A 113659-nucleotide genomic window follows, 5' to 3' on the forward strand; every position below is an offset into this window, starting at 1 on the left:
ATAAAAATAATTAATATATGAGACAATATAAATTAGGTCTTATATAAAAGAATAATTTTTTTTGGATTAATTTTATAAATTCTTATATTATAATATACAAAATAAAAAATAAGGGTCCTTTTCAGGAATATATTAAAAATATTATTTAAATTCAATATTTACTTTTATGAATAAAATAACATTTAATAAATTGACATTTTAATATTTAATTTTATAGAATTTTAATAAAATTATTAATTATTAATTAATTTTTTCCTTAAATATATACAGAAAAAATAATTATTCCTATAAATTAATGATATAAAAAATAAAAAATAAGATTTTTTTCATGAATGCATTAAAAATATTTCTAAATTCAATATTATACTTTTATAAATAAAATAAAATATATTAAATTGATATTTTAATATTAAATTTTATAAAATATTTAATACAATTATTAATTATTAGTTGATTTTTTCTTTAAAAATATATAGTAAAATAATTATTTCTATGAATTAATATTTTACAATATACCAAATAAAAAATAAGAGTCTTTTTCATGAATACATTAAAATATTATTTAAATTCAATATTTTACTTTTATAAATGAAATAAATATAATAAATTGAGATTTTAATATTTAATTTTATAAAATATTTAAGAAAACTATTAATTATTTCCCCTAAAAATATAGTAAAGATACTAGTTTCTATACATTAATATTTTATAATATTCAAAATAAAATATTAATAATTGTATTATTCATAATGGTCAGAAAAAAATAATATAATATGATATAAGAGTAGGATACAATAAAAGTAAAATATGATAATTGATAAGTGCAGGATAAAATTTTATCAAATCACACGTTTGGTGTACACTATGATAACAAACTAGATAATATTATTATGTTATATGTTTTGTATTTAATATTTATCAATAAGATATTGCATAGATTATATTCAAGTAAAAAGATTTTTGTTTTATTAAAATTACATGTAACTAAATATTAATTTAATTTTTAAATTAAAATATTATTTTAAATATATAATACAATTTTTTTGTTTATGTAATTATTTTTTAAAAAGTTATATAATATTTTAAATTATTATTTTAATATTTTTTTAAAAATATTTAAATAATAATTTTTTATTTTAATATTGTATTTTATAATATATTTTATATTTACATGTAAAAATATTATAATTATATACAAAATAATATGCTGAAGCTAAATGTATTTTATAATATATAATATACTATTATATTTATTATTATATGACATATTTATAAATTAATATTTTATATTATATGTTATATTTATTATATATTTATATATTTTAAATAATAATAATAATAATAATAATAATAATAATAATAATAATAATAATAATAATAATAATAATAATAATAGTAGTAGTAGTAGGTAGAAGTATAGGATATACTACTATAATACATGCCATAATGAATAAATAAAGGAAGAATGAGAGCTTATCCTATCCTAACATATATGCTGATTATCAAACATATCTAAAATATTGGTTAAACTCAACATTTTACTTTTATAAATTATTTAAAATAAAATTTAATAATTGAAATTTTATTGTTTAATTTTCTAAAATATTTAATAATTTCATTAATTATTATTTCATTGTTTTACTTATTAATTATTTTATAAATGAATATTTTATATAAAAAAAAAATAAGAGTCCTATTCATGAATACTTTAAAAAGTGTTAGTTTAATTGATCAACATTTTTATAATAAAAATAACCTTTAATCAAAATATTAAATACTCTTCTATTATTGTCTATAAAAATTATAAAAATTCATTATTGCTATAAATTAACATTTATAATGTAAAAAAAAAATTAAAGAGACATGTTCATGAATATCCTAAATATTCTATTTAAATTTAATATTTTTTATAAATAAGAATAATATTATTTTATAAAATATTTAAATTTATTTAATTATTTGTAGAAATTAACTATCATTTTTCTAACGAAGTTTTTTTGAGACAATAATAATAACAATAATAATCACACTTTTTCTTAGTGGTGCATCTCTTGATGATACAATATATTTTTAATTGAGAATCACGACAATATATATTCAAAGCTTTGAGTTATTTTTATTGATCTATTTTAATATTTATTATTCTTTAGTTATGTCACGAATTAATTATTGATCTAATTATCTATTAAGGGTTTCAACTTTCAAATTCCAAATACTTTACTAATTAAGCAAGTATTATTCATATGTTTGAACTAAAATTTGGAAATGTAATTATATTATATAAATAGGAAATTTTTCTTTTTTTTAGTGGACTAAATAATTACACTTTTATTTCTTATACAATATTAAATTCATAATTTTAGTTCTTCTAGAATATATTTTTTAACAGTTTTAAACTATCAGAAATTGTCATTACCTTTTTTCACTCAATACTAACGTCTAAATAAAGTCTATCAAAAATCATTTCAGCACATGTGAATGAGATGATTATTTTAAGTGTCAAAAATGACATTTTGTGACGATTTTTAATCGCAAAAAATTATAATATTAACTATCATAAATTACAATTATTTATTTTTGTAATGATTAAAGAAATGTAAGAGAAAAAAGAAAGAAGTGAAAAAAAAATGAAATTCATCATATCATATATGAAATAAAGTGAATAAACAACATTTTTGACAGTTTAATAATATGGAATGTGTCATTTAATTATAACCTACAAAACATTGTAATTGACATTAATGATTATTGAAAATAAACATGTAACACACATCGTAATTAAAAAATATTCAAATCAATAAGAAAAATTGTATAATGATATGTTATCCTACAAAAGAATGGGAAAGAAAATAAGGACACTATCTTAGATGTTTATCTATTAAGATAAAATATTGATATATAAGTTGATGCCATTAAATTTATTAAAGGTCAATAATTTTATTATATAAAGTAACCCATATTTGTGTGAGAAAGTGTGATAATTATTTTTTTAACAAAAATGTGAGGTAATTTTTTTAGCAAATTTTTTATTTCTTATTAATTATCGCCGGCGTAGAGATAAAAACAATCATTATTGTATATGCATTTAAGAAATTGATCATAATAAATTGTCTCATAATTCTAAATTGAATTTGAATGTACAATTATATTAAAAAAAAAACTATCATCTTAATATTATAAGCATTTAATATATTAATCACATTTCTTAGAATATTTCAAATTTTCTAATAAAGATTATTTCTGTGCTTAATTGATATAGTTTAATTTATTAATTACTAATAAATTTATTTTATAATTAATATGCTTGAATTTAGAAAACTGAAAGTTTTAGAAAAAAAGTGGGCTTAGACTATGTAATTTTTAGAAGAAAAAAAATTATTAAATGCTATATATTTAATAAATTTGTTTTATAATTATAGGAGTGTTTATGTATTCTAAAATGCATTAAAGTTTTTAAAAAAGATAAACCAAACTTTGTAGTTTTAAGCTGTAAAGATTTGGAGACTCTACCTTTAATAGTATATATAGATAAAGATATAGTATAAATATAGATTTTTTTTTTCTAACTACATCTCAACCCTTTAATTTAACATCTATAATGATATGATTATCCATATAAAAGAGTGGGAATTTTTTTGGGGGCTATGTTGGATTTAATAATATAAAGATTAAGATAAGATAAAATTAGGATTAAGAGACCATTATATTTCAGATAAATTTATTTTATAATTAACAAAAAAATGTTTGAATTCTAAAAGATATAAAAGTTTTTTTAAAATAAAATGTGCCCAAACTTTGTACTTTTGAATAGGAAAAATTTAGAAGAAATTATTCTACTTTTAATAAAATACAAACACATATTGATATAGTTATTGATTTATTATCTAACTACATGTTGACCCTTAAATTTAACATGATTATTCTTATAAAAGTAAGCTATCTTTTGGTGATCTTGGATTAATTGTTGGGAAACTCTGGGAACATAGGAATTTTTGTGAGTTTTTAGATATAGGTTGATTTTGAGAATTTCATGTTGAAGTTGGCATTTTGTTATTCATGAGGTGTGTTGAGGTGAATTTTGATGTTTTGATAAAATTGGTGGTTGCATGTGGATTATAATGTTGGAATTGAATTTGGAATGCCTATATATGTTATTACATGTTACATGCCTATATATGTTATATTTCACGTTGGATGCGCCTTTTTGTTAAGTGTGACTCAAATTAGGGGTTCTCTATTTTGATCACGTTGAACATAAGATTAGTGGTGTCATGGCATAAGGAGAGAGAAATATCTCTAACTTAGTCATACCAAACGTGGGTTAAATAGCATCGAATGTGATGAGAGAGAATCATTTATGACTTGGTGAAGTTAGGCCCTATTAGTTGAGAGGTGCTAGAAGTGACCAAGATAGAGGCTCTTTGTCTAGATAATGTCGGGTGCCAATTCAGTGACATCAAGCATGAGAGCAACAAAGGCTCTTTGTCTCATCCACATCAAGCATAGCTTGAATGACGTCAAGCATAGGCGAGCTCGAGAGCTTTCTACCTTAATGATGTCAGGTGCGGGCAGAATGATACTGAGTGTGGGTTGCCTTATGAAAATGTGTTGTTTTATTGATGAATTTGTGAACATGTGTAGGCTAGTTGAATCTGTTACATGTTGTTTGTTGATATATCTTATTCTTTATATTTAATAAGGTATAATGTATATTGATGATTAAATTGTTGATAGTTGAATCATGCTGGTTCTATATACATTTATCTGAGATAATGTGTATAGATGATTGGTTGTTGAACTATTGAGGCAATGGTGCTAAGAATGCTTGAGGCATTAAGGCATCAAGGTACATTGTGTTGATTGACTTAAGATTAAAGAAGAGGATATTTTTCTAAAGTTGGATATCCCATTGCGAGAATATTAGTGTGGTATTTTATGAGTCTAGTTGTTGAAAACCTTTTTTGAGTAGTTGATTATTGAAATGGATAGTTGAGTCTCCTCTATGACTTTTGTTGATACGTTATGTGAGAAAGGTTGAGACATATTAGTTATAAGTGACAACAGTATATGGGTTAGATCGAACTATAATGATTATAAGTGATCAATTTTGATCTGTATGTGGGAAAAGTTGAGGCATACGTGTATAAAGTGACCAATCGATAAAGTATAAGTTCATGGGTCAGAATTACTTACTAAGTACTAGAAGGGCATAATATTTGAAGGGTAGTCGACAGGCTGATTCCATATATGGCTTAGTTATGCAAGCTAATATTATGGTAGGGTCACACTCAACTTGTCCTACCCTAACAAAAATACTTAATTTCCTAATTTAAGCGAAATCTGAGAAACCATGCTATTATAGATTGGTATCAAAATTGGTTGTTGGTTTAATAGATGTAAAATGATCGTGTTAATTCGGTATAGTCAAATCACTTAAATCTTTCACCTTTGTTGTAAGAGATCTTCATTGACAAATGTGTTACAACGCATGTAGTTGAGGTGTTATGTATATAATGTGTTGATTGTGGTATAGTTCATATGGTATGTTGATTGTTGTTGAATGACATGGTTGTGGTGAAAGTTGTAATAAGTTGTAATGTGGTTAAGTTGTTTAACCTTTTTAAGTTGTATGAATGTCATGTTGAGGTGTTATAATATTATTGCTATGTTATTAAAGTTGTAAGTCATAGGGTGTTGTGCTGTATGGTTTACATGATGGTGTGGTAGTGTAGTTGTTTTTTCTTTTATACTTGATACATAATTATTCTTTTGAATACTAGCTTACCCTTACATATTTTCTTGTGGTTAGATTATAATAATCATATTTATATGAGAGTAAGACAGGAATAGGCCAAAGGTAGATATTTTTTTAGTGGCCATGTTGAAGGATGGCATGTTGCTATTATTATTAGGTTACTTTGATGTAACCAGTTGGCTTAGTTGTCGCTTGATCAACAACTTAGGGTTATTATTTCAGTACTAGATTATTTTACATATTTCATATACTTGTGCAGCTATACAAATTTATACTACCTATACCAATTGAGAAGGATCTGGCTAGAGAGAGATCAAGAGCAATGGTTATACTTTCAGCAGGCAATTTCAATAGTGGCTCTACAAAAACATGTCAAGGACAACTGGGTTTGGCCTATTAACAAGTCAGGATGCTTCTCAATCAACTATACCTATAAAGCCCTACATGACCTCAAGTACAACGGTCAGGTGGACGAGATATTAACACACATCTGGCAACTAAAAATCCCACCTAAAGTTATGGTCTTGCAATGGCATTTGTTGCATAATGCTCTTCCTTTAGTTGACAACCTTCTGAGGAGAGGCATTGACTTGCCTCCTCTGAACTCAATGTGTGTGATGTGTAATGAGCAGCCTGAGAATTTACTACATCTCTTTTTCTACTGCCCAATTGCTGACCAGTTATGGATGTATTATTTTTGTTGGGTTTCTATTAGCACAGTTCTACCTCAAATAGTGAGGCAACATTATTGTCGGTGCTTTGGTCGACATGCAACAAAGAGACGGGGGACATTGTTAGGAGTGTCGTTGTATGGTGTATTTGGAAAGGGCAGAATAACAAGATTTTCAGAAGAAGGGAAACTGCATTGGAGGAATTAAAAGCCAACTTACACCTTATTGTGTGGTTGTGGCTGAAACTTAATGACCTCATGGACTTTACCTATGATCAATGGCTAGTGTGCCCCGCCCAATGCATGCAAAATGGTTGGAGAAGTCAAGTTTGAGATAAGATGAGTGGCTAGGCGAATCTGCTAGGCTAAGCCTGTTCTCTATTAGGCTTAAGTATAGCCACAATATCCATTGACAGGGGCTGGATTAAATATGTAAACTTTTTTTTGGTTGTTGTCCTGTTTGACTTACACATTAATTATATCTTACTATGTCTCTTCTTGTAATTTTGGGTTTGTGGCACCTGTAATGCCACATATTCAATATATTCTTGGATGTTTAAAAAAAATCTATACTAATAAGATGTATTTACTTTTCAATAATTCATTACGACAAGAACTTCATAGCTAAACATGTTTGGCTTGGAGCACTTTAGGGATAGATGACCTTCTAGGAAGTTTTCTAGAAAGTGTGAGTGAGGACAAAACACAAAAATCTTGTGTTAATTTATGGAGTTAATCGTTGATCCTAGAGACGGACGAGCATCTCAAAAAGGGTTACACATAGAGGGTTATTATGCAATAAATGATGACTTAAAAAGGAATTAATTTTTATTACATATATCAACAAGATGCATCTATTTTTCAATAATTCGTCACAAAAGAACTGTTGAATTTAATAATATTAAGATTAAGATTATGATAAGATAAGATTAAAATTAGGATACAATTATATTTCAAATAATTAATAAAGATTATTTGTACGTTTAGTTGATATAATTAAATTTATTTTGTAACTAATAGAAAATATTTGAATTCTAAAAAATATATAAAAATATATAAAAAATAAAAAATAAAAAATAAAAAAAAGTGGACTCAAACTAGCTATGTAATTTTGGATGGAAAAAATTAAGAGAAAACTATTCTACCTTTAATAATATATATATATATATATATATATATATATATATATATATATATATATATATTATCTAACTACATGTCAATTCTTAAATTTAACATGTACAAAATATAATGACATGATTATTCCTATATAGATATAGATTTAATAATATTAAGATTAAGATAAGATAAAATAGTTATATTAAATGTTTTGTAAAATTAATAATTAATAATTATTTCAATATGTTATAAAAGTAATGATTAATAATTATATTAAATATTCTATAAAAGTATATTTAAAATTCTCAATAAAACATTTATTTCCTTAAATACATTTTTATTTTCTTAATTATATTTAATATTTTATAAAAAGAAATAATTAAGAATTATATTAAATATTTTATAAAAAGTAAATTTTCAATTTTCAATATTTATTTCCTAAAATACATTTTCATTTCTTAGTTAAATATAAATGCAATACACAACACCAAAAAAAAAAAATATAAATGCAATACGCGTCGGTTTATGTATAAATATGTGTGTAACCCCTATCTGCAAATTGAACAAGTACCCAAATTACTGCACTTTGGTTTGTGAACTATAAATCATTCCCAATGGAATCAAGCACTATCATCGCTCCATCAAAAGAAATTAATGCTTTTGACTTCCATTTGATGCATAAGGTGCCTGAACAATTTATGTGGTCATCTAAAGCCTTAGAGAAAGGCAGTTCAGAAAAGCTGAATACACCCCTCATAGACTTGAAGGCCATTAAGGGTGATGAGGTTGCTATGGCTAATGCTGCAAAGCTTGTGAGGGAGGCTTGCATGAAGCATGGCTTCTTTGAAGTCACCAACCATGGTGTAGACTATGATTTCATCATTTCTACTTATCGGCAATGCGACTCCATTTTCAAGCTTCCCTTAAGCAAGAAGCTTAGTGCTATGAAAGATAAGTGGGGTTACTCGGTTGCTCATGCAGAGAAATTTTCTACCAATTTGCCATGGAAAGAGATGTTTACTTACCGATACAATTACATCCCCGCATCTGAATCACATGTTGTTGACTACTTCAAGTCTATGTTAGGAGAAGAATTTGAACGTGTTGGGTAAGATCTATCAAAAATACAATGAATTTATGTCATCATTCCTTATCTCAAATGTTCATTTATTCATTGCCAATTAGCAGTAATAATTAATTGAGCCGAGTGAATTAACGTAATAATTAAAGCGTTTATACGTGTAGATAATTTTTTAACAAAGAATCTCATTTTAGATCTAAACTTTTTATAAAAACTTTTGGAGAGATAATTACAATATTACTAAACAATATTAGTCTCTGGCTCAATGGATTAGAGATACTTGTGGTAATAAAATAAAAAAAATTATTGAAATACAAATCAAGTTTTATATTACGAATTTATATAAATATATAAAAGTTTCTTTTAGTATAAGAGTATGAGACCTTTTAAAGAATGACAAAAAATAAATTTATAATAATTTAAATATGAAATAGACAATGTTATTCTAATGTGAAAATGTATATGAATTCATAAATGTCTAACAAAAATTAGTAGTAATAATCTACGTATTATACACGTTTATATATCAAAGGCATCTAAGTTCGATTTTGATGGATATAAAATTCTACATGCATGCAATATATAGTTTATTGATTTCCTTGATTAACATTTTTTTTGTCAAATTAAAAAAAATGAAATAGTTTGGCGAATCAGAAGTACTGTGAAGCTATGAAGGAGGTATCTGTGAGTATTCTAGAGTTATTAAGCATCAGTTTGGGTGTAGATCCTTTGTATTTACAAAAATATTTCGAAGATTGTGAAGCAATAATGAGGTGCAATCGTTACCCACGTTGCGAAAATCCTAGCATCACCCTTGGCGTTGGCCCTCATTGTGACCCAACTTCATTAACCATTCTTCATCAAGATCAAGTTTCAGGTCTTGAAGTTTATGTTGATGACAAATGGCTTCCTGTTCCTCCTCGACCTGAAACTCCCGATGCTTTAATCATAAACATAGGCGACACTTTGATGGTAATTATTACTCTGGTACAATGATACATATATAATAATTCATACAATAACTTGAAAAATATTAATTTGTTATATGTATTTTTTATCTTCATTAGGCGATGACGAATGGGGTATACAAAAGTTGCGTACACAGAGTTTTGGTTAACAATAGGGTGGATAGAAAGTCCCTTGTTTTCTTCTTAAACCCAAAAGGAGACAAAACACTGACACCACCAAAAGAGTTACTTGAGAATGGAGAGCAAAGGAATTATCCTGATTTCACTTGGGCACAATTCTATGAGTTTACGCAAGAGCATCATAGGACTGATGCGGATACTCTTCCAATGTTCGTGTCATGGCTTCAAAATCAAAAGGCACTACCATCCAACTCCAAACCCCTTTGGAAGTAATTGATTTGGATCCATCGATGCTAGCTTATGAATTGAAGATTGTATTCATCTTTGTTCAATTGCTGGCACCACCAGAAATCAGAATATATAGCCTGTGTTCTTCAATTCCTCATCAGCAAGATATAGTTAATTTTCTTAGTACACCTAGGTTTGGTCAAGTGGGTCGCATAAACTAAGTATATACATTGATGAAGGTCATGCTAGCTAGATCCTGTTTCTACCTGTTCTTATGGGTAACAAAGAAAATTGGATATTTCAGTAATTTCCTTTTATTGTTTCTATTAATAAAACCCACTGTACTCGAATAATATAAATAATGAATTCCGATTTCTGTTATATATGCATGTATTCATACATTTTTTATTATTGACCTCACCACTTATCACTTATTATATACATGTTAAATATAAATTGATTCATAAGATATACATATATGCAGGTAACGAAGATTATATGCAAGTGACAGAAAAAAAAAATGGTAGAAAAAATATTTAATTTTAAAAATAAAAACTCAAATTTATATTGTATAAATGGATAAGGGTGAAAGATAAGCTAAAAGAGTCCATTCATCCTTGAAAGCGAAAATTTTACTTTTGGTATAATTTAGTTCATGAATGTACAAGAAACTCATTTTTTCTACTGTGATTCCGTTAATGGCCGGAAAGACTTAAACAGTGAGGATGTATTAATTTGATAAAATGTTTACTTTTGATATATAAATACATAATCTTAACTATCTTTTTATAGTGTCAATTTTATGTAAAAGAATTATGGGGGTAGTGGGTGCTACTGGTGAGAGTCATTTTTAGTTTTTTTTTTTTTTTGTTTATTTTGATGATTGTTGGGCAAAATAAACATGATTTATTGATTTTCTTGCTTGTGTGTTATCAATGATCAAAGGGTATATGCTCTTTGCATTCAGTATTTTTTCTCCGTACTAGCATCCAAATTACCTTAAACTTGTAATAACACTTTTTTTCGTATACCATATATTATACACCTCTTTCTCATTCACTTTCTTCTTTGTAGTTTCTCATCTGCGCCTACCCCCTTTATCATTTTTTTTTCTCATTTATGGGTTCTTTCCAAAGTGTAAAGTCTTGATCTAGATTGAGTAATTGATCAGATGGTAACGTTAGGTCCGAAAAGAAATGTCACTGTTTGAATTGCCCAATCTAGATAATAATAGCACCGAGATTAGTCGGGATAATTATGTAAACAAACTATTATTATTATTAATATTAAGTAATAATACACATACATCAGTTATTTGTATAACAATATATTTTTATGTGTCTATTGTTGGAGATTCTACATTAAATATGACTAAAATATATTATATAAATAAAGAATAATTCCTATTTTATAAATCAATTTTGTAATTTAAATCTATTTTTCTTAAGATGGTATAAAAAAGTTTATTATAATATATTGTTGTTGTGCATATTATTTTTGCTTTTTATCACATCATCCATAGATATTTAGTTGTCAGTTTAAGGAGTCTCCTTGTTTTCTTTTTAAACCCAAAAGGAGACAAAACAGTAACACCACCAAAAGAGCTACTTAAGAAGGAAGGACAAGTTTAGCATGATTTACATTGTAACAGTTAGAAATGACAAATAAATAGATAATGTTTGAATTATTCTATAAAAAAATATTCGAGTTGATCTGATATAAATACAGATACAGATTATACCCAATTAATTTAATTAGATACAAAGATAAAGATAAATATATACTTATATGTCATTTACATATATATCCTCATCTCCATCTTTGTTTTAAATTTTTATAAACTTATTTTATTTTTTTATAAACATACTTGTAATTTTTATTTTATTTTAAAAAAATTATAAAAAATAATATTGAATTAATTTATGAGGAGATATAGATGAGTATAGATATACCCGATATTCGATAGAGATAAAAGATACGACACAAATCTTATATTCTTAAAATATAGAAACAGAGATAAATATAAAATAAAAGACAAGAACACATATTTTAAGAACTTCACCTCCATCTCCTTTTGTTGTCATCTTTAGTCACAGTTGTATATAATTTTACACAAAAGCAACATGGGGCTGATGCAGATACTCTTTCAATGTACTTCATGGCTTCAAAATAAGAAGCACCACCGTCCAACTTCAAACATCTTTGGAATTAATTGAATTGGATCCATCGATGCTAGCTTCTGAATAGAAGATTTTATTTATCTTTGTTCAATTGCTGGCACCACCATAAATCAGAATAGTTAAAAATAAATTTGTATTATAACAAATTATTTATCATAAAATTAAATATAATCTACCTGGCCAAATATATTTATATATATTACAATTTTAATAATAATATAATTTTTATATGCAAAAGGTATTTATTTATTATAACTTTTATTGTATAAAATAAAAGTTTATATTGTGTATTAGACAAATTAAAATATACTAATAATAAATATAAAATCTATGTGTAAATAAAATCATTATTAGTTTAATTGAAGATAAGCGTGTTTAGACAGACGTGGAAATCTTTATTACATACGTAAGTGCTCATGCGGAATGATTTTCTTACAATTTGATATGGAAAGGGTCATTTACTTTCCTATATATTAAAGTTGTTCAAGAATGAAGACTATGACAAGTTGTGTCTTAGGCATTGTCAAAAGGAGTTGTCTGCACTGGTTGTTGGTTAACACTTAACAGAGGTGGAGAGAAGTCTCTGACTTTCTTTTCGCGCAAACCCAAGACAATGGGAAACGAAACAGTGAAGCTACTGAACAAATAATAGAAAACAGTTTTTGACAATGACAATGAAGTCCAACTAGACTCGTCAAGTAGGATACTTTCTTCACTGATAATAAACTTGAAATTATTAATCCTAAACAACATCTCATATTACATCATGTTGGGGTTAGGTAATATTATATTAATGGCACAAAATTTTAATAACACAAGAGTTTAATTGCATACACTGTTAATATAAAATTTTAGTACGATCAACAATCAGAAAGCGTGTCTTTAAAGATATTACTTAAAGATCACGGCGTAGAAAAAAGCTTTAACTTTAAATTTTTAATGCATGTATTATTTATTCATAATGCAATTAAACTTTTGAGATAATTAATTTATAACATGGTATAAATTTTTATTTTTTTTAAATTATACTATACTCATTAGAAGTGAGACTCATAAATGTTTAAAGGAATTTGGATGTACTTCCAGAATTTACATCCAAACAAAAATTATATCAATTGATGACAAAATTACTATATTAATTAAACATTACTGTGTCACTTCTGTTACATGTGTAGAGAGTAATAATTTAGGTCTTGAATTTGATTTTAAACATACACTTAATGAACAAGCATAATTGCATATGTTTATTCTCGGAGTTTATTCTTCCCGGGTACATTTTCGTCACACTTGCACGTCTATCATAGAACATGCATATGTTTGGAGAATATTAACAAAAGTTATAGACACTCCTTAGATGTAGAACCCTTAATAAGAAGAGAGGAGAGATAAGTGATATATGATTGGTGACATAATTTGTCAAAAAGATAGATAGAGAGAAACCATGAATTTGGATCCCTTCGGCCTAGCAACTACTGGTTTACCACAAACCAGATATGTATAATTGTGTCAAAATGCTTTCACCAAGAAGAATCGCGAAAATTCTAAGCTCATTTTATTATAAAAAAAAAAAATGAATCTCTAAACGTTACATTATATTCATATACGCAGAATTATGTGTATAAAATTACAATTTATAAAAAAGATGAAACCAACCACAGAAAGCTTGGTCTTATTCGTACCAGTGGCCCACTGAATCAATCTGATCTTGCTGCCGTAGCTGACTCTGAATCGAGTTTGGAGAGAAGGGTAGTGATGAAAACTTCTGATCAGAGGCGACATAGGGAGGTTGAGAAATGAGATTTGTTGATGCATATGCACCATTGAATGTTTGATTATTTTCGTCTTGATTACTATTATGGGGGTGGTGTTGTAGCCTTTGTTCAGAACGTAGTTGCTTTGGAATATTAAGTTTTTCTCCTTCAATCTCTTTATATTTCTGAAGATAAGATTTTAAGGGTTCCACGTAATCCTCAAACCCTAAGGTAGTGATGGCCCATATGACATCTTCACCATTGATGGTTTTTCTCTTTTCTCTTTGGCATTTGTCGGAGGCTTCCCCGGTGACAAAGCTAATGAACTCGGACACACATTCTTGAACTGTTTCCTTTGCGTCCTTGGAGATTTTCCCGTTTGGGGGAATCACTTTTTTCATGATTCTTCCAACGTTGGCTATAGGGAGAAAACGGTCCATTTCTTTGTTGTTGTTGTTGTGTGTGGTGGGGGTGGTGTTGGTGCTTGTCTTTAAGCAAGGGCTTTCGGGGCTTCCTGTGTTGAATCCATTTGGCAAAGTGCCATGGCTCTCATCTGGATCCATGACTTAGATTTTTGGAGAGGGGAATGAATGAGCTTTTAGGATATTAATTATTTATTATATTGCATGTATAAACTGAAATAGAGGCATGAAAATAGGCATGTTAGAAGGGTTAGGACAAGAGAAAATCGAAAAACAAAAAAAAAGTGGGTTTCACCAATGAAATCCCCCAGACTCGCTCTAGACGTTAGATAACACTATTATTGACACTTCCGCATATATACACTTAATTAATTGTTTCAGGGCAATTAACAAATTAATTCTCTCATAATAGTTTTTTATTAATTCTCCAATTCAGTCGAAATGAATTGCAATTTCAATTACATATATAGGTACACATGTGAATTTAATAAGAATTTACACATATCCAATGATGTATGCGAAAAAATAACAGCGGGAGTGTAGTTCAACCTTTTAATGATACTTTTTTTATTAATGTTTTTTATCCATCATCTTGATACCACAATGTTTACACCTATTAATGAGCTATACTTCTTTAGTGTATTAATATTTTGTTTAAGTAAAGTATATATGGTAACAATCTCTACATCACATACTAATAAGGTATATAAAATAACAAAAATGAAAGTGTTTGAAAATAAATTTTACTGATTAAACAAAGGTTTGCAAATCTCCCTAGTTAAAGGTATCACATAGTAACACGTCATCAAAAAGAATTAGAATAAATGTTTAGTATAGTAATTATAAAATGAAATTTAACATGAAAAGCTTAAACATAAAGAAACCAACAAAAAGGAAATCTTAACTTAATTCTTATGTCACATTCTATCATAAAATAAATCTCAATGTACAAGATCTAGGTCTCGTCATGAGCATCATCAACATCAAGTTAAGTCTCGCCTATAGCAACATACATAGAAAAACAAACACAAGAAGGCAAAGAATGGGAAATATTTAACTCTAACTCACAGCATAGAACATAGTCGGATAGTTAAACACAAAATAAGATATAATAAAAATAATATATATTAATGACAAGATTGCATAGTAGATTTAGTTAAGGGTCACAATAAGGTTCATCACACAGTTAGACATCAACGTATATAATGCAATGGAAACAGACTTCAATGTACGCATGCATGTAACACTAGTAAAAATCATATTGTGGTACATTGTCATAAAGTACATATAGAGTAGCTTAAGAGATCATGTCAAATCACACTCTCATGCACTATACATTGAGGAGGAAATACATCAAGGCGCGTAGGGATAGTGGTATCGCACAAGATACACCCTATGCACACAACGAGCAAAACTAAGGCTTCCAAACCTGACTATCTGCAAGGTCATAGATCCCCAAGCTTAAGGTACCCATCCAAAAACAATTATGCATATGATGCATGTCACACAAGACTCGATGCATTATCATGTTATCACCACACACATTCACAATTGTGCACCCATTCATGTTTATCTCATATTCAAATTGCGACTAAGTATTGGCTTAGACTTTCCATCACATGACCCTCATAAAATCCATACACATAGAGATATACCATTGCTAGCACAACATCATTCAATCCATTCAAAACTCACAATCATATCAATAGCATACTCACACATCACAACCACTTACCAACATTAATTAGTACAAAAATTACACTTATTAAAGATACATCATAGCAAGAACAAAGTGATGGAATCATGCCTAGGAAGGCAAGAGGTGACATATTGAAGGAGCCAAGAGGAGTTGGCTAGACATGAAGGTTTGGGCCAGTCAAGGCCCAATGGGCCCGATGGGCTTGAAAGGCCCAAGTTGAGCTTCTCATAGGCCATACTTGGTTTTAGCTATTTTCTTATATCTTGTATATATCATGTTAGTATAGGTTTCCTATATTTTGGTCTTGTATTTTAGACCACATAGAGTAGCATTTTTGGGCCATAGGCCTATTGGGCCTAGTTTTGGGCTTCATGGGCCTTCGTGCTTTTAGTACCCAATATTGGGCTCATTTTGTTTCTTTTATTATTTCCTAATGTTTGTATTTCATTGACCATTGTATTTAGGTCATTAGATTAGGATTTAAGGAGGATTATTAGTTTAATTGAATTAGGCAAAACTAGGTTTAATTTAGCATGCATTTAAGTTGCATTTTGAGTCACATGGATGGTGCTACCTTGGCTGAACATGTGTGACTCAAATTCAACCCTAAATGCACACTAAATCAAACCTAAATACACCTAGCATCAATGTGAACCGGACTTGCACATGTGAGTTAAGTTTTGAATTCAAAATTCAAAACTAGGTTTAATTTAGCATGCATTTAAGTTGCATTTTGAGTCACATGGATGGTGCCACCTTGGCTGAACATGTGTGACTCAAATTCAACCCTAATGTGAGAATGGGGGTTTCTCCCCCGAAAATGGCTTCAAATACGAGCCAGGGAGATCAGATTAGGGTTTCGCGCCCGGCGTGTAAGTCTTCGCGCCCGGTACGTACTCTTCTGAGCACTTTCTACCTCAGTGTAAGCCCGGCGCAATTTCCTTTTACGCCCGGCGCGATGTCTTCCAGAGAGTTTCAAGCACTCTCTGTCTCGACCACGCCCGGCGCATGTATTCTCTCGCCCGGCGCCACGGCTTCCAGACTCTGTTCTTCTCAAGCTCGGCGCGAGTCATCTTGCGCCCGGCGCAATTTCTTCTCTGCTCCTTAGCCTCTTGGATTCCCAATCCTAGAATCTTCAATCCTCACTTCTCTAGCTCAATACCTGCACAAAAATGAGGTGTATTAAGGTATTGTTAGCTAAATTTGGGTTAGTTATATCTGCACACAAAATGAACCAAAAAGAGAACAATTATATTGCAATGGTTCAAAGGATGAGTGGAATTTGTTCAATAAGTCTCATCCAAAAAGAGGTAAAATTGAGACTTAACACTTGCACATGTGAGTTAAGTTTTGAATTCAAATTCAAAATTTGAATTCAAAACTTGGCGCCACATGTGAAGCCTCCACATTGGCGCCAGGTGTCCGTCCCTAATTCCAGATCCATTTAAGCTTCCTCCTTCACTCATTGTATTCACTTTTGATATATGAAATTTGAGAGCAAATATTCTGCCAAGTTTCTTCCAAAAGTCACCAAGAGAGAGCCATCACTTTTTAGGAACCCTAGCTAGGTTTCCTACCTTTTGAAGTGAGCTTTCCTTTGTTCCTTAAGCTTGGATGCTTCCATTCTAGGAACCCTAAGTCCGAAAATCTTCACTCCTTCAAGTGTCTTACATTCGGATTTCAAGCTCCATTGAAGAGGTCCAAGCATTGGTGAATCCGAGGAGAAGAACATCTTCCACTTCTCCTAGTTTTCTCCATCACAAAGGGTCTCAATATACAAGGTGATGCCTGGTGGCAGTCACGCCACACCCAATGCGAGGCATCCAAAGAGCACAAGTTGCTCTCAAGATGAATCATGCTTGACGTGACCAAACTCACACCCAATTGAAACACCAAAGGGAGCCCCTAAAGCTCTCATGCCCGACACGAATGACACAAAGAGCAAACTTTGCTCTTGGCCACAGAAACGCCTAATGACCCTAATTTGGCACCAAGCATCACATTAGAAACACAACATAGCAAAGGCATGAATCTCATACAAGTGTCACTCAAAAAATTTACAATTACAATTGGTAAAAGCATTCAAAAGGTCAAGTTGCACTTCTAAAAGCCACAACTTACATATAATCACATGTTCATATCAACTCTTCATACAAACACCAAAATGCATTCCTTTAAGGTTCCCATGAGAACCCATGAACAATCCAAGATTCACAAAATTAATTTAATACATGCAATTAAACATGCATAAATGTCAATAGCCTCAATTAAAGCATTGAATAATCATATGAATAACATAAACACAAGGCAAGTCATAATTTTGGGATTTCTCTCATATGACGCATATAATGGAGAAGATATTAGGTTCAAACTTACTATTCGACATAAACCAGACATCTAGAGCAAGATTACTCACTCTCCCTTACCTCGATGAACAGGGTGTGAATCTCTGAGATGATTTTCAACGATCTTTGATTCTCCTAGTTCTTCAAAATATAACGTCCTATCAAGTCATTACACTTAGTTGTCCAACTACTAACAGTGGAAAATATAATTATAACTACCTAATTAAGATTTGTATACAAACAGTTTAATCGATAGACATATGTAATATATGTATAAGAATGTAGAGAAACAAACTCATAAAATTTATGAATGTTTAGGAACTCCATCATATATTGTACACACACACACATATAGTGATCCAAAATAATCAACTGAAATGTATATAAGCATAGGTTGTCGATCAAGCAACATACTATATCAGCTACCTCAGAGTAGCTCAAAAGATCATTTGCATCATAGCTAACTTGGGCTCAAATGTACTCCTCCTCATGCTTATCCATGTTATGTTCTCATATTAAGTATGGTCATCATAGTTCCACCACATGAAAACATGCAAGGATAAACTAGTATTCAAAAGAATCAACATAATCAATATAGAAGTAGACACTACTATATATACTACTAACATAAACAACTTATAAACTTAACATATTATTAACCTACAACTTCTCAATGAAATACAACATGTTGCTTAACTAGATCAACACAACAACAATACTTCAAATTACAACACAATAATGCAACTCATCACATGCACAACTTATTATTCAACTTGAATAACCTACAAAATGGCATATACATCACACCATATAACAACTCAACTACATGTGTCGTCACATATTTCAACTAGGAGATTTTCTACAACATAGGTGAGTAGTCTAAGTGGCTTGACCTTACCGAACCAACAATGCGATCTTTTCAATACAATTAGATCAATAGTCAATTTAGATAATTATTCATAGCAACATGGTTTCTTAGCTTTCGTCATTAGTTTGGGTGTGAGTCTACCACGATGTTAGCTTGCATAACTAAGTCACTTATGAGATTAGCACGTCAACTACCCTCCAAATACTATGTCCTTCTAGTATTCAATTAGGGATTTAGCCTCCGACATTGTACCTTACTCTAATTTGGTCGCTTTATACATGAATGGCTCTATTTTGTCCATATACGGATCAATATAGGTCATTTTATAATAAGTATAGTTTGACATGTCCCCTATATTGTGGTTGCTTATAATTAGTATTCCTTGACCTTACCCATATATCGCATCTAACTAAGGTTTTAGAGAAGATTCAACTATTCACTTCAAGAGTCAATTATTCAAGAAGGGTTTTTAACCATTAGGCTCATAAAGCACTATAATAATATCATCACAATTGGATATCCAACTTTCAAAACAACATCTCCTTTAAAACCTAAGTCAATTAACTCAACACAACTTTATGTCTTAAGCATTCTCAACACGATATAACATACATCACATGCTAAATTCCAACAATTTAGTCAACTATATACATTGATGTATAAATAAATGATATCATACATTTAAGTTCTCCTACTACTCGTATAATGTTCAAAACTTAGCCAAACACCACATTTTAAATAGACAACTCACATTCGATGCCATATCCTTCTCACACTTGGTATCATTTAGGCAGAGAGCTCTCATACTTATCCATGCCAAGTGCTACTCAACCTATGCCCAACGTGGATGAGGCAAAAAGTCTTTATTGCTCCCATGTTTGGCAATGACTAAACTCCAAGTCAGCCTTAGTTTAGACAGAAAAGATTCTCCCTCCTCACGCTCACGCGGACATAACTTCATTAGCAATTAATGTCACTCACGTAGAGAGCTTTGTCTTTGTCACCTTGGGCTCCACAAAACATGGGTCCGACGTCATCAAGCCAGAGACAATATAAAAATGAGACCCACACATAAAAATCGCAAATTAGTAATTTTTAATTAACAACTTTAGAATATATAGATTACGCTATCAATAAAAAAAATAAAAAAAATTTCTAACATCTTTTACATTTAATCAAAGAGAATTTAGTTCAAATATAGAATATTTATATAAAAGAATTTGCAACTCAATCATATATGATGAAGTCATCAAAGATTTGACATTTTCGAATTTTACTAGTAACTTATGGTAGACTCAAAAAATAAAAAAGATTTGTACGAACGAAATATCCAACAAGAAAAAGAAAAATGATTGAATTGAAGAACTCCTGCATCTCTCATAAAGGAGTGTTAAGACATATTCTACTCAAACCAAAATATACTTGGTGCTAATTAGTTTCTTTCTTTATCATTCTGAAGTGCATAGTATGTCCTACTCATTACAACAAGATGGTAAAACAACATTCGAACAAAGCAAATTAGAATATTTTACTTCATAAATTTTCTTTTGTTCTTTAATACATCATATATACACAAACTTTATCTTTATAATTTTATATGACAACTCCCCCACCTTATTAAACCTGACTTCGATCTCCATACTCATACAAATAGAAACATTATAAAACCCAAAAACATTGGGCTTAAAGTTCAAAATGAATATTTTTCACAAAAAAAAAATACAAAATGAAACCATTAAAGACACAAATAATGCATTTAAGAATTCCTCACTACGGTGGCCTCCCTCAGTCTTTTATTCCCCCGCACGGCCGTTATTTGCCCCAGTGTTTGTGCACAGACATTATCTTGTATTGAAGTGCTCCTTTTTTATCTAAATGAAGTTTGCAAGACATAAGTACTAGTAAGCCTTCAACTTCCAGTATTTGATATTTGAACCAATAATATATTGCTCCTGTCCATATATTCAATATCATAACTACCACCAACTTTTGGCGATATCTTTTCCAGAACCTCAAATATTAATTACCAAAAGCCTCTACAGTTGAAAGAATATGATCAAATTTCCTTAACTATGTTGCATCAAAAGACACCAACCCATAAACAGAGGAGATCAAAATTAATTACCAAAGAAAAAGACGAACACAAACTGCCTAACTATAATGATACATAAATAATGGCGGCAGTACAGTTACAAAAGAATTTTGAGCAGCCAAAACCCAAAAATCACCCAACAATCTGGTTGGCATCTTAACCAATAGCATACTCGAGGGTCTCCAATTCTTTAGGCCGCCACATGGACTTCTGGACACATAAAATGCCCACCTTATCTTTAGAGTAAGTCATGCGGACCTCCCACTGCATGGACTTCACCATACTTTCAAGCTCGTTAATGATGTCAACAGTGTCTCGGACAATAAACTTTCCCTCAGGCCTAAGGATCCGATCAACCTCAGCCACAACAGCTTTTAAATTACACCTGCATGACGTTGAACATTAGCAAAATATTCAGATTATTTCTAATCTGATAATAAAGATTTTACTGTTGATGAATGAGGAATGAAATAGTTGTTAGCACCTGTTCTTAAGATTTGAAAACAGATGATCTGCATGAAGTAGATCATAGGACCTTGGATAGGTGCTAAATGATTCACACCAATCATGATACATACCAAAGAGACCTCGCTCATATATAATAGGAAGTGTGTCCGGGGAATTTACTGAAACCACATTCATGACCCAAATATTCAAATCCTTCAAGGCTGCGGCAAACCTGTAGCCCAAAAAAGATGTCACAGGCAATAATAGCAGTTTAATGTAATTCAGAGCAACATGGGAATCAACAAATTTCGCTCACCCTCCATAGACTGATCTCATATCCATGACATTCCGCACATTGGACCAATTAATCCCCATCCCATTAAGATAAGACTTGGATACTATACGTTTCCAGTGTTCATAGTCAGCATTAAAATCTTCAGGAGCAGGCTTTCCATAAACTCCAACTTGAGAGTTTGTCAACCAGTACGGTGTGTTGGTCAGTCTTGCTGGCCACTTCTCTGGCCATTGTGACCCACGTTCTGTTGAATTCACTGGCACTTTGTGCATGCAAGCTTGTAATGGAACGTTCCTATCACCAGAGAGATTAGACAGCAGAAACATATATTACATCTTTTTGGTTTGTATAATGTAAAGCAATCCAATTATTGCAGAGTTAGTTCAAGAAAAAGGTAGTTTGAGAATATCAATGTCCTATCCTATAGAATTAATACTGCAGGTTTATCCAAACTTTAGCAGATACGTTGGAAAGAAAACATTGTTCATTTATAGCAGAATCCGATTGTAATCAAAGGACATCACAAGTTTTGGTTTTATGTTTCATACATGCACCCAGAAGAAAAGTTGAATAAAAAAAACTGCAACGTTTATATTACAGTCAAAGATCATCAGTTAACGAAGAAATACCATGCTGCATTAGGATCATCAGAATCTGGACATATAGGAGGTTGATTCTTAGAACGTTTCTCATAACACTCATTAGAAGTTGGCTTCTTGTACACAGCTATACCAACTCCATTAAGTTTATCCTTGCTGATGGACACAACTTCCCAGCACAACGCTTTTGTTAGTGCCTTCATTTCTGCAAATTAATTCATAAAATGTCAGAATTAATGCAACAACACTAAACTGCTTAATAGAGGCGGAAAAGAATATTATTATCTACCATTCCATATTTCAACATCTTCAGGAAGCTTCTGATAAATAGGAGTAGCAGACCATACAAAGAAACCACCAGGTCGCAAAACTCTATTCAGCTCCAAAAGAAGTTTGCCACCTACACTTATATAAGCAGTAAGTCAAAATTAAAATCCAGTTGTATTTATATGAATTTACATCCAAGTACTCTATATATATAAGGAACTTGTTTTAAAATCCAAATACCCCAACAGCGAGATGTACTAAAATGCCACAAAAATTTCAAGAACAAGAATTAATCTAATCACAATAAAAATGGGGTCATTGAATACCTTCTATATGCCATGGAACTCTACAGCGGGCACAGTGGACTACATCGAATACTTTCCCAGGGTAGGGAAGCCTCTTTGTGCCCATGACAGCAGATATAGCAGGAATTCCTCTTTCAAGTGCAAATTGCACCTGAGCTTCATGTTCATCTTTTGGTGCCAATGACATTGTAAGTACATCTCTTTCAAAGAGAAAGCCACCAAAGCTAGCAACACCACATCCAACGTCTAAAATCACACGTGAGCGCTTGCCCCAAGCAATATCAGGTACAGACTGCAGCATCAAGGTTCCTTATATTAAGTAAAAATACTCAACAACAAGAAAACATATGACATCCATATAGAAATTTATTTGTATAAGTTCAAATAATGTTCATATCCCGATTTGTTAAATTTTGGTTGTCTCCTAGTGTAGCATACATTGATAGTCCACACCAACCTGATTTTTCCTATGATAGACATAAAAAATTTATTAAAAAAAAAAAATAGCCTTTCTCTATCTCAACTTTCATTTTCTATTTGTTATTCTACTCATCATCTTGTGTACAATTCCTAACTATTAAAAAAATTACAATCACTTATTTTATGTCATGATAGTATCAAAACTTTTTTTGCTCTGGATATCATATTATTAATGTAAAATGTTAGACAATTTAATCTCATACCAGTCACCTAAGAAATGCCAGTATTAGATCAACAAGATGCATGCCCACTACAAGAAGGAATTGCCATAAAAAAATGTTTTTTTGGGTGCTGCTAATGTGTGCCTTTAGGGCATATATTAAGAAATTAAAACATAAACTTTTAATTAAGAAGTGGAAACATTTAATATCTTGAAAATCTAATACTTTTTGTACCATAAGGTAATAATATAGCACATGTAATATAAATTCATGGAACATGCTGCAAAAGGTCATCCAGAGTTATATATAAAAACTCAACAATAAAAGCAACTAACAGTCAACCATGACAAGAGTAGAGTACACATTTTACCTTTTGTATGGTGTCAATGTAATGAAGTGCACCGTGTTTGAATTGGGTTCCACCACCTGGAAAAGTAAGGTACTCACCTGTAACTTTCACCCAATTCTGGTGCCCCTTATATTGAGCTAGCTTAGTATGTGGAACATTAGAATACCATATCTGCATGAAAACAGTTTATTATTTTATTTATGGAAGAATAAAATTCTAAACAAAGAATGATAATTGACAATCATTTGGGTTGATGTTTACCTTCTCTCTGCTTTTGGGCCATTCAATTGGGCGTTTGTATCCTTCAGGAAGAGGGACAAGGCAGGTAGGAGGTTCTTCAGGACATTGCCTTTCTCTGTGTTCATAGTGTTTGGTACTTGGAAGGTTCCTAACTGCTTTCAAGTTGTCGAGGCATGGGATGTAATCAGGGCCTGCAGTGACATTGCACAGTTTCCAATTGTAGCCAGTAGATTGCTTGGAGGATACTTGAGACTCCTTTTCATCCTTTGACACTGCAGCCTGAGTTGAAAAAGAACCATTTGACGTGGTACTTTCATTCAGAAGCTCTGACTGAGCCACAGAAGGGAACACCTCATTTGAAGCCTGGTTGTTGGCACTGTCATCTGTTTTCGTCTCCGTAGAATTTTCATCTGACTCCTTGTTACCACTTTGTTCCACCTTTTCGTCAATCTTATCTAGTGATCCACTTGAATCCTCAGATTTCTTCTCGCTTTCATCAGAATCAGATTTCTTCTCTGACTCTTCTGAATCCGATTTCTTCTCAGTCTCTTCTGAATCTGATTTCCTCTCAGTCTCTTCTGAATCCGATTTCTTCTCAGTCTCTTCTGAATCCAATTTCTTCTCAGCCTCTTCTGAATCAGATTTCTTTTCATTATCCTCAGATTCAGATTTCTTTTCATTATCCTCAGATTCAGATTTCTTCTCGTTCTCATCAGAATCGGATCTTTTCTCAGTCTCATCAGAATCAGATTTTTTCTCCTTCTCGTTAGAATCAGTCTTCTTCTCATTCTCATCATTATCAGATTTCTTCTCACTCACATTTGAATCGTTATTTTCTGTTTTTGTATCTTCAGAAGATTTCTCTGAAGGCTTTTCGTCCAATTTCTCTTCCTGTTTTTCTGGCACGTCTGAGTTTTTATCAGCAGTGACACTACCGTCCCCTTTGGTTGCATCCTCAGACAGATCACCCCGATTATCTTCGAACTGTGGAGAATTGTTATTAGAGGGGTCAGTTGCCTGTTCTTTCACCCCACTCTGTTCTCTCACATCATTCTTACTTTCCTCAGACACATCTACATTTTGTACAGGCACTACAGATGATGATGTCATCATCCAAATCCCAAACAAGCAAAGAGCTACAAACACGACAATTGTCACCGTCGAACAGTAACTCGACGATCGTTTATTATCTATTCTAGTATATTTCGCTTGAGCCATGTTGTCACAGGGTGTGGTTCACAGATAGTTTAAACCTGGAAACGAACCAAAAAACAATTAAACACCATCCCCCTTTTTGAACTTGGATCAGTACTAGCAACATTCAATTGTCAATATCAATAAAGTTAGATTGCAAAACACATGACATGAGCTAACAAGTCACTCAATTACAGAATACAGAATGCTCACAAATCTGGAATAATTTATAACAACAACGTCGAAACAGATAAAATTACGAGGATTAAGCAAAAACATATGGCGTTTGAATTACTAAATACATGACAATATGGCATTGCCATGTTATGACTAATGAGAGAGGTGAAAAAAATAATTCCGTGCTCGTCTTTCGAATGCTTCCACAATTCAAGCGGAAACACACGCGTATTGAAATGTATCTCTCTCTCTCTCTCTCAACGCGAGAACATCGTCTTACCAAAAACGACCAGATCTAACAAATTCAACAAATAAGAATGAGCTAGAAAATCAAAATAACCAGAAAAAACGGATCAGAAATTCAACAAGAGTGCAATTCAACAACGAAGACTCCCACGCATAGCATTGCCAAGAATTGCGGAACCGCGGAAAATTTTAAAGATTCAACGGATTGAAAACAGAAGAAAAGACGCGTTCAACGCGAAATCAACAACTCTAGCGCAGATCTACACTGCCAGAAACAAAAACCGCAGCAGTAGCATGAACGTTACGCAAACACAACCAAGTTGCATGCTAAGAGCAAAGAAAGCAAGAAAAAAAAAACGGTAAAACAAAAAAGTTCAATCCGCATAAGCAACAGCAAGAAATTAGAAGATTAAACGAAGAAAAGCGCGATTCCGGTGAGTATGTCGGTAGATCTGAAAAGCTTGAAAAAGAGAGAAAGAATGATTGGACGAACCTACGGCTGTTCGGAATGGAGCGAATCTGAGAAGGAAGGGGGAGAGGTTATCTGCGCATTGTGTTGCGCATGGCAAAGGTAGAAAGAGAGGTATGCGGAATGAAAACTCGGAAATGGAGTGCGATGGGGAAGTGCTAGAGGTGGATATAATAATACCAGAGGGTGGGGTACAGCAGCGTTTGTCGATTTGGGGGGAATGATTTTCATAAGTCCGAATGTTAGTTTTTTTATGATTTATACTAAAAATATTTATAAATTACTAAATTTTTATAAATGTTTTCTACTTTACATTCCTTTTATTGAGGACAGAAACTTGCATTCCTAAGTCCATCATAATGTGCTTAAAGAGTGAGAATCGAGTATTTTATGCAAAATCTTAAATTTTATCATTATTATTTTTATGTAAAAAAAAAAGTTTACATCATAAATAAATAAATAATTCATATTACAAACCACTATTTTGAGATAATTTCTATGCATAATATGTTTTTGATTAATTGACGTAATTAGTGATTTTTTAAAAGTACAAATTTAAAATTTAAAAGATATTTTATGATCCAAATCTTCGTGGATGTGATGTGAAAGGACACAATTAAATAGATAATTAGGAAAATAGTGGCTAAGGTCAAAGAATGGTAACGAAAAAAGTGAGACTAGGAGAAAAGTGACGAGCCCATGAAAGGCGTGAAACCGGTGGGGATCAGCGTCGTTGGGTTTGCTAAACAAGGACTCGTGCCGCAGTAATTTCGCGTGGCTATAGGTTAAATGTCCGTGAACAAAATTTAAAAAAGGGTCTTTCTTCCTTCCTATTCTTTTCTTATACAACGTTATCTCTTTTCCTTTTTCTTTACTATTACAAGGAGATAATGGTTGAATCAACCAAATTTACTGTAGAGCTTGCTTTGTTAATTAAAATAATAATAATAAATATCTAACATACTATGATGCGTCTAACTTTGTATTTAAAAATAAATAAATCATATTACTTAAAAATTTCTCTTTATCTAATTTTACATCTTTTTCGATATTAACAAATTTGAAAGGGAGAAGAGGATTTTTAAAAAAATAGTATAATATTTAAAATATCCTAATTTATGTTATTAAATTTAAAATTATAAAGATATAAAAGTAAATTAATTTAAAAATATATATCTTCTTTTGAATTCAACAAAAAAAAAAGTTACTTTTACTCTCTTATTTTCTTGTTAACTAAACAAAATTTTTAACTTTTATCTTGTTTTTCCTTTTCCTCTTATATCCTTCATTAAAATTTCTCCCCTCATTTGAATTTGAACCCGATGGACGCTTATATAATCAAATATATAAGGACTAGAGCAAATGCATGAAAAAAAAAAGTTATTGTTATTCAATCAAATGAATGGAGAAAAGATTTGTTGTTCTTTCTTTTAATTTTATTTTATTTTCATTTTTTAAACCAATCATGGATCTACTATTTTTATTTTATGTATTTTTTTATTATTTTTTTCATTCCAAAGTCCAAAGAAATGCTTAATGTTCAAGTTATGTTAGGTTTCCCATTAAGCATGAAAATTATATACTTCGATCACACTCAACATATGTAGCCTTCTTAATTTAGATATAAAAATTGAAACTCATTCATATGAATGTAATGGTACCAATGAGCAAAAGTTAGAATGCCACGAATTTTGTATTAACAGAGGTTTACAAGGACTACACCTTACAGGGAAATCACTTCTTTGAATTCAACATTTTTCATGTACAAGAAATGTCCCATATTAAGTAGCGAGTGTTGGTGAATACCCATTATTATTAATTATGAACATTCCTTGTGAGTTAATCATATGTTTCCCTTTCGAACCTCAACAAACAAATGTTGTCTCTGTTAATTAGAAACAAAGAAAATTGCATACTCAACGAGTCAACGTGTAGCCAATAAAGTTTTGATTTGAATGCACTAAAAATCTCAACTCTTCCGCAATATTATTGGAAAATAATTCTTTAAGTTCAAATCTTTTTATATTTACACATGAGTAAAAGGTAATTTGTATCATTCTTTCATATACGTTAACTAATGGCTATTGAAATATTCAAATAAAAAATATATTCTATCATATATTTATGATGAAGGCTAGGTGGAAATTAGGACAGTGCTCAAATCAAACTTTAGTGTCTTTTAAAATTGGGATTGATGAGTAAGTGTACCCTTCCAGATATTTATCTAGATATTTAGTCTAAGACAACGTAACATATAACATGATCTAACAGATTAGTTTGTAGGACTAGTTAGAATAAATTTGACATAAATATATTAGATAAAATCTTGTCTTTAATAATTATAATTACACATCAAAATACATGACCCAATAATAGATAAAGATCTTACAAAATTTCATAATTCTCAAAACTCATAAAGATACAATAATTAAGCATAAAATCCTCATTTTAAGATAAAAATAAATAAAATATATTTTTAAATATTCTATAACTTTAAGTAAGTGACTAAATTATTCTTAATATGCTTTTGAGATCGGACAAAAAATTATATATTAAAAGACTTTTTTGATCTTCATTAATTATTATTATATAACTTTTAAAAAGATTAAAAATGTTAAAAAATAATATATAAAAAAATAAATTTTATATATAGAGATTGATTAATCAAATTAATAATTTCAATTTTGATATATAAAAAAAGTCCTATTATTGCATAGGATTGATTCGTATAGAAATTTCAACTTAATTTTATATCGGAATGAATCTCATTCCTATGGATAAAAATATATGGAAATGAATCTTTTATTAATTATATATTTTTTTTTACATAAGGTAAAAAAATTATAATATTTATTAAAAAAATTATAATATTTATTAAAATAAATATTCCTCCTAAAGTGTTTGCAAATCTACCACACTAAGATCTGAAACGTGGCGCCCACCCCAGTTGGAATGAGAGATGTTTAAAGTCGGTGGGTTTTTTTTTTATAATTTGAATTATTAATTCATACAATAAAAAAAATGTATAGTAAATGTAAATGTGAAAGGGTTCATAACGTCGCATGTGATGGATGGATTAGGAAGAAGACTAAAAAGGACGCGGAAGGAAAGTGAAATGCAATGAATCACGATGGGTTGGACACAAACTGTCATAAATGCACAATATATATAATAATCTTTAATCTACAACAATAAAAAGGGTATCTTCCCTTAATGTCCACATTTAATTTGACATTTTCCTCCTCAGTTTTATTATTACAAATATATATTCCATTTCAACTAATAAAGGATAATATTGGAAAATTTTATTAAACACACGCAGGGAAATTAAACTGCTTACACAAAAGTAAATGTACACTTTTTTTTTAAGAAAAAAATTAAATTCCATCTTTTATCCGAAAAGGGGACAAAATAACATATACAGATCTTCATTTTATATTTCACTTCTCTCTCAATTTTTAACCACGTAAAGTCATAAACCGCCCACCCATTACTCTCTCTCTCTTTTTTTTTTTTTTCTTTCATTTTCTTTTTATAGTTTTCCTTATTTCTTTCAATTTCTCTGATTCTGGTTTTGATTTTAACCTAATTTGAGTTTCAAATTGTGAAAAAATTTCTGAAACAATTTGTTTGAATTGATTAAGTGATTACTATTATTTTATTTAATACGTCAGAAATGTTATTCGAAATTCACGTTTTCATCAAAAATATTTGATCATTAAAATTTTCACTCACTTTTTGTCTCCCCTCATTTAACTTTCTCAAGTTTTTCCACTAAAATGTAAAGGTATATTATTTGTATCCTATAATCTAAACTTTGAGTTATATTTGTTGGTATAGTCTCTTATATATTTGGTATTATAATCTTTTTTATATAATAAATATTCTTTGTTTCGAGTTACTTTTTCATAATTTAGAAAGTTCATTTTCAAGTCAAAAAGTCTTAAATAAAATTTATAATCAGATCTCGTTCTCATATGCAATCCTTCGTTTATGAGACGTTGATAAGTGAGATTTACGTTTTCTAGCCCAGACAATATGACTTAGTAGTAAAAATTAGTCGAATTAGTTTATGAAAATAGTTTTGTCTTCATTTCTTACATACATTTTTATTTTATTATATTCGAAATACACATCCAAAAAATTGAATAATTGGTGTCTAATCGTCCTATCAACAAGTTGATTAATGTTCGGGAGAGGATAAGCATCATCCGAACATGCTTTGCTTATATTCATGTAATTTTTGCACATTTTCCATTTTTTACTTGATTTTTTCACCATGACCACATTAGTCAGTCATGTCGTGTATGTTATTTCGCAAATAAAGCGACCGTTTAGTAGCTTACTAACCATTGTCTCAGCTGCTCTCTTTTTTTCTTCTACAATTTTTCTCTTATTTTGTGCTATCGATTATGCTTCTTGGCATGTTGCAAGCCGATGACAATGGGACCTAAGACCAATACTCAACATGTCACTCGTGGACCATGCAAACAAATCACAATTTTTTTTACAACATTCCTTACAAGAGTTCGTTTAGAAGGATCTAACTGAGATCCACAAAAGGTTACTTGTGATGCTACGTCTCCAAGCGTAAGACACAATATCTCCTCATTCGGCTCAATTTGTTCTTCTTCTCCCAACCTTAGGTATAAGTCAAGTAAATTAGTCAATAAATTCAAAAGGTCTACAACCATATTAACATCCCTAGGTGCTTCCTCTTCTTTAAGAGGTTTCAATTTCAAACTGGCCAAGTAACATTTCCTTGCTATTTTTTGGTCGGCATGGATTGTTATGATGTTTTGTCTTGATTATTTATTTTTTTTCTTTTATGGTTTTGGAGGAAGATAAGTAAATGATGTTATGTTTAATAAGGAGACTCTGATTTTTTTACTATCTTTGTTGGTGTTATATATGATTTATTATGTTTATTTAAAAAAAATAAGGGAAGAAAAAGTAAGGATGATTTGTTGGGGACAGGAACAATGGACACCCATTATTTAGATACATTTTGGCTCATAATAAGTTATAAGTTCAGTTCACGTTAATAGGTAATGTGTATAGACAACATGTTGCAAAGTTTTTTTATCACATCAATATTTTTTCATTTTTGACCAACACTTATAATACTTTAGTTAGCATTATACATACGAAATGTTGTTAAAAACAAATTTGATCCTTATTCAATCTTTTATCTTTCAATTTAGTTATTTTTAAACTATGATAAATAAATGTACATTGCATTAGTTTATACATTTTTTGTCCAACAAATCAATGTAATGTGAATTATGTAAATGTCACTAATGTTTGATAATTCATAAAAAAAAATGTGCAGGTTAGTGCCAAATGAAAATGACCTTAACATTACGTTTTGATCACAAGTTGTCTACATATCAATCATATTCAAATGTTTCTAATCATGCGATCAACTAACAAATTAATAAGGTGTCTTGTTAATCTTTTAATGTGCTAGCAGATGCATTACCATTTCAACATTTAATGCGAAATGTGAGATGCACTCTAGGCATATTAGGCGGGGCTAAATTCAACTTGTGATGGAAAATTGGTTAAATGCAATGTTAGAATACACAAATATAACCTTTTTTTGCTATCAACTTGGTACACTTGTATTAAAATTTTAATCTATTATAACAAAAACATGTTTAGTTGTATATATACCTTTAGTGTGTACACATCTATCATGAATAAAAAGACTATTTATAGTGTATATGTGCATTTTATGATGAACTATACCTAGATGATGCATTTCAAACAATCATTAGAAATGTAACTTTAATCTTAGATTTTTATATGCACATAACAAAAGTAGGGGTGGACAAAACGAACTGAACTGAACTGAATTTATAAAAACTATACTGAACTTAGTAGTTCATATGAACTGAACTAAACTAAATATTAGTTCAGACGAACTGAATTGAACTATTCTTTTGTGTCATTGAACTGAACTGAATTATACTATAAAAACTTGAACTGAACTCAATTTAAATTGCACTAAACTGTTATGATATTTTGAATTGAACAATTTTGACTCATTTATCTATCAAAGTAGGACACATTTGTCAACTTTACTTTATTTTCCATTTTATTTAAATTTTCCAAAGGAAAAAAATATAAAATTAAGTCAAACAAATTCAGTGAATTTTAAGCCTAAAAATAAGTAGTTCAACATAGCTCAATTGATCCGTTAAGTTCAACAAAATTGATACAATTTTTTTTCAAATCACTTTTTTTCTAAAATTTTGGTTATTAAACTATCGAGCTAATCTATTAAGACATAACATGTTAAACACATTTAATTTTTTTTTATTTATAAAAATAGTTCAATTTTTATAATTCAGTTCAGTTTTTATAGTTCAGTACAGTTCAACTTTACAATAGTTCAGTTCAGTTCAGTTTTTTTTAAACAGTTCAGTTCAGTTTTTTTTATAAACAGTTCAGTTTTTTATAGTACAGTTCACCACCAGTTCAGTTCAGTTTAGTTATTTTTGTCCACCTCTAAACAAAAGTAGTCTTAGTTGTTGATAGAGTAATGATTCTAATACATTTTCTTTAAAAAAAAATCGTTGTTTTAAATTTTGATTGATAAATAATGATTTTCAAGTTGTCATATTTCAAATACTTTACAATGTTATACTTAATTGAATAAATGATAAAAGACTAAATGAATTAGAATTAATGAAATTCATAACATCTAATTTAGCTTATTAAATTCATTATATTAAACATTAATCAAATGTAATATGTAATAAATTATGTAAACTATATATAACTTACGTTAATATTAATATTTTTTTAATATTTTTTATTGTATTAAGCATATTATTCAATTGGAATTCGTTTGATTTTTTTTACTTTCAAATATCTCATGTAGCTTTTTAATGTGCAGTTACATTGTCCCAATTTACATATCTTTTAGATATATTTTATTGCACTGTTGAAAAAACTTTATCTTTTAAACTCAAATTATCATGCCCCTCAAGTTACTGAAGTTATAAAAATACCATAACTTTGTTCCAAATCTCATTCTACAATTGATCTTCACTCTAACTATCATAAATGCATTTAAATGTACTACCAGTTTCAAATTTTCCTTTTATATAGTTTATGCATTTTGTAATCAATAGATTACTTATATAAATAACAATATTAATAATACAAATTATTTTAGTAAATTTAAGATATGTGTGCAAATATGCCCTTGTCATGACACACGTACCGTATTAATTTGCTGTTAAAAGATGTATGATTCACCAAACTTTATTATTATTTTTATCTGCATGTCTTAAAAAAGACCAAAAACTTAACATTTTATTTAGACCAAACACAAAGCAAATAAATAAAAATACCATATTTCTTAAAGTATTATTTATTTTACAATAAATTATTTAATTAAACATAGCGCAACTAAAATTAATTTTAAAAAATTAATCATTTATGATAAGTTAATATTATAATAAAAATAATATTCATAATAATCTATTTTAATTTGGCAAAATCAATTTAAATTTATAAAATATTATATTACTGGTTTTGGATATAATAAATTATATATATATAAAAAATAAAATAACCGGTTGTAATTAAAATTGATTTTAAATTAAAGAAAAAATTGTGATCGAAAATATTCACTTTAACAAATATAATAATGAAAACAGTTGAAAAAGTAACAGGGTTTTTTTTTCGAAATCAGTTTAAAAAGTAACAGTCATTAACATATTGTATAAGTAGTTTAATATTTTTATTTATTAATTAATAAATGAAGTTTAGTAGTTTAAACATAAAGTTACACTGAAGATATTTATTTTATCTTTATAAAGGTTAATACGGTGATTATATTTATTTATTAAAAAATTATAAAAGTGTATAAAATAATTTTTAAAATATTTTTTTAATTTTCAAAACCGATTTTTAATTATAATCGGTTATATTATCTAAAACCTTTTATATAACAATTTAAAAAAAAAAACCAAATTCAATTATAAAAAAATTAGTGATAATTTAAGTATAATAACCACATACATAAATATTTATTAAATACTTATAGTTAGATTATTTAAATAACATCCTTAACAAGGGTCGAGAAGCATGTACTGTCATAATCCACGTTATTTTCAAACAATACATAATAAAGACAATTTCTGAAAAGCATACAAAATTAAACATGCTTTCTAAAAGATAAATGTACAATTATATCAAAAGTTACTTATGATTAACGGTTGAATTTTGAACAAGGACTTAAAAATTACTATTAAAGTGACACTAATCTATACTTATTATAAAGGAGATATATTTTAGTAATGATTTTTTTAGTCTCTATTTTTTAGTAGATCTTTGAATTTAAAAAGAATAAAATTTTTATATTTTCTATAATTTTTAATGTTATTTAAAACAAATTTATTGTAAACAAAATTTATAATTTTGGGATAATAAAAAAAAAAAAACTTATTACAAGAAAAATATTAATTTGAATGACAAGTATTGACTTACATCACCCCTGTATTAATTTCTACCTTAAAAGATAATATATAAATAAAATATGATCATTTTTCTATCATAAGTTTCTCTAACTAACTAGACTAAAGACTAATCTCTTTAGTAATCCCGTAAAAGTTTTAACTTTTGATTAAAAATGGCGTTATTAAAAAAATGTAGACTTATTATATGTTTATATTCACTCAAAATACGCATCATAATTTAACGTGTCAAACATAATGTCTATTTTTTAGTTGTGCTGTATATTTACAAATTCTAACAACAATTTACTCATACTTTTCTAGTTCGTAACATTAAATTCTTAGTCCAAAGTATGTTAAATAAAATTTAAGCAAAGATATAATAATAATAATAATAATAATATTATTATTATTATTTGTTTAGCGTCAAGATCCAGACTTATTCTTTTATTCTTGAACATGCTGCTACTCCGCATTTGTTTTCACGCCACCGAATCTCAGGTGAAAATTAACGATCACACCAAATCATGATTCCCATAATACCCTCCTTGATTTCCTTAATGACAGAAATATGCCCCTAAACCAAACACGGCATCTTCTAGTTGGATCCATGGCTGAACCAGTAAAACAATAACATCACCATCATCATCATCATCTTCTTCTTCTTCAAGTTCAGGGCTAACTGCGTCTTTTCCATCCACAGTTTCAGTGGATCTGCAATTGTAAAAAAAACCCAACACTACCCAATCGAGTTGCACAGACAACTACCACAGGTTCTTATGCCATTGTCTTTATTATTATTTTGCATACACTTTGTGCCTCGTTTATGAATTTCGCTTATAAATTAAGGGCATTCGAAGGGTTGTGTTGCAATTATGTATATATGTAGGTTTCTGGTTGAGTCGTGATCATTAGCAGGCAGAAACGGTTTATATGGCAATGTAGATGTTGCGGATATTTTGGATAATTGGAGATCTTATTGAAATATTAACGGTGATATTATTTGATTTTTCCATGATATATGTCTGTCCTATGTGTTAATATATTTGTCTGGAAGACCATTACTTGTTTGCTTGAGCCTATTATGAATGCAATTTTTTTTTTTTTGTGAGAGGTATGAGACTGGACTGGGCACCTAGTGGGGCATTTGGCTTGTACTTCACAGTAACATGGTTTTGCATTTAAACATTTTCAAGGGAACATAAAATGAGCAGAAATGTAGATTTCTTTGTCAGGATATTGAAGTCCAGCTCCATATATTTTTAATTTTCGTGTCTTTATTTGTCATGTTGATCCATTCATTCTTATACTTACACAGATAAGCCTCTAGAACAAGAAGAATTACTGGAGATATGGTGTGATGGATATCTCCTGAATGTACAGACAGGGTCAAAGATCTGTATTCGAGGTAGCGATTAAGCACAGATGAAAGGAGGAAATAGTTATAGCTTTAGAGGGAAGCATGTTTCCCTAGCTCTTGTTGCGATTGTTCTTTTTTCTGCCTTAATGTGGACATGGGAGAGAAATCCAATAGCCACAACTTTAAGATCAGCTCAAGAATGGTACTACTTACCTTCAGGTTTGTATTTCAGCCAGGGATATACATAATGAAAGTAGTCATTTCTTTCTCACTCTCTCTTGTACCTTGGTGTAAACTGCGTTCTAGTTTGAAAACAATTTATGCTGTATTTCAACAAAATCTGAAATGGAAGCTTCACAAAGAGTAGATAAACTTTTTTTGTTAGGAACGGAAGATCTTACTAGGAGGAATGTTTTATGACTTTTACTTTTTTAGCATGTCCAGATATTGATATTAATACCGTAAATAGTCCTTGAATCTGATATGGCCATCTAGTTGTATGTGCTTCTTGAACTTAGACTAGTTCATAGGGATCTCAATTTCTATGCGATGAAACTTACAAAACAATTATTGCTTTTGACCTTATACAAAACAATTATTAAATGTTTCTTACTTCTTGTTGGTTTTGTTACCATTTGCTGTTGGTGTTTCGTAATTACCATTTCCTTAACCTGCTATTTGGTTTTAACTTTACACTGAGGATTTTTCCTATAAACACATTTGCTTAGAATTTCCTGTGGAAGCCCCAATTGAATCAGTGGGAAATCCATCACTGGAAAAGGGTGCGACAAAATCCATAGCCCCCATCACAGAAAATAGAACAAAACTTCAACTTGACACTGAGGGTGTGGCAGCTGTCAATTCTATACCTGCAAAATCTCCAGAAACTAGATACAATCAACATGTCACGTCTTCCAGAAGTAAAGGTAGATTCTTTGGTTCTGTTCTTAAATTCATTACAATTAACTTCTTTCTTTCTGTGCTTCTTAATTAACATTTCCTTAACCTGCTATTCTGTGTTATTAACTGTACACTGAAGATTTTTTCTATAAACATGTTTGCATAGAATTTCCTGTGGAAGCCCCAACTGAATCAGTGGGAACTACATCACTGGAAAAGGGTGTGACAAAATCCATAGCCCCCATCACAGAAAATGGAACAAAACTTCAACTTGATACTGAGGGTGTAGCAGCTGTCAATTCTATACCTGCAGAATCTCCAAAAACTAAATACAATCAAATTGTCGCATCTTCCAGAAGTAAAGGTAGATTCTTTTTTGTTCTGTTTTTAAATTCATTACAATTAACTTTTGCTGCTGCTCTATGAGTGCATCTGTATTATCCTCATTGTTCTGCAATTACCTGCTGTTTTTTGGGCTACTATTATCTTACATAGTTGTTTCTGAGAATGTGCTCGGACAGCTCATTTGGCTAACAAGTACTGCTGCTACACTGTAGAGTCTATATCGACAAGATAATAGGAAGAATTTTGCTATTTAAGGGTGGTAGTTAATAAGACAAAGTGATGAGGACCACTCATCAACCCTTGACTCAATAAGCATGACAGTGGATTCTAGTTCCCCTTCTATCAAACTTTCTAGATAAGTTGCTTTTGTTGATTTCTTCTAAAAACCAATTAGCATTAAGTGAACTACCTAATATATAAGTTGCGCCCAAAGAATTGAGACGGACAATGTGGAACCTTCCAACCACCCCCTCCATAGATGCATGCTAGAATAGGCGAGCCTACCAAAATAGGCGATTTACCAAGATGGGCTATAGGCTCTTATACTATGTTAGATTTCATTTTAAAACCAATTGACATTAAGTGAAGTTTCTTAACAGATATATACGTTGCACCTTAAGAATTGAGACAAGCAATGTGGAACCTTCTAACATTATTTTCCTAGCATTTAGTACTTGCTCAATAGAATTCAAGTTGAAGATAATAACGACATAAGGTTTCTCTTCAAACATTCCAATGTCTTAACATTTGTTATCCTTTTTGAATTGGTTGCTTACATTGAATTCAAGTTGCAGATAATAACACCTTCAGATGGTTTCTCTTTGAGCATTTTAATGCCTTAACTTGATATTCTCTTTGATATTGGATATTTCCTTGGGAATCATAACTTGTTTGACTAGAGCAATTAGTTTTTCTTCTTTCCCTTGCTCAAGTTTGGTAGTAAGTATTACTTCCACAATCATGATTATAATCTTTACATCTTCGTAAATGTTAACTGCTTTCCATGAGCTTTTGCAACCTCAGCCTAGAAGTTGAATTATGCTTTCAAATCTTTACTATGGAAGTATTTAGTTTGTGGAAGTATTTTGAGATGTTAAAGAAAAATACGGACTTTGGGGTCTTCTAATGCAGAATGCATAAGCATGTTGAAGGACTATTGTGTTATTGGGAAATGATATTCTTTCATAATTTAGATTTTCCTTTTGTTTAAAAATATCTTTCATTATTGTTAGAAATTTTATGTTTAATTTGTGTTTATCTAGGCTTTTATATTTGACACAGAATTTATACAGGATTTTATTATCTTTGGGATATGAATAGGTACCTTTAGATGTCTTATGTTATTTATAATTTTTTGCATAATTGATTATTGATATTTCTCAGAACATCTGCGACTTGAGTTGCTAGGACATTCTCTCCCTTCTGGAGATCTCTAGGTTTGTTTATTAGTGGATTATTGTACCAGAAGAGTGTTCATAGTTTTAGTCTGGGGAGTACCATCTTTGTAGCTACATATTTATTAGTACAATCTAGTCTTTCTAATTGGTTTGGCATGGACATTAACCATAGTACTCCAACCCCAGAAAATTAGCAAATTGTCTGCAGATTATATGTATTTTCCCTGGTTCAATATGCTTAAGCCTGGTATATTTATTCTTCAACGAAGTTTACTGGTTGGATTTTGTATTGATTGGAATTGTCCTTTACAGTATGTAATTATGCAAAGGGTAAGTGGGTTGCAGACAGCAGGAGACCCCTGTATTCTGGGTTCGGCTGTAAGCAGTGGTTGTCCTCCATGTGGTCATGTAGAATGACACAACGACCAGTTTTCTCATTTGAGGGATATCGCTGGCAGCCAGAAAATTGTGAAATGCAAGATTTTGACCGGACTGCATTCCTGAGAAAGTAGGTATAATCCTCTTTTTCTTTGATCTTGTTGTTAATAACACATACATCTTTCAACAAGATAATTATCTGGTTGGTTTGTTTATTCAATGGTTTCTGTCAAGGTGCTTAAAGTTTTCTGATTTTATGTCACACAAATAATCTTGCATTATTTTAGTTTGCATTTTGATTTCTATTCTATTGTTACTTTTTGTATTTTCTTAAATCAAATTTTCTAATCCGTTTGTCTTTAGTTTCTTCTGTTCTCCTTTTGGTTAAAAAATATAACAGAAGTACTTGAATTTCAATTTAGATAGTAGTTAGTCAGTGGCGTTTAATACTAATGTTGAATGTAGGATGCAGGACAAAACAATTGCATTCATTGGGGATTCATTGGGCCGGCAACAATTTCAATCTTTGATGTGTATGGCCACTGGTGGAGAAGAGAGCCCAGAGGTTCAAAACGTGGGATGGGAATACGGCCTTGTAAAGCCACGTGGAGCTATTCGACCTGATGGCTGGGCTTACAGATTTCCCGAGACTAATACCACCATTTTATATTATTGGTCAGCTAGCTTAAGTGATCTGGTGCCCCTTAACATCTCAGACAAACAGAGCGATGTTGCCATGCATTTAGATCGCCCCCCAGCTTTCATGAGACGGTTCCTTCATCGCTTTGATGTTTTGGTTCTTAATACAGGACACCATTGGAACCGGGGGAAGCTTACGGCAAACAGGTGGGTCATGCATGTTAATGAAAAGCCAAATGAAGACAAAAAGATTGCAGAAATTGCAAATGCCAAAAACTTCACAATACACAGTATAGTCAGATGGCTGGATATGCAACTTGTCTCACATCCTCGGCTCAAAGCTTTCTTCAGGACTATATCACCTAGGCATTTCTTCAATGGGGATTGGAACACTGGTGGAAGCTGTGATAACACTATCCCATTAAGTAATGGGAGTGAGATAATGCAGGAAGGGTCTATTGATTCAACTATTGAAGGTGCACTAAAGGGTACAAAGATTAAGATACTGGATATAACTGCTCTTTCACAATTGAGGGATGAGGCTCACATGTCACGCTACACTGTTAGAGGAACACTTAATTCGAGTGACTGTTTGCATTGGTGCCTACCTGGAATTCCAGATACGTGGAATGAACTCCTTGTTGCTCAAATATAGGCTCTGTCACAGTTTAGTACATGTTTGGTAGCACACCAATTACATTCGGACATGAACAAGAAGAAGTAACTCAAGCTTGTTTCTTTGTCAATTTCCTCTTATTGACGTGGTTTTAAGGGGTAACGTGCATCTCCAACAGAAAATCAAACATGCACTGAGTCACCTCTCCTTGCTTACAAATGCATTGCGGAATGCATTAGTAAGATATTTAGTATATCAGATTGTTTCTATTTTTTACGGTCTAGGAAGACCAATTATTATTTTATGTTCCATGTATTTTTTTATTTATTGCTTTGTTGTTAAATAGGAGGTAGGGAGATTGTAGAGTTCCATTCCACGCTTTCATTTTCAATGAAAGAACAATTAGGTAAAACTTATGCATGTTTTGAACAAAGTCGAGGATGAACATAACCACACAAGGCATGAGCTAAATACCAAATACCATAGGCATGGCCAGAGTACATGGCCTTTATTGAACAATTTGAAATGATTTTGTAATTTGTATCGATGTATTTGTATTATAGCAATTGGTTCCCATAAGAACAGAATGAAAAAATAATTGTTGAGACGTGTAATAAATTGCATGCATGTATAAAACAAAAACATTTATTTTCTTTCCAGAGAAGTAGGTTTTTTTTTTTTTTTAATCATGGGCTTATCTAACTGGCTACAAGCTAAACTATCACTGTTTGGTTCATTTGGAACATCAAAAGTGATTTCGTTTAAAACTCAAAGAACCATTCAGTTCTTTAAGTCGTTCATACTAGCCATGCAAATCTCATTCTTTTTCGGTAATACCCATGCAAAGCTCATAGCTGATATAGTACTTGGCTGGATTGTGTGCAAATTATTATTTTCCTTATTTTCTACTGAACCAAAACTCACTTTTTATGTCAATAATTTAAAATAATGGATAATTATGCCATTTTATTTTTCAATTTTAATTAACATTTACACATACCACAATAATACTTTTCTCTCCTATATTTAGTCTTACATGTGTCTGCCCTTATTTTTAGAATTGCAAGTGCAACGATCGACCAAACTTATCCAATCCAAATAAACTATATTTCAGTTAATTGTGTTGAGTGTTTTTTTTATTTTTATTTTTTATTATTTTTTTTATAGTATATTTGAGTTGGATATTAATTAAAAGGGATTTGCAACTTGATTAGCCGAATCGAACTCACCTAAATTTAATAATAATAATAATAATAATAATAATAATAATAAATATTAATTATCTAATATACATAAGACATGACACATAAAAATAAAGGCATGTATATGATAAATCCGTTAATATTTAAGTTAATAATCTAATTATTAAAAAATTACAAAAAAAAAACATCCATTTTGAACAACAAAGAGTGATTAATTAAGTTACAACAAGCCTTACATAGAGATTTATGATCAAAGAAGAATAATTTTATTTTGTTAATTTCTATTATGTAATTCAAATAGTTTTTTAATGACTTAGTGTTGTTTGTTTGAGACATTTTTTTTTTTTATTAGTGTGTTCTAAGACATGTATTTCGTCATATATAATGTGTAATTATCATTTGGTATTATTATTTGAGAGTTAAAACATATATTTAAATTTGGAGTAATTATGTTTTTAAATTTTTTTAAATATATTAATATTTTAATTAATCAACCCGATCAACCAACCCAACCCGATTATAATTATAATTTCAAAAGTTATATCAATTTGAAAAAAAAAAGTCACATAATTACCATATCATACTAGTAGTCACATGACAAGTCACTTAAACGTTAAAGTAGACAAGATTAATTGGTTTCAATTTAGTCCCACTTTTATTTTTTGTTTCAATTTGGTCCCAAACTAATTAATTGGTTTCAATTTAGTCCCAAATTAATTAATTAGTTTCAATGTGTGACTTCCGTCCAAATTATTTAAACGGAGTTAACTTTTGGCCACGTGGATGCCACGTAGATGCATACGTGGCATCCACGTGGATGAGAATTTTTTTGAAAACACCTGGAACCAGAACGGCCCATTCTGAAATCGGAACGGGCCGTTCTGGTTGCAAAATTAAAACACCAACAGTGAAGAAGAACGGCCCGTTCTGAAACCAGAACGGGACGTTCGGGTTTCAGAACGGCCCGTTCGGGTTTCAGAACGGCCCGTTCTGGATTCAGAACGGCCCGTTCCAAAACTGTGAATAAAATATTCTATGCTTAATTGTGTTTTTGATCGCTCAAGTATTATAATTATGCAATTTTGATCCCTAAGGTTTTAATTGAGTAATTTCAGTCCTTAAAAGATTATAGTTGTGTAATTTTAGTCTCACAATTTTTAATTTAACAATTTTAATCTCTTAAATATCATAATTGTGCAATTTTAGTCTTTCTCATTAAAAATTTAATAATTTTAAATTTTTAATATATATATATAATATTTTAAAACTATATAATTGTTTGCTTATTTAAATTAACGTATATTATAATTTTTTTTAATGTATTAAATGATATATATTTATTATTACTAAATAAATAAAATTTATATATTATTAGTATTTTAATATTACTAATAAATTAATATCAATAATATTTTTACTATATTTATAAATAAACTAATAATTTGATAAATATAACTTAATATATATTAATATACTTTTACAAAAATATAAATATATAAGATCACATATATATTTCTAATTAATATATTTATATTTTTGTAAAAGTATATTAATATATAACAAGTTATATTTATCAAATTTTTAGTTTATCTATAAATATATTAATAATATTATTGATATAATATCGAAAATTATAATATATGTTAATTTGAATAGATAAATAATTATTTAATTTTAAAACATTATATATATATATATATTAAAATTATTAATTTTTAATGAGAGAAACTAAAATTATACTATTATGATATTCGAGGGACTAAAATTGCTCAATTAAAAATTGAAGGACCAAAATCGCGCAATTGCAATTCTTTAAGGACTAAAATTACTCAATTAAAATCTTGCAGATCAAAACTGCACAATTGTAATACTTGAGGGATAAAAAATGTAATTAAACCAATATTCTTTATTAATTTTATTAAAAAATATAATAATTTTGAAAAATATTTTTTTATGGTAAAAATTTTAAAATTACTTATTTTTATAAAATATAATTGTCTTATAAATAGAGTAATAATTTTTTCTTTTTCTCTTTCTGTTTGAAGAAATATTTAAATATCACTTTATAATTTTTTGCAACTTATTTAAGATTAGAAGAATAAAATAATAAAAATTAATAAGATAAACATAATAAAATAAAATATAAAAAAATATTAATATATTTATTTTATTAGATATAATAACATAATTAAAATATAATTAATAATATATATTTTATAAAATTATTAATATTTTATATATAAAAAAAACCGGAACAGCCCGTTCTGAAACCGGAACAGGCCGTTCTGGGTGCATTTTTGGTGTGTTAATTTTGCACCTAGAACGGGTCGTTCCGAATGCAAAATTAACACACCAAAAGTGCACCCAGAACGGCCCGTTCCGGTTTCAGAACGGGCCGTTCTGGGTCCAGGTGCTTTCAAAAAAATTCTCATCCACGTGGCATCCACGTGACCAAAAGTTAACTCCGTTTAAATAATTTGGACGGAAGTCCCACATTGAAACCAATTAATTAATTTGGAACTAAATTGAAACCAATTAATTAGTTTGGGACCAAATTGAAACCAAAAATAAAAATGGGACTAAATTGAAACAAATAATTATTATAAGGGACCAAATTAGATTTTTAGCCAAAAAAAAATGTCACATAATTACCATATCATACTAGTAGTCACATGACAAGTCACTTAAAAGTTAAAGTAAACAAGATTAATCCAACAATGATAATAACTTAAAATAAAATTGGAGTTAAAATTTTATACTTAAAATAAAATAGTTATATGTTAGGTGTTTCTACTAAAATATATGACTTATTTATTTTTATTTTTTTTTACAAAACTTAATGACAAATAATCTTTAATTCTAAGCGTGTGGTTCAGCGGTAGGGGTTGATCCACGCTTAAGCAAGGTCAAAAGTTCGAATCCTGCATTGTGTATGCAACCGCGTTAAATCTTGGAGCCAGCTATCCCACCCTTTGAGGTGCCTCCAATGTAGCGAGGAGATTAGTCACTGCTATTGGCGATGGATACTACAGGGACGACAAAAAAAAATAATCTTTAGTTGATGGACTTTGAACTTGAACATTAGTGTCACATAATCACAGTTCAAGATAACAATAACAATTAAAAACATACAAAATAATTTATGGGAGACTATGATTAGTCGGTTTTTTTTAAGGGATTACAAGTAAAAAAATCAATATAAAATAAGAGACAAAAAGATAATTAACTCTTAAAAACTGTACCTTAATTAATTAGTCAATTTTTTTAAGGGATTATAAGTAAAAATTAATATAAAATGAGTGACAAAAAGATAATTAACTCTTAAAAATTGTACCTTAATTAATTTGAGCCATATATTTACATTGAATCATATATTTTTCATGAAAATACTAAATGCATAAAACAATTGAGAAGAAGTTGTTTTAATTTAACTAGTAATTTCAAATTTGATTTCTAAATATATAACTTAGTTAAATATTTAGAAAGAGTTTGTTGTCTTTGATGCCCATATCCAATTCAAACATAATTTATCTTAAAAAATTATTTATATTCTTTAAGTAAAATATTTTTCATGAAAAAATGGATTTGACTCTTTTAAAGTAAAGAAATAAATTTTAAAAGATAAAGTATATTCATAATTGTTAATTATAAAATTAACTATTAAGATTTAAGATAAAATCAAATTCTTGTAAAATAAAATATAAAATTGATTATAATATCAATAATTAATTTTTTAATTAATGATTATTATTGTACTTTATTTTTTAAAATATAATTTTAAAATAATTATTATTGTACTTTATTTTTAAAATATAATTTCAAATTAAATAATTATTATTGCACTTTATTTTCTAAAATATAATTTCTTTAGAGAAGATAAACCCTTATTTATATAAATATATATATGATTTTATAACTTTTTTTAGAAAAACAAATAAACACTCAATTGTTACCTATTAAATAAGGTCAAACAATATGTATGTTGGTTATAAAGAAAAAAAAAGTTGGATACTAAGCTACTAATAATACGACTGTGGATTATTATTTGGTACAAAAAGATTTTTGTTAATTTTAATTATGGATTATTATTTGGTACAAAAATATTGTTGTTAATTTTGATTAACTTTTTTAAGTGTAAATATGTTTTTAGTCTTTGTAAAATTAATAAATTTTAATTTGAGTTCTTGAAAATTTGTTCTTTTGTTTTCTATCTTTATAAAATTAAAATTATTTTTTTAGTCCTTATTTTTATACGATCTTTTTTTTAAAAACTTTATTTATTAAAAAATTAAATTTTTTTTTGTATAATAAGGAATTACAAAAGAACGAAAGAGTTCAAAATATAAATAATGACAGTTAGTCTAGGGCTAATAAATCATGCAATAAGGCCTCCATAACAAATGACGGGGCACAATAAATTCACGTGTCACATTGTGACTTCCAAAAGTTGCCAAGCAGTTTGCAACAATGTTGGTTTCACGGGGAATACATAAAAGCTGAGTTTGCCACGTTCTGGAAAGAAGAAGACGAATATATCAAGAGATCTCGCATAGAGGGGGAAGCCATGGAGGCCAAAGTAAAATGAGTGATTGCTTCCACAACTTCTAGGTAGTCAGATTCACACACCACTTTGCGGTAACCTAGGCTCCAAGCTAATTCAATACCATGCTTAATGGCTAAAAGTTCAGCCATGTATGCATTACCTTAACCAAAAGCCTTGGAGAAGCTGCGCAACTACTCCCCATGGGTATCACGAATAACTCCTCCTCCACCCATTAAATGGGGCAGAATACATGAACCATCCACGTTAACTTTGACAACATCTACAGTTAGAGGACTCCAAGAAGGTGTAGACAGAGGTATATTCTTTTCGCAATATAATCGTAACTCCATGCTGGTTTGATGAACTAGGAGAAGGACATACTGAAGAGGCCAAGTTTCATGTGCTAACACTGTGTTGTTTCGCCATTTCCATAAACACCATAGGGTTGAAATAATTAGTAGTTTGTCCTTATGTTGAAGGATATGATGCATCCAAGGTACTATATGCGTAAAAAATATCAATATTGGAGTGTCGATGCCAATAATCATCTTAAGTATTACAATCATTATTAATATCATATCAATGTTTAATACTTCTAAAAAAAATTATAAATTCTTAAAATAAATGTTATTTATCCATTTTTAAATGACTATTAGGAACTAAAAATAGTTAGTTTAGATTTTAGAGAAATGAAAAAAAAAATATTTTACAAGAATTAAAATCAAAATTTAGTCATTTTACAAGGACCAAGAACAATATTTATAAATTTTAGAAGAATAAAAAATAAAGAATTTTTTTAAAAAAAACCAAAATTAAAATTATCAATTTTATAAGAATTTAAAACATATTTAAGTCTAAAATAAAAGATGAAAAATATAATTTAACTTAAAAAAATTATTTTCTGCGTCACCTTAACACAGCATACTTGAAGTTTACGATCATCCAATCACATTTACCTATTTTTATACTCCCTTGTCACCTAATTATTTTATTTTAAATTTAATGCGAGCATAACCTTTCATTCACCAAAACGACGGTGTTTCGATTATTATTCTATACGCACATTTCCTAAATAGAATCTCTCTCCCTTCTATAAACCCATATCCTAGGGCGCGCTTTTTTCCGGTCTTCCCTCGCCACCGCATCTCCGCCGCAGCCACGCCGACTCCGTCACCAGCGCCGCCTCTCCCTCTCTCCCTCTCTCCCTTTCCCCTTAACTTTAGACCCCACCCTCTCTCACTCATTCTTCGTCTTTAATCGTTCTTTCATCGGTCTCAGCAATGAGTTTCTCAGCATGCGCAGAGCCATCGCGTTGTTTCGCCGCGGCAACGGCGAAACCTCATTCCGTCAAGTCCAATGGTGCCTCCATGGTGAGCTACAGCATGCGCGCTCCAATCGGCCGTTACGGCGGCGTTTCATCAATGTCGAGGAAGAGCAACAGAATAGTTGCGGAAGCTGGTAAAGGTCTTACTTATCGTGATGCCGGTGTGGACATCGACGCCGGCTCTGAACTTGTGCGCAGGATAGCGAAGATGGCGCCAGGGATTGGAGGCTTCGGCGGCTTATTCCCTCTCGGTAACGTTTTGCTTCTTCTTCACTCTTTTTTGTTTTTCGTTTCTTGTGAATGGATTTTGATTGAACTTGTTGTTTTGAGTAGGTGACTCGTACCTCGTTGCTGGCACCGATGGCGTGGGAACGAAGGTGATGCTCGCCTTCGAAACCGGAATTCATGATACCATTGGGATTGATCTGGTAAAGGTTTTTGGAAAGTGATTTTTGGTTTTGCGTCTGCGTTTCTGTTCCGCGTTGGAGTATTGGGCGTTGTTTTAATTTTTATAGTTTTAGGTTGCGATGAGCGTGAATGACATTGTTACTTCGGGGGCGAAGCCTTTGTTCTTCCTTGATTACTTTGCCACTGGCCACCTTGACGTGGACGTTGCTGAAAAGGTAATGGATGTGTGTTTTTGAATTAACTTTGAGCGTGTTGTGAAGGCTTATTCGTGTTTTTTGCTCGGGTAATTTCCTCTTCTCCAGGTTATAAAAGGCATTGTTGATGGCTGTAAGCAATCTGATTGCGTTCTTTTAGGAGGAGAGGTAATTGATATGTTTTGTGGTTTATTTTATCGCAGTATCTAATTGGATGCACATTACATTGGTCCTCTTGCCATTTCATTTTGTGATGAATTCAGGTTTGATATGTGAAATAGGGAAATGAATCAACTCGAAAATAATTCAAAATTCTACTCGCTAATTAGTTTGTGAGTTAATCACCTATACACTGCTAGTGTAAATTTTTTTTACACTGGCAGTGTATAGGTAATTAACTCTTAGTTTGTTGAATTTGGTTTGTGAATCAGATCATCTGAACTTGCTAAAAATTCAGCAACAAGTAAATGAGAGAACTTGAGTTGCATATAATTTAATCTGTTTGGTTCATGAATCAACTCAACACACATATATAAAGTTGATTCAAGTGATTCAATCTAACAAACTGAACCAAGTTGTTTACAAGTTTGAAATGAATTGAGTTTGAGCTGAAAATTAAGGTTCACGTGAAACTCGAGTCAAGCTTCAAGCTAAACTGGGCTCGGCTCAACTCAACTCATTTTCATACATTGTTAAGTAGCTGGAACAGTCATTGCTAAATGCTAAGGTATAATTTTTTTAAACTTAGTGCAAGTCTCCATAATGAGGGTGTTTGAGTGAATGATTTGATATATACAGAAAATGATAAGGTTGGGAACAAATGTTTGTGAGAAAAAGTGGAGGAGCACTGATTGTAGGGTAGCTTGGTATTGTGAGAAGAGGACTGTAAAATAAAGGCTTCATTGAGAGAGGATTGAAATGTATTGCGGAAGACATAAGGAAATATTAGGAAAAGATTAACTATTTCTGGGTTGCCTAATAACAATGATTGATTCATGCAGACATTGCTACCTAATTGAATAAGACCTGTTCAATTTCTTTGCTTTTGTTGTTTTATTGCATGTCTACAATATATTTTGAGAGCCTTTAGTCATCCTTTGCTGGTTTAAATGGTGCATGTAATTTTTAATCTATACTTGTTCAGATTTAACCCATGATAGGTTTTTGCAATATTACATTATATTGTTGCTAATACATCTGCTGTAATAACTAAATACTCACAGAAATATAAAGAGGTAGCATTTTTGTATTTTTTATTTTTATATTTCTTCTCTTGCACTTATAGTTAATTTTATGTTTCTCAGACTGCAGAAATGCCTGGTCTCTATAAAGAAGGTGAGTATGATCTTAGTGGCTGTGCAGTTGGCATTGTGAAGAAAGATTATGTAATCAATGGAACAAACATTGTTGCTGGTGACATTCTTATTGGTCTACCATCTAGTGGAGTTCACTCTAATGGTTTCTCACTTGTAAGAAGGTTGGTCGAGTATAGAATCTCTAGGATTTTATAAAATTATAATTTGCTGAGATGTACTAATATATCTTTACAGAGTTCTTGCTCAAAGCGGTCTTTCATTGAAAGATCAACTTCCTGGTGGTGATATTACAATTGCAGAGGCTTTGATGGCCCCAACTGTTATCTATGTTAATCAGGTCATTTGTCATTCTTTTTGACATGCTTTAGAATATCATTTTTAAATAAAAAATCCTTTGCTTGACTTGCTTTTGTCTTTTTTAAAATAGGTACTTGACTTAGTTAGCAAGGGTGGGGTGAAGGGAATTGCCCACATCACAGGTGGCGGTTTCACAGATAACATACCTCGAATTTTTCCCGAAGGCCTCGGTGCTGTAATATACGACGGCTCATGGGAAGTGCTTCCAGTGTTCAAGTGGCTTCAGGAGGTAATACATATTTCTGTAACGTTCCTTGAATAAATATACTTTAGCAGGAAAGAAATTGACAATTTATTATCAACAAGTAGATTTTTTAATCTGGTCTTCAAAATTTTAATTTGGAAGCAAAAGCTTATAGCACTATTGATAACCTCTCACATTAGGCTGGGAAGATAGAAGACTCTGAGATGAGACGGACTTTTAATATGGGCGTAGGGATGGTCCTGGTAGTTAGTCCAGAGGCAGCTAATAGAATACTCGAGAGCCGGGGCAAAACAGAGAAATTCTACCGCATGGGTGAAGTTATAAAAGGCAATGGTGTGACCTATAGCTAATTTTAATCGAGTTTAATCATGTTGTACGTTTTTAATACTTTCATGAAAATTTCTGTCTGGGATTTGAATTGTCTATTTATTTGGAGCCTAATAACTTTTCCTGCATAAATTTTATGAAATTTGCAACAATTTTGAGGATGCACATAGTCAATTTGCTAGTGAGAATTGTTTACGTTATTTTTGATCTTGCTTATAGTGAAAATCAATTGAGGTTTAATGATCCATTTATGTATTTGCAAACCCAGGGACCTGAAATTTGATGTAAACCTAAGGTGGGGTTTAGTTTACTTGCATTTATGTCCAATTTATTCGTTTTTATCAATGAAAAATCTTACCTTGTTTTCTTTTGACACCATACTTGTTTTTGTTATGTTTTCTGTTTTCAAGAATTTGTATCGTTAGTCCCATTTCAATTATATTATTTTTTCCTGATGAAAATTATGGTTAGTATCTTTTATGTTGATGTATATCATCTGCATAAACACGATTTCCTGTTCATTCCAATGAAATGGAGAGGGATGATATTTTGCACCCTTGTGGCGACATATTGTATATTTATTATTCGAGGTCCAAACCCCAAATTATTAATGTTTTTTTTTTCAATTTAAAACACTTGATACTTAAAATTATTCAGTCCCCATTAATACGAGTGAAGCCAGTTGGATTCACTTAAAAGAACAAACAAAGCAATTTTTTTTTTTTTAGAGTTAATCACCTATACACTGTCAGTGTAAAAAAAAATACTGGCAATTAATTAGATCTTTTAATTGTGTCATGTCACTATAAACATATTTATTTTTAACAGTGACATAACACAATAAAAAGATCTAATTGGTTGTCAGTGTAAATTTTTGTTTACACTGACAGTGTATAGGTGATTAAATTTTTTTTTATCATATCCAAGATTGAAACCTTGTCAAAAGATTCAAGCTTTTTATTACTTGTACTGATGGGCCAGCTGTTAATTAATGTGTAACAAATTAAAGAATAATGTTAATATTTTTGGTTGATTATAAACTAATTTTTAATGAGAAAAATATTTGTTTTATGAAATTTTAAAAGCTATAAATTAAAAGTATTTCAAATCAATCAAATGTTTGTACAACTCATTGATAAGGTGTATTTTATTAATTTAATTATAGATAATTATTTTAATTACCATATAGGAGTAATGAAGCGTCATTTATTTAAAGCTAATTAATATTAAAATATAATTAATATTTTAGTCTATGTAATGTATGGGTTAAATATTTATTATATGTAATTAAAATATATAATAAATTATATAAAAATAAATATTATATCTAAATATATAAATTATATTTAAAATTTATATAAATAGATATTTTTAAACATAAATTGTATTTTAAAAATGATTCATAAATAATTATGATAAATAAAATATGTAAAATTGGGTTAGCTGTGAGGATCTCTGACAAGATGTTTAGTTGATCCTGGGAGGAAAAATATATAAGGTATTTGTTTTGAACAAAGTTTATAATCTCTTGCTCTCTAGAAATCTTAGAGAGAGAGAGATCTAGAGAGAATATTTGATTTTTCTTCCCTTCTTTTTCTCTCAATGTTCTTGAGTGCGAGATTCGTAGTTGAGAGTGTCGGATTCAAAGTTTAAGCTAAGAATCAAAGGGTTGAGGCGGTGCAAAGCTTAAAAGCTCAAAGTTCTCCTTTATCAATTTAGCTTGGAATCAAGGTAAGGGAAGTAGAATTCGAATCATTGTTCCATTTTCATTTGCATGTGGTTGGATTATCATAAAAAATGTAATTATGTTATTGAGTTTTGAATTTTCATGAATTCCATGTTGTGAAGTTTGGGTTTCTGGGAAAGGTGAACCCAAAACCCAAGGTGATTGATCTCTTGACGTTGAGTGCATGCATGTTGCATCAAAACTAGTTTTCATGTTGCTTAGAGCCTTTTGGATGGAATGCATGTGAGTTTGATGGTTTTTATTTGATTTTGGGGTTTACAAACGAGTTTGGGATGGTTTTGGAACTCGTTGGAGATGTTCTTGAGGAGTTCATGCTCGTAACACCATATCTAGGAGCTGCCACGAGCGTGACTAGGTGGTCATGGTCATGATTAGCATTACCCTGCCAAAAATTGTTGTAAAAATGAAAACAAAATCAGTCAGAGCATGACTTATAATTCACAATTATGATCCTTGCAGCTTGAAGTCAAAAAACATTTGCAATAACCTAATAGAGTCTCTAATGGACGTGACAAAATTATCATGGTCATGATTGTCTTGAGAGTTCCTGTATGAGTTGAACTAGCTGTTGAGGTCTTCATAAAAGTTGTAGTCTTGGATTTTAACTTTTCAATGGATTTAGAATCACCTAAAAAGGAGGTATAGAACTCCAATTATAACCTTTTTAGTGAGTAAAAGTCAAGCTGTCAGCATTTAGGCAAATTGTTGTTGTTTTGTGATTTTCAGTATAGTAGATGATGGAGTTAGAACTTGAAGTCTGCGTAAGAATTGTAGATAACCTTTTTAGCTCTCATATGATATAAAAATGAGTTTGATTGCAATAGTAGAACTCCCTATGTATTATTTTATGTAAAGATTGTCGTTGTACGATAATTGATTTTGACAAGTTGTATGTTGATACATGTTGTATGATAGGTGAATTTGGTGAACATGAATAGAATACTTATGTATATTGCATGTTGTATGATGTAGGATATGCTATATTTGTGTAGTTGAAATGGTGATGAGCATTGATATGCGATGTATGATTAATACGCTATTATTGAATGAATTGTTGAGCATTAATATGTTATACTTGAATGAATTTTATGGTATGAAAACACATGATAGAATACAAAAAGGCAATATCATGAATAAATAAAAAAAATATCACACAAATTTATTTAATATGATGAGATATTTTATACCAATGTCTAAAAAAAACTCTTAATTAATATTCATTATTTCAAGTTAGATTACAAGTATTTTGGACAAAATTAAAAATCCTCTATTTTATGTAATTTCCTCTTATTTAGAGTGATGATAATGTATGACATTCTAATAAAGTGTTAGCCCTTTTTTTAGGTTGAGGGATTCTTTTTATCTTAAAAATATTTATTTATAGATCTATTATTTTATTTTAAAAAATAAATAAATATTTAAAGTATTTTTTTTTAATTAACCTAAATAATATTTTAAGTAAATAATTTGAATTATTTTTTTTCCAACATATTAAATAAATAAATAAATATATATATATATATATTTATATTTACATAAAATGAATAGAAAACATTATAAAAAACGTGTCAATAAAATACAATGATCTTTTCGAGAAAAATTGTATCATAATTTAACAGTATAAAATATGGGTTATAAATGTATGGAAGCCACATTTTTTAGTAATGACTGAATAAGACATTTACCCACATTTTGAATGCAAAGAACATAGACGATTATTTTTAGTCTGAAATTTCTGTTCAACGAAATCAGTGTAGATGCTCCGATTGTGAAATACTGATTCATGCATGTTTTGCATGTTTTGATTTGCTTTGTTTTTATACCCGATGAAGGTCAAATCCCAAAGGAAGAATCGATCGTTGATGATTTTCTGCTTCTAAATAGTTTGTTTATAATTTCAAACACTTGATTTTGTCATCAATAATTAGGCTATTTACATTGCCTTTAAAAAGATGGCTATTATAGAGCAGTTAAATCAAAATTAATTTACACATTTATTTATTATTATTAATTAAAATAATTACATATATTATTAGTATTAATAATACAATTGATAAATTAAATAATTAATACTATTAGCATTTTTAGTATATTAATAGATAAATGAATAATTTAATAAATATAAATATATTGCACAAAAATATAAATATATTACAAAATTAATTAGAAATCTATGATATAAGTATTAATTAGAAAATTTAAGAGATGTGAGAGAGAATATTTATTTATCTTTTTTTCTTCTTATTATCCAACATTGAGTTGTACGTATTCTCACAATCCTTAATAAGGGTAAAAGATGAAAAATAAAATTAATATTTTGTAAAAATCATAATGTGTTTTATAAAAAAAAATTATTATTTCTTTTTAAATTATGTCTTGTAATAAAATTTATGGATATCCACTTAACAAATGATTGCACAAGTATGTGGTGTGCATGAGGGTAGAGAAAGATGCATACTATGGGAATTGAGTTCCTCTCCATTTCTTTTCCTTAATTTCTTGTCCATTTCTATAGTTATATAAATGATATTGAAATGTTAATAACTTTTTGGTAATTAACATTTAATATTTATACATTCAAAATTATAGAAATAGACAAGAAATTGAGAGAAGAAAATGAAGAGGATCTAAACTCGCACTAAGGAATCTCATTGTCATTCTTAGTCAAGGGTTTAAATGTCATGTTTGACCTTTTAATAAATTTTTTCTTTTTTATTTTTACATATCTTATCATCATGTCATGATCACCAATACATCAATAAAAAATAATAAAATATTTAATATAAATGACTAAAATTGCATAGTTGCATTAATTGAAAACAAAAACTCCACAACTACATTATTTGAGAGATCAAATACTCTTAATTTAAACTTCAGAGATCAAAATTGTAATGATCTAATAATTCATTATACTTATTACTGAACGATTATCATGTCCCGAAAGACTAAATAACAAACATAAGAAGATAGAGTTTATCATATTTTTAGTAACTAGTATCCTATACATGCATGTAATATACAAAATATAGTACTAAGAGTAAAATAAACTTATGTTTCGGTCAACATCTATACAAAACATGACTACGTTACAGTAGCCATCAACAAAAACCTAGCCACCTATGGAGTGATTATCCTCCAACTACACAAGTCATTCTGTTAATCTTGTCTTGCTTCTTTATCAAGTATGATCATTGCAATTCCAACCATAAGAAAAACATAGGATAAACTTGTGAAAATAATTTAATATGACAACTTATAAATGTTGAGATTTCCGTTGAAGTACTTTTGTTATAATTGTAAATTCGTTTAATTTTATCAACGGTCTCAAACACGGCAAGTATACCGGCCGTTCAAGTAGTCAAAATATCGTATCCACAGGGATTAGAAGGTAATATAAGCATTTATTGACTATTCGTGACTAAAGAATAATTCCAATTTCATAGTTTGTGCAGTGAATTCAAAGTTGTGACTATTGGAATGAAAGCTGTAAATAAATATTGTTTTGTGAGTGGAAAAGGTAAGGAATGGTATTGTGGTATTGTGAGGTTGTGGGGGTCAGATTTCACCAAACGTAACACTAATGTATCCTTAATCTCTTGTTGAATTCATTGCTTAGTCAACCCAAGAGTTTACTCAAACCTAATCCCTTAGAGAAAGAGCCTAGGTGCGGATATTGAATATCAATCCCTTGAGTACCCAATATCTACACCCGCATTACGGGCTAGGGTTTAAGACTACTAATGGGTCAAGCTCTATCCCTAGATACAATCACCACTACGCATATGTTTCAGAACTAGTTTCAAAGGTTATTTTCCAATGCCCATGGAACCTTAAATCATGCAAAGGGTGATCAATCCAAAGCAAGCATTAAGAATAAAAACAAACACAACAAAGAATAAAACAACATGTATATATATCATTAAAACCGTAAAGATTACAATAGAGTACGTTGGTTACATCTAACCCCACAAAATGGGTGAAACCACTCACAACAATGAGGGCAAATACAAAATAGAGATGGAAGAGGAAGTGAAGAACCAAAGGAAAGATCCGCACACGGACGATCCCAAGCCCTGGGAATCCCTTCCGCAACTCCTGGAGGCGCCCAATGTGAGAATGAGGGAGAAACCCTCGAAAATGGCTTCAAATAAGAGCCTGGGAGGTCAAATAAGGGCTTCAGTAACTTTATATTAAATGCATGTGAATTTTAAAAATATAACCATTAGATTGAAAGTTCATATCTCTTAGATCATATATATCAAATTTAATATTAATCTAAGATGATTTGATACTTCATTCTTATAAAATAAAATTGACGTAATATATACATTTTAAAATATATTAAAATATGAACACTTTGATTACCTTTTGTAACACCCCAATTTTTTATAAAGAGTATTTTTGTATTAATGGCATTTTCGTATTTAGTAATGGTATTTTCGTAATTTTAATAGAGAAATGAGGGTATTTTTGTAAATTTATTATTAATGGCATTTTCGTAATTTTTAATGGCATTCTCGTAATTTTGTTAAAGTTTTTGGGGTATTTTTGGTTTCTGGAACGGGCCGTTCCAAATGTGGAACGGGCCGTTCCAAATGATAAAATTGTGTATTTTTGGGACGTCCAGAACGGGCCGTTCTCCAAAGGAGAACGGGGCGTTCTCCTTGCAGAACGGGCCGTTCCAGAAGGAGAACGGGGCGTTCTCCTTGCAGAACGGGCCGTTCCAGAAGGAGAACGGGGCGTTCTGCTGGGTTTTGGAACGGGCCGTTCTGATTTCAGAACGGGCCGTTCCAGTTGAAAATTTTGCGTAGATTTGAAGGGTCCAGAACGGGCGTTCCACTTTTCGGAACGGCCGTTCCGGATAGGTCCGCGAAAATGCCTATAAAAAGGCCCCTCCTCCCTCTCAAATCCTCACACCTCTCATCTTCTCTCCCTTCTCTCTTTTCTTTCTCTCTCTACTTCCTGCTGTTGTTGGAAGGAGCTTAGGGGTGGAGGTTCTACCCTAGTTCCGGTCCCGATTTAAGGAGAGAGAAGAGAAAGTTCTGCCCGAATTTTGACTACCGTTTAAGGAAAAAGAAGAGGAGGTTCTGCTCAAGTTACTATTCATCCAGGTACGGGGGAAAAGGGGATTATTTATATGTAGAGTACATGAGGGAATTGGGTAGAGAAAGAATTTCTTAGGATTATGATTAATTTTATAATTATATTAGTTCTATTGAAATTATGTTTGAGGTTTATAGATATGCCAAATTGTAGGAATTATGATCTGGGAAGAAAGAAGAAATTATAAATGTTGTGAACTAGATTTTGGAATAATTATGAGTTTCATTGTTATATTAAATTGATTATTTTATTGATTATTATAATTTATGAATATTATTGCTATATTACTCGTTAAGAATGGATGATCTTGATGTGAATTGCTTGAGGGGTGTGTAAATCCTCATTTTGTTGGGCTTATCTGTTGTGTATGTGATGTGGAATTGTGTACGTGATGTGAATTTAAGTTATGCAATGAGAAGTGTGGAATGTGAATGAGATGTGAATGAGATATGATTGTGGTACTGATGACCAGGGGTGAGCACGGCCCTAAGCTGATGGGTAGCGTGACCTTGGCACAGTGTTATGTCAGGGGTGAGCACGGCCCTAGGCTACTAAAAAGGGTAGCGTGACCTTGGCACAGTGTTATGTCAGGGGTGAGCACGGCCCTAGGCTGGAAAAAAAGGGTAGCGTGACCTTGACATAGTGAAATTTGTGTGGATTATGAATGAATTGTAATGTTCAAGTGGATTGTGATGGATTGATGTAATTGTAAATTGAGGTGTGAAAATGATGAATGGTTGATAAATTATGATACACACATATATATATATATATATATATATATATATATAGATAAATGCTTATGAATATTTTATTAAATAATGAGTTATTATGAGATTATATTGTGATGTGTTTGTATGTACTTTGCATATAGATATTTTCTTTTCTCACCGTATAAACTGTGGATATTTTAGGAGAAGAAGATCCAGCTACGAATGGCTTCTAGGATGCCAACAGTTATAATTCTGGGAATGCTCTGATAGTGTGACATCGGGGCAAAGGATTTCTAGGATGAAATATTTATGTGTATTTGGCACTGTAATATTGTTTTGAAAACAATTTGTAAAACTCTCGTGTTTTATGTTTTATATCTCTATTAATGTGATTGTCGAATTTTTATGTGAACCCTTTTACCAACTTAGAAAATTTAACTTTCTTAAATGTATTATAATTTTTTTTTATATATGTGTTGGGGTAGTAAGGGTGTCACATTTAGTGGTATCAGAGCAGGCCGATCCAATCGGCCGTGAGTTATGAGTCTACTATGCTTGTTTGGTAGATTAATTATGCTCTTATTTATTTATTTGTGTGCATTGTATTCTCAAGATTTGTCTGATAGACATGATATAATTTGATGATGCTATTTTTTTATTGATCTTTTCATAATTTCTTATTTGTTTGATACTTTTTTTTTTTTTTTTTTACGTAAAAAGACCTTAAATTTGGATGATTTAAGAGTTTACGGTTAATGGAATTTAGGAATCTATAGTAGTAAGCAATTGAATCAAAGGTGGTTGTATTTGAGAATTGGAGTTTTGATATTTTGATGAGAGATTGGAATGTTCCTTGAGTATTGGTGCTTGCATGTTAACTTTATGGTTTAGGTAGTATGTAAATTTTATTCTCTAAGTCCTTTGTGAGCTGTTTTGAAAAGCTTGAATATGAGTTTAAAGTGGAAAAAAGTGAGTTTGGAATGGTTAAGGTATTTTGTGAAATGTTAGTACACTAATGCTAGTATGATAATTCCTTATGTCTGTTGTTTATTTGATTGTGTACTATTTTCTTAGATTATGGCTGGTAGGAATGATCGTGCAATTGCTGATGCTCTTCAAGCATTAGCACAAGCTGTAAGTAACAACCATAGGACTGAAATCGCTCCTAATTGGTTAGAGCGATTTCAACGAAATAATCCACCTACTTTCCAAGGAGGATATGACCCAGATGTTGCGATGAATTGGCTAATGGAAATTGAAAAGATTTTTAATGCCATGGAGTGTCCTTTCAATCAGAAAGTGAGGTTGGCTACCTTCATGTTGACTGCTGATGCCCATTTTTGGTGGGAAGGAGCACTTCAAAGGATGATTGATGGAGAAATGCAATTGAATTGGGACAACTTCAAGAGGGTTTTTCTTGAGAAGTATTTCCCGGATGATGTAAGAAGCCAGAAGGAAGTTGAATTTCTTGAACTAAAGCAAGGGAATGACACAGTGGCAGAGTATGCTGCAAAATTTGATGCCTTGGTTCGCTACTGTACTCATTACCATGGTGAGGATGGCGAAAGGGCTAAGTGTATTAAGTTCGTGAATGGCCTTCGTCCTGAGATAAAAACAGCAATCAATTATCAAGAAATTTATCACTACCCGACTCTTGTCAACAAGAGTAGAATTTACGACCGTGACAATCGTGCACGTGCTGACTATTACAAGGGAGCTGGAGGTCCTATGCGTACCACAAATTCTAGTGCTTTAGGTAAAAGTAAACCTTACACCAAGTCTACTGGGAATTCAAGTTCTAAGGTGAATAATCAAGATTCGATGCAACGAAAGAGTCAATCTCCAATGGTTGGACAAACATCAAAAGGGGGGAGTGAGGGTTCTGTTCCACGCGATAATTGCTTCAACTGTGGGAAGACAGGTCATAAGGCATATGAGTGTTGGGTACCAAGAGTGATAACATGTTACAACTGTTACGAGAAGGGACACAAAGCTCGGGAGTGCCCCAAGAATAAGAAAGAAACAACAGAGGTTGAAGGGAGGGCTAGCAAGCCTAGAGCCACAGGGAGAGTATTTGCCTTGAGTGGTGTTGAAGCTACTTAATCCAAAGATTTCATCCAGGGTATGTGTTTCATCAATGGAACCCCTCTAATTGTTTTATATGACTGGTGCGACTCACTCTTTTATATCACGTGTATGTCTGAATTACCTATTTTTTTTCCTTGTCTTTTGAACTAATAGTAGAGACACCCACTAATGGTTCAGTGATCACTTCTGATGTCTGTCCAAAGTGTCCCTTGACTATTGTTGGTAGAGAATTCATGGGTGACTTAATTTGTTTGCCGATAAGTTAGCTAGTGAAATTAGGAGCTTCCTTGGATTGGCTGAATACTATAGAAAATTCATAGAGGGATTCTCCAAGTTAGCATTACCTTGACAAGTTTGACTACGAAAGGAGTTGTGTTTGTATAGGATAGTAAATGCAAGGATAGTTTACCGGGCCCTTGAGGAAAAGTTGACTAGTACACCTGTTTTAGTATTGCTTGACTTTTGTGGTTTATTGTGATGCTTCTAAAATAGGTTTGAGTGGAGTGTTGATGCAAGAAGGAAAGATAGTGGCTTGTGATTCTAGGCAACTGAAAACTCATCATAGGAATTACCTTACTTATGATTTTAAGTTAACGGTTGTAATATTTAGAGACATTGCCTATATAATTATAAGCTTGAGGTATTTATTGATCGTTAGAGCCTTAATTATTTGTTGACTGAAAGAGTTAAGTTAAGTTTAAACTTCTAAGAGGACTAATATTTCAAACTTAGTTGTTATTTGAGTAAAGTCATTGTGGTAACCGATATTTTGAGTAGGAAATCTTTATATTTATTTTCCTTTATGATTAGAGATTCAAATTAGGGATTTAAGTTTGACTTATGAGATTACTCTTAATAGTGTAAAACTAGGTATGACTCGAATACTAAGTGGATCGTTGAAAGAAATTGGAGAAGCATAATTAGTTGATTCACTTGATAACAAGATATGAGATTATAGGATAAGGTGATGGATAAGAATTTGACTTGGGTGTAGATGGAGTGGTGAAATTAGTAATCTGATACGTATACCTAGTGAACTTACACTTAGGTACTTAATCTTTAGAGATAACCATAGAAGTAAAACCAATATTGTAGCAGATACCTCGATTATGATGACCTCTGATATATCATTTTGATGATTTAAGGGTTGGATTTGATTGAAGAATTTAGAGACTTATGCTAGATGAGTGAGATTACCCTTAGAAACATTGAATGGATTATGCTGAAAGTAACTAGTGAATTAATGGATGAGATTAGAGAAGCTTAGGAGTCAGATCCTTTCTTAGAACCAAGTGGAGAAGATTGGTAGAAGTATAGATAACCAATTCTGAGTAGAAATCAATGTTGTTTTGAGGAGCAAGAACCAATTTGGGTGTTTAGTAACCTTGAATTAAGAAAGATGATTTTAGAGTAAAGACATACGAGTGTTCTTGAAATATATTTACGAACTACTAAGATGTATCAGAGTTGCGCAGCGGAAGTGTAGTGACCGAAGGTGAAGAGAAAAGAAATCATATACTCGTGTTTAGTATACAAGAAATCTTTACAAATTTTGTAGCAATTAGACGTCTCATTTTGGAAGTAAGATGGTGAATGGATAGACCTTAATTATAGGTTTGTTTGAGACATTTAAGAGATTGATTTAGATTCCTTAAAATTTACTTGTCTTACCCTTAGATTTCCTTGGTAAAATGAATAGAGTTGTAGGTAGTGAGGTTGCATAAGAATTAGAAGTAAGAAGCGAAAAATTTACCATTGCAAAAATTTCGAGGACGAAATTTCTAAAAAGGAGGGAAGAATTGTAACACCCCAATTTTTTATAAAGAGTATTTTTGTATTAATGGCATTTTCGTATTTAGTAATGGTATTTTCGTAATTTTAATAGAGAAATGAGGGTATTTTTGTAAATTTATTATTAATGGCATTTTCGTAATTTTTAATGGCATTCTCGTAATTTTGTTAAAGTTTTTGGGGTATTTTTGGTTTCTGGAACGGGCCGTTCCAAATGTGGAACGGGCCGTTCCAAATGATAAAATTGTGTATTTTTGGGACGTCCAGAACGGGCCCAGAACGGGCCGTTCTCCAAAGGAGAACGGGGCGTTCTCCTTGCAGAACGGGCCGTTCCAGAAGGAGAACGGGGCGTTCTCCTTGCAGAACGGGCCGTTCCAGAAGGAGAACGGGGCGTTCTGCTGGGTTTTGGAACGGGCCGTTCTGATTTCAGAACGGGCCGTTCCAGTTGAAAATTTTGCGTAGATTTGAAGGGTCCAGAACGGGCGTTCCACTTTTCGGAACGGCCGTTCCGGATAGGTCCGCGAAAATGCCTATAAAAAGGCCCCTCCTCCCTCTCAAATCCTCACACCTCTCATCTTCTCTCCCTTCTCTCTTTTCTTTCTCTCTCTACTTCCTGCTGTTGTTGGAAGGAGCTTAGGGGTGGAGGTTCTACCCTAGTTCCGGTCCCGATTTAAGGAGAGAGAAGAGAAAGTTCTGCCCGAATTTTGACTACCGTTTAAGGAAAAAGAAGAGGAGGTTCTGCTCAAGTTACTATTCATCCAGGTACGGGGGAAAAGGGGATTATTTATATGTAGAGTACATGAGGGAATTGGGTAGAGAAAGAATTTCTTAGGATTATGATTAATTTTATAATTATATTAGTTCTATTGAAATTATGTTTGAGGTTTATAGATATGCCAAATTGTAGGAATTATGATCTGGGAAGAAAGAAGAAATTATAAATGTTGTGAACTAGATTTTGGAATAATTATGAGTTTCATTGTTATATTAAATTGATTATTTTATTGATTATTATAATTTATGAATATTATTGCTATATTACTCGTTAAGAATGGATGATCTTGATGTGAATTGCTTGAGGGGTGTGTAAATCCTCATTTTGTTGGGCTTATCTGTTGTGTATGTGATGTGGAATTGTGTACGTGATGTGAATTTAAGTTATGCAATGAGAAGTGTGGAATGTGAATGAGATGTGAATGAGATATGATTGTGGTACTGATGACCAGGGGTGAGCACGGCCCTAAGCTGATGGTTAGCGTGACCTTGGCACAGTGTTATGTCAGGGGTGAGCACGGCCCTAGGCTACTAAAAAGGGTAGCGTGACCTTGGCACAGTGTTATGTCAGGGGTGAGCACGGCCCTAGGCTGGAAAAAAGGGTAGCGTGACCTTGACATAGTGAAATTTGTGTGGATTATGAATGAATTGTAATGTTCAAGTGGATTGTGATGGATTGATGTAATTGTAAATTGAGGTGTGAAAATGATGAATGGTTGATAAATTATGATACACACACATATATATATATATATATATATATATATAGATAAATGCTTATGAATATTTTATTAAATAATGAGTTATTATGAGATTATATTGTGATGTGTTTGTATGTACTTTGCATATAGATATTTTCTTTTCTCACCGTATAAACTGTGGATATTTTAGGAGAAGAAGATCCAGCTACGAATGGCTTCTAGGATGCCAACAGTTATAATTCTGGGAATGCTCTGATAGTGTGACATCGGGGCAAAGGATTTCTAGGATGAAATATTTATGTGTATTTGGCACTGTAATATTGTTTTGAAAACAATTTGTAAAACTCTCGTGTTTTATGTTTTATATCTCTATTAATGTGATTGTCGAATTTTTATGTGAACCCTTTTACCAACTTAGAAAATTTAACTTTCTTAAATGTATTATAATTTTTTTTTATATATGTGTTGGGGTAGTAAGGGTGTCACACCTTTAAGTTGTTGTTCAATTTTAACAAAATTTGACATATATGATCTAAGATATATAAATTTTCAATCTAACGGTTGGATTTTGAAAATTCACATATTATAAAGTTATTAAGTAGTGTAACACTTAATAAAAGTTACACCGGTGTTGTTTAAATCTTTCACCCTCTATATATATATTCTTTAAACATTTAGAGGAACTTCTATTTTAGAAGGACAACGTAATGTTTTTCAAACATGTAAGAAAGTTAGTGTGATGTATAAAGTGTACAGTCATTAATGTAATATTTTGAAATTAATAATTAAGAAGTTAGTATAGGCAAGAGGTTGTGTACAATTTTACAAAACCTTAAGAATGTCACTATAATTTATTCCAATTAAAATAAGAAAAACTTATAATGATTGAGAAATAATTTTATGACTAATTACAAAAGAAATGCGTAAAATATACATTAAGAAAAAAAATATGAGAAAGGTCAAAATAAAAAACCTTATTTTCTAAATTATGTATTCTATTAAATTAAATGAGAAACTTTATTTCAAAATTCAAGTCACCCGTGACCATGATTAACTTTTATCTAAAATTCAGGTTACTTAGTGACCATTTTGTGATTAAAATAAGATAAAATAATAATATGATAGTAATAAAAGATAAGATCATGATAAATTTTTAACTTAAATCTAATATTTATTCCGTATCATAATAATAAATAAGATAATATTATTATATTTTATATATTTAATTAATATTAATTAATAAAATATGATATAAATTATGTTCAAATAAAATTTTTTCTTTAAATAAATTTGCATATAAATTTATTAAAAAAAATTGTTTAAAAACTTTCTAGACTCACATTTATCAAACATCATACAACATGCAATAAACTCAAATAATCTATTTATGTTCATCAATTCATCCATAAACAATATGAAATCAACATAATAAACCATGCTTAACACAACTTATCTTGTTCTCGATACCATGAGGCAAGGAATTTTTAGTTTCCCTTATATTCGACATCACTCAATTTATGTCTGACGTGATTGAGGTAAGAAATTTTTAGGATCTCACATTTGACATACATAGCAAAGTCTACATCTAATCTCAATTAGACATAGAGAATCTTTGTCTGATTCACATTCAACATCTCTCACTATCAACTAATGTTGTCTAGGTAGAGAGTATTTGCCTTAATCATGTTTAACGTCACCCAATGAAACTGTCATAGATGATAAGTAATTATATTATTTGATAAATTATAAGATAACATGATGGTATTTATTCTATTTATTATATGTAAATATAACCACCAAATGGAGTTAATTCTTATGGACAGTGAAAGACAGCGCGTAAGTAAACCATAGGTTGTGTGGGGTTTAGAACTTGGAAGATAAAACATGTCGCCTTTGTTGCTGTGAGAATTGAGAAGGTATGCATAACGTCTTTATCTATGAATGCTAATATTAATTCTATGTTTATTGGTTTGAAATAGTAGATGAATGGATCTAGCTAGGAGGGATGAATGAGATGAATCGTATTGGACTTGACTTATGTGGTTATTAATGATAATTACTTAAATGGTATATGTGGGATTTAACTAATTAAAGTGTCTCGATCGTGAGTCAAAACGGAAGCCGTTAACTAAAAGGACATCAAGTTTTAAGCTTTTAAATGTAAAATTAAAACTAAATACTTTGTAAAAAATACTTTTATTTCTTCAATCACCGTTCTAAAAATATTTTTAGGTTGTTTCATACATATAGAAAGAAAAATGGTGACCAGATCACTTGTGTAAGAGAGGGCAAACTCGAAAGCTAGTGTTGGGGGGGGGGGGGGGGTGTCTTTTCTGATTGTTATTTCTTTCCTTTTCTTTTGTCTTACTTTCCTTTGTGTAAAAAAAAACAGGTGCTGCTTAAGTTATCTAAGAAAAAATCTAACTCCCAGTAGATGACTGTACAATTGTCTTATACACTTCAAGAGGAATAATTTCATTGCATCATTTGCAAGTATTGATTGCACCGATCATTTACAATAGAGTTGTTTAACTCTATTTTTACTTAAAATAATTTGGACAACTCCAAATTTTTTTTTTCATAAAAATACTTTTGAATATTTTATCTTATCATATATTTTCGTACTCTAATTATTTGAGAAATGATATATGATTACTCTAATATTGAATACTATTAATACTTATATATTTATAACCTTATCACATATATCAAGTATTATATTTATACTTCTTTCTTTATATGTTTCATTTAGATGTTAGGTATTTATGAATTATTTTCTTTTATTACAGGCTCACATGAATTTATACTTTTTTCTTATATGACAACAAAATTAAAACTTAGGAATTAATATATAATATTCAAACTTTCTATCATTACTAACCTGACTTAATGGTTATGAATTTATATTCTCTTCAAATTAAAATATAAGGAAGAAAAAAAAAGTTATATATACGTAGTGAATAAATTAAAATTATAAATAAATTTTAATTATTATTTTTATCTTATTTACAATATCATATCTAAAAAAATTTCCTTAATTTACTTGTGATTCTATTTCTATTATTTGTTTTATTCTTAATAAGTTTGAATGAAAGACAAACAATTTAACATGATTTTTTTTTAATAAAATTAAATAATATCAACTAATTTTCACGACTAGTAAATTTTTATTTTTGTTGTATTTCAATTTGGGGGAACATGTATTAGTCATTCTATTACATATATAATCTCATAGGATGTGGGTACGTAGGAGATGCATATATAGATAACTTCTAACAATCTTGATTAGAATTTCAACGCATGCAAATATAAGGGTCAAGCAGTGACGTACAGAATGATGTACAGAATGATAACAACACAACTAGTCCTGCTTAAATGCATGCATGTTCAAAATTGTAGCAGCAATATGCTATGATGGTGCCGATCAAAGTTGCCGTATCCTTCCCGCTACTTATTTATTTATTTTTTATAAGTAAAATTATAATAATTTCTACCTAAAATTTTGGATATTTCCCCCTATATATAAGCCCTTCACAAATGGCTTGCAGTCACAAATTTCACTGAAGAGAATATAAAATAGAGAAAATGAAGAACAAAAAGTGTGGCAGTGGTGGCAAACGCCCGGTGAGAGGTCGCGTCAGGCGCCAAGTTTATTCTGATATCATCCACAAACTTATCTATTTCTTCACATGCTTCACCAGATTCAAACAAGATTAACTTATATGCACGAGAGAGTTTTGGAAGAAATATATCGCAGATATGGTGACTTCTTGTTATAACTTTTTTACATTTCACTCTCCTTATCTCTCTAGGTATGAATTAGCATAAGGAGTGCATGCATGAATAATTTTTCGTTCTCAACACTTGCCATTGCTACTTTTGTGTAATCACATATGTATACATTTATATATATTATATAGCTTATATATAAAGTGCTTTCTTAACAGTTGTAGTTTGTTTAACTTTCTGATGTTTGTTGTTTAACTTTCTGATATATACTTATTTATGGCCATCTGTGTGTTGCAAGTATATATTTTTAGTTTTTAAAAATAGTTTTTCGCTTTTAAATACATCGATACAAACTATTACGATTTTATATAGGATGTTTGTCATAATTCATGAACTTGTACTACAACAACTTCATTAAAGTTAGCTTTATATAATTTGTGTTGAAAAAGAACTCCAATTTATGGTTCTATTATTCATGTAATTAATTAATAACTTATACAGAGAGTCAATGCATACAAGAATTAATCAATCACATGTTAATTAGAACTCGATGAAAGAGTTGACCCAACAACTCCGTTGAACTCTATCTTCCATGGTGTCCACTGGTAGATCTCTCAAGAGATCAGTTTTAATACGCAGCTATTTGGATAAAAAACTAAAAAGAGTGTCAGCGAGTCCACACTCTTTAATATATATTTTCTTTCTAACAATTCCTTTATTATAAGTTGAAATATATTAAAACTCACAAAATTTGTTAATCTTGTTAATTATTTAATAAGTCTATCTCCTAATTTAATAATATGGTCAAAATTTATACTTTTCTATCAATTTGATAATAAAGAGTATTAATAAAAAAGTGTTAAAGTGTCACTAACATTTCTTATTTTGAAAAGTTTCTCCAAAATCACTAATAATAGAAAAAAATAATAAATTTTTCAATAAATTAAAATTAATTTATGCATAAATTAAAATTAATTTTTTTTAAAAATAACATAAGAGAACTTATGGATGGAAGTATATTTATGTCTGGACTTATACTTTAGTGATCACTTATAATTGATATATCTTGACTTGACCCATGTATCGCATCAACTTAGATTTTATAAGAGATTTAATTATTTATTTCAAGAGTCAACAACTCAAGAAAGATTTTTTAACAACTTGACTTGTAAAGTACCACACTTATATCCTCACAATAGAATATCCAACTTTTGAAAATACTCTCTTCTAATCCTAAATTAATCAACACAACAGATCATGATACTTAAATGTCTTAAGCACTCTCAACATCTTCACCTCACCATTCACCAATAATCAAAATAACATGCCTAAAACATTTTCAATATTAATGTCTCAACAGTTAATCAACACAACCTGTCTAAATACCTAAAATATTTTCAACATCAACGCCTCAACAATTATTCATCTATATGCGTTATTCCAAATCAATGAATATAGAACTAACACTAAACAACATATAATATGCAATAGATTTACTTGACCTATTTGTTCACCACTTAATCAATCAAATAACAAATTTTCACTTTGTAATCCACACTCAACTTCATATCCTTTGTGCTTTGATGCCATTAAGACAAAAAACTCTTTGTCTTGCTCACACCTGACACTATTCATCCTGCACCCGATGTGGTTGAGATCAAAGACACCTAGGACAATCACGCTTGGTGTAGTCAAATTTCACACTTGACCTTATTTCAGGTAAAGAGTCTCTATTTGATTTACGTCTGGTGTCACTTCATTGGCGCCTGACGTCAATTTACACATAAATGATTTCTCTCTCTTTATGTTTGACACCACCAATTTTGCGCCTGACATGAATAAGACAAATGACCCTTGATTTGAGTCATGCCTAAAGCGATGAAGGCACGTTTGGCATGATGGTAAATTTTGTACTTGCAAATTCACAAGTTTGCTCAAATCTACATGAAACTATAAAAGTCCAAGCATGTAACATAACCATTCAAATATACTCATCATCAACCACTCCTTTTCAACTAGAAACAACACATGCAACAACAAATTCTCTAAATCACCAAGTTCTTCTTTTGAAAAACTAAAGAAGAAGAAGAAGAAAAAAAAAAGGAGAAGGAGAAGGAGAAGGAGAATTTTAGAGTTCATCTATTTAATTTATCTCTCTAAGTTTCTTAGAGGAATGAACTTATGAGACTCGGGTTTCAAAAGAAATCTTATATATCTTTCACTTAGGGTTAAACTGAACTCTTGTCCAAATAAACCTTTTAACACACTTAAAAACTCCTAAAAAATTTCTCAATTCCTAGAGTTTATTCACAGCAATAATAAATCACCACAACAATTAATTATTGAAAGTAAACAACAATAATTAAAGAAATGTGTTGTATTATAACAATTATTTGTTTATTTATATAAGACCTAATTCATATCGTCTTATATATTAATTAATTTTATACTAAAATATCCCTAATTAAAGTGTGAGAAGTAATATAAGAATAGTTAAAAAATATAAATAAAGTAAATTTATTATTATAAATTAAATTAATTAATTTTTTAATCATGATGAATTGAGTAATTGAATTATATATATAAAATAGATATAATATTATAAATTAAAAAAAAGAATTTTACCAAAAATACGAATATTATATTATTTGATATTTGGACTTTAAAACTGTGAAATTTGGGGACCGTAGTTAAAAATATTTAGTCAGAGTATGATTTGTTTACTTATCATATGTAATTTTTTAAAAGACTAGTATTTTTTTATTACTAAATGTTAAAAAAGAGAGTCTAGTATGACCTATGTACATGTAAAATTCTAACATGCCCTAAAAATTTGTTTAAAATTCTACTACATAATATTTAATATTAAGATCAAAGAGAAAATAAAAATGGCAAGCTTATAAAAATTAAGTTAACTTATTTATATAATGTAAATATATTTTTAAAAGTTTAATATGCAATTTATGATAATAACATTTAAAAATATATTTTGTAATATTTTCAACAAGATATAAATTTATCTTTTTTATAAACTTTATTTTATATATATATAAGTCAATGTTAATATTTAAAAATAAATAAATAATTTTAATATAAATAATAATAATTATTTTTATTTATATAAGCCGTTCAATTATATGTTTAACAAACTTTTTAAATGGCTCTGAACATCAATTTTTTAATCAAATAAACTTTAATAAAACGACACAGGGATTAGGGAATATTGCGTCGTTTTTGTGCGAGTCCTCGTTACCATCGATCGCGGTTCATAACGTTCGATTTTGTTTTTTCTCAGTTTCTCTCTCAATTTTGGGTTCTTTCATTTATCCTACCATCATAGTTCCCGCTTATCTCTGTTCTCTGGATACACAAAATGAACCAAACACTATAAGTTTATAACTAAAACACTCTTTTTTCTATACTTTTAATCATTTTTAAATTATAATCAAGTTTCCCAGAGAAAACCCTAGACTTTCATTTATCTCATTATATGATGTGATACCAAGTATCAACTCCCATGTATTGATTTTGTGTTTCTGAAGTTGACTTGTAAAGTTTGTAGCTTTATCACAGCAGAAGCATAATCCTGACTTGGAATGGCGTTTGAAGACTTTGATCCTATCTTTACTAAACTCAAAGTGGAGTGGGCATCTCAAAGTTCTTCTCCCTTTTTCCTCCATGTTTATGCCCCTGATTCTTCTCACCTTGTGATTCATGTCACTAATATCTATGACGCCTGGGAAGCTCGTCTTTCACTCTCCATGCTTGAGGACATTGTGAGCATTCTTAGTCACCCTCACTTTAAATCATTCTCTGTTTTATGGAAGAAATGTGAGGCAGTGTTGGTTCAAACAAGAAAAATTGTTGTGATTGCCAAACGTTTCTCCCCGCTGATGGTTTAATTTGATTAAGAGGTTGAATAAAACACAAATGCTTTTTGCTGGAAGTTTTTGCTCAATGTTATGATGTTATTGATATTGATTGTCAAATAGTTTTTTTTTCTAGCTATATGTTGCTTAAAATTTCTGAAAGAAGAGTATTTTTTATAATTTTGTTTATAATAGCTGTTGCCTTTTTTTTTTTTACCTTTGGCGCAGAGGGATATTGTTGGAATAGGGGGCTCTTGGTCAGAGTTTGCTGATTATTTTATAACATCCCTCAAGTCTCAAGATCTGAAGCTGGTTCTAGAGGCAGATTCAAATTCAGATGGTAGTTGGTGCTCTAGCTACTTCTACTCTCTGCTTCTTTGCTCTGAATATTTTTAAATAGAAAGTAGAAACATCATACCATATATGGGTTATTTCTAAAGAAATTTATCTGCTGAAGTGTGTGAGCACCACCTTCTTTAATTCTGATTTTAGTCCTTCTTTGAAGATATGGGTCAAATATCAAAGAAATTTTGAGGGATTTAAGTTTTTTTTTTTGTGGCCGGTGATCGATTTAACAAAAACATATATATGCTCTGTTTTATAAGTGTGTATGAGTTAAACTTCTGTGAAGTTAATATAGGAAACATGAGTAGATTGAGTTAAATTAATTAAAATTTCTACCACAATCAAAGAACTTTGTGATCTTATGTTCAAATATAATGCCAATAGGCCCTATTTATGTTATGTAAGTGCAGGAAACTCTCCCTATATTTTCCATCCCCATTAATTTTTTTCATGGGCCTTTAATAGTTTTGAGTGCATAACTAAACACTTAGTGGCTGTTCTTAAATGAGAGTATGTGGCATTAGCCTTAGTGACAATTAGCTCAGTGTCCAATACCTGCAATTTTGAGATTAGCGTATGACATTAGACTTTACGAACATATGCATTGCTGTTGTCCTTTGGCTTAAACCTTCATATGAGGTCAACTGTTATGTTATGGAGGTAATTGCAAAATGGATGACTATGGAGTCAGTGGACTGACTTGGTTGAAAGTATAGAGTTGTTGCATGTATGTAGTGAAACACTGGTTGGTTTTTATATCATGACCATGATTTTCACGTTGTTATGCAGCTTAGCATCTTGAGATCATTTTCATGGTTTTGATATATTTTAATCCTGGTATCTTGATTCATCTTGTTGTCCTGCTAATGCTGTTATTCTGTTGTTTATGAGAGCAGAGAGCCCTCAAAGGTGTTTGAGAAGATATTAACTGATTAATGGTGATAGTACATAGTAGTAATTAGCAACTTGTTGAAATGGGGTTGTTGTCTTGCTATTGCGAGTTTTTTTTTGTCTTGCTTCAGTAATCAGTTACTAATTTTTAATTTTTCCTTTCCAATTTATATATTGATAAATGTTTCAAGAGTTACATTTGTAATACTTCTAAGATTACATTTATATTCTATCATTTTTTATATGTTTTAATTTTGAAGTTCTTGGATGCATGTGATAAACAATGCCATATTATTATTATTATTATTATTATTATTTCTAGTAATCATTTTAAGGAAGCCTACTCATTGGTCACTACACTCTTTTTTTCATTGTTAACTATGTATTTCAGATGTTAGTCATGCAAAATTAGTAGCTCAGAAATCAAAAGGGATGCCTTTGATTACTATTCCTCTTACAAAACTTGTGGACTCAACTTCTATGGAAGTTAAGTTAAATTTTTGCTCAAGCCTCTTTGACGCATTCGAAATCAAAAGCATGGAGTGTTCTCTTGTAAAAGGTGCGACTCTCCCTTTCATATTACATCCATCTTTTGAATCTTAGGTCTTACTTTTGTTGGGTTCTTTCTAATCATGTTTGTAAATGACAAATCAATCATGCTGAATGATAACTATATTATGTTGAATTTTCAGGCTGTAATTTAACATTGAAAGCTCATTGGTTGTGAAAAATGACATTTTAGTTGCATAGTTGTCATTCTGAAATTAATTCTTGACCACTGGACCAACTATTTTTGTAATTTGTTATATTAAAACAAGTTATCTCTCTTCATTGTGTGGTTGTATCATACAACATATGATTGTAATTTATTCCTTTTTTTCTCTGGTAAAAAGAGTGGATTATTTAGTGATAATTGGAAGATATGAGTTGCTTTGGCTTTTAAAAGTAGTCAATTTTTTAAAAAAGCTTGTCATCGCCCTTAATCTTGAATACTTGATGATGAATTGGTAGGACTATATCACCTCTCCGTTACTGATAATTTTTTGTTCATGTCACTGATTCATGGGCTGTGTTCATTATGGAATGGTTTGGAGTTTCTGTAGCATGCAAAATGCATACACATTCTTCTGTATCATAGCTATAAGCTATTAGCTATCAAACAGTGTATCATATATCTAGACGTGTCTTCCAAATATGTTGCTCTAGAATTCACTGTTATTTTTTTATTGTGCTTTCAGAGCAAGAACACTCTGCCCGGGCAAACATGTTAGAAGCTGAAAAGGTACAATAACCAAATTGAGTTGAACTATTAAAGTATAGGCTATATATCATAATTTTTCTGGTTGATTTCTTTGATCATATCTTTTTGGTTCAGATAGCTAGGAATTGATTTTGCATGCCTACTTTACAGCTGAGTTAAAGTTATATTGGAAACTTCTGAATGTCATTAATAATGGCTGAATATTATAGGGTTCTCATTCTTAGTATTGGATTCATTGTTATATTCTGAAGGCCTTATAAATTATGCAGTATAATGGCAACTGGACTAGAAGAAAAAAAGAAAATCAATGTCTTTTTATTTATTTATTTATTGAAATTAAATGAAAGAATCAAGAACAATCAATTATTTGAAAGGCCTGACCACTCCACTTCCCACAAATCCCTACTCTGCTTTCTGGCGCTATTCCCTCCCTTTTTATACTCCTTAACTCTACTCCTAACTAACTAACTAACTAACTGTAGATAGTTAGCTATTGACAACTGTTACAGTCACACAGGGGTCTAATCTTATATTTCTTTTTTATTTCCCCTATTATACACCCTCCTAATAGGAAATCGCAGCCCCCTATCACTGTATATGATTCCTCTCTTATTTTCATACGCGTATCATGGGTTTTTCTTTGCTCAAAATGCAATTATGCCCGAATGATGAATTGATGATTTATATGGAAAACTTTGGCTATATTTCACCCTTTAAGATAACCTCAAAATTTTAGTACAATTAGATAAACTTGTTATTCTTAGGTGTCTGGGGTGAAAGTCCCAACTTTCACCCATTTGGCAATTAGTTAACAAAATTATATTTTCCCACTTTTATCATTATAAGCTTGATATGAACATTTTTCTTTTACCTATCAGGGTAGAAATGAAACCATCCAACTGGAACAACGGCAAAAGTTTCGGAAGATTAATGATTCAGATAAAAGTGTTTCTACTGACAGATTGCAAAACTCTCCAGGTGTGCTACGTACTGTCTTTCTAAAGGATCAGGCTTTTGCTGATAAAGTAGTTCCAAAATTGTTATCTGTTTTTTGAAGGTTTTACTGACATGTCTATGGTATTTATGATGAGCGGTTTTATGAGAAAAAATGTTTCAAGGCTGATTAATTAAGTAAACTATTTGAATTATGGTGTTTGTCAACTATTTTTCAGTCATTTAACAATTTTCCTGTTAGGAAAAGTGTAACAGCTTTCTTAGATCTATTTTCTATAGTGTCAAGAAGAAAATAGAAAGGGAAAGAAGAAATGCAACTTCTACCCCACTCTAAATATTCTGGATTATGGATAGTTTGGGAGATTCGGCTTATATTTTGCTGTTGCTTTTTGTGCCAAGTGATTTTTTGTATGTATTCATCATCTCCTGAATTTTAACAGTCAATGAAAAAAATGTTTTTCACCTTTCTGGTGACATGCAGATAAGCAAGTGGCTCGGAATGCAGTTTCTACAAAAGTCAAGAATCGTGCCATGCCAGCACAACGCAGGCAAGTTTTCTTGCAAGCTTATTAACCTTATACTAGTACTACTGTTATCGTCATAGTATACTCACTCACCTTTTTTCTTGGGCAGGATCAAAGTAAGAGGGGCCGTCTTGCATGATAGTGATAGTGATAAATGATTTATATAACTCGGTTCTCATTCAAACCAGTTGCTCAGTAGGAAGTGAAAGAATAAACAAAGAAAGTAGCATTCCATTGAATTTCAGAATTTTTTTGCTGGGTTTGGTAGATGGGGAAATGTGATGGGAGACTCCGACTAGGAAATAGATGAGGCAATAGGGATTGTGGCAGTGCATGTTTTCAGCTATTCATGGCGAACGGTGTAAGACACCACTGAAAGAAGAAAATGTGTTTACTTGTGGGAGTTCACACAGAAGAGATAAGAATAGTTGGCTAATTGCCATTTGATGATAAAACTCACAGGGTCATAAAATCTAAACTAACCTTACATGATAGTGGACTTGCTTGTATATGCCGCAATTTAATTATACATGCATAATCTTATTGGTTAGTGCTTGTGGACAGCCAGCTTGTGACAATTTGATTTTCTTTTCTTAAAATTTGGGATAAGGCCTGAAATTCATGATTAGTGCACCAAAATTTTGTGGTTTAGGTGTAGTGTACTATGTTTAGATTAGCTGCTGAACCTGGAATGAAATCATCTGTTTGTTAAACACGTGATCCATTGTTAATTTTTATTGATAATAACTCTGATTGATTGAATGCCGGGACAATGAGCTCAAAGCAGCTTAGTGCTACTTTACATAACGGGTGCATCTTCTATATCATATCACATGGGTACTTAGGCATTAGCTTTCGTGAATTTTACAAAGGGAAATGATGGATTTTCCGAAAACATGTTTCAAAATCATTCTGAATAATTAAAATATTAAATTAAATAATTATTTTATTATAAATTTATTACGAAATATTTTTATTTTAATATTTCGGACGATAAGTCGGACACCTTATTCGGAGACTGAAGCATTGCTCTTTTACAAATAATGATAAAAAGGAATACTGGGATAGTAAGCAGATAATATTTGTCGTTGTGTTTGTCAATTTCTTATCCGCCATACTGATGTAAATGCTCAATTATTTTGCACCAAAAAAAGAAAGTTCATTCATATCCGGATATAGTGTACTTCAAATTAGGCTTGCTAAGCAAACCTGGCGAAGCTCTTTAGTTATAGCATGATCACATTTTCATTGTTCTCTTTTAGAACAAAGCTAGTGGATTAGGGCATTGACCAACTAACCTAAGATGAAAATATATTAGGGGGGAAGAAGGAATCTAGATTGAGAAGATAAGCACAAAGGTGTGAATTAAGTAATCATGTAAAGCAAAAACCAACATAATATCGTGTTAGTACAATTTGTTGGCACTGTCCGACCCTATAATTCTTTATGCTATTTTTTGTTGATAATATCTTCATTGGTTGCTATCAGAAGTAGAATCCAGTACACGTGAACCAGAGAGAAAAAGAGTCACCATAGACTTTAGTTGGTGACAACCCTGGCAAACCCCCTCTGTGAACATCTGTATCTAAGAATAACATAAGAAATGAACCTGTAAACCATGATGAAGCACACAGTGACCCCAACATTCTTCCATCTGTTACTCTCTCCCCCATACCCTTCTTCTCTAAGCACATCCTCTCCACTCTTCACACATGCCCCAAGCAAGTACTCCAAGCACTTCCCCGAGTTGGAGAACTCATTGATCAGGAACCCTTCAAAGGGATACTTAAACAAGGATATATAATGCATGAAAATCCAGTAATTTGGAATTTCATTCTTTGATATGAAGTACCCAGAGAACAAGAAGAATGACCCTATAACACCAGAAATCACTGAATTCCCAACAATAAAATTAGGCACTAGAGCACTGAAACACACCACAACTGAATTGGCCGTGTAAAGGATCAACCATATCAGCAACAGAAAGTGCAAAAAGGCCAAGAAATTCCGGTTAAGTCCAACAAGCCAATACAAGGGCATTGCGAACAAAATGGCTAGGATGAGAAGAAATGGCAAGTAAACTAGCCCATTGGCAATAGCATAGGATGACACACGGTAGCTTCCACAAGATGTTTCCTTCATTAGAATCTCCCTTTCTTGCAGGAAAATTGGTAGAGCTTCTACACTGCTTGACAACAAAAGCGTTAATATGAAAGCAAATAGACCCACCTTTTCCAAAGCTCCCTCTAGATCATCCTTAAGGTTACAAAAGATGGACCCTAAAACCAGCCCAGAAACCAGCATTTGAATTGTCCTGCATGCAAATAGCTCTTTTGTACGAAATATGTTCTTGGAGAACCTATGAGTGAGAATCATAGTTTCTCTCAATCTAGAATTAGCAAAATCACAAGTGAAATCCATTCCAGCATCATAGATGGTTTCTTCATCAATTACCTTGGATTGCTGAAACAGCTGTTGCAAAGTAAACTTACCATTCCTACTCTCGCCTGCTTCATCATCACCTTTCTTCAGTTGCATTAGTTGCCTTGGAGTTTCTACTTGAACTGGCTCACATTTCTGTTGTAGCTGAATGGTATCAATGGACTCAATGGCAAACTCAACCACATTGACATGAAGGGGAAGCTCCAAACCCATCAGCCTTAGATTCACACCAAGCAAATCAGAAGTTCCATGGTGCAAGACACTTCCATTGGCCAACAACAACAATGAATTGAACAGCTTCACTATTCTGAATCCGGGTTGGTGGATACTGAGGATTATAGTCCTACCTCTGGTGTCAGCCATGACCTTAAGCATGTCAATTATTTGCAAAGCTGAAGTACTGTCAAGCCCTGAAGTTGGTTCATCAAGAACCAGCACTTTTGGATCATGTATGACTTCAACACCAATGGAAACTCTGCGCCTCTCACCACCAGATATGCCTCGGACCCTATCATCACCAATTCTAGTGCCAGCAACATGGTCAAGTCCAAGCTCCTTAATGAGTGACTTGACCCTGGAGCAAAGTTGCTCCTGAGGAAGCTTCAGCCTCAGCTTTGCACTAAACATCAGGGTTTCTTCAACTGTAAGTAAAGGAAACAAAGTGTCCTTTTGTGTAACATACCCTGAAAGCTTCCTGAACTGAGCTTTGTCCACAGGTTTGTGGTTCACCAACACAGTCCCACTTTGAGGACTATGTTTGCCAGCAAGAATCTCAAGAAGTGATGATTTGCCAGCTCCACTTGGCCCTACAATTGCTAGGATCTCCCATGGCTTGGCTTGGAAACTCACATTCTTCAGCACATGCCTTACACCACTGCAACTTTCTTCAGCTTCTGCTTTTGCTTCCTCTCTACCAACTTGTTTAGTGTCAAGTTGTTCAGGTTTGCTGAAGATTTTAAAAGGGTGCTCCGATTTGTGTGTGTGGATCGTGTAGTTTATGCCAATGGCCTCAACCTCACAGCTTTGCATCTTCGCTTGAATAGCTTGCTATGCCTCCTTTTTCTATGTGTTTCTGTTGTTTCTACTCTCTTCTAATTCCCAAACCCATTTGCCTATCTTCCTATCTGTTCTATATTCTTTTTTAAATCCATGGTTTTGGCCTCAACTACTGACAGTGAAACAATGTGTGGCTCCAAGGGATTTTACTGCAAAGACACTCAGGTCCTCGAACTTTGCATATGAAGTTCACGTGCACTTGCTATTTCTCCATCAATTTTACATATTTGGACACAGAGATGCTCGTATAAATTTAATATAAGTAATAATTTAGACATTACGACTCAATAATATATTAGTATATCGCCAATACGTTACTCATGTCAGTGAACATGATATATACATATATTCAATAAAAAGCTAATATATTAATACTTTGTTGATTAACGTACCAAATTGAGTGTCGTAACACATATCCCTGGTTTAGACGTGGAACATTGAATAATTCACGTGAATCATTTTGGTTTCTCGTTGTTTAATGGACAGCTACACATAAAACATAACTTCGGTGTTGTTGTCAATAGTAACTGTAACATGAAGGATGCTAGATCAGCACTGTAAATGGTTTTGGTCTTTTGGAGCATAATTGACATTGGTATGGGATTAGATTCGTTAATCAACGTTCATGACAGAATATTATTTATGACAATTCAGTTTCTTTTACCGTTTATATTACACAATAGTACTATTTTACCTGCATCATGATGTTTGCAAATCATTTTCTTATCATTTTAATCTCGTGTCCACTTGTACATGGATTACACGATTAATCCGACTCATGCAACAATGGCAACTTGTCAACAGTGATATAAACATACAATGGTCAATTTACAAATTTTCGATTTTCTGCAATTCCATCCATACTTCTCTATTTATTTTGTCTTGATCAAAATTATGAGAAATATTTTTTTTATAATCATGTTATTAATACTAAATATTTAACGTCTTCATGAATGACTAATCTAAAAGACGATAACGAGAGCGATATTGAGTATAGCAGAGATGGTTTATGCTTAAAAGCATGGAAATTTTTCGTGTATTTTATGAGGATTGATACAGATATTCTTCGGAAAAATACTATGAAGGGCTAATGCTGGAATTGTTGAAAAACACTAAGTACACATTTGGAGTTACATGTAAAGGACACTAGGATTTGGGAATTACCAAAGTGGTGGTCCCTTGGGACCTCAAGCTTGTGGCTGAAAATTCATAATGCTCCTCAACGAATCAAAATCTTCCATAACTGTGTAATTTGATAAGCTCACCACCAATTTCCATCTTTGTCTTGAAGTTCAAGCATTAATTGCATACAATTATCTTCTGCCATGCACATGTTTCTCGAATTCAATCTTGGGCATACTGAAAAATATCATTCTATCCGTCTAATTAATAAAAGTAGAAAGAAAGAATCATTCTCTATTAAAATTGCTCCAAAACCAACCATTCTCTATGAGAGTTTTGATGGGATCATGTGATCACTTAAAAAGCACAAGAATTTGTTGAGAGTAATGTGATTATCTCTCCTTTTATAGATAAATAATTTTGTTATTGCACCTTGGAATTGGATGAAAGCCTCTCTGAAGATTGTTACATATTAAGCAAATCAGGGCATTATTCCCAACAAAATGTAATTAGCCAATAGATTTCTTGTCGGAACATCTTAAGAAAAGGAATTACTTAGAAATTAGATTAGAATGGTAATTCACATAAAATGTTTGAAATAATTATTTTTATTGGTAACTATTTTACTTGTGCAATGCATTTATTTACTTTATTGGTAATAAATCCTTGTTGAAAAATTTGATTGATCATTTTTAGTAGATTATTTACTCTTATCCTAATTTTTGCATCCACATAATCAATTTTACTAAAGAAATCCAAATTTAGTTTCACTTAAACCAATGTCTATCCATGAAGTTGTGTTTTTGGTTCATCACTTAGCTGCAAGTTTTTTTTTTCTTTTCTGTTTTCTCCCGAGTCTATAGATTGTTATAAGATTTTTTTTTTTTACTTTATTTATTTATTCAATGAATTTGTCTGGATTCGAATATCTAATTCAGTGTCATAGAAGAAGCTGAAGAACCCGTGAACTCTTTCTTTGGTCAGTTAGGTACACCCTGTATCTCTCACTTGGCACTTGCCCCACCTACAACTACAACAACTCATCATCACACTAGTAGCATTTTTACTATTTGGATTAATAAGAAACAAAGTCATGTTTGATAAACAAAATAAATTAAATAAAAAAATACACTTAGCTTGCCCGTGAACCTCTTCCCTTTCACTGTTCAATTATTCAAAACTCACTCCTCACCACACAAAAAAATCCGCACCACAAAAGTCCAATTCATTCCGAGCGACTTTATTTATTTATCATGAGAATGTTACAAAGTATCTATAATCGGAAACAATATTAATTTTCACCAGAAACTGTGAGTATAATCATGATGAATATTTTTCTTTCAACATGATTTATTATATGTCTAATATTTGAAATTGAACTCTAAATAACTTATTAAGAAATACAAATTATTATTACTTATCTCGACGAGAATTGGTATTCTAAGTGACTTTATGATATTGGATTTGAATGAGTTTTATTTTATTAGTCGAGGAATAAGGATGTTTGCCTATTATGAGCTGATGGATGTAATCAGTTTAATTATTTTGATCATATGTCCTTTTTTTTTCCTTCGCCTTCATTGATGAGAAGATGCTCTGGCTTCTTCTTTTTGTCTTTGCTGAGAACAGTTTTATGCTTCTATCAATGTTTTTCAATGTGGCCTGCATGTAATACACTATGATTGGCCTTCCACACAGGATCCGATCAAAATCCCAAGACCAAGCAAATGTTCCAGATTAATGCATATTGTCTTTTGTAGCTTAGTGAAACATTTATGTGAATTATATATAACAGTAAAGTATATACACCTTTCATAATCAACTGTCTGAAGTTATTTTTTGCCCCACTAAGCCTCCCCTTTATATGTTACAAGTTTCTTTAATTTAAATGGAGGGTAGCAATTCCTATGTGAAATTCCTTATCTTTGGAGAGCCTAGTTAAATAATTTCTTGGAGGGTAAAGTGTCTCGTATATTAATCCAATATATTGAATCTATTATAGAATACTCTAAAATTATGTATGGATATAAATAATTAGAGTCCATTAAGAAACTTACATGACAATATTTCTATTGAGCTCTACTACTAGTAAATGTAGCAGTATTTACTATATACTTATCTATTTCTAAAACAATGATTCTGGTATATATTGTCAATAATCATGAGAATGAATGATCCATTTGATGTGTCCTACCAATGAAGAAAGTCCCCCGAATCCTCCATTGATGGGAGTAGTACCTAAGAATGCCAAAGGTTCTTGGTATATGAACATTTAGGGGTAAAAAATACTTTTAAGAAAAGATTATAGGAATTTTTTAAAAGTTAAAATTACCTTATATATAAACTAATTTATAGAGGTTTTCTCATTTTAATTTTTAAAAAAATAATTTTTAACTTATATATATTAACAAATCTTATCTTATAAAAAATTATTTAATTTTTTCTTGTTATTTTCTTCTCTTAAAAGTATTTCTAACAAAATTATTCAAACTATTACACCTCAACTCAAAACAAGACACAAAACAAAGGAGGCTCAAGGCTCAACCAGAAATGAACAGAGTCACTTCCCAGAAAACATTACCACATGGCAGGCACTCTAGATAAAACTGAACACCACACACAAGTCAGAAGACAAAAGTAGCTGTCTTGAATAATTGAACACAGAATTTCATTAGCTTAAATACTAGAGGTAAGCAAATACTCTTTTGTTATAATAATAATGATACTAGATATTTGTGGATTTTTTATTTAATTTTTTAGAAACAAATAAGAAAGAAACTGTAAAATTAAAAATATTAATCGTCAGAGAAATAAATATTGCAAGAGTGTGAAAGATTGTTAAGAGTTTAGGCATCAGAGCTCAGATCTGAGGGTGATAAAGAGTTAAGAATCCTAATCTCACAGGGTTGGTGGTGAAGCTAAGATGAAAAACATATCTTTCATTAGATCTCTCTAAAAGTCTTCATTAAAATTGTGTAGAAATCAAGTCAATTTTTTTGGTAGTGCACGACAAACTCTGATGTTGTTTGAATGATGAAAGGTTTTTGAGTCTATATAAATTCAAGATTAAAAGTATTTTTAAGATTTTTTTTATTAAAAAATATATAATATTTTCTAATAGAGAAGTTCTAAAATGACATTTGTATATTCGTATCCAAATATGTTCAAACTCTACTACATATATGATAAACTTTTATTTTCCCTGCAAATTTGAAGTAAAATTTTAAGTACAAGATTAATTTTCTTGAGGCAATTTTTTGATTTTAGAATATCCTGTTTTAAATATGATGGTAATTTATTTATTTATTTGATGCCGTGGTGATCGATCAGGTTTGTTTTCGAGTTTGTGAACAATCAACTCTTGAATGGCGTATGTGAATGCATGTAATAATAATTAATTAATTGTATCATTCTTAAACACAAATTAGATGACAAAATTCTTCTAATTATTTCGTTACATGTTTGCTGTTTCTATTATCATGTCTAGAATTTTTCTGTGACATCTCAGACATGAATAATATCATCGTACGTGTCATTAGTCAGTACTCACTAAGAGGAGAATATTTTGTTCTAGGTATAATAAGTTCATCATAATTAATTAAAATCAGTCATTCTATTTAAGCTTCCAGTTCAATCGATTAATTTTCGATTATTCAATTTTTAATTTATACTTTATAAATTTTTGATTAGTTTATACTTTATAAATTGATTTTACGAAACACATATAAAATTGACTCGAAAGAAACGGATAAAAAAATTGGAAGAAAGAATTATTAATTATATGCAAACAAAGAGAGCACTATTCATTGTTAATTAATCTGCGAGTTGTGTCAGACGCACCTTTGAGGAGCATGAGGCCTAAAAGATAGTGATAATTGTGTTTTGAAATTCAGAATATAGATCGAATACCAGCTATATCCAGAAATAAAACCTGTTCTTATTAGCACACTGTGAGCTGAAGCTGTTGTCTGTTTTCACATTAAAAAATCTAAATCAATGGTCAGACAATTACTTTATCAAACAATATATTAATGAAATAATTGGAGAGCAAAAAGATAATGGCTAATGAACATGTCTGAAAGGGACCAAGCTTAGGGTGTGTCTGTTTTCCTGAGAGAAAGATTCACATTCAATTTGAAGGGCTGATGCTGATATAAGTGATTTTTAGAGTTCTGAGTTATTAAAATTAAATGATACATTTCTATGCTCAAGCAGCACTTACGTCCCTCGTCTCATTTTTAGGCTATATTCAGATTCGTACTCAAGAGATTAAATTAAATGGCATTAGTTGGTGTCATAATCATACTAATAAATTCCAATTAATAAAACTATAATAAAAATTGAAATTTAAAAAAATTCCGTACGACTGTGTTTATGTGTATTTTTTTTAAAATAAAATAAAAGTGAAAATTAACGATTAGATAGAGAATAATTGTTGCATAATTATAATTGTAACCAGTTTTCAAAAGTAAAAAACAAATAAAAACTAATTAAGAAAACGGTGGAGAGAGAAAAATAATTTGAAAGATAGTTATCGAGACAAAATGATTAAAAAATTATATAATATGTATACATTAAAATGGATAATCATTTTATTAGTTAGGGAAAAAAGCTAGAAATCTTTTGAGTTGCTTAATATTTATTTAAAAAATAAAAAATAAAAATAAAGTGAGTGATTATTAAAAGAGGAGGATAGTTATTTAAAAAGATCTTATTTTTTTAATAAATAAAGATATAACAATTTAATAAATATGAAAATTAAAAGTGATTATTAAAATAATATATCATTTTATTGATACAAAAATAAATTAATAAATAATTATGTTCCTTTTAATTTTTATTATAAAATGTTTTTTTAACTAAATCACATGAATCAATATAAATAATTATGTTAATTAATTTTATTAGATTTATAAAATAAACTTATAATTTATTAAATTTATTTTTTATTTATCGTTTAATTATTATGAGGTGAAAATTTTACTTTAAAGTTTATGCACTAATACCAACAAATGATAAAATGTTAACCAAAAGAAATTTAAGAAATGAGAAAAAAATTACACATTTTCACAATTTTTAATAGAGATGATTTTTTAATATTTTCTAAAAATTATAAGACACTTTGTAAAAATAATAAAAAAATTCTTCTAAATTATATCGATTATGACTTAAATATACTATCAAGTTTCAATTTTTTTAAAACATATGCATAGAAAAAATTTATTAAAAGAAGAAAAACACTTTGGTACGTCTTTTAAAAAAAATAGTTTTTTCAAATATTGTTGGTGTAAACCATTTGTTATAATCATTATATTAATTGTACAAAAAAAACTATATTGGACCGAAAAAAATGATTATATTAAAACTGAGTTTTTAGAACAAATATTAAAACTGATTAAGATAATCTTTCAGTGTAGTATTATAAAATACTTTAACAGTAATGAGTATTTTAACGTTAATTTTCCATTAAAATTAGAATTTCGTTTTAATAATTTTCCATTAGTAATGAGATGTTTAAATAGTTTGTTGTTGTCATTATATTATTTTTTTTAAAATTTTAGCATATTCATAATTTGTGATATATTTACATGAGATAATCCACAAATTTCCCACAAGAAAAAAAAAAAGAAAAAGGCAGAAAATGTGGTGGTGTGTGATTTGTCAAAATTTGTGATAACTGATAAAGTAGATGTTTTGATTAACGGCCTCTCAACTCTCAAGTTCGTGTGGCAGTAACAGTCTCCTCTCCATGCTTCCTCGCTCTCCTTCTTCCTTCGGTATTTCACTATTCCTCTTTCAATCAAACCATTTTCCATTTAGGGTTTTCACTTTTCATCACAACATCTTTGCATTCTCTCTGTGATGCCAATTACGCTGTTGGATTCCGATTCAGGCTTACCAGAATTCAAATTAAAACGTTTCTTAACTGTGCTTGCATCAGGGAACGCCTTCTTTCTTGTGGGTCATCGTGTTTTGGACATAAGAGTGTGTAATGGTAGCTTATTCCGTAAGAGTCAGAGATGTTTCGGAGCGTCCATTTCGTGTTCGGGCGGTGTCAGGAACCAATCTATTGTGCCTTCTATTGAGCAACTAAGCGATGCACGGGTTATATACTCTGTCGCTCCATCTATGGGCCACAACCAGGTATATGTGTTTCCAACTTTTAATCTCTGTTGAAAGGTAATTCAAGAAGATCCTTAAGCCTTTGGATGAGAGAAAAGAATATAGATGTACGTGTGTTCACTTGCCATCATAATCCACCTGAAAACTTTTTAAGTTAGCTCATTATATTGGAAATGTTTTATAAGATTAACTGATAAACATAAAGAGACATAGATTCTATTTAGTTATAAGTTTAGAAGAATTTTTTAGAGTTTTTTATTTATTTATCAAAAATAGTTTTTTTCTAGTAGAAAAATTCTTAAAAGTACATCTTAATTTGTATTCAAAGAGACTCATATTTAGTTATTTGAGGTAGAAAGGGATTTCAAATAAATTAATAAGAATATAAATGAAAAACGCAAAAAAGTTAATAGTTTATAAGTTAATTTATTTTCATAAGTTAATTAAAGTAATTTATAAAATTGTTAAAATATGCTAAAAGAAGTTCTTATAAACTAGTTGAAGTAGTGTATAAGCAACAAGCATGACTTATAAGCTACAAGCGTGACTTACTAAACACACTATGTTTAGCATTGATGTGATTGTAATTTAGATGTACTACCTGTAACAGGAGTCTCATCCAGAATCACATTTTAGAGTTCCTGCGATTGTGAATGCTCTAGAGGAAATGCAGCTTACTTACAAGGTACTACTAACTACTAAGAGCTTTGGACATTGTGCTTTGGAATTTTCGCCTTTGTCATCTGTATATGTCTAGGTGTTTTCTTATTATAACATATTTCTTTTGAGAGATTTTATACGCTTAAATATGTTTTTATTTTCTCAAATTTAAGGTGAATTTGTTTTTAATTTCTTAAATTTAAAATTAGTTTTTTTAGTTCTTGTAATTTTAAAAAATATTATTTTAATCTTTATACTTAATTTTTTTTTAGGAAATTTGTCAAATATTATCGTATAAAATCTACTTACTGATATCTATATTGGTAAAAATATCACATTAAATTCAATTGATGGTACATAACTATTTTAATTTGTCACTTTCAGATATATTATTGATGACTTGAGAGACTAAAACAAGATTTTTGAAAATTATAAAAACTAAAAATAACAGTTTTAAATTTGAGGGATCAAAAAAAAATTTATCCAAAATTTGAGGAACTAAAATTATATTTAAGCCAGGTTTATATCATATAGATATGGTATTTGGCAACTTAATTTTGTCTAAAATTCAGAAAATAAACAAAAAGTCTTTTTTCTTTCAGATCATGCTTTCGAAAAAGAGGTATTACTTTTGAAAACAATTTTCAAATACTAATAAATTTTTTCTTGTTTTTCAAAAACAGAAAATAGTTTCCAAGAATAGGAAAGAAACAGGCTAATGAACTACTTTTTTTCTGGGTACAAAAATAGGCTATTTTATTCTCTGGAATATATCACTGTCTTCTTTTGTTAGTTACTTAACTTGCAACGTTTCCTATTTGATTGAAAGACAAATCAACTTCGCTAGGGCCTAGGCAATCCATGGCTCTAGGGTTTGTACACGTGTCAACTAGAATAAGTGGGCCAATTTATGAAAGAGACTGAGTTAACTGGATGATAATGTGGAATTGTTTTATGATTCGTACTGATACAATAGCATTAAATAGTAAAGAATTTGCGTTTTCACAACTTCATTTTATGAATGATTCAGTTCCGTGGCTCTGAGGTAATTGAACTTCAACATTTTGAGCCTGCTTCAGTAGACGATATTGCAAGTGTGCATGCAAAAGCCTATGTTTCTGGGCTTGAAAAGGTAATTTTTTTTTTGTTGGATTTTTGATGGAAACCTTATATCCTTTTATTTCGAAGAAATAGGGAATGAAGAAATAGGGATAAACTCATAGCTCCACAATTACATATGATAGAATGCTAAAGAGATTGGAGAGTGTAAGTCTCCCAATGCCAAAGGCCCTAAATTTGTCCCAAAATGTAAAGACGATCTCTCTTTTAGCCTCCCATGTTAGTTATAGGCAACTGCCTTATTTCTTCTCCCAGTCACTTGTTAACTAATGGGTACTATCATTTTTGTTGGAGGCCAGCTAAATTGCGGTCACCTGTAGCCTGCCTTAAGTGCAACCTTTTTGGGTTTCCTTAATTGTAGCCTCTAGAGTTTATAAAGTTTTGATAATCCTCACTTTATAAACCAATTTTATGAAATTGAGTTAAGCTTTAAACTAAAATTCTAAGATGGTATCACTTGTATTTGTCCATGTTCTAGATGTTTTGTTTTGGACATGAAGGCCATTGTTATTGGGCCACCTACATTTGTCCATGCTCCAAATGTCTAGTCCTGAGCATGTGGAAGTGTGTTGAGATTTCACACTGACTTGAGATATAGTCAATGTAGTCCTTATAAGGCTTAAGTAGTCTTCGATCAATTTATAGAACAGTTTTGTAGGATTAAATTAAGTCTTGAGTCCAAATTTCTTGGCTTCAATTATTCGTTCTATAAAATATTATGTTTTTAAAATTATAATGTTTTTTAATTTTACATTTTACTTAAGAAGTTGTGGTTAGGAAATATGCCAAATTGCTAATTTTTTTTATTTATATTTATTGCCTATGCAGCTATACTTCCTTTTATGCCTTGCATTATCTTTTCTAGTTTTGCTATTGTATTTCCATTAAACATGGTACATCATAAGAATTATTTAGTTGGTGAACTTGTTATGTGCTTTGCATCACTTTTATCAATTATTTTCACAGTTCCACTTTGTTAGAATAGTGGATTAAGCCTAACTCAACCCTACAAAACCGGCTTGTAAGGTGAGGGTTGCTTTCCACTTATATACTATTCAATTGCCTAATCTCTAGTCGATGTGGGACTCAGGTTTTTCCCAATACACTCACGTCCAGCACTATTGGGCTTGGTACGTGGATAAATGGTGGGTAGCCCTTTTTTAATGATCTAGGATAGGCGAGACTTGGGTTTTTCCCAATACACCCCCTCATACCTATGAGGCATGCATCAATGGTGGGTGACCCATTTTTAAAGTGGATCTAGTTGTGGCGTCAAGCTCATTTGTATATTACTCAACATGCCCAACTCTAACCAATGTGGGACTTCACTTCACACTTGAACTCCAACACACTTGATGCATGGTTTACTTCCGGTTTGATGCACAGTGATTATAAAACATCGAATCAAGGATTGCTGCTGCACACTAAATTGTTCACTGGGTATTTATGCTCAAATAGTGTTTTACTCACGTCGTCTGAATTCTGATTTTTCCAATCTTCAGTATCCTAGTTTTTAGTTCCAGTTTTCATTATCACTGGCCATTGGCAAACATCCATAATTTGCATTTTATCTTATTTTACCATGGCACAAAAGTTCTTGTTCTGAAATTTGTCATATTTACTCTTCTCAATCCTTATAGGTTATGGACCAAGCTGTGGAGAAGGGCCTTATTTTCGTTGATGGTTCTGGACCAACATATGCCACTGCCACTGTGAGTGCTATGCTAAGAGCTTTATATTTCTTTCCCAAGCTTAGGTTTTACCGAAAGTCATTCTGTGCTAGAAACTTTAGATTTTAGTTCATTGTTGGATGTTGTGTTCCTTGCATTCTGATGGTGGTATTCACGATGCAGACCTTCCAGGAGTCAATAATTGCAGCTGGCGCTGGATTAGCCTTAGTTGACTCAGTGGTGATCTCTCAACCTGCCATGTCCATCTCTTGGTAATAATCTGTGTGTATGTTTTGGGGAGGGGTAAGTGAGTGGATATGGATATGTACATATCTGCTTCTTCTAGTGACTTGCATACTGGAAAGGACTATTTTGTTCTTTGTTGGAAATTTGAGTCTTTGCCTTATAGGAACCTGATATTGACAGAAATTGCATCTATCTAACTTGTATCTTTAAATGTTTGGGGGAGGTAGGAATCACAAATTAACAAGTTTTGGAACTCAAATGTGTGTTCTTTATTGGCTTTTGTTGTGTTTAATATATTCTAAGCTGTTAGAGATAAAAGAAAAATATTCTTGATTCCCCACATACTGTGGCTTAAGGTTTTAGAAACATGGTACCAAAGCCTGTAAGACCAAATGGTAAAGATTTTTATCCTTGCCTCTCTTTTTCTTCACAATTAATTGAATTTCTGCACAAGATGAAAATACTGTATATTGTGTATGCTTCAAATTGGTTCTTGCTCAAGGGGTTTGTCAAAGATATTAAAATCCTGGTCCTCGAACTAATACAGCTAAGGCTTTTAAAATAGTTGGTCTTGGAGTTAGATATAAATGTTTCAGTTAGTATAGTGAAATAGGGATATATTTCTGAGTTGAATATAAATTTTTCTTGTTCAATTTCATATTCAGGTTGCAGCTTCAAAGATAAAGAGAGATGCACCCACTGGTTTTGCTCTGATAAGACCGCCAGGACATCATGCTGTTCCACAAGGACCTATGGGCTTCTGCATTTTTGGAAATGTGGCCATTGCAGCCCGTTATGCTCAGCGTGTTCATGGACTGAAGCGTGTGTTCATAATTGACTTTGATGTTCATCATGGGAATGGAACGAATGATGCTTTCTATACTGATCCGGATGTATTTTTCCTTTCTTTTCATCAAGTAAGCTACTAATTTTATTTGGTCCTAGATTATATTTTCTTGTGCTTCATTGATTCTGAAATGCCACCTGTGTTCAATGATTACATTGCTTACTGATGTGTTAGAAGACATATTAGCAGACTTATCTTTGGTTCAGATTTGCTCAGATTCTTGAATTTTTATGTCTATAAAATAACAATTCTAGATTATAGAACAATTTATTTTATTTTACTTAGGACTGAAGTCGATTGGTAGAGGGAAATGTGGTACTGTAATAAGATAGAAAGATGACTGTATCATGAAATGTTTATTCTGGTATCTTTGTGCTCAAGGGAAAGTGTTATATATAGTGCCGATGACCATATTTTTAAGCTATAGAAACTTTCTTATTGAATATTGATATCTAATAAAACCATTTTGAAAATAACTGTTTTATCAAAATACTGTTCTTTTTGATATTCATTCTCTTGTGCTTCCTATCTGTCTCTTCTTTTAGATTCAAGTTGATAGTACATTGATTCACCTTACCCATTTCAGGTGGACACGGGTTCTTTACTTTTCCCCCCTCCCGTGTAACCTTTATAATTCATTTTACTATTTCATTATACTTCAATTGCATACCATTCATTATGTATGTTGCATTTCTACGGCATCAACTTCTTCTCAGTGCCAATTCTAAAATTTGAAGCCATGGCCCAACTGTTTTGTGTCTGGTGCTATTCCTTTGGTCGATAGGATAAATATGATATCTATAATTTTATTATTGAATTAACTAGGATTATTCCTTCATTTATTGGTGTAATTGCAATGTCTTCCCTGATATTTGATTTAAGCATATTATCTTCTAACATAATAGTGTGCTTTGCGAATTGTAATCCTCCCCGCTGGAATATGCTTACACGGTTGGACAAAACAAACTAGCTAAAACTTCTCAAATTAATAAGACTTGAATCACTTGATCAAATACCTTAATGGCCCCCTTCTTTACACCAAAGTCCCACGAATTTGCATACAATATCAATTGGATAAAAGTCAAACAGACTACTGTATAAAAAAAAGTCAAACAGACTATCCCCTCCCCTTTATTTGCACATGTCAACATACAACATGGTAATGTAATGGGTATTAGGCACATTTCATTTGGAACATTATTACATTATGTGAAGATAAGTAATAGTACAAGACTTATTAATGTGCTAAAATGTGAAGAAAAGAAATAGTACGACTTTGTTGAGCCATGGTATATTTAATAACTTTTTTTGTCAGGATGGAAGCTATCCAGGTACTGGTAAATTTGATGAGGTGGGTAGTGGAGACGGTGAAGGAACCACACTAAATCTGCCTCTTCCTGGAGGCTCTGGTGATACTGCTATTAGAACTGTGTTCGATGAAGTCATTGTACCATGTGCTCAAAGATTTCAACCAGACATAATTCTCGTTTCTGCTGGGTGAGTCTTACTCTGAATCATACCCATCAATGCAAACACGGAATAAACACTTAATTTTAGCTAGTTGCATTTAGTTTCCCAAGCCACTTAAAATCTTAGTTCTACTATGAAATTAATTTGGATTTATTTAGTACAATGAAAGACTTCATATAAATTGTCATCTATCTCATATTAATAAGTGGAATTTCATGTTCATTTGTTAGATATGATGGCCACGTGTTGGATCCACTTGCTAATCTTCAATACACAACTGGAACATATTACATGCTAGCGTCCAGTATTAAACAACTAGCGAAAGACTTATGTGGTGGCCGATGTGTGTTTTTCTTGGAGGGAGGGTATAATCTGAAGTCTCTTTCATATTCCGTGGCAGACACATTCCGTGCTCTTCTTGGGGATCCAAGCTTGGCATCTGAGTTTGATGACCCTAACATTTTGTACGAAGAGCCATCCACAAAAGTTAAGCAAGCTATTCAGAGGATAAAACACATTCATTCCCTGTGATGTCGAAAATCTGAAACTGGCATGACAAGTATGCATCTAGCATTAATAATTTCATTTTCTGTGGGTTCCATCCATAAGTATATGTCTTTACTTTACCCCCTTGAATTGGGTGGCCATTGTCCCACTCATCATATAGAAGCAAAGCCATTGTACATGATTACTTGTGGTGTTCGAACAAAATCTCCGGTTACAGTTATTAGATGCCGTGCAGCCATGGCTGTATCTCTATATATATATATAATAATAATTTTATGATTATTCATCAATTTAAATTAATGAAACGAAAAATCAAATAATTTTTAAATTTTTTTAAAATTTATAAATTTAACTTATGCATTAAAAATTTTAAATTTAATGATTAAATCGTTGAAATTTGATGTAGAACATTAGTTATTAAGCATAATATCAAGTGTAACATCTTTTAGAAGTTATCACAGGTTACTGAGCGCTAACAATCAAAATTTTTCATTTTTTAATTTATATTTTGAATTCACTCACTTAAATTAATATTTGGAAATTTTGTTTGATTTTTGCAACAATCGCTTCATTAATTAAAATTCCCAAACTTTATCGTTACCTCTCAACGATTGTCGCCATGTTAGTTCGTTGCAGCCATTTTCACATTTCCCAACATTTCATATTTTCGTTTTGCAAACTTTAGAGATGTCAAATTAAGCCAAGTTCAATGAGCCAATCCAATCAGTTTATTAATATGATTAAATTAGACTTTAATAAAAATAACCTAAATAGAATTGAGTGATTTTGGTTTAACTTACATAATTCAACAAATCAAATGAATTTAGGACAAACTTATTTGTAGACTTTAGAAAGGCATGACAGAAAAAAAATAAAAAAGCAAAATAATAATTTAATATTAGTAATAATTATTTAAAAAACATAAATTTAAATATAATATATTGAAATATAGGTTTTTGAGTTTTTAATATTCTTCTGTCTTTTTGTCATTTTTGGAAAAAAAAATAGAAGAATTAGAAGTAAAATAAGTTTAATTTCACTCATGATTTTGTTGATGGAATATATAACTCTCTCTCTCTCTCACTCTATTATATATATAACTATATAGTTTTCTTTCTAATTTATTTACCTTTATATTTTTTTATCAATAGAATAATTGCTTCCAATCTCCTAAATTCAAAACATTCAAATATTTTAACTAAAATGAATAAATAATAATAAATGTTAACTATTTTAAAAAAATATATTTAAATTTTTTATTTTTAATATAAAATCATTTATTTGTTTTTTTATTTTCAATTTAGGTCAATATGATTTAGTGGCCAGATGGCCCGAGCCAAAAAATAATGGTGTAAAAGTAATATAGATCAATTTAATCTAATATAAAATCGTCATTTATCCCATGTGAGTTGGTTTAGATAAAGTTGACTCAACCCATTTGACAAAGTTATGCTTCATCAATCAACTTGAAATTATTGAGGAAAAACTCCTTTCACACACAATAAGGACCAAAAGATAAAATACACACAAAAATACAAATAAAAAAATACATGAATTTAATATGGTTTGACATGTCTAATTTAGATTTAAGAGAATATTTTAACAAATATTCATTATCTAAAATCATATATATAGAGAGGATTTCTAGGAACAATAAAAAAAGAATCTAGGATCACTATAACATGTTACATGTGGGAGAATTTTTGCATAATGTCACTGGTAGATTCATTTCATGAGTGGCTTCTACTGTAACGTGGGACTCTGCTATACTTCAGCTTTGTTTGATCGAAAGCCTAGCTGTTGTTCTAGGACTAGGTAGGTGGGTGTATGTTTTCTCGTTTGCAAATTGCAACCACTGAAACGTCGTTTGCTCCATAGCTCTATACAGTATAGCTTTTTTGTTTGGGAGTTGAAAAATGTGTTAATATATCAAAACAATAGAAATGACTCAATTTTATGCTTTATGGTGTGTTTGGATGGAGAATTTATATAAGGTAATTCATTTATTTGAAGAATTTCAAATTCTTTAAGGTGAAGTGTTTTGTCTGGACGAGGAATTTACAAAGAATTTAAAATTCAAGCATTTGAGAAATTCTTTCAAGTAGTAGAATTTCAAATTCTCCCAAAAATGGGAGAATTTGAAATTCCTCATATTTGTTTTCTTATTTCATCTATATATTTTATCTTATCTCTTCATTCTTTTAATTATTGGATATTCAAAAATATTTTTAAAATTATTAAATATTATCGTAACCGGGATCACGACAGGATGACGCTAACATTTCTTTTCAATGGAGCGGCCACCAATATTTTATTTCAAGGAAAAAACATTGGAAAACCCTTTAAAAGATAATCTTTAAAATTAAAGTTGGGTTCGAGAGTCGATTACGTGTAGGGAAGGTATTAGCACCCTACAACGCCCGTAAAAACAGTACCTTTAATTAATTGCGCAAAATTATATAAATTTATAAACATTTATTTTATTCCTCAAAAAGGTGTATACATATATATATATATATATATATTTTAAATATGAGAGATGTTTCTTTTGTATATTTTTTAATTAAAAAATAACATCATAAGGATTTAGGTTAGCAAATGGCTAATCAATAAACCCTCCCAATAACATGAAAGATAGAATTGCTATTCAATCAAATGCTATTGATCTTTATTTGTTGATAATAAAAGATTTACATGATATTAAAGGGTAGAAATGCTACTCAATTAATATCATTAATCATAAAAATAATGTATACGTAAAACAAGATTATGTTTATATTTTTATATTTTTATCTAAAGGAATAGATTTTGCATAAGGATTCAAGTTAGCAAATGGCTAATCAATAAATTCATCCAATAACGTAAAAAATAGAAGTGTTACTTAATTAACGTTATTGTTTGCAACATATCTTCATTTTTTTAAAAGAACAAATTTGTTAAGGAGAGTTTAGCTAGCAAATGACTAGTCATTAAACTCCTAGGACCTAATAATGTTAAAGATAAAAATGTTATTCACTTAACATTATTATTGGTCGTATATTAAATATTTTTATAAATAATAATCTTAAAGGCAAAAAATCATATTCATTATGTACAAACAATAAACAAAAATAAATAAATAAATAAACAAAAAATAAATAAAAAAATAAAATAAACAAATAAATAAAAGAAAAAAAAAAAGTTAAGAAAAGAACGATATCAAATGAGATGAATCTTCGAATATGATGATCAAGAAGGTGTTTTTTGGCTACCTTTCACACTACAGAGGTGTCTCACAGATCTCAAGAAATACAAAAGAGAGGGAGGAGAGAGAGAAAAAAATTCGAGCTCTAAAGAGTATTGGACGAAATTTTTCTGGGTCCTGAAAACTGTGCCCCAGACGTCTATTTATAGACGTCAGACCTGACTCAGAACGGCCCGTTCCAAAATCGGAACGGCCCGTTCTGAATATGGACGTTTTGTGTTAAATGCGAATTTGGAACGGCCCGTTCTAAGTTCAGAACGGCCCGTTCTAGATACGGCCTTACGCGTAAATTTAGAACCTGGAACGGCCCGTTCTAAATTCGGAACGGTATGTTCTAAATTTGGAACGTCTGGTTCCAGATTAGGAATTTTGGTCTTTTTTTGACTTGGAACGGCCAGTTCCCACCTTGGAACGGCCCGTTCTCAATTAAAGCTGTTGTTCTTTTTTGTAACTTGGAACGGCCCGTTCCGAATTTGGAACGGCCCGTTCTGGGCTACTTAAATTTTTTTTTTGGCTTCAAATTTCTTTGTTGTCACATCCATATATACTTTGAGAGCTCATCCTCTTCATAGTAGATGTTCATTTCATTATTTTTGTGAGTTCGGATAAAATTGATTATTCACAAATATTATCTAATATTAATTTTTAAAATTTTAAATATTTAATAATTTTAAAATCTCAACATATAAATATATTTTAAAATTAATTTTATTATGATGGAATCAAATTATCATATTCAACCTAACAATTTAAAATTTAAAAAATTTGAATTGACTCATCCAAACAAAATATTTTAAGAATGATAGAAATTGAAATCAAAGTAATTCAAATACCAAGAATTTAAAATTCTTTAAATTTGTAAAATTCCTCATCCAAACACATCATTAAGGCCGGAACAAGTGATTACCTTTATTTACGTCAGAGAATAGTTTTGAAAGTAGGATTATTTTCAAAATATGAGGGTGTGGATGTTGATTATCATGTTATTTATGTCCAGACCTATACTAAACCAGTAATTTCAAACAATTTTTTTAGTAATATTATAAGATAAAGTTATCCTAATAAGATGAAATTATTTTTAATATTTTAATTTAGCATGTACATTCTTGACACAAATTTTTTTAAATATATGAAAATATTTTTATAGGAAAATCATTTTATCTATATTATTATGAACTAGTGAAATTGAGATATTTTGTGTCTTTATTTATTTAAAAATAATTAATGTTTGTTGAATCAACTAGTATTGTGGTTAGCCTTTAAACCTCAAAGTCTTGAATTCAAATAGTAATTTAATTAATTTTCAACATTATTTTTTATTACTTAAAAATATAAAAATAAAATAATCTAAAAATTATATATACGAGATATTCTTTTATGATAAGTATAGATGAACTTGATTCTCACTTCAATTATTAACATAATGAACATGTGGTTGACGGATAAACTCTTTTACGTGACATTGAGAGAAAATTTCATTGTCTTCAAATATCTATGGATAAATATAGTGTTTTTTTTCCTCATCGGACGTGACTAATTTTTATCGGATTCAAATAGAAGTTTACAAAGTGTCTTTATTATGTTGGAGATAATGAATTTGAAAAAAAAGATTATCCCCTTTCAGGAAGAAATAAATAATTACCAAATGAATAGAGAAAATCCCTTATCTCAAATTCGTTATCTTCCACATAAAGATCATGAAGCCAAGTTAAAGGCCACACCTTGTGAACGTTTTTTTTGTTGATAAAAATTATTCAGTCTTGTTACAATATTTATAAATTAAAAATTATAAAAGAAACAACTTTTTCTTTTTTATTTCTATCAAGGTTCGTACTGGCATTATTTTTAATTTAAACATTAAATAGAAATAATTAAGTTAAATGTTGCTAGAATAAATTATTGTATAATTTAACAAAAATTGGGCTATTATTTTTCTAATAAAAAGAAATAATTGATAATATCATTTAAAGAAAGTCAAATTTAAGTGTGACTAAATGTGAGACCAAATATTAGTTTAATAGTCCGCCCAAATAAAAACGTGTAGAAATATCTCGGAATTTTACCGCGAATACAAAACCCTAATGACACCGGTAAAAAAGATGTTTGGCAATTAATTACTTACTCTATTGATTTTCATTTTATTATTTATAATATTTTGTTAAACAAATTGTGTGTGTTTTTTTTTTTTTTTTTTTTTTTTAAATATCGTTGTCCAATTACATTTAATACTTAAATTTTTCATATTTTAGTTATTGTTAGAGGTAAAGAGTTTGATTTCTTTCAAATTTCGAATTTGAATATTGTGAAAAAAGAATTAATAAATAAAAGAAAAGTTTTTTTTTTTTTTTTCCACTCTCACATTAGTTGAAACCCTATGTAATTTCCATATATGGAAGTCTGTCCCCCATAATTGGCTAACCTTCAATAACAAAATTTTAATTAATACTAAAATTTCAACATCAAGATATTTCTTATTTTATTAAACACAACAATGTAACACAATCGTCAACATTCCAAAAGGATAGATTGACGGGTGAAAAAACAAGTCATCTAAGTTACCCGATTAGTGGGTTAGTCATACAGTAAAATGACAAAGAATGTGAACTTTAAGTCTCTCTTGAGGAATAAACAAGTCAACAACAAAAAATTGAAATGGTGATAGAAGGTGAAAGAGAGCTAGATGCTTTTTTTTGTGTGTTCACATTACTAAGGCTTTTTCACTATCCAAGTAGAACTGCCACTATTCTCCTATATATATAAGCATGTATTTTTAATTAAGTTATTGGTATAAAATATATATTTATTTGATTAATCTCGTTTAAAAATTGGTAGTCACTTTTAACTAATGGAATATCTCATCCCAATTATATTTCATAAAACTTGAATTAATTCTAATACTTTTGTTTAAGAAAATCGACCAGTTTCACTTGGGTTAACTTGTTGATTGACTCTGAGATATCAGTATTTGTTGATTGCTTGTGAGATAGCAGTATTTGATTCTGATTATGATTTGCATTTGTTGGGCATGGTTCCAGGGTGTTAGGGTGTGGCATGACGATAAAAGGAGAGTTAAAACACTTGTTTAATAGTGCCGGCAAAAGGTGTATGACCTACCAACTACTGCATGACGCAAGATCTCATCAACTTTTATCCTTTAGTGAAGCGTAATGATGGTTAATAAATCAGATACTAAGCCACAAAACCATCCACCATAATGCAACTAAATTATTTGTGTTTCTTCTGTTTGTCTGACTAAGTACACTAGAATAACGCTAATCTTGTAGAATCAAGGTTACTAAAACTAGATGAAGAGGACTAACTAGTAGGAAATTAATCGAAGTTCGTGGAAGGAAAAATACCATAGAATAAGACTGATGCTAATATAATTGGTGGTGCAGCTGGCAGAACTTACGAAAGGTGTTTCTTTTCATAATTAAGAAGCGGAAAATAAGGGAGAAAATGTACCAAAGGACTTTTCTTTTGAAATGTGGTTTTTCCAGATAGGAATGTGAACAGCTAGAAAAATAATGCCTCTAATTAAGCATCTTAAGGTGTAAATCCTCCTCTAACGGTGTAATAATTAAAATTTCAAATGGGTTACCTTTAATTTTTCAATGATTTTATCTTTAGGGTGTAAATTATATCAACTAGCCCGTAACACTTGGTCCATAGCTACGGTTAATTATGATTCATGCCTGGGCTAAGGTGAGCAAGAACACTTATGACCCATGCTAACCATGTAAAGAAACCACTTTCGGGGGTAAGAGAGAGACCCACCATTCAATATACTAGTGGTTAGTAAATAATTAAAATTAAAGGTGCAAATTAATAAGCATATACTACTTATTAATGCCCATGTTTATCCATAACTTAATTATTTTACCATATCTCAGATGTCGCATATCCTCTCATATATATTAATTAGCGGTCAATGAATAAGTAAAAGGTTTCCCAAACAATTTGTTCTTTATGGGGATAGCTAGGTTAGGTTAAATTTAGAAATTACTTTTACAGAAACTAACCACCAAATATCCCCGTTAAAGTAAATCAGTCAAAAAAGTAAAGCTGAAATCATATACACATGACTCCTAATTTGACTACTATTTATTAGGAATATTCACTTTTTGTTTTACTTATATTTCTTTTTAATTTCATTTTACTTTGAGACGAATTTAATTTTCGGAACATACATCTTTCTAGATATCATAATCCCACATTCAAACTATTTTAAGTACTAGCTAGAACATCTAGATCATTCAAATTCTGCATTAATAAATTTTTAATGTATTAAAATATAAAACAAATACTCAATCACATTCCCTATGTATATTGACACTAGATGAATGGCGAGAGAAACCTATTGGTGATGGATTATGCTAGCAAGTGGGAGGAAACTGAATTGACAGTTAAAAAAAAGGAGGAAACATGAATCATGTAGATAAGGCAGGTCTTAATATTCTCATGGTGCTTATCCTTGATAACTCAAATAATTATGCACAATAATTTGATGTTAAAATTATCACTTGCAACGCAACTTCTATTGTTAGCTTCCTTGGCCTATTTTCTTGGCCCTACTTAATTTCTTTGGTGGTATTCCACGCAACGCCGACTTTCTTCTTAAAACTCTATTCTTTTTCTGAATCATAATCAGCCAAAATCTCACACTCTCCTCTTGCTTTAATTAACTATATAGTATATACTTTGACAAGCTTGACCTAAGTGCCAAAGTCCTCCATAAACTAATAAAATTTCCGAATGATGGCTTGTGGAAGTGTCAACCTTCCTCCTGGCTTTTGCTTCTCTCCAACTGATGAAGAACTCGTCCTTCACTTTCTTCGTTCCAAGGCTTCTCTACCATGTCATCCCAACATCATTCCAGAGCTTGACCTCTCTCATCTTGACCCATGGAAATTAAATGGTATGTCTCAATTCATTTTTTTTTATTACAATGACAACAACAAAAACTTAAGACATTGTATACATTAATTTAACATTTTACTATTAGGTTCACCTGTTTCGTATGTTTAAATATTAGAGTTAATAACATGGAAGTGATATAATTAATTAACCATATGCATGCATGGATCAAACTCCATGCCTAAAAGAAATTACATGTCTTTATAATCTATATTATATCTATATGTTATGCATTTATATATATAGGTAAAGCGTTGTCAAGTGGGAATCAACACTATTTCTTCACCAAAGTGAAGGAAAATAGATCCACAGAAAATGGGTATTGGAAGGAAATAGGAGTCACGGAACCAATAGTATCTGCCTCTGAAAAAGTGGGGTTTAAGAAGTACCTTGTGTTCAACCATGGTGAAGCTCCACAAGGCACTGAAACCAGTTGGGTCATGCAAGAGTATCATATTTGCTCATCCGGCTTTACCACCGCATCTTGTGGAAGTACTCGCGGAAGACGAAAACCAGTAAGTGATTAAGAATCTGATTAAAAACAAATTTATAATAATTTTTTAAAGCTTTTTTTTATTATTATTTTTTTTATCGAGAATAACACACTTCTAATATAAGAATTCTCGAAATCACTTATATCTTATATTCAAATAAACTCCCATTATTATTATTATTAATATTAAGCCAGTTACGTACATGGCATATATATGCAAATTGAAGAACTTCAATTTATTTTGTATTGATAATTTTCTAATGTTGTGCAAAACAGGATCAAAGTAGGAGCAAATGGGTATTGTGCAAAGCCTATGAAAAAAAGAGTTCTCAATCCCAACAAGGTGTAAACTTTTACAACGATGATGAGAATGACAGCGGAACTGAGCTTTCATGGCTAGACGAATTTTATATGACGTTAGATGATGATCTTGAAGAAGTTATAAGCATGCCTAATTAGATTGAATAATATATATATCCTAATATATATATATATATATATTAGGATATATGTGTTAGAATTTTATGTGTTTTGAATGGAAGATTATTAGGCAGTCTCTAGAGTTACATAGAGAGGAGCACAGAAAGATTATGTACCTATTTAATTAGGTAATGGCTTTTCCTTTTGTCACATTTCAAACGTCCTTATGCATCAAAGAGGATATACTTTGCTTGCGAAATGCAACTTACATATAGTTTTCAGTTTTGTACCTTTTCAAACTTGTTTTATGTATAACTACTTTATACTTTTCTTTTTATTTGAATTTAATGCCCTTCTCATCATTTTTATTAGTGATTGCACCGAATGGTAGACTTTTCAAAATTCATCTAACAGTTTATAATTTACTAAGCGAAAACTATGTCCACAGATAATCAGACATGAGTGGGTCTCACCACCAGCACCTTTATTATTAATTTATATTTCTTAAATAAGCGAGTCTTGTATCTCGTGTTATGGTTTTCATTGTCACATACGCGCTTAAAATGCATAAACTTACTTTGCTAATATATGACACTGACATACTTAATGTTATCAACTTAATTTTTTTTTGAAATTTTATTTTAAATTTGTTCAAATTATGTAGTGATAAATAATACTAAACTCTTTTTTTTTTTAGTTGAAGTGAGGTGATGAAGTTATTTTATGGTATTTGTCTAAGGGGATATTTTTATAAAATTATTATACAAACATACTCCACAATGATAAGATATTGTCCGTTTTGAACTAAGCCCTTACGATTTTATTTTTGATCATTACTCAAAAGGCTTTTATAACATTATAATATATATATGTTTTATAAATTGTTATTTTTTCTCTTATTTTAATTGATGAACAGTTTTACTAAATTAATTGATACACTAGATTAAATTTGTATTTTGGACATCAATTCGATACACGGTTTTACTAAATTAATTGAGATGCACACCAAATGATCCAATATCCATGTTACCACACTCATAGGATTGTATGGTCTAATGAGATTGCAAAGGAAGTAGGATATGAGGAAATGGAAGAATTTTGGTGAAATTGTGGTTTGGATAAGGGTGGACATGGTTTGGTTTTTCCAAAATTCCAAACTAAAATCAAACAAACTATAAAATTCCATTTTACATCATATTCTCTACATTTACAATTTATGTAAAAAGTGACGTGTGTGTGGGGGCGAGGGAATTCAATTGTTATTTATATAGGTGGATGTTTGAATGCCTTTTTAACTAAAAAACACGTGTTTTTCACATAAGGAACAAATCTAGCAGTGGAAGAAGGTCAAAAAAGAAAACATAGCACAAAGTCTCCAAATCAGATTGAGTAATAACGTATCAAAAAAGCCCTCCATGATTCTAAACCTCACCTCCCTCATCCAATCCCTGTTCTTCCTTTGCGACCTCAAGAAGAATGTTGGTGTAGTCTGCAAATGGGCCTTTATCCAGAAGCCCTTGTCTTTCTTTTGCATTGACGAGACTCCTCATTCTGTCTCCCTCACAGCCTAGGCCCAAAGGATAGCCCAAGAGGAGGCCCACGCCCGAGCCTCCATGGAACTTACTAACTTGCATAAGCTAGCTTTCGAGTTTTGGATGTAGAAGGATTCAAGGAAATTTAGACATCGAGTTAAGAAAAATAATTATCAATATTACAAACATTTTAAATTTTTAAATATAATTTGTAACTACATGTAGATTAAGTTACCGGTAAATAATCTACACCATTCATTAGTTTTATCTTATCATTCAACATATATTTCAAAGATTCACTATAGAAATTGCCATTAACATATACTATCATACTCTATCGACTTATTTAATGGTTAGGATATAATAGAATAAATTTTAATTTTAACGATTTATGCACTTAGAATAATATTATTGAATTATCATCATATGTATTTGATATACACAAAATAATAATGTGATGATAATAATACCGATGATAGTAGTTGTTGTGGTTACAATGATGATTATGGTAACAATAATAAAGTGGTGGTAATGATAACAATACCAAGATGATAGCAATATTGATGATGATAATAATAATAAAAATGATATAGGTAGTGGTGATGATGGAGTAGTGGAAACAATAATGATGATGATGATAGTAATAACAAACACTATAATAGCAACAACAATGATAATAAAAATAATTTTGTTGAGATTGTATCTTAAAGTTTTTTTTAAATGATAGATAAAATGAAACATTTTTCTTTTACAAGTTGATACTAGAAAAGAAACAAAAAATAGTATATGAAAGTATATTTTTTTATTCATAAAATTGATCTCAATATTAAGGGTGGCTTACAACAATTCACAGACATTATTCAATCAATCGAGTTAGATCCTTTAATATATGGTAATACAATTAAGTAGCTTGATCATCATTTATAACAATATTTAAAGGATATCACTTTTTGGTTTTTGCTTTTTTTAAGATTCATTTATCTTTTAAATAATTTATCATTTAAAATGTTTTTATTTTTACCCATAATTATCATTTTGAATAGACTTTTTTTTTGTAACTACACACTATCTTCTCTCGCTCCCTCTTTCTCTCTTTTTGTTGAAAGACACATTTTCTTTTCTAATAATAATCACCATTGAAGTAATGTCTGGAATTTTTTTAAATAAATATATGTAGAAAGTATGAAGTGTCTCTTTTTCTCTAATATATATGATTTTGATTATTTTAGGTTTCTCTCTAGTATATTTGGTTTTGATTATTTAATGTTTATAATGAAAATATGATATACAAATTAAAATACAATCACTTCAAATGAATGAAAATTACCATAGAAAAAAAAGAAGTTAAGTTATATAATCATGTTCAACCAATATCCATTATTCATCTTTTTTTATTTTATATAAGGAGTTACAATTTTTTCCCTTGATCACTGAGTTGATCCTTATAAAATTAAAGTGATATCTCTCATCGTAACTCTATTCCTAAGACAAGAATTAAACCTTGGTCCTTGATTAAAAAACACTAGTATCAAACTATTTGAATTATTGACTTTTAGTTTTATTACTCTTCTATACTTGATCATGAGGTATAAAAGTATCATGATCCACGTTTGGCTCATCATTTATCCTTGATAACCAAGTAGATGTGCAATCACAAATGATATCTAATATTATCTATTGGTCCATTTTTGTGTGGTCACCCATATTTCACGTTCCTTATATTGAGAAATCAAAACATTATTCTTATTATGTAGAAGAGACAAATTTTGTTAGTATCAATCACATTCATCAACATGATCAATTGTAGGTTCTGATTGATTGTTTTGTGAAAATATAATTTTCAAGATGAGCATAATATAATTTTATTAAGAATTATTTATATATAGTGAAAAATTGTAATACAAAATTAAAATATTTATATCATTCTATTTAAAAAAAAACAAATCCTAAAATAATAAAAATGAATTAAATATAAATATTTGAAACATAAATAATAAACTAAAAATATTTTTATAACTACTTTTATAATCATCATATTATAGATAATATTTGATAACATCAAAACTTAAACTTCATATGAATTATAGTAACTTCAAACTATAATTATCATAATTAAGAAATATTTACTATACACTTGCATATAATTATTACAAAATTTTCTGGTAATTATCTAATATAAATATTACTCTTATTAATATATATATATATATATATATATATATATATATATATATATATATATATATATATGAGCATATCAAGTGAGAGGAATTTATTATGAGAGATGAGAGGGTTAAAATATAACCCTTAGATTAATTTCTTCTCACTTGATTAAACCTCAAATTTCCTCTCACTTGATTAATCTAAGGGTTATATCCTCTCATCTCTCATAATAAATTCTCTCTCACTTAATATGTTTCCTATATATATATATATATATATATATATATATATATATATATATATATATATATATATATATATATATATATATATATAAAGAAGGTTCAAATGACTTTAAGAGTAATAATTGTTGAATTAAGTTATTTCAATCAATAACTTATAACGTATGTTAAATTTCAACGATCTAAGTATTAAATTAAAAAAATTTAATACATAGATCAAGTTTAAATCTTTTTTAATAACTATTTGTTACTTCATTTCTTAATTTAAACTAACGAATAATTGATCATAAAAATATTTTATACGTTGATTTGAATCTATATAATAAAATATTTTATAATTTTTAAATTTTAAAAAAAATTGTAGATTTAATCAATATATTAAAATTTTTTAATTTAATTGTCGAATCATTCAAATTTAATATAGATAATAATTTATTGAAAGAAGTAACTTAAACAAGACTTATTCTTGGAGTCATTTAATTTCTTCTATATATATATATATATATAAATATATATTTCCTAATACAAAATTTTAAAATAAAAAATAACATAACAAATTGAGTGGATCTTCATCCCACATGTTCCCCCAAGTACTCATGTCATCATATCGTTCTTAAAATAGAGACCCCAATATAAGCCATGGAAATTAAGTAGAACTCCCACTTGAGTGGACAACCACCAAAACAAAACGAACGTGACTTCTCTCTTTACATTCCTCTCATTTCTAGCTTTCATCAGACAAAAAGAGAAAGAAAAAAAAATGTCCCCCTCATTCTTTCACCTTCTCTCTTTTCTCACTTTCAATATATCCATCATCCAAACCATATATTCTATTTCATTCGATTCAGTTTTCGCATGCAACGTTCATTGACGATGTTGCACACATATATACTATAGAGCGAGTGCCTTGGAAAAATTCAGGTAATGAATATCTGACACACGAAAGAAGCCTCTGGACATTGCAGGATTGAGTACAACAGGAAGTGAAACATATGTGTGACAATAGAACTGGTGATGAATAAGGAATAAGAAGGAAAAATGCCGACGCTTGAAGTAAACGAAACAAGAGATATAGTGTGCTATTCAGCAGTTATGATAACAACGGATGGGGTATGGCACAAAGAAAATCCTTTGCACTATTCTCTCCCTCTCTTCATCGTGCAAGTAATGTTAGTTGTGATTGTCACCCGCTTATTTGTCTTCATACTCAAGCCCTTTCGCCAGCCACGCGTTATTTCTGAAATCTTGGTTAGTCCCTTAACCATATAAATGTTCAATTTCAATGCACAAAATCAATAAAAAATTATACGAGTGATGAATTTTAAACTAATTATTATAAAAGTGAACAAAATTAATTATGCCATTATTGTACTATTTTCTCCTAACAAGATTGTCTTCATTGCATGAAACTACATGCAGATGATTGAAACAATAACAAAATAATAATAATAATTCAAATTTATGAGAAAATCATAACTAATGTTACCATGTTACAATGTAGGGAGGCATATTATTGGGCCCTTCGTTGCTTGGGAAAAACAAAACATTTGCAGAGCAAGTTTTTCCTAAAAGAAGTGTGATATTGATTGAAACAATGTCAAACGTTGGTATCCTTTTTTTTATGTTCTTGGTGGGAGTGGGGATGGACACATCAGCACTAAGTCGCATAGGTAAAAAAGCAGTGGCCATAGCAGTTGTTGGCATGGTCTTGCCTTTCGCACTTGGATCTTTGTTCGCTACCTTTTTCATCCAACTCAGCAAGGAAGAACACAGAAGTCCCTCTTACATCTTATTCCTTGGTGTTGTTCTCTCTGTCACAGCATTTCCTGTTCTTGCCAGAATCCTTGCAGAGCTCAAACTAATCAACACAGAGATAGGAAACGTTGCTCTTTCATCTGCAATTGTTAATGATATCATTTCTTGGGTGCTCTTGGCCATATCCGTTACTATGGTAGAGAATGATAAGCCTTCGGTGTCTGTCTTGTTGGTTTCCTTGACAAGTGCAGCGTTTGTTGCTTTAAATGTTTTTGCTGTGAGACCTTTGATCTTGTGGACAATAAGGAGAACCCCAGAAGGTGAACCATTCAGCGATTTCTTTATTTGCATGATATTATCAGGTCTCATGATCTCAGGTTTGATCACGGATGTTATTGGAACCCATGCTCTTTTTGGAGCTTTTGTGTTTGGGTTGGCAATCCCAAATGGACCACTCGGACTCACACTTGTGGAAAGGCTCGAGGACTTTATGTCAATACTTTTGCTGCCTCTATTCTTCGCCTCTAGTGGCCTAAAGACTGATCTAGGACTCCTCAAAGGGTTCGGCATATGGTCAGAGTTGCTCACTCTTGTTGGTTTATCTTGCATTGGCAAAATCGTTGGAACTATAGCCGTTGCAGTCTATTATCAAATGTCAGTTCGTGATGGAGTAGTCCTTGGCTTGCTCATGAACACAAAAGGCATCATTGAAGTTATCGTGCTTAACATTGGCAAGGAACAAAAGGTACTAGCCAATTCTATTGTACTCAAGTACATGTGCTATTGTTACATGTATATATTATGTGAGCCTAATGATACCAACAATGATTTATACAACTAATAATGACTTGTGTATATTTAAATCAAATTGTTTAGGACTTGACTTATGTCTGAGTATGAATTAAGTTATACTTACAAAAGGATACATATCTACTTTGTGTGATTAATCATTGTTTTTTATAATATTTAGTAGATATTTTATACTAATATTATGGTTAACAAAATAAAATGTTAGAGTAATAATATACCAACATTTATCTAGTCTAAATATACTTTAGTAATACTCAATATCTCTCTTTTTTTACAATATATCTACATTTTTTTTTCTCTTCTATCTCTTTCTCTAACCAAGTATCCAGTAAATTTATGGTATCCACAAATTGCTTACAGGTTTTGTCTGAAGAATCATTCGCATCCATGGTGATTATAACCATAATAATGACTGGAATAATTGTACCTGGGATAACAGCTATATACAAACCATCAAGAGGGATCATATCCTACAAAAGAAGAACCATTCAGGCGTCACACAGAGATGCAGAGTTCAGAGTCCTAGTGTGCATCCACACCCCTAAGAACGTGCCAACAATGATTAACCTCCTTGACGCCACTAACCCATCAAAGACGTCTCCAATATGCATTTATGTGCTCCATTTGACCGAACTCACTGGCCATGCATCTGCATTACTCATTGTTCATAACCAGAACGCTAGGAAATCAGATCAAACCCCCTATAATAGGCCTCAAGCCGTATCTGACCACATAATCAACGCCTTTGAAATCTACGAGCAAAATTCTTCTAACATCTCAGTGCAGCCCTTGACCGCAATCTCCCCTTACTCAAGCATGCATGAGGACGTATGTAACCTAGCTCAAGACAAGCGTGTGGCCTTCATAATCCTCCCTTTCCACAAACAACAAACGGTTGATGGTGGAATGGAGGCTACGAACATGCCATTTCGCAACGTGAACCGCAATGTTCTAGCCAAAGCACCTTGCTCAGTGGGCATCCTAGTGGATAGAGGCTTAACTGTATCCAACCATTTGCGTCCAGACCAAAAGTCTCACCACGTGGCAGTGTTGTTCTTTGGAGGGCCTGATGACAGAGAAGCATTGAGCTATGGTTGGAGGATGTCAGAAAATGAAGGGATATTCCTCTCTGTGATGCGTTTTGTTAATGGGGAAGAAGTGAATCATGATCACAGTGGGCACACTGATGAACCAGGGGTACTAACAGTGGAAACGGATAAGGACACTCAGAAGCAACTTGATGAGAAGCTTATAGAGTGGTTTAGGACGAGTCATTTGGATGATGATTCGGTTGTTTACTTTGAGAAAATGGTTAGCAATGGGGAGCAGACAATGGCAGCAATTAGGTCAATGGATGATATTCATGACCTTTTCATAATTGGGAAAGGGCGTGGAATGACATCACCACTCACAGCAGGACTCACTGATTGGAGTGAGTGTCCAGAGTTGGGAGCAATTGGGGACTTGTTGGCTTCAGCAGATTTTTCAGCCACTGCTTCTGTGTTGATAGTGCAACAATATGTTGGGGTAGAGTTGGAAGAAGATGGGTTGGGAGCACCAGGACCAGACAATACTGTGATGACAAATGAAGAATATGTCACTCAAAATGACCATCCTTCAACACCACCAAGGGAACACAATTTGTTAAATGAAGAACGTTTGTGAGTAATTAAACTATATATATATTGTGAAGTCCTACAATGCAATCTTAAAAGAAAGAGGCTAGTGGCTACCACAGACTTTTCAAATGCATTTGCTTCGTCCAGTTTGATGACAAAATGCAAAAGGAAAGAGATATGTACGAAATTGTAGAGTACAAAATGTGAGATAGGTGAGGAATTGAAGTAGATACCATGTAAAATTATTTCTCTCTTTGCTCTTGAATATTGGTCACGTTTCACTCCTATTGGTAAACTTCTTTTGAGTCAAAATCCATACAAGTCTTTTGGTACTAGATATATAGCAATCGATGAATACATAATTAGAAATTGTATTTTTTACTTGTATGATTTCTTTGTAAAAGATATGTACAATAGAGACATAAAAAAATTTTCTTGTTACCTAACTTGGTGTACCTCCTTTCTACTGCATTTTCTTCTTATTTTTCGTAGTGTCATTTTTTATATATTTTATTCATTTCTTTCTCTTTATTTTTTTTCTTGAGTGAGCCACTATTTTGGCCCCTAACTTCAACATAGTCTAAAAAAATTACAAAAGCCCTCACAACTAGCAGTAAAATTTTGTCTTTATTTTATGATATTTATATGAGGAGATATTCTATAAGAATTTTTTTATAAGGTTATTTCACACATCTTGTTTGTATTCCAACGGTCACCAATTAGCAACAAAATATTGTCTTTATTTTATGGTACTTGTATGATGGGATATTTTATAAGGGTTATTTTTATAAGATTATTTCACATACAACTTCAACTCCACAATAATGAGATATTGTTCGCTTTGGATCTAAGTCCTCGTGATTTTGTTTTTGGTTATCATCTAAAAAACCTCTTAATTATTGGAGTATGTATATGCTTTATAAGTAATTATTTTTTCTCTTATTTTATTAATGTGAGTCTTATTTATATCTTAATAGTTACCAATTAATATGTGTTTGGAGAACTGTTCAACACCAGTTGAATGAATTTTTTTCACTTTCCAATGTAAAAAAATCAAAACAAGTGATATAAACCTAACTGCAAAACAAACACATCCTTAATTATCAACAATGGATAATGTAACACGTACAACCTCTTGAACAAAATAAACATGCATTCAGAAATTGATCAAAATTAATGGGAAATATATAGACACTTTTACATTCTCCTTAGCAGATCCCGATTGTTTCGGCAATTCAAAAATTCGGATCATTAATATTTTTAAGCAAAGATCACAATAAGGAAAAAGAAAGAAATAAAAATTAAATAAGATATGGATATAACTAATCGTTATTCAGTTTCATACATTTAAATATATAACTTTATATATATGCTTTGCAATCCAAACCACCGCTTAAAATGAATTCATGGTCGTCATATAAGACTTCTATAGCAGCTGTTGCGAGTTTCAAGTGATGACAGATAACAAAATGACTATAGCGAGTCCAATACTTGGCCATATATTTCCTTGCCTATAGTATGATTGTGCACCATTCTGTAAACAAACAAAAAAAAAAAAAAGCAAATATGAGATGTGGTTAAAACTTGTGATAAGTATAGATAGATTTAACTATATATATGTCATCTTTGATCCATATGTTCTCCCAGAGGCTAACGTATATACTTATTGAAATTTAAATTTAGTGGTCAAAGATAAAATTACCGCATTGGGACTTGGTGCTGGTGCCGGTGTTTCTTCTGACTCTGTTGCAGTAATATCGTCAGCAAGTGGTGCTGGGGGACTCCTCCGAATAATCGTTGGAGCTGGAGCCAGTGATACTGCGTGGTGTCTCTTGTGCTTGTGCTTGTGTCTTCTTCTCCTGTGCCTGTGGGGTGGTGGCTCTGGCGTGTCATCTTCAGGTGCTGGTGCTGGTGTTGGTGTTTCAATTGGTGCAGGTGCTGGCGTGTTACTTAGTGGTGAAGGAACAGGTGATGCTTTTGGTGCTTTCTTTTTGTGTGCAGGTGCTGGTGCTGGTGTTTCTTTGGTTGGTGTTGGTGCTTTGGCTGGTGTTGGGGATACTTTTGGAGGAGGTATCAGTGGTGAATCAGCTGGTGGTAATGGCAATGGTGGGGGTGAAACCGCTGGTGGCAATGGGATAGGTGCTTTTTTAGGAGGTTGTGGTGGTGGAATTTTGGGGGATGGGGGTTTTGGACTTAATGCTGGTGTAACCTTGGGAATAGGTGGTTTCACAGGAGCTATTTTTGGAGGTGTAATTTTGGGTATCGGTGATTTTACAGGAGTGGAGGTTGGTGGTAAAATCTTAGGCATAGGTGATTTCACCGGAGTAGAAGTTGGTGGTAAAACTTTGGGAACTGGTAGTTTTGTAGGAGCAGATGTTGGAGTTATAACTTTTGGAACTGGTAACTTCACAGGAGCAGATGTTGGAGATGTTACTTTAGGAACCGGTAATTTTGCAGGAGCAGATGTTGGAGTTGTAACTTTGGGAACCGGTGATTTCACTGGAGCAGATGTTGGAGATGAGACTTTAGGAACCGGTGATTTCACAGGAGCAGACGATGTTGGAGATGCAACTTTAGGAACCGGTGATTTCACAGGAGCGGACGATATTGGAGATGCAACTTTAGGAACCGGTGATTTCACAGGAGCGGAAGATGTTGGAGATGCAACTTTGGGAACTGGTGATTTCACAGGAGCAGATGATGTTGGAGATGCAACTTTGGGAACAGGTGAATTCACAGGAGCAGATGATGTTGGAGATGCAACTTTGGGAACCGGTGATTTCACAGGTGTAGATGATGTTGGAGATGCAACTTTGGGAACCGGTGATTTCACAGGTGTAGATGATGTTGGAGATGTAACTTTGGGAACTGTTGACTTCACAGGAGACTGAGTAGTTGGTGGTGATTTGCTAGAAGTGGGAGAAGTTGCTGCTGATGGCTTCTTTGAGGTGGAAGGAGTTGCAGCCACAACAGGTGGTTGTTTGGATACTGATGGTGTGCCAGAAGAGGGAGAAGGTTCGGTTGGCAATGTAGAGGGTGCATTTGGAGTTGTAGTTGGCAATTTTGAGGGTGCATTTGGAGTTGTCGTTGGCAATGTTGATGGGGCAGTTGGAGTTGTGGTTGGCAATGTAGAGGGTGCTGTAGGGGTTGAAGTTGGCAAGTTGGAGGGTGAACCTGATGGTGCTTGGGCATTGACTGTGGCTAGAGGGTAGCTGAGGCTGGCTAAAGCCAATATCCAGAACGCTACAGCCATTGTTGGAGGTGATGATTTGGTAATGTTAGCATGCTATTTATGGCCTTTTGTGTATGCATGGTTATGATAGGATTAGAAGGTTGAGACGTAGTGCATGCAAGAAGAGATGTAGCCTTCGAGTGATTGCAACATTACCACCAAACCAATGATCCTAAAAAGAATGTTAACAATTGAAAAAGCATGGCTTATATCAGTTGCATTAAGGGGCCTACAAAATCAGAATCCTTTAATTTGGTTTTAACTGCCCATGTTTGCATGTCAACGAGAATACAATTTTACCTATTATATCTACATACGACCTATATGTTAGTACGAGGTCATCACCTTCTGTTATATCTGATGAACCAAGCTACCACTGTGATTGACATGTTTTCTCTTTGCATAGTTATCTCAAAAGTAAGTCCCAAGCTTTTCCCCCAAAAGAATGAAAAAGAAACAAAACACCTGGATGATAGAGATATGTGTACTCATAGTTCATAATAATGCAGTTTATTTAGCAATAAAATTGTTTAGCTTATAAGAAAATTGTTCATAAAGGAATAAACAGCCACATTATTGATGAAGTGGATCTCTTATTCCTATTCTCGAATTAGAAAAATGTTATAATTTTATTACTTTATATTATACCTTAACTGTTTCAACAATATATTTTTGTTACTTTTTTTTTTTTTTATCTAGACCAAACGTAACATATTTTGTTATATGATAGTAGAAAAAAAATTCTAACTTTTTTTTTTATTTCCATTAATTTGCTATCTTTATAAGGTACGTAGTTTTTAAAATGTATTTATATATACTATATTTAAATTAAAATATGCATGTTTGAAGATAAAAGTTGAGATAAACAATTAATTTGGATCATAGATAATATTCAAATAATTATGAGAATATTATTTCTTTTTAATTCACCTAAAATATTAAAAAAAAATCAAGACCGAGCCAACAATATT

General features: G+C 30.9%; 12 protein-coding genes and 1 long non-coding RNA gene across 13 annotated transcripts; 9 read left to right on the forward strand and 4 right to left on the reverse strand.

Moving 5' to 3' along the window:
- The first annotated feature begins 7755 nt into the window (after window positions 1-7755).
- LOC109799685 (gibberellin 20 oxidase 3) lies at window positions 7756-10332 on the forward strand. Its single transcript, XM_020360291.2, has 3 exons — window positions 7756-8652; window positions 9267-9597; window positions 9693-10332. The coding sequence occupies exons 1-3, from the start codon at window positions 8159-8161 to the stop codon at window positions 9984-9986; spliced, it is 1119 nt and encodes a 372-aa protein (XP_020215880.1). The 5' UTR covers window positions 7756-8158; the 3' UTR covers window positions 9987-10332.
- A 3170-nt stretch (window positions 10333-13502) lies between these two features.
- Window positions 13503-14478, reverse strand: NF-YB7 (nuclear factor Y, subunit B7). Its single transcript, XM_020360353.3, has one exon. It carries the CDS (start codon window positions 14433-14435, stop codon window positions 13791-13793), a length of 645 nt encoding a protein of 214 aa, XP_020215942.1. The 5' UTR covers window positions 14436-14478; the 3' UTR covers window positions 13503-13790.
- Window positions 14479-21128: 6650 nt separating this feature from the next.
- On the reverse strand, window positions 21129-26751 carry LOC109799431 (S-adenosyl-L-methionine-dependent methyltransferases superfamily protein). Its single transcript, XM_020359989.3, has 9 exons — window positions 26552-26751; window positions 24463-25694; window positions 24223-24372; window positions 23233-23503; window positions 22929-23039; window positions 22670-22844; window positions 22062-22334; window positions 21783-21977; window positions 21129-21683 (listed from the first exon to the last, which is right to left on the reverse strand). Exons 2-9 carry the CDS (start codon window positions 25657-25659, stop codon window positions 21455-21457), a joined length of 2601 nt encoding a protein of 866 aa, XP_020215578.1. The 5' UTR covers window positions 25660-25694; window positions 26552-26751; the 3' UTR covers window positions 21129-21454.
- Window positions 26752-35457: 8706 nt separating this feature from the next.
- Window positions 35458-41289, forward strand: TBL14 (TRICHOME BIREFRINGENCE-LIKE 14). Its single transcript, XM_020359987.3, has 6 exons — window positions 35458-35771; window positions 36317-36577; window positions 37087-37284; window positions 37425-37622; window positions 39313-39508; window positions 39844-41289. The coding sequence occupies exons 2-6, from the start codon at window positions 36424-36426 to the stop codon at window positions 40670-40672; spliced, it is 1575 nt and encodes a 524-aa protein (XP_020215576.2). The 5' UTR covers window positions 35458-35771; window positions 36317-36423; the 3' UTR covers window positions 40673-41289.
- Window positions 41290-47427: 6138 nt separating this feature from the next.
- On the forward strand, window positions 47428-50674 carry PUR5 (phosphoribosylformylglycinamidine cyclo-ligase, chloroplast / phosphoribosyl-aminoimidazole synthetase / AIR synthase (PUR5)). The gene is made up of 8 exons (XM_020360123.3): window positions 47428-47953; window positions 48036-48130; window positions 48224-48325; window positions 48413-48472; window positions 49609-49781; window positions 49855-49957; window positions 50048-50206; window positions 50362-50674. The coding sequence occupies exons 1-8, from the start codon at window positions 47659-47661 to the stop codon at window positions 50530-50532; spliced, it is 1158 nt and encodes a 385-aa protein (XP_020215712.2). The 5' UTR covers window positions 47428-47658; the 3' UTR covers window positions 50533-50674.
- A 5994-nt stretch (window positions 50675-56668) lies between these two features.
- On the forward strand, window positions 56669-60199 carry LOC109809538 (uncharacterized). The gene is made up of 2 exons (XM_029273111.2): window positions 56669-57367; window positions 59147-60199. Exon 2 carries the CDS (start codon window positions 59150-59152, stop codon window positions 60173-60175), a length of 1026 nt encoding a protein of 341 aa, XP_029128944.2. The 5' UTR covers window positions 56669-57367; window positions 59147-59149; the 3' UTR covers window positions 60176-60199.
- Window positions 60200-60903: 704 nt separating this feature from the next.
- Window positions 60904-63827, forward strand: LOC145954592 (uncharacterized). The gene is made up of 2 exons (XR_014431832.1): window positions 60904-62713; window positions 63617-63827. It is a non-coding gene; the product is annotated as an uncharacterized LOC145954592 (long non-coding RNA).
- A 6554-nt stretch (window positions 63828-70381) lies between these two features.
- LOC109799603 (U2 small nuclear ribonucleoprotein auxiliary factor-like protein) lies at window positions 70382-75650 on the forward strand. The gene is made up of 7 exons (XM_020360190.3): window positions 70382-70931; window positions 71253-71364; window positions 72652-72819; window positions 73499-73542; window positions 74400-74499; window positions 74957-75023; window positions 75109-75650. Exons 1-7 carry the CDS (start codon window positions 70752-70754, stop codon window positions 75155-75157), a joined length of 720 nt encoding a protein of 239 aa, XP_020215779.2. The 5' UTR covers window positions 70382-70751; the 3' UTR covers window positions 75158-75650.
- Window positions 75651-76346: 696 nt separating this feature from the next.
- LOC109799748 (ABC transporter G family member 5) lies at window positions 76347-78470 on the reverse strand. Its single transcript, XM_020360367.3, has one exon. It carries the CDS (start codon window positions 78468-78470, stop codon window positions 76539-76541), a length of 1932 nt encoding a protein of 643 aa, XP_020215956.1. The 3' UTR covers window positions 76347-76538.
- A 6766-nt stretch (window positions 78471-85236) lies between these two features.
- Window positions 85237-92543, forward strand: HDA14 (histone deacetylase 14). The gene is made up of 9 exons (XM_020360253.3): window positions 85237-85396; window positions 85561-85763; window positions 86353-86427; window positions 87433-87534; window positions 89162-89233; window positions 89375-89431; window positions 90103-90354; window positions 91600-91781; window positions 91985-92543. Exons 1-9 carry the CDS (start codon window positions 85369-85371, stop codon window positions 92283-92285), a joined length of 1272 nt encoding a protein of 423 aa, XP_020215842.1. The 5' UTR covers window positions 85237-85368; the 3' UTR covers window positions 92286-92543.
- Window positions 92544-100108: 7565 nt separating this feature from the next.
- LOC109799682 (NAC domain-containing protein 104) lies at window positions 100109-101678 on the forward strand. Its single transcript, XM_020360288.3, has 3 exons — window positions 100109-100423; window positions 100669-100937; window positions 101192-101678. The coding sequence occupies exons 1-3, from the start codon at window positions 100261-100263 to the stop codon at window positions 101372-101374; spliced, it is 615 nt and encodes a 204-aa protein (XP_020215877.1). The 5' UTR covers window positions 100109-100260; the 3' UTR covers window positions 101375-101678.
- Window positions 101679-105951: 4273 nt separating this feature from the next.
- On the forward strand, window positions 105952-109743 carry LOC109799546 (cation/H(+) antiporter 15). The gene is made up of 3 exons (XM_020360121.3): window positions 105952-106520; window positions 106774-107772; window positions 108198-109743. Exons 1-3 carry the CDS (start codon window positions 106311-106313, stop codon window positions 109500-109502), a joined length of 2514 nt encoding a protein of 837 aa, XP_020215710.1. The 5' UTR covers window positions 105952-106310; the 3' UTR covers window positions 109503-109743.
- A 781-nt stretch (window positions 109744-110524) lies between these two features.
- Window positions 110525-112729, reverse strand: LOC114915949 (uncharacterized). The gene is made up of 2 exons (XM_083069199.1): window positions 111159-112729; window positions 110525-110990 (listed from the first exon to the last, which is right to left on the reverse strand). Exons 1-2 carry the CDS (start codon window positions 112707-112709, stop codon window positions 110904-110906), a joined length of 1638 nt encoding a protein of 545 aa, XP_082925325.1. The 5' UTR covers window positions 112710-112729; the 3' UTR covers window positions 110525-110903.
- Between the last annotated feature and the right edge of the window lie 930 nt (window positions 112730-113659).

Source organism: Cajanus cajan, chromosome 2 (genome assembly GCF_000230855.2).
Source record: "Cajanus cajan strain Asha chromosome 2, NIPB_CcT2T_4, whole genome shotgun sequence".
NCBI classification, from domain to species: domain Eukaryota; kingdom Viridiplantae; phylum Streptophyta; class Magnoliopsida; order Fabales; family Fabaceae; genus Cajanus; species Cajanus cajan.

Excerpts from the sequence above, each read along its gene's own strand:
- TBL14 (XM_020359987.3), top strand. The coding sequence starts at position 36,424 with ATGAAAGGAGGAAATAGTTATAGCTTTAGAGGGAAGCATGTTTCCCTA. Across the intron at positions 37,285-37,424 it reads CACGTCTTCCAGAAGTAAAG|AATTTCCTGTGGAAGCCCCA; the intron begins GTAGATTCTTTG and ends ATGTTTGCATAG. Across the intron at positions 37,623-39,312 it reads CGCATCTTCCAGAAGTAAAG|TATGTAATTATGCAAAGGGT; the intron begins GTAGATTCTTTT and ends TGTCCTTTACAG.
- LOC109799431 (XM_020359989.3), bottom strand. The coding sequence starts at position 25,659 with ATGGCTCAAGCGAAATATACTAGAATAGATAATAAACGATCGTCGAGT. Across the intron at positions 22,845-22,928 it reads AGATGTTGAAATATGGAATG|AAATGAAGGCACTAACAAAA; the intron begins GTAGATAATAAT and ends ATTAATTTGCAG. Across the intron at positions 22,335-22,669 it reads GATGATCCTAATGCAGCATG|GAACGTTCCATTACAAGCTT; the intron begins GTATTTCTTCGT and ends CTCTGGTGATAG.
- LOC109809538 (XM_029273111.2), top strand. The coding sequence starts at position 59,150 with ATGGCTGGTAGGAATGATCGTGCAATTGCTGATGCTCTTCAAGCATTA.
- LOC109799748 (XM_020360367.3), bottom strand. The coding sequence starts at position 78,470 with ATGCAAAGCTGTGAGGTTGAGGCCATTGGCATAAACTACACGATCCAC.
- LOC109799603 (XM_020360190.3), top strand. The coding sequence starts at position 70,752 with ATGGCGTTTGAAGACTTTGATCCTATCTTTACTAAACTCAAAGTGGAG. Across the intron at positions 70,932-71,252 it reads TCTCCATGCTTGAGGACATT|AGGGATATTGTTGGAATAGG; the intron begins GTGAGCATTCTT and ends CCTTTGGCGCAG. Across the intron at positions 74,500-74,956 it reads CAGATTGCAAAACTCTCCAG|ATAAGCAAGTGGCTCGGAAT; the intron begins GTGTGCTACGTA and ends GGTGACATGCAG.
- LOC109799685 (XM_020360291.2), top strand. The coding sequence starts at position 8,159 with ATGGAATCAAGCACTATCATCGCTCCATCAAAAGAAATTAATGCTTTT. Across the intron at positions 8,653-9,266 it reads GAAGAATTTGAACGTGTTGG|TTTGGCGAATCAGAAGTACT; the intron begins GTAAGATCTATC and ends AAAATGAAATAG. Across the intron at positions 9,598-9,692 it reads ACATAGGCGACACTTTGATG|GCGATGACGAATGGGGTATA; the intron begins GTAATTATTACT and ends TATCTTCATTAG.
- LOC114915949 (XM_083069199.1), bottom strand. The coding sequence starts at position 112,709 with ATGGCTGTAGCGTTCTGGATATTGGCTTTAGCCAGCCTCAGCTACCCT. Across the intron at positions 110,991-111,158 it reads CAGCACCAAGTCCCAATGCG|AATGGTGCACAATCATACTA; the intron begins GTAATTTTATCT and ends GTTTGTTTACAG.
- HDA14 (XM_020360253.3), top strand. The coding sequence starts at position 85,369 with ATGCTTCCTCGCTCTCCTTCTTCCTTCG. Across the intron at positions 85,397-85,560 it reads TCGCTCTCCTTCTTCCTTCG|GGAACGCCTTCTTTCTTGTG; the intron begins GTATTTCACTAT and ends TGCTTGCATCAG. Across the intron at positions 85,764-86,352 it reads CATCTATGGGCCACAACCAG|GAGTCTCATCCAGAATCACA; the intron begins GTATATGTGTTT and ends TACCTGTAACAG.
- LOC109799682 (XM_020360288.3), top strand. The coding sequence starts at position 100,261 with ATGATGGCTTGTGGAAGTGTCAACCTTCCTCCTGGCTTTTGCTTCTCT. Across the intron at positions 100,424-100,668 it reads TGACCCATGGAAATTAAATG|GTAAAGCGTTGTCAAGTGGG; the intron begins GTATGTCTCAAT and ends TTATATATATAG. Across the intron at positions 100,938-101,191 it reads CTCGCGGAAGACGAAAACCA|GATCAAAGTAGGAGCAAATG; the intron begins GTAAGTGATTAA and ends TGTGCAAAACAG.
- PUR5 (XM_020360123.3), top strand. The coding sequence starts at position 47,659 with ATGAGTTTCTCAGCATGCGCAGAGCCATCGCGTTGTTTCGCCGCGGCA. Across the intron at positions 48,326-48,412 it reads ACGTGGACGTTGCTGAAAAG|GTTATAAAAGGCATTGTTGA; the intron begins GTAATGGATGTG and ends CCTCTTCTCCAG. Across the intron at positions 49,958-50,047 it reads CTGTTATCTATGTTAATCAG|GTACTTGACTTAGTTAGCAA; the intron begins GTCATTTGTCAT and ends TTTTTAAAATAG.
- LOC109799546 (XM_020360121.3), top strand. The coding sequence starts at position 106,311 with ATGCCGACGCTTGAAGTAAACGAAACAAGAGATATAGTGTGCTATTCA. Across the intron at positions 106,521-106,773 it reads GCGTTATTTCTGAAATCTTG|GGAGGCATATTATTGGGCCC; the intron begins GTTAGTCCCTTA and ends GTTACAATGTAG. Across the intron at positions 107,773-108,197 it reads ACATTGGCAAGGAACAAAAG|GTTTTGTCTGAAGAATCATT; the intron begins GTACTAGCCAAT and ends AATTGCTTACAG.
- NF-YB7 (XM_020360353.3), bottom strand. The coding sequence starts at position 14,435 with ATGGATCCAGATGAGAGCCATGGCACTTTGCCAAATGGATTCAACACA.